Below are 144,179 nucleotides of genomic sequence, written 5' to 3'. Positions count from 1 at the left end.
TTAAGTGCTGGACCAATGAAAGTTGCTGCAATTGTCAGCTGACCGGCCTGGTCAGCTGATCCTCCTCTGACTGCCATAAAGGCCCTGCCTCTCTGTGCGCGTCCTCCTAAACCAGTGTGGACTTTCAGTCCCAGCCACACCAGTCATGTGTTGTAATGTTGTTGCTGTATGGGATGCAGAATCCGCCGCCACGCTGTCTGAGCGTGCGGCGTTTCCTCCGCATTCCACATTACTGAGAGAAGCAGGCCTATGCGTACAAACCGCAGCGTCAGACGCGGCGGTTTCTCCGCGTTCCGCTATGCCAGTCGCGGAAACAGCCACCTCATCCTGCGTCCATGCGGCGGCTTTTCCGCGTTTCTTCACACCGTATTAACGGTCCGGGAGATTCTGGAGAGGTGCAAGGCTGCTGGTTGGGGAAAGTACTTGCTGGCATTGGATCAGGCAAAAGCTTTTGATCGTGTCAATCATGAGTATCTGTGGATGCTCCTTAGTAAGTATGGTCTGCCGGGGAGGTTTATCAATTGGCTGAAAGTTTTGTATAAAGGTGCTGAAAGTTTCCCGCTTGTCAATGGTTGGGTTGGACAGACCTTTGAGGTTAGATCAGGGGTGCGCCAGGGGTGTCCCTTGAGTCCCCTGCTATATGCTTTTGCCATTGATCCTTTCATATGGAGGATTGAGGGCGGAGCTTTGTGTGGGGTGCCGTCAGGCATTGCTGGTGTGCCTCCTCTCAAGGTTGTGGCCTATGCTGATGATGTGACTGTGGTGGTCTCTGGGCAGGAGGAGGCAGAAGGCGTTTGTGCAGAGATTGCCCGTTACTCATTGGCATCAGGTTCCAAGATCAATCAGGACAAATGTGAGGCTTTCTGGATGGGTAAGGAAAATGAGAGCTTCTTGCTTCCGGTCTCTTTTCCAGCACCAAAGGAAAAGATTAAAATACTTGGCATAGAATTTGGCCTGGGTGATTATGGTCACCAAAATTGGGAAAGCAGACTAAAATGTGCCGAGGCTAAGGTGGTCCGCTGGAAAAGTTGGCGATTGACTTTCAGAGAAAGGATTGACATAGTCAAGACCTATCTGATTCCAATCATGTTGTATGTCAGTTTTGTCTGTATTTTGCCAGTGTCTCTTCATACAAGAATTTACAGCTTGTTTTTCCAGATGCTCTGGGGAAAAAAGATGAACCACGTTAGGAGGAATGTCACTTATCAATCAAGGCAGAAGGGTGGCTTAGGTATGGTCAACCCAGTGGTTTTCTTTTCTCTGTTATTTATTAAGCGCAATCTTGGTAAAATGTATGCGGAGGAACTGCCTGGATGGATGGGTATTTTCCAGTCCTGGTTTAAGCCTTTTCTCAAGCAATGGGAAAGTGGTGGTTTGGTGAAAAGACTGAGAGCTGGTCCTGATTATCTCCCGGCCTATGTTGCACCGTGTCTGAAAGTGATGAGGCAATGGGAACTGACGAGGGAGGAGATCACTTCAATCCCTAGGAAAGCCCTGGAGGAGAGAGTGATTGAGACCTTCTTTCAAGACCCATTGGCCCTGAGAGATTGCCCAAGCCCAATTATGGAGGAGGGTTTGTGCTTGCTATGTTATCCTAGGATTCCTAACAAATTCAGGGACCTGGCTTGGCTTTCCTTTCACGGCAGACTCTTTGTTAGAGGAAACTTGAAGTTCATTGGGGATAGGGATCGTGGTTGTCCTCATGAGGAGTGTGGAGGTGTGGAGGAGACCATGGACCATTTCCTGGTGGACTGTTCCTTTAAGAAAGAAGTATATAAACAGGTGGGTAGGGCTTTAGGTATTCCTTTCTTAGAGCGGCTTAGTTACGCGGAGTGGACATATGGGGCATTCAATAACTGGGGTGTGAGAAAACTCAGAAAAGCCGCCGCATGTGCTCAGAACAAGGCGGCTGATTCCGCATCTGACGCCGCGGTTTGCACGTGTAGGCCTACATCTGCTAGTATGGCTGAACGCGGAGAAACCGCCGCATGCCCTGATAGCGGTGCGGCTGGTTCCGCGTCCAGCGCGGCGGGTGCTATACAACACATGTCTGGTGTGGCTGGGACTGATAGTCCACACAGGTTCAGAAGGACGCGCGCGCGCTGAGAGGCAGAACTTTTATGACAGCCAGAAGGGAGTCAGCTGACCAAGCCGGTCATCTGAAGATTCAACCAGTTCCCATTGGTCCAGCACTTAGAGGAGGCGCTAGAGAGCGCTGTACTATATATACTGGGTGCTGGTCATTCACTGGTTGTCTGCCGTTGCGATCACTACGTGGAAGCACTCAGACCTTTTGTCAGAATCTGTGTTACCATTCTGTTATACTTCAGACTAGTTCCAGGGTGTTGATGATCAAGGACCTCACACCCAAGAATAGGAATCTGTGTTACCATTCTGTTATACTTCAGACTAGTTCCAGGGTGCTGATGATCAAGGACCTCACACCCAAGATTAGGAATCTGTGTTACCATTCTGTTATACTTCAGACTAGTTCCAGGGTGTTGATGATCAAGGACCTCACACCCAAGATTAGGAATCTGTATTACCATTCTGTTATATGTCAGACTAGTTCCAGGGTGTTGATGATCACAGAGCTCACACCCAAGACTAGGCATTGTTTATTATCTGTTATGACTTTCTGCTTTCCTGACTACTCTTCTGATCACTGATTCGGTACTTCGCTATATCTGATTCTCTGTTGCCAAACCCTGCGTTCCTTAGGATTACTGAATCAGCCTTCTGTCTTTGTACTTTATCCGTGTGTTGCCGACCTGGCTTGCCCGACCTCGAGAACTATCTCCTCAATTAGGAGATAGTTCACAGATCAGTTGGTGACATCTTCCTTGGTGTCACTCACACTCTGGTCCTTCCTACTTCCAGCCTGACTCCTCCCCTCGGGAGATTCTCAGGCTACTGGAAGGTACTTGTTCTCTTGTGCAGTATTCCTTACTGTCTTGTACCTGTACTCCAGGTATTGTCCTCAAAGTATTACTGTTGCACCAAACACTCATATCTCAGGTGTCCAGAGGTTAGTAATATATCTGATTATCGGTGATACTGCAGATCATCAATAATCGGGTATATATCTGTATTTTTGGTGATACTGCAGATCACCAATAGTCAGACCCTCTCTGTTACACCGATCGTTACAGAACGACAGACCAAAAGATGCAAATGGACGCACTCACCAGCCGTCTGGGCGCACTTACCACTTCGGTGGAAAACATCAATCAAGTGCTGGGCAGCCACCAGACGTTAATGGACGCTTTGTCTGGGTCTATACAAACCCTCCAGACGGCTGTGAAGGAAGTGCGATCTCCTCCTAGCACAGACATACGTATGCCTGTACCTGAAAAATGTTCTGGTCACAGATCTGACTTCCGAAATTTTAGAAGTAGAGTGTTATCATACTTTGAGTTAAGACCTAATTCTTCAGGAACTATGGCCCAAAGGGTTACCTTTATTAAAACTTTGTTATCTCAGACCTGGGCATATAGCCTTCCCCTCAGTCACCAGGCCCTAACCTCTGTAGAGGAATTTTTGAAAGCAATGGCTATAATTCACGACAATCCGGACATTGCCTCGACTTCTGAGCGGAAGCTCAAACTGTTACGTCAAGGCAAGAGTCCGGTTGAAGATTATGCTGCTGAATTTAGGAGATGGTCAGTATCAGCCAGGAGGGACACATTTGCCCTTTTAGATTGTTTTTTATCAGGGTTGTCAGACGAGGTCTCCGATCTTATGTTAAGCCAGCCTGAACCTAAGTCCATCGATGAGGCCATTTCATCGGCCATCAGGATAGATCGCCGGCTGCGCTATCAGAGACAGACCCGGGGTAAAAACCATGTGAGAGTAGTGTCCCACGCTGCACCCCCAGTGACTCCACCTCCACCCGCTTCACCTCCACCGGAGCCAATGCAGATTGGTCGGTCCAAGTTGTCTCAAGTGGAGCGGAAACGCAGAATATCAGAGCAGCTCTGTCTTTATTGTGCAGAGGGGGGTCACAGAGTGCAGAATTGTCCTAAGAGGTCGGGAAACGCTACTGCCTAGGTGTAGTCGGGGGTAATACCCTAGGCATGCAATTGTTACCCCTAGATGATAAACGTTTGCTTCTTCCCTGTACTGTTTTGTGGGAAGATAGGTCTGAAGTCACTGAAGCCTTCATTGACTCGGGCTCAGTGGCTAATTTTATGGATTGCGAATTTGCAAAAAAATTGGGTATTCCGGTCACCCCGGTGAGACCACAGATTCAGGTTACCGCAGTAGATGATTCCCCTCTGCAGGGTAACAGTCCTCTGTCACAGATTCCAGAAGTGAGAGTCACTATCGGGGTGTTGCATAGAGAAAATTTGCATTTTTTTGTGTTACGAATGACAACCTTCACGATCATTCTTGGCATGCTTTGGTTAAAACTTCACTCACCTCAGATTAATTGGGCCACTGGTCAGCTAACGAACTGGTCTTCCCATTGTTTAAAACCATTGTTTAGCGAAGGTAACCTTGGGTAAGACCAAGATTCACGTGGAAGGATTGCCAGATCAGTATTCTGAGTTTTCCGGACGTGTTTTGTCCTAAGTCAGCCGATAAGCTTCCTCCACACCGCCCTTTCGATTGTCCAATTGATCTCCGGTCTGGTTGTATGCCCCCTAGAGGTAATCTCTACAATTTATCTGGGCCCTGAAAAATTGGCCATGCAGGAATATATCCGTGAAAACTTAGCTAAAGGGTTCATTCGCCCTTCCCAGTCGCCAGCTGGAGCAGGTTTCTTTTTTGTAAAGAAAAAAGACGGAGGCCTTCGGCCATGCGTTGATTATCGGGGCCTGAATAAAATCACAGTAAAAAATCGCTATCCTTTGCCTTTGATAGACGATTTGTTTACTCAGGTCACCAATGCTAAGATTTTCTCAAAGTTGGATTTGCGGGGTGCATACAACCTGGTACGGATCAGAGAGGGCGATGAATGGAAGACGGCCTTTAACACATCCGATGGGCATTACGAGTATCTGGTGATGCCCTTCGGGATGTGTAATGCCGCGGCCGTCTTTCAGGAACTCATTAATGAGGTGTTCAGAGAAGTTTTAGGCAAATTTGTCCTGGTATATCTGGATGATATACTAATCTTCTCAGCCAACCTCTCAGAGCATAGGGATCATGTTAGGTTTGTGTTGCGCAAGCTAAGACAAAACATGTTATATGCCAAGTTGGAGAAATGCATTTTTGAGTTAACATCTGTCGCCTTTCTGGGGTACATAATTTCAACCTCGGGCCTTTCTATGGACCCTGCCAAAGTCTCTGCTGTTCTGGAGTGGCCTCAGCCGGTGGGACTGAAGGCTCTCCAGAGATTCTTAGGGTTCGCTAACTACTATAGAAGGTTCATAAAGGGGTACTCCACAGTCATCGCACCCCTCACCAGCCTCACAAAGAAAGGGGCAGATACTAACCACTGGTCCCCTGAAGCTCTTGCTGCTTTCTCCACCCTGAAGGAATTGTTTTGTACTGCACCCATTTTGAGACACGTTGACATCTCCTATCCCTTTATTGTGGAGGTAGATGCCTCAGAGGTTGGGGTATGGGCTGTGCTGTCTCAGCGTTCTGGGTTGCAGGGAAGGTTACACCTGTGTGCCTATTTCTCCCGTAGATTTTCACCCGCAGAGAAAAACTACGATATAGGCAACAGGGAACTCCTAGCCATTAAGTTAGCCTTTGAAGAATGGTGTCATTGGCTAGAAGGAGCGGAACATACGATTACAGTTTACACTGATCACAAAAATTTGGAATACATCGAGGGGGCTAAGAGATTGAGTCCCCGTCAGGCTCGGTGGTCACTGTTTTTCTCAAGATTCAGATTTATAATTACGTATACCCCAGGTAGTAAAAACATTAAAGCAGATGCTTTATCCAGATGTTTTGAGCCAGAGACAGCACAGCCCTCAGACCCAGAGACTATTCTCCCACAGAAAGTGGTGTTGGCAGCCACTGAGACCTGGAGGAACTGGACTGAAACGTTAAGTCCATTCCAACAGGATGTCCCTGAGGGAAAGCCTGAGGGGGTCATGTTTGTACCGTTGCCATTTCGCCTCCAGATATTGCAGATGTTCCACTCCCACAAAAATGCTGGACATCCTGGTGCCACCAGAACACAGGACCTTGTGGCTAGGTGTGCATGTTGGCCTTCATTGGCAACAGAATGCAAGGAGTATGTGAGAGAATGTGCAGTATGTGCAAGAAGTAAACCCTCCCGTCAGGCACCTGTGGGAACATTGCAGCCTTTACCCCCCCCGAGTGAACCATGGACCCATTTGTCCATGGATTTTGTGGGTGAACTCCCGAAGTCTGAGGGCATGTCGGTCATTTGGGTGGTAGTCGACAGATTCAGTAAAATGGCCCATTTTGTGCCCCTGAAAGGACTCCCCTCGGCCCAGGAGTTGGCCGATCTCTTCATCCTGCATATCTTCCGGCTACATGGCATTCCGGAAAATATAGTGTCAGATCGGGGAGTCCAATTTGTTTCTAAATTTTGGAGGGCATTCTGTCATCAGTTGGGCATGGAACTTTCGTTTTCATCGGGCTACCACCCACAGATCAATAATCAGACCGAGAGAATTAATCAATCTCTGGAACAGTTTCTAAGGTGCTATGTTGCGGATGCACAGACTGATTGGGTCAAGCAGTGTTGATCGTAATGGAAAAAGCTACGCTTACGGATCATTACGCGTAATTTTACGCTATTACGCATTACGAAATTACGCTTACGGCATAGACATTCAATTTCGGTACATGTCTGTAATTACGCATTGCCCTTACGCAATTACGCGTAAGAATACCGTAATTCAAGTTGTTACGTTATAGGCTTACGCGTAAATTCCTACTAGCAATTAATGCGTAAGGTCATGCTGCCAAGCGGAAAAGTTGACGCATGGATCAATGTTAGGTAGCCGCCGACTTTAAGGGTTAATAGCAAAGCCCCCTTAAGTGCTAAGAGCCTCAAATTTGGAGAATATATTAAGGAGATCAGAAGGAATAAGAGGGAAAATTTTTTTTTCAAAAAGACCTTATAGTTTTTGAGAAAATCGATGTTAAAGTTTCAAAGGAAAAATAGATACATTTAAAAACCCGCCGACTTTAACGGTTAATAGCAAAGCCTGCTTAAAATTTAGAAACACCAAATTTACAGGGTATATTAAGGGGATCAGTGGGAATAAGAGGAAAAATTTTTTTTTCAAAAAGACCTTATAGTTTTTGAGAAAATCGATTTTTAAGTTTCAAGGGCAAAAATGTCTTTTAAATGCGGAAAATGTCAGTTTTTTTTGCACAGGTAACAATAGTGTTTTATTTTCATAGATTCCCCCAAGTGGGAAGAGTTTTACTTACTTCGTTCTGAGTGTGGGAAATATTAAAAAAAAAACGACGTGGGGTCCCCCCTCCCAGACCTCTTTAACCCCTTGTCCCCCATGCAGACTGGGATAGCCAGAATGCGGAGCACCGGCCGCGTGGGGCTCCGCACCCTGACTATACCAGCCCGCATGGTCCATGGATTGGGGGGTCTCGGAAGGGGAGGGGCAGCCAAGCTTTCCCCTCCCCCTCCGAGCCCTTGTCCAATCCAAGGACAAGGGGCTCTTCTCCACCTCCGATGGGCGGTGGAGGTGGAGGCCGCGATTTCCTGGGGGGGAGGTTCATGGTGGCATCTGGGAGTCCCCTTTAAAAAGGGGTCCCCCAGATGCCCACCCCCCCTCCCAGGAGAAATGAGTATAGAGGTACTTGTACCCCTTACCCATTTCCTTTAAGAGTTAAAAGTAAATAAACACACAGACACTTTGAAAAAGTATTTTAATTGAACAAAAAACATAACCACGAAAAAAGTCCTTTAATATTCTTAATTAACCATTAATACTTACCTGTCCCTTTAAAAGCCAGTTCCCACGCAATATCCTCGGAAATATACTAATCAGTTACAATGTAACAAAGCTATTACAATGTAACAACTTTGTTACTTTGTAACACCACCGCACCCGACGTCACTCGCCGCCACCGCCGCGTCTGCGCTGACCCGACAGAGCTCTGAGCTATATAGCTCAGAGCTCCCTAAGCATCTTTGTATTTGGGCTCCAAGGAGCCCCATTGGTCCTTAGCAGACCAATGGGGTTCCTTTAAATCAGAAGGAACCCCATTGGTCTGCTAAGGACCAATGGGGCTCCTTGGAGCCCAAATACAAAGATGCTAAGAGAGCTCTGAGCTATATAGCTCAGAGCTCTGTCGGGTCCGTGCGGGACGCTAAGTCCCCGCCGCCTCCCGCTGTCCTCCCCGCCTCTTCCACATGTCACCCACATGTCACCCACATGTGGGTGACATGTGGGTGACAGATGTGGGCGGGGCTGACAGCGGGAGGCGGCGGGGACTTAGCGTCCCGCACTGACCCGACAGAGTTCTGAGCTATATAGCTCAGAGCTCTCTTAGCATCTTTGTATTTGGGCTCCAAGGAGCCCCATTGGTCCTTAGCAGACCAATGGGGTTCCTTCTGATTTAAAGGAACCCCATTGGTCTGCTAAGGACCAATGGGGCTCCTTGGAGCCCAAATACAAAGATGCTTAGGGAGCTCTGAGCTATATAGCTCAGAGCTCTGTCGGGTCAGCGCAGACGCGGCGGTGGCGGCGAGTGACGTCGGGTGCGGTGGTGTTACAAAGTAACAAAGTTGTTACATTGTAATAGCTTTGTTACATTGTAACTGATTAGTATATTTCCGAGGATATTGCGTGGGAACTGGCTTTTAAAGGGACAGGTAAGTATTAATGGTTAATTAAGAATATTAAAGGACTTTTTTCGTGGTTATGTTTTTTGTTCAATTAAAATACTTTTTCAAAGTGTCTGTGTGTTTATTTACTTTTAACTCTTAAAGGAAATGGGTAAGGGGTACAAGTACCTCTATACTCATTTCTCCTGGGAGGGGGGGTGGGCATCTGGGGGACCCCTTTTTAAAGGGGACTCCCAGATGCCACCATGAACCTCCCCCCCCAGGAAATCGCGGCCTCCACCTCCACCGCCCATCGGAGGTGGAGAAGAGCCCCTTGTCCTTGGATTGGACAAGGGCTCGGAGGGGGAGGGGAAAGCTTGGCTGCCCCTCCCCTTCCGAGACCCCCCAATCCATGGACCATGCGGGCTGGTATAGTCAGGGTGCAGAGCCCCACGCGGCCGGTGCTCCGCATTCTGGCTATCCCAGTCTGCATGGGGGACAAGGGGTTAAAGAGGTCTGGGAGGGGGGACCCCACGTCGTTTTTTTTTTAATATTTCCCACACTCAGAACGAAGTAAGTAAAACTCTTCCCACTTGGGGGAATCTATGAAAATAAAACACTATTGTTACCTGTGCAAAAAAAACTGACATTTTCCGCATTTAAAAGACATTTTTGCCCTTGAAACTTAAAAATCGATTTTCTCAAAAACTATAAGGTCTTTTTGAAAAAAAATTTTTTCCTCTTATTCCCACTGATCCCCTTAATATACCCTGTAAATTTGGTGTTTCTAAATTTTAAGCAGGCTTTGCTATTAACCGTTAAAGTCGGCGGGTTTTTAAATGTATCTATTTTTCCTTTGAAACTTTAACATCGATTTTCTCAAAAACTATAAAGTCTTTTTGAAAAAAAATTTTTTCCTCTCATTCCTTCTGATCTCCTTAATATATTCTCCAAATTTGAGGCTCTTAGCACTTAAGGGGGCTTTGCTATTAACCCTTAAAGTCGGCGGCTTTTTTATATTATACGGGAGCGTAATATTACGCGATTACGGCAGACTGTGTAATTTCAATGGGAGTTTACTGTCTTACGCGTAATTTGTTACGCGTAAAACGTAACCCACGGTCTACGCGTAATTAATTACGCGTAATACCGTAACCTTACACGTAACGCTTACGGTGCATTTGTAGTGAATTACGATGCGTAATTACGCTAATGCGTAATTTCGGCCCAGCACTGGGGTCAAGTTCTTGCAGTTTGCAGAATTTGCACACAATAATTTGAAAAGCTCTTCTTCTGGATTCTCTCCATTCCAGGTGGTAACAGGAAGGTTGCCCAGGTTCTCCCCATTGCCAGTAGCTTCTACTCCGTTTCCAGCTCTGGAGGCTTGGCAAAAGTCATTTAAAAACATTTGGGGAATTGTGAAAAAGAATCTAGAGAAGGCTTTTCAGAGTCAGAAAGGACAAGCTGACAAGAAACGTTCCATAGAGTGGAAGTTCCGGCCAGGAGACTTGGTCTGGGTGTCCACTCGTCATTTGGCTCTAAAACAGCCTTCACCCAAGCTAGGACCCAGATTTGTGGGTCCTTTCCCAGTAACCAGGAAAATCAACAATGTTACTTATTGAAATACGATAACAGAGGCGCCAAGCAGAATAAAATTAGTTAAAATTGTTAAAAAGGGGGAAGTGGGTGGACTCACCTCCCTTCTGAAAAAAAGGCCAGACAATGGACAGGTTACTTACAGTCTAAAGTAACATTTATTAGTAACTCCAAAAGTGCAACGCGTTTCACGGGTAACAGTCCCGCTTCTTCAGGCAAACGATTATTTGGAGGGTGCTGGGGAAGGGAAACAAAAGGAAAAAAAGGGGATTGCCAGAGGAACGCAAATACCAGGCACCCAAAGGTGCACCGCAAGTCTAAAGCAATAAAATGTGCAATTATGCATTTAAAAAGAATCTGTATTGTTAAAATCGCTCAAAAGTAAACATACCAGTGCGTTAGGGGACACCTCCTATTACCCTCTGTCACAATTTCGCCGCTCCTCGCCGCATTAAAAGTGGTTAAAAACAGTTTTAAAAAGTTTGTTTGTAAACAAACAAAATGGCCACCAAAACAGGAAGTAGGTTGATGTACAGTATGTCCACACATAGAAAATACATCCATACATAAGCAGGCTGTATAGAGCATTCCTTTTGAATCTCAAGAGATCATTTGTGTGTTTCTTTCCCCCATGCACTGAAGTTTCAGGCTGCTCTTTTCTTCTTGCAAACAGCTTTGCCCTTGTTTGTAATTCCTCAGTATGTGAAAGCCCAGCCAGCTCAGAGGACGATTTATCCAGCTGATTAGAGCAGCTTCTCTCTTCTCTCTTATCTAAATAACACACAGGCAGTGTGCATAGAGGGGCCAGAAAGGGTGAGTTCATAGCAGAACCACAACACTGAAGAACTTGGCAGCCTTCCAGACACAGGCCGACAAGTCTGACAGGGGAAAGATACATTGATTTATTACAGAGACTGTCATAGTAGAAAGTGCTGCAGTTAGCCAGAACACATTAGAATAGCTTTTGGAACATGTAGGATGATAAAAAACAGGATGCAATTTTTGTTACGGAGTCTCTTTAACAGCAAGATATGCATACAAAATGTTACTTATGCCATTGATCTTCCTGCCAGCATGCGTGGTGTGAGATCCTTCCATGTATCCCTGCTTAAGCCAGCAGTGCATGTAGATTCCACTCCTCCTCCCCCTGTGATGGTGGATGACCAACCTGAGTATGAAGTGGAAAAGATTTTAGACTCACGTATTGTACAGAACTCAGTACAGTATCTGGTTCACTGGAAGGGTTATGGCATTGAGGAAAGAACATGGGTACCTGATTGCCGCATGCATGCGGATGAATTAAAGAAGGAATTCCACGCCCTACATCCTGAGAAACCGGGTAGGAGCTGTCCGGAGTCCACTCCTCAGGAGGGGGGTACTGTGAGAAAACGCGGAAAAGCCGCCGCATGTGCTCAGAACAAGGCGGCTGATTCCGCGTCTGACGCGGCGGTTTGCACGCGTAGGCCTACATCTGCTAGTATGGCTGAACGGGGAGAAACCGCCGCATGCCCTGATAGCGGTGCGGCTGGTTCCGCGTCCAGCGCAGCGGGTGCTATACAACACGTCTGGTGTGGCTGGGACTGATAGTCCACACAGGTTCAGAAGGACGCGCGCGCGCGCTGAGAGGCAGAACTTTTATGACAGCCAGAAGGGAGTCAGCTGACCAAGCCGGTCAGCTGAAGATTCAACCAGTTCCCATTGGTCCAGCACTTAGAGGAGGCGCTAGAGAACGCTGTACTATATATACTGGGTGCTGGTCATTCACTGGTTGTCTGCCGTTGCGATCACTACGTGGAAGCACTCAGACCTTTTGTCAGAATCTGTGTTACCATTCTGTTATACTTCAGACTAGTTCCAGGGTGTTGATGATCAAGGACCTCACACCCAAGAATAGGAATCTGTGTTACCATTCTGTTATACTTCAGACTAGTTCCAGGGTGTTGATGATCAAGGACCTCACACCCAAGATTAGGAATCTGTGTTACCATTCTGTTATACTTCAGACTAGTTCCAGGGTGTTGATGATCAAGGACCTCACACCCAAGATTAGGAATCTGTGTTACCATTCTGTTATATGTCAGACTAGTTCCAGGGTGTTGATGATCACGGAGCTCACACCCAAGACTAAGCATTGTTTATTATCTGTTATGACTTTCTGCTTTCCTGACAACTCTTCTGATCACTGATTCGGTACTTCGCTATATCTGATTCTCTGTTGCCAAACCCTGCGTTCCTTAGTATTACTGAATCAGCCTTCTGTCTTTGTACTTTATCTGTCCATGTGTTGCCGACCTGGCTTGCCCGACCTCGAGAACTATCTCCTCAATTAGGAGATAGTTCACAGATCAGTTGGTGACATCCTCCTTGGTGTCACTCACACTCTGGTCCTTCCTACTTCCAGCCTGACTCCTCCCCTCGGGAGATTCTCAGGCTACTGGAAGGTACTTGTTCTCTTGTGCAGTATTCCTTACTGTCTTGTAACTGTACTCCAGGTATTGTCCTCAAAGTATTACTGTTGCACCAAACACTCATATCTCAGGTGTCCAGAGGTAAGTAATAAATCTGATTATCGGTGATACTGCAGATCATCAATAATCGGGTATATATCTGTATTTTTGGTGATACTGCAGATCACCAATAGTCAGACCCTCTCTGTTACACCGATCGTTACACAGGGGTCATTTAATTTGGACACTTTGTTTTTAGTTAGCTTAGTGATTCGGTATTACACTTGGAATGCACGGTGTCAAATTGCGATCCATCAGAAAGTCCTCCCTGTCCAGGTGGTGGTGCATGGCATTATTGGTGAGGTTGGGAAAATTCAGGGTCTTAAAGAGGGAAGGTTGAGTCGGAGGGAATGGTGTCTGCTTTGGCGGAACATTAAGCCTCCATGACTTGGCCAAACCTTCTCTTTGATGAGCTTTCTTTTTCTCTTCACTTAGCTAGATGATCTAAATTTGAGAAATGGTTTGCAAGCATAAGGTGGAGTAAGGTTGCTTAGTCTTTCTTGCTGTAATGTAAAGTGTATAATAGTGTTGTAATATAGTGTATAGTAAGCCCAGGTGGCAAGATTTAAGTTGAAGTCTTCAGTTCTTCAAATATAAATTTAAAATGGATTAAATTGTGTATATATTGAAGCCAAAGAGGCATGGTTTAAGTTGCCACACGTCACTCCTCCTCCTACTGCTGCTGTATTTATACTCCTGCTGTCTGTGGTTCCACCACCAGGGTCCACACAATACATTGCCTGCTGCCAGTGCCACACGTCACTCCTCCTACTGCTGCTGTATTTATCCTCCTGCTGTCAGTGGTCCCACCGCCAGGGTCCACACAATGCATTGCCTGCTGCCAGTGCCACACGTCACTCCTCCTCCTACTGCTGCTGTATTTATCCTCCTGCTGTCAGTGGTCCCACCGCCAGGGTCCACACAATACATTGCCTGCTGCCAGTGCCACACTTCACTCCCCCTACTGCTGCTGTATTTATCCTCCTGCTGTCAGTGGTCCCACCGCCAGGGTCCACACAATACATTGCCTGCTGCCAGTGCCGCACGTCACTCCTCCTACTGCTGCTGTATTTATCCTCCTGCTGTCAGTGGTCCCACCGCCAGGGTCCACACAATACATTGCCTGCTGCCAGTGCCACACATCACTCCTCCTACTGCTGCTGTATTTATCCTCCTGCTGTCAGTGGTCCCACCGCCAGGGTCCACACAATACATTGCCTGCTGCCAGTGCCACACATCACTCCTCCTACTGCTGCTGTATTTATCCTCCTGCTGTCAGTGGTCCCACCGCCAGGGTCCACACAATACATTGCCTGCTGCCAGTGCCACACGTCACTCCTCCTACTGCTGCTGTATTTATCCTCCTGCTGTCAGTGGTCTCACCGCCAGGGTCCACACAATGCATTGCCTGCTGCCAGTGCCACACGTCACTCCTCCTACTGCTGCTGTATTTATCCTCCTGCTGTCAGTGGTCCCACCGCCAGGGTCCACACAATACATTGCCTGCTGCCAGTGCCACACGTCACTCCTACTGCTGCTGTATTTATCCTCCTGCTGTCAGTGGTCCCACCGCCAGGGTCCACACAATACATTGCCTGCTGCCAGTGCCACACGTCACTCCTACTGCTGCTGTATTTATCCTCCTGCTGTCAGTGGTCTCACCGCCAGGGTCCACACAATGCATTGCCTGCTGCCAGTGCCACACGTCACTCCTCCTACTGCTGCTGTATTTATCCTCCTGCTGTCAGTGGTCCCACCGCCAGGGTCCACACAATACATTGCCTGCTGCCAGTGCCACACATCACTCCTCCTACTGCTGCTGTATTTATCCTCCTGCTGTCAGTGGTCCCACCGCCAGGGTCCACACAATACATTGCCTGCTGCCAGTGCCACACGTCACTCCTACTGCTGCTGTATTTATCCTCCTGCTGTCAGTGGTCTCACCGCCAGGGTCCACACAATGCATTGCCTGCTGCCAGTGCCACACGTCACTCCTCCTACTGCTGCTGTATTTATCCTCCTGCTGTCAGTGGTCCCACCGCCAGGGTCCACACAATACATTGCCTGCTGCCAGTGCCACACGTCACTCCTACTGCTGCTGTATTTATCCTCCTGCTGTCAGTGGTCCCACCGCCAGGGTCCACACAATACATTGCCTGCTGCCAGTGCCACACGTCACTCCTCCTACTGCTGCTGTCTTTATCCTCCTTCTGTCAGTGGTCCCACCGCCAGGGTCCACACAATACATTGCCTGCTGCCAGTGCCACACATCACTCCTCCTACTGCTGCTGTATTTATCCTCCTGCTGTCAGTGGTCCCTCCGCCAGGGTCCACACAATGCATTGCCTGCTGCCAGTGCCACACGTCACTCCTCCTCCTACTGCTGCTGTATTTATCCTCCTGCTGTCAGTGGTCCCACCGCCAGGCTCCACACAATACATTGCCTGCTGCCAGTGCCACACTTCACTCCCCCTACTGCTGCTGTATTTATCCTCCTGCTGTCAGTGGTCCCACCGCCAGGGTCCACACAATACATTGCCTGCTGCCAGTACCGCACGTCACTCCTCCTACTGCTGCTGTATTTATCCTCCTGCTGTCAGTGGTCCCACCGCCAGGGTCCACACAATACATTGCCTGCTGCCAGTGCCACACATCACTCCTCCTACTGCTGCTGTATTTATCCTCCTGCTGTCAGTGGTCCCACCGCCAGGGTCCACACAATACATTGCCTGCTGCCAGTGCCACACATCACTCCTCCTACTGCTGCTGTATTTATCCTCCTGCTGTCAGTGGTCCCACCGCCAGGGTCCACACAATACATTGCCTGCTGCCAGTGCCACACGTCACTCCTCCTACTGCTGCTGTATTTATCCTCCTGCTGTCAGTGGTCCCACCGCCAGGGTCCACACAATGCATTGCCTGCTGCCAGTGCCACACGTCACTCCTCCTCCTACTGCTGATGTATTTATCCTCCTGCTGTCAGTGGTCCCACCGCCAGGGTCCACACAATACATTGCCTGCTGCCAGTGCCACACGTCACTCCTCCTACAGCTGCTGTATTTATCCTCCTGCTGTCAGTGGTCCCACCGCCAGGGTCCACACAATACATTGCCTGCTGCCAGTGCCACACGTCACTCCTCCTACTGCTGCTTTATTTATTCTCCTGCTGTCAGTGGTCCCTCCGCCAGGGTCCACACAATACATTGCCTGCTGCCAGTGCCACACGTCACTTTTTTGTTTTGTTTTTTTAATTACACCTATTTCAATGTGATTTCCCTTAAAAAAAAACGCATCCGAATTCCCGAACACAAATTTTTTTACCGAATTTTGAGACCGACACCCGAACCGAATTTCGTGGTCGAAGGCGAATTTGAATGTCATGCGGACCCGAATTCGAATGTACCCGAACCGAATTTTGGTACATCTGAGCATGCCTGTCTTATAATACCCAGCACCAGGTGTCAAATGCCCTAGGTACGCCACTGCTAGCATGTACCCAAATTTGATTCGAGTACATTCGAATTCGGGTCAGGGGCAAATTCGGATTCGAATTCGATTCGTGATTGATAACTAAATTTGGGAAATATTCGTGTTCGCGGATTCGGATGTTTTTGTTTTTTTTAAGGGAAATCACATTTAAATAGGTGTATGTAAAGCTCTCTGGAGATGCAGCTGCTTCGGTTTCCTTGTCGGGCAGTTCACCCGTTCCTCCAGCGTGTAGCAGGCCGAGGACGGGGTTGTCAGTGGCTCATAGGGTTGCTGTATCGCGTGCGCATAGACAGGACCTTTATGCTGGGAGGAGGCGCGTCAGCTGACCTGCTGGTCGGCTGACATCAGGGGGAGACTCGCGGCGCCTCTGATTGGTTAATGGAGTGGGCGCAGCCGAGGGGTCTCCTCTGCTTCTTAAGTCCTCGGTAGCCACTTGCAAACTGTCTGCTGTTGCGAATACTTCGTGTTAGCGCTCAGACCTTAGACAGTATCCGGTGTGCTTTGATCCGGGAGGAAACCGGGGATTTAACACAAGACTAGGAATTGTTATATTGTTATATTGCTTGATACTCTGTGTATGACTCTGGCTCACTTCTGACTTTGCTTTAGCTTCTCGATTCTGTACTTTAGCCCATCTGATTCTGTTGCTGACTCTGCCTGATTAACCTCTATCCTCCTCTTGCCTGCCGATTTTGTACTGTATCTGCCAGTCTTTTGCTGAACCTATACTGTCTGACCTCTCCACTCACCAGTGAGCCCTTGTCACTGGTGAGGTGCTTACTGATAGTGCCCACCAGCTCCTCTGGTGAGGTCTTGTCAAAATGATCAGTTATCTAGTTGCACCAAGCACTATACACTTCTGTCACCTGTTAGCTATACTTGCATTATTGGTGATTCTGCAGATCACCACATAATCAGGTATAGTGTCTGGATTATTGGTGATACTGCAGATCACACAATAACCAGACGTCTGTGTTGCTACACCAATCGTTACAGAACAGCAGACCAAAAATGTCCATGGAGACACTGTGCAATCGGGTTGAACTTCTGACCATGACCGTTAATGATCTCATCAAAACGGATAACACACAACAGGCACAAACTGATCAACTGTCTGAGATAATTAACTGTCTTAAAGATCCTAATGCACAAGTGTCATCCCCTCTTGTTAGTGAGCCCAGGGTACCTCATCCTGAAAGATTCTCAGGGCACCGGTCTGATTTCCGGAATTTTAAGCATCGTTGCTTATCTTATTTTGAGTTACGCCCGATATCGTCAGGTACTGAGAATCAGAGAGTCATCTTTATAAAAACTTTATTATCTAAGGACTCTCAGTCTTGGGCCTACAGTCTCCCTGAGGGTCATGAGGCACTAGCCTGTTTAGGAATTTTTTAAAGCTATGGCAGTTATATATGATGATCCAGATTTAGCTATGACATCAGAGAGGAAACTCAAGATCCTCAGACAGGGGCATAACACTGTGGAAACCTACGCAGCTGAGTTTAGAAGGTGGGCAGTGTCAGCCAGATGGGGGCAGTATGCTCTATTAGACTGTTTTTTATTGGGATTATCCGATGCTGTTGCTGATTTGATGCTTAGTCACCTAAAACCTAAATCTATGGATGAGGCGATCTCTTTAGCTATTAAAATTGATCGTCGAGTCCGGTGTCAAAGGCAGACTCGGGGTAGAATCCCAGGAGGCTTCCTCCTATTACTTTTTCTACTCCTGCCCCTCCTTCTCCTCCTCAGGATGAGCTGATGCAAATCGGACAAGCCAAGCTCTCTGAGGTAGAGAAAAACAGGAGACGTTCTGAGAGACTCTGTCTATACTGTGCAGAGAAGGGGCATATGGTACACAATTGTCCTAAGAAGACGGAAAACTCTATCGCCTAGGTGTAGTTGGAGGTACTACCCTAGGCGATCCTGTCTTACCTCCAGGGAACAATCGCTTACTTCTCCCGTGTTCTATTACCTGGGAAGATCAAGTGCAGTCTACCCAGGCCTGTACAGACTCGGGTTCTGCAGCTAATTTGATGGATTATGATTTTGCGATTAAATTTGGTTTTCCTCTCTTTTCCTTGGGACATCGGATTGTTCTTACTGCAGTGGATGATTCGCCCCTCTCTCAGATTACTGTATTGTTATGTCTGGTGGTGGCACTGCATAAGGAACAAATACAGTTTTTGGTACTCAGGATGACTATCTCCACTGTGATCCTTGGTATGCCGTGGCTTAAAAAACACTCCCCTCAGATTGACTGGAGTTCCAGGCAATTGTTAAGCTGGTCCTCATATTGCCATCATCATTGTATGGAGAAAGTCAAGATATGTGCTACCAAGGTTCATGTGGAGGGACTACCTACGCAGTGTTCTAAGGTTACTGCTGTCCTGGAGTGGCCACGACCCTTAGGGGTGAAGGCACTCCAGCGATTCCTGGCCTTTGCCAACTGCTACAGAAAGTTGATCAAAGGTTTTTCCTCTATGGTGTCACCTCTCATTGAGCTCACCAAAAAGGGGGCAGAGACCTACAATTGGTCATCAGAAGCACAGTCTGCATTCTCTTCATTGAGACAATTGCTTTGTTCCGCCCCCATTTTGAGACAGGTGAATGTTTCTCTCCCTTTTGTTGTTGAGGTGGTGGCTTCAAAGATCGGGGTGGGGGCTGTACTGTCTCAGCACTCCGGTCTGCGGGGTAGATTGCATCCCTGTGTATATTTCTCTTGGGAGCTTTCCTCCACTGAGAGAAGTTATGATAGCAAGAATCGAGAACTGTTGGCCATCAGACTTGCATTTGAGGAATGGCGACAATGGCTTGAGGAGGCTGAACATACTATTACCTCCACATCAGGTAGTAAAAACACTAAGGCAGATGCTTTAGCTAGATGTTTTGAGTCCAGGACAGTGTAGACCTCAACCCCTATAAACACCTTCCCCGAGAAAGTAGTCCTTGCTGCTACGGAGACTTGGGAGGACTGGGCATCTATCTTGGGCCCGTATCAGCAGGAGGTTCCAGAGGGGAAACCAGATGGGGTTCTGTTTGTGCCACTTCAGTTTCGATTGAAGGTTCTCCATGTATTTTATTCTCATAAGAATGCAGGTCACCCAGGGGTTGCCAGAATGCAGGAGTTGCTGGATAGATGTGTTTGGTGGCCATCTATTGTATCTGACTGTAGGGACTTTGTCGGAGATCGTTCTGTCTGTGCCAGGAGCAAGTTGTCCAGGAGAGCTCCTGTGGGTTCTTTACAGTCCCTGCCAGTGCCTGATCAGCCATGGACTCACCTGTCTATGGACTTTGTAGGTGAACTGCCCAGGTCTGATGGGAAGACGGTCATATGGGTGATAGTTGATAGGTTCAGCAAGATGGCCCATTTCATTCCCTGGGACAGACTCCCCTCTGCAGAAGAACTGGCAGAACTCTTCATTCACCACATTTTCCGGTTGCATGGTATCCCGGAGAATGTGGTGTCAGATAGGGGAGTCCAGTTTGTATCCAAGTTTTGGAGGGCCTTCTGTCATCATCTGGGTATGAACCTGTCATTTTCCTCTGGCTACCACCCACAGACTAATGGGCAGACTGAAAGGGTTAACCAGTCCCTTGAGCAGTTCTTAAGATGTTATGTGTCAGACACTCAGTTGAATTGGGTGAAATTTCTACCATTCGCAGAGTTTGCACATAATAATTTGAAGTATACCTCCTTGGGCTTCTCCCCATTTCAGGTGGTAACAGGGAGATCACCCAAATTCTCTCCACTGCCCGTGGCGTCATCCCCTTTCCCTGCTCTGGAAGAATGGCAGGGAACATTGAAGGAAATCTGGATTATGGTGAAAAGGAACCTAGAAAAGGCCTTTCAGACTCAGAAAAAGCAGGCAGATAAAAGACGGTCTGTGGAGTGGGAATTTGCACCAGGTGACATGGTGTGGGTGTCTACTCTGCATTTGGCATTGAAACAGCCTTCTGCAAAATTGGTTCTTCTGGTTCTTCTTCTTCTGGTTCTTCTTCTTCTGGTTCTTCTTCTTCTTCTTCATCATCTGGTTCTTCTTCTTCTTCTTCTTCATCATCTGGTTCTTCTTCACCTGGTTCTTCTTCTTCTTCACCTGGTTCTTCTTCACCTGGTTCTTCTTCTTCTTCACCTGGTTCTTCTTCTTCTTCTTCACCACCACCATATTTTTCTTGTTTTGTGTTCATATTCTTCCTCTTGTACCCAACTTAATGTTTTTTCCCTTACAGAACTCTACTGTTGTAAAATGTTTTCTTCAACACCAGCATAGCTAAATTTGTGGCATAATAGCTAGTGGCGCATGGCAGCAGCGCATAATTCTGTGGACCCTGGCAGTGGGAACACAGACAGCAGGAGATTAAATACAGCAGCAGCGGGAGGAGGAGTGACGTGTGGCAGCAGGCAATGTAACGGACCATGGTACCGAGCATTGGTATCACGGCTGTAAATAAACACGAAGAGCAGGAGGTCCCGGACAGCAGTCACGAAGCCCACATTGTGCCCAATGCACAACTGGGACAGCACAGTTTTCAACCCAGACACCTCAGAATTTTTTTTACAACAGTATATAGCTATTGTAGTGGCATAATAGCTAGTGGCGCATGGCAGCAGCTCATAATTCTGTGGACCCTGGCCGTGGGAACACAGACAGCAGTAGGGTAAATACAGCAGCAGCAGCAGGAGGAGGAGTGACGTGTGGCAGCAGGCAATGTAACGGGCCATGGTACCTAGCGTTGGTAGCACGGCAGTAAATAAACACCAAGAGCAGGAGGTTCCGGACAGCAGTCGTGAGGCCCACATTGTGCCCAATGCACAACTAGGACAGCACAGTTTTCAACCCAGACACTTCAGAATTTTTTTTTTACAACAAAATGTAGCTATTGTAGTGGCGTAATAGCTATTGGCGCATGGCAGCAGTGCATAATTCTGTGGACCCTGGAGGCGGAAACAGACAGCAGGAGGTTAAATACAGCAGCCGCAGCAGGAGGAGGAGGAGGAGTGATGTGTGGCAGCAGGCAATGTATTCTGTGGACCCTGGCGGTGGGAACACAGACAGCAGGAGGTTAAATACAGCAGCAGCAGGAGGAGGAGTGATGTGTGGCAGCAGGCATGTAATGGGCCATTGTACCTAGCATTGGTAGCATGGCTGTAAATAAACACCAAGAGCAGGAGGTCCCGGACAGCAGTCATAAAGCCCACATTGTGCCCAATGCACAATTGGGACAGCACAGTTTTCAACCCAGACACCTCAGATTTTTTTTTTAAATGTAGCTATTGTAGTGGCGTAATAGCTAGTGGCGCATGGCAGCAGTGCATAATTCTGTAAACCCTGGCGGTGGGAACATAGACAGCAGGAGGATAAATACAGCAGGAGGAGGAGGAGTGACGTTTGCCAGCAGGCAATGTATTCTGTGGACCCTGGCAGTGAGAACACAGACAGCAGGAGGTTAAATGCAGCAGCAGCAGGAGGAGGAGGAGGAGTGATGTGTGGCAGCAGGCATGTAACGGGCCATGGTACCTAACGTTGGTAGCACGGTTTCAAATAAACACCAAGAGTAGGAGGTTCCGGACAGCAGTCGTGAAGCCCACATTGTGCCCAATGCACAACTGGGACAGTACAGTTTTCAACTCAGACACCTCAAAATTTTTTAAAAAACAAAAAAACAAAATGTAGCTATTGTAGTGAAGTAATAGCTAGTGGTGCATGGCAGCAGCGCTTAATTCTGTGGACCCTGGCGGTGGGAACACAGACAGCAGGAGAATAAATACAGCAGGAGGAGGAGGAGTGACGTGTGGCAGCAGTCATGTCGCTTTTTTATTAAAATACTGCAACATATATACAAAAATTATAATAACCAAGTAAATAAAATAACAAAACATGAGGCTCACCGCTTTAAGTCCATAATAAGACTAGAGTTGGGCCGAACGGTTCGCCTGCGAACGGTTCCATGCGAACTTCCGTGGTTCGCGTTCGCGTCCCGCAGGCGAACTTTTGCGGAGGTTCGGTTCGCCCCATAATGCACCATGAGGGTCAACTTTGACCCTCTACATCACAGTCAGCAGACCCAGTGTAGCCAATTAGGCTACACTAGCCCCTGGAGCCACTCCCCCCCTACTAAAAGGCAGGCAGCGGCGACCATTACGGTCACTCGTGTGCCTGCATTAGTGAGAGTAGGGCGAGCTGCTGCACACTCTCACTCATAGGGAAAGATTAGTTAGGCTTAGCTTGTCCCTGGCTGCATACCTGTTCTGTGAACCCACCACTGCATACCTGTACTGTGAACCCACCACTGCATACCTGTTCTGTGAACCCACCACTGCATACCTGTTCTGTGAACCCACCACTGCATACCTGTTCTGTGAACCCACCACTGCATACCTGTTCTGTGAACCCACCACAGCATACCTGTTTTGTGAACCCACCACTGCATACCTGTTCTGTGAACCCACCACTGCATACCTGTTCTGTGAACCCACCACTGCATACCTGTTCTGTGAACCCACCACTGCATACCTGTTCTGTGAACCCACCACTGCATACCTGTTCTGTTCAGTGAACCCGCCACTGTATACCTGTTCTGTTCAGTGAACCCGCCACTGCATACCTGTTCTGTTCAGTGAACCCACCACTGTATACCTGTTCTGTTCAGTGAACCCGCCACTGCATACCTGTTCTGTTCAGTGAACCCGCCACTGTATACCTGTTCTGTTCAGTGAACAGTTTGGTGTGTCAGTGTGAAGCAGTACCTTAATTACACTACCTGATTGATGTATACACATGCAAGATGTTTTAAAGCACTTTAGGCCTGTCATTTAGCATTCAATATGATTTCTGCCCTTAAAACGCTGCTTTGCGTCAAATCCAGATTTTTCCCGGGGACTTTTGGAGTGTATCCCACTCCGCCATGCCCCCCTCCAGGTGTTAGACCCCTTGAAACATCTTTTCCATCACTTTTGTGGCCAGCATAATTTTTTTTTTTCAAAGTTCGCATCCCCATTGAAGTCTATTGCGGTTCGCGAACTTTAACGCGAACCGAACCTTCCGCGAAAGTTCGCGAACCCGGTTCGCGAACCTAAAATCGGAGGTTCGGCCCAACTCTAAATAAGACCATACTTGAAAAAGAACTGAAACCCAAAAACAACTTAAATCATGCCATTTTGGCTTCAATATATATATACATTATTCTGTCCATATCAAGTCCATATCTGAAAATTTCAACATAAATCATTCCACTTTGGTCTACTATATACACTATACTACAACAACACTGCACACTATTTACATATTACAGCAAGAAAGACTAGGCAATATTACTCCTCCTTATGCTTGCAAACCATTTCTCAATTTTAGATCATCTAGCTAAGTGAAAAGAGAAAGAAAGCTCACCAAAGAGAAGGTCTGGCCAAGTCATGGAGGTTTGATGTTCCGCCAAAGCAGACGCCATTCCCCCTGACTCAGCCTTCCCCCCTAAAGACCCCGAATTTTCCCAACCTCACCAATAATGCCATGCACCACCACCTGGACAGGGAGGACTTTCTGATGTATCGCAATTTGACACCGTGCATTCCAAGTGTAATACCGAATCACTAAGCTAACTAAAAATAAAGTGTCCAAATTAAATGACCCTCGGTTATTGAATGCTCCATATGTCCACTCCGCATAACTAAGCCGCTCAAGGAAAGGAATACCTAAAGCCCTGCCCACCTGTTTGTATGCTTCTTTCTTAAAGGAACAATCCACCAGGAAATGGTCCATGGTCTCCTCCACACCACCAAACTCCTCATGAGGACAACCACGATCCCTATCCCCAATGAACTTGAAATTTCCTCTAACAAAGAGTCTGCCATGAAAGGAAAGCCAAGCCAAGTCCCTGAATTTGTTAGGAATTCTGGGAGAACATAGCAAGCGCAAAACCTCCTCCATAATTGGGCTTGGGCAATCTCTCAGGGCCAATGGATCCTGGAAAAAGGTTTCGACCACTCTCTCCTCCGGGGCTTTCCTAGGGATTGAAATGATCTCCTCCTTCGTCAGTTCCCATTGCCTCATTGCTTTCAGACACGACGCAACATAGGCCGGGAGATAATCAGGACCAGCTCTCAGTCTTTTCACCAAACCACCACTCTCCCATTGCCTGAGAAAAGGTTTAAACCAGGACTGGAAAATACCCATCCATCCAGGCAGTTCCTCCGCATACATTTTACCGAAGTTGTTTTTAATAAATAACAGAGAAAAGAAAACCACTGGGTTGACCATCCCTAAGCCACCCTTCTGCCTTGATCGATAGGTGATATTCCTCTTAACGTGGTTCATCTTATTTCCCCAGAGCATGTGGAAAAACAAGCTGTAGATCCTTGTGTGAAGAGACACTGGCAAAATACAGACAAAACTGACATATAACATAATTGGAATCAGATACGTTTTGATTATGTCAATCCTTTCTCTGAAAGTCAATCGCCAACCTTTCCAGCGGACCACCTTAGCCTCAGCACATTTTAGTCTGCTTTCCCAATTTTGGTGACCATAGTCACCCGAGCCAAATTCTATGCCAAGTATTTTAATCTTTTCCTTTGGTGCAGGAAAAGAGACCGGAAGGAAGAAGCTCTCTTTTTCCTTACCCATCCAGAAAGCCTCACATTTATCCTGATTGATCTTGGCACCTGATGCCAATGAGTAACGAGCAATCTCTGCACAAACACCCTCAGCCTCCTCCTGCCCAGAGATCACCACAGTAACATCATCAGCATAAGCCACAACCTTGAGAGGAGGTACACCAGCAATGCCCGATGGCACCCCACACAAGGCTCCACCCTCAATCCTTCTTATGAAAGGATCAATGGCAAAAGCATATAGCAGGGGACTCAACGGACACCCCTGATGCACCCCAGATCTAACCTCAAAGGTCTGTCCAACCCAACCATTGACAAGCGGGAAACTTTCAGCATCTTTATACAGAACTTTAAGCCAATTAATAAACCTCCCTAGCAGACAATACTTACTAAGGAGCATCCACAGATACTCATGATTGACACGATCAAAAGCCTTTGCCTGATCCAACGCCAGTAAGTACTTTCCCCAACCAGCAGCCCTGCATCTCTCCAAAATCTCCCGGACCGTTAATACGGCTGAAAAAGTACTTCTCCCTTGGACAGAGCAGTGCTGCTGGCGAGAAAGCACCTCATTTGCCACCTGGCCCAATCGCCAAAAAATTATCTTAGCCTGAATCTTTCGGTCAACATGTGAGGCATCGCGGGAAAGCAGCCGCCTCTACTCAGCGTGAGGCGGCTGCTTCCCTCAAGGGCATGGCGGAGTGCGGAGAAACCGCCGTGTCTGACGCGGCGGTTAGCACGCATGGCCCTGAGACACCGCAGAGCGGTGCTGGTGTGGCTGGGACCGATAGTCCCTCTAGATTCAGAGTGACGTGCGTGCGCGCGGAGAGGCAGAGCATATATGGCAGCCAGAAAGAGGTCAGCTGACCTGCTCGGTCAGCTGACGACTAGGCCTCTTCTCATTGGTCCAGCACTTAGGGAGGTGCTGGAGAGATGCCTGTGTATATATTCTGCCGGCTGTTCAGTTGCTGGTTGTCTGGCGTTGCGAACACAACGTGGTAGCACTCAGACCTTAGTCAGATCCTAAAGTGTGCCGGGACCAGCTGGAGCTGTAATCCTACACTTAGCTAGATTCTGTTGATAGCTTAAAGTACTAGTTTGATTGTGATTATCTGTTATGACCTTTTGGCTTGCCTGACTATCTCCTGAACTCTGATCCTGTACCTCGATATTTCTGATACTCTGTTGCCGAACCCCGGCTCGCCCTAAGACTCTGCACCTGCCTCCTGATTCTGTACCTCGATATTTCTGATACCCTGTTGCCGAACCCTGCCTGTTTATTAAGGCTCCGCATCTGCCTTCTGAATCTGTACTTTATCTGTCTGTGTGTTTACGACCTGGCTTGTCCGACCTCGAGAACCGACCTTACTGTTAGAGGCGGTTCCCAGTCCTGTTAGTGACATCTCCTCCTGAGTGTCACTATCAGAGAGTCCTTCCCATCTTAGCCTGACTCCTCCCTCCTAGGAGAGTTCAGGCCTTCGGAAGGAATCCGTGCAGTACTCCTTACTGCCTTGAGGCCTAGGCCTCTTAGTGTTACAGTTACACCAAACACTACACTCTACTCAGGTGTCCAGAGGTTAGCTAATATATCGGATTATCGGTGATACTGCAGATCATCCATAATCTGGTATATATCTGTATTCCAAGTGATACTGCAGATCACCGGTAATCAGATCCTCTCTGTGCTTCACCGATCGTTACAGAACGCCAGACCAAAAAAAACAAAACAAAATGGACGCACGCTCTGGTCCTCTGGGTGAACTTGCCACTTCGGTGGATAATGTAAATCGAGTGCTGGGTGAACACAAAGCATTGATTGAAGCTTTGTCAGGGTCTGTACAAACCCTCCAGACGTCAGTGGATGAGGTGCGATTCCCTCCTAGGTTGACATACATATGCCCGTACCCGAGAGGTTCTCAGGCCACAGATCTGACTTCCGCAATTTTAGGAGTAGAGTGTTATCTTATTTTGAATTGAGACCTCGATCCTCTGGTACTGAGGCTCAGAGAATCACATTTATTAAAACTTTATTGTCTGGCGACTCCCAGACCTGGGCGTATAGCTTACCTCCCGGAGACACAGCTCTTACCTCTGTAGAGGAATTCTTTAAAGCCATGGCAGTAATTTACGACGACCCGGACCTTGCCGCAACCTCTGAGCGGAAGCTCAAGCTTTTGCGTCAAGGCAAAGGTCCAGTCGAAGATTATGCGGCTGAATTCAGAAGGTGGACAGTTACGGCCAGGTGGGACACCTATGCCCTCTTGGACTGTTTTTTGTCTGGGTTGTCGGATGAGGTCTCCGACTTAATGTTGAGTCAGCCCGAGCCCAAAACGGTCGATGAGGCCATCTCGTCGGCCATTCGTATCGACCGCAGGCTACGTCATCATAGACAGACCAGGGGTAGTCATCGTGTCAGGTTGACATCTTACGCAGCACCTCCCGCTGCACCTCTGGTAACGCCATCTCCCTCTGTCTCATCTTCTCCGGTCTTGCCTCCTCCCGAGCCGATGCAGATCGGTCGGTCAAAATTGACCCAGGTGGAGCGAAGACGGAGGATGACTGAGCAACTATGTCTGTATTGCGCCGAAGGAGGGCATAGGGTACAAAACTGTCCTAATAAGCCTGGAAACGCTACCGCCTAGGAGTTGTAGGGGGTAACACCCTAGGCGCCCAACTTATAACCCTAAAAGAAAAACGTTTACTCCTTCCCTGTACGATTACGTGGGGGGACAAATCTGAAGCCACGGAGGCCTTTATTGATTCAGGCTCCGCGGCTAATTTTATGAGTTCCGAGTTTGCAGAGAAGTTGGGCATTCCACTCACCCCAGTAAAACCACCTATCCAGGTTACTGCCGTGGACGACTCCCCGCTACAAAGGGACCGTCCGCTGTCACAGACACCAGAGGTGGAAGTCACTATTGGGGTACTGCATAAGGAAAGTTTAAGTTTTTTTGTATTACATATGACTACCTCCACAATTGTCTTAGGTATGCCCTGGCTGCAGCTCCATTCGCCACAGATTAGTTGGGCTGCAGGACAATTAACCAGTTGGTAAGACGTCTGTTCCCAGCAGTGTCTAGGGAAAGTGACTTTAGGTCAGACCAAGATTCATGTGGAGGGGGTTCCCGAGCAATACTCTGAATTCTCGGATGTATTCTGTCCCAAGGCTGCTGATAAATTACCTCCTCATCACCCTTTCGATTGCCCCATCGATCTCCATGCCAGTTGTATGCCCCCTAGGGGTCACCTGTATAATTTGTCTGGACCAGAGAAAGTGGCTATGCAGGAGTACATCCGTGACAATCTAGCCAAAGGGTTCATTCGCCCCACCCGGTCCCCTGCGGGGGCCGGTTTCTTTTTTGTTAAGAAAAAAGATGGAGGTCTTCGACCTTGCATCGATTACCGTGGCCTGAATAAAATCACGGTGAAGAATCGTTATCCGTTACCATTGATAGACGATTTATTCACGCAGGTCACAAACGCTAAGATCTTCTCAAAGTTAGATCGGAGGGGTGCATACAACCTGATCCGCATTAGAAAGGGCGATGAATGGAAGACGGCCTTCAACACACCCGACGGGCATTACGAGTACTTAGTGATGCCCTTCGGGTTGTGCAATGCGCCAGCTGTCTTCCAAGAATTAATCAACGAGGTATTCAGGGAGGTGTTGGGTAGATTTGTGCTGGTATACCTTGATGATATACTAATCTATTCCAACAACCTCTCCGAGCACAGGATCCACGCTAAATTTGTGTTAGACAAATTACGGCAAAATATGCTTTATGCCAAGGTGGAGAAATGTATTTTTGAGGTGACCACTGTCACGTTTTTAGGGTATGTGATTTCCACCTCAGGCCTGTCAATGGATCCTGCCAAGGTCGCAGCTGTCTTGGAATGGCCACAGCCAGTGGGGTTGAAGCCCCTACAGAGATTTTTAGGTTTTGCGAACTACTATAGGAGGTTCATAAAGGGGTACTCCACGATAATTGCCCCCCTTACCAGTCTCACAAAAAAGGGGGCAGATACCAACCACTGGTCCCCTGAGGCTGTGGCAGCCTTTTCTCACCTGAAAAAATTGTTTTGCTCAGCACCTATTTTGAGACATGTAGACACGTCCTTTCCCTTTATTGTGGAGGTTGATGCCTCGGAGGTTGGGGTGGGGGCGGTGCTGTCTCAACGGTCAGGGTTGCAGGGCAGATTACATCCATGCACTTATTTTTCCCGTAGGTTTTCACCGGCAGAAAAAAACTACGATATAGGCAACCGGGAACTTCTGGCCATTAAATTGGCGTTTGAAGAATGGCGCCATTGGTTAGAAGGGGCAGAACATACGATCACGGTTTACACTGATCACAAGAATTTGGAATACATCGAGGGGGCTAAGAGACTAAGTCCCCGTCAGGCCCGTTGGTCTTTATTTTTTACGAGGTTCAGATTTATAATCACGTACACTCCAGGCAGCAAAAACATCAAGGCAGATGCCCTGTCCAGATATTTCGAACCAGAGACAGCACAGCCCCCCGCTCCTGAGTCCATCATCCTGCAGAGGTTAGTGTTAGCAGCCACAAAGACCTGTGAAGATTGGGCAGAGGTTCTGGGTCCCTTTCAGCAGGATGTCCCTGAGGGAAAACCTGAGGGGGTTTTGTTTATCCCGCTACCGTTTCGTCTACAGGTTCTACAAATGTTTCACGCCCATAAGAATGCTGGTCACCCTGGAGCTGCCAGAACGCAGGATCTGATTGCCAGGTGTGCTTGGTGGCTTTCTATGGCAACTGACTGCAAGGAATATGTCAGGGAATGTGCGGTATGTGCTAAAAGTAAACCCTCCCGGCTGGCACCTGTGGGAAGGTTATAGCCTTTGCCCACCCCGAGTGAGCCATGGACCCACCTGTCCATGGATTTTGTGGGGGAATTGCCCAGGTCTGAAGGCATGTCGGTCATTTGGGTGGTAGTCGACCGCTTTAGCAAAATGGCCCATTTTGTGCCCCTGAAAGGACTCTCCTCGGCTCAGGAACTGGCCGAATTGTTCATCATTCACGTTTTCCGGCTGCATGGCATTCCGGAAAACATCGTGTCAGATAGGGGAGTCTAATATGTGTCTGGATTTTGGAGGGCATTTTGTCATCAAATGGGCATGGAGCGGTCATTCTCGTCAGGCTACCACCCACAGACCAATGGGCAAACGGAGAGGGTCAATCAATCAATGGAACAATTTTTGAGATGTTATGTGGCTGAAGCGCATAACGATTGGGTCAAGTTTTTACCATTCGCTGAATTTGCGCACAATAATTTGAGAAGCTCCTCCTCGGGATTCTCTCCGTTTCAGGTAGTGACCAGGAGATTGCCTAAATTTTCCCCATTGCCAGTGGCCTCCACTCCGTTCCCAGCACTGGAGGCCTGGCAGAAGTCACTCAGAGACAATTGGGGGATTGTTAAGAGTAATTTGGAGAAGGCGTTTCTAAGTCAAAAGGGTCAAGCTGACAAGAAACGTTCTCTGGAATGGAAGTTTCAACCAGGGGACTTAGTCTGGGTTTACACACGTCATTTGGCCCTGAAACAGCCATCAGCCAAATTGGGTCCCAGGTTTGTGGGTCCGTTTTCTTTAACCAAGAAAATCAACAATGTCACTTATGCTGTAGATCTTCCGGCCAGTATGCGGGGCGTAAGATCTTTTCACGTGTCCCTCCTTAAACCTGCGGTCCATGTGGGTCCCACTCCTCCTGTGATGGTAGATGACCAATCTGAATATGAGGTGGAGAAAATATTAGACTCACGCATTGTACAGAACTCGGTACAATATTTAGTGCATTGGAGAGGGTATGGCATTGACGAGAGACAATGGATACCGAGGAGTCGTATGCATGCGGACGAATTAAGGAAGAGTTTCATGCCTTACATCCCGAGAAACCTGGTAGGAGCTGTCCGGAGTCCACTCCTCGGGGGGGGGGGGGGGGGGGGGGTACTGTGAGGCATAGCGGGAAAGCAATATGTAGAAGCTTTCCAGAGGCGCCAATAGAATAAAAGTCACTTAAACGAGCTTAAAACCGATGGGGCAGTGGTGGGCCTATCCCATCCATGCAGACAAAGCAAACAAAGGAAGGACTGTGGCATCAACAGTCAAACAACAATTTTATTTATACTCCACGGTAAAAATAGGCAACGCGTTTCACGGGCTCAATCCCGCTTCATCAGGCCAATCAAAAAGGAGCATACAGCTGAAAACAAAGTGTCAGAGGACATAGTGTAAGGCAGGTTTTGTGAGTATCACTCATCTTCACAAACAATTCAATGTCAAAACATAACTATATGAACATCAAAACATATTCAGAGGTACTTATTATGCAACACTCTTAAATCATGCAATTCTATGCAAAGTGATTTTATGCAGAACATTTTCATGTAGAAAACTCCGGATTTAGCCTATTAGCTCTACTGGCCACTGTATTCCTTTTGCTTTTCTTGCAACAGTTCATATGCATGAAAAGCAAAAGGAATACAGTGGCCAATAGAGCTAATAGGCTAAATCCGGAGTTTTCTACATGAAAATGTTCTGCATAAAATCACTTTACATAGAATTGCATGATTTAAGAGTGTTGCATAATAAGTACCTCTGAATATGTTTTTAAGTTCATATAGTTATGTTTTGACATTGAATTGTTTGTGAACATGAGTGATACTCAGGGGTGCAGCTAAGTTTTTTGTGGCCCCAAGCGGACTGTAGTAAGTGGCCCTACCCTGCGCCGCGGCGAAAAATGGGTGTGGTTATCCCGCATAAGTGGGCGTGGCCATGACACGTGGGTGGAGCAGGAGGGCGGATTGGGGCGGGGCTGTTTGCGGGGAAAATGGATGTGGGGGCGATTGAGGCGCGCGTAGCGCGCCGCGCCGAGAGATGGGCGTGGCCATGACATTGTATGGGCGGAGCTTAATCGTAGCACAGCAAATATAGCCAACTATGACCATTAAATAATAAATGCAGCAACAGTTACCCCAGACACCAGAAAATAAAAACGCAATTTGGGCCACATTTCAGCAGAAATCAAACGCAATTAGGGCACAGTTCAGCAGAAATCAAACGCAATTAGGGCACATTTTCAGAAGAAATCAAACGCAATTAGGGCACATTTTCAGCAGAAATCAAATGCAATTAGGGCACATTTTCAGCAGAAATCAAACGCAATTAGGGCACATTTTCAGCATAAATCAAACGCAATTAGGGCACAGTTCAGCAGAAATCAAACACAATTAGGGCCACATTTTCAGCAGAAATCAATCGCAATAAGAGCACAAATCAGCAGAAATCAATCGCAATTAGAGCACAGATCAGCAGAAATCAATCGCAATTAGAGCACAGTTCAGCAGAAATCAATCGCAATTACAGCACAGATCAGCAGAAATCAATCGCAATTAGAGCACAGATCAGCAGAAATCAATCGCAATAAGAGCACAGATCAGCAGAAATCAATCGCAATTAGAGCACAGATCAGCAGAAATCAATCGCAATAAGAGCACAGATCAGCAGAAATCAATCGCAATTAGAGCACAGTTCAGCAGAAATGAATCGCAATTAGAGCACAGATCAGCAGAAATCAATCGCAATTAGAGCACAGATCAGCAGAAATCAATCGCAATTAGAGCACAGTTCAGCAGAAATCAATTGCAATTAGGGCTGCAAAAAGAAAATAATTTACTCACCTGGCACTGAAGTCTTCTCTCCCCGTCTCCTCTCCTGGCCGGCTCCTCAGGCGCGCAGTTCCCACGGAGCTCCCTCCCTCCTCCAATCTCCCGCGCTGATTCATGCAGGGCTACGGGAAGATGGTCTCCAGAGCAGGGCTTCGGCGGCGGCCATCTTCCCGTAGCCCTGCTCTGCTCTGACAGCCCCGCGAGCTGTGGGAAAACGAAACAGTGACGTCACGCTGACGTCACGGAGCCGCCGAGGCCCCTAAGGTCTTGAGGCCCCAAGCGACCGCTTGGTTCGCTTTATGCCTCGCGGTGCCCCTGGTGATACTCACAAAACCTGCCTTACACTATGTCCTCTGACACTTTGTTTTCAGCTGTATGCTCCTTTTTGATTGGCCTGATGAAGCGGGATTGAGCCCGTGAAACGCGTTGCCTATTTTTACCGTGGAGTATAAATAAAATTGTTGTTTGACTGTTGATGCCACAGTCCTTCCTTTGTTTGCTTTGTCTGCATGGATGGGATAGGCCCACCACTGCCCCATCGGTTTTAAGCTCGTTTAAGTGACTTTTATTCTATTGGCGCCTCTGGAAAGCTTCTACATATTGCTAAGTCCACCCTTGGTGGAGGGTTGTACCCATCTTCTTCCCATCTACAGAGAGCGACTTTTAATCCTGAGTGGGGTCAGGTTAATCTCCCCACCTGCCTTCACAGTGGTTGCCTAATGGTAACCCTGGTTTGTGAGTATTAAATTGTTATATTACTCATTATTAATTATCATCTATACAATATCACACTATTGGGCTCTTGGTGTCCCCCCTCCCTTTATCGCGGGAAAGCAGCCGCCTCTACTCAGCGTGAGGCGGCTGCTTCCCTCAAGGGCATGGTGGAGTGCGGAGAAGCGGCGGTTAGCACGCATGGCCCTGAGACACCGCAGAGCGGTGCTGGTTTGGCTGGGACTCATAGTCCCTCTAGATTCAGAGTGACGCGCGTGCGCGCGGAGAGGCAGAGCATATATGGCAGCCAGAAAAAGGTCAGCTGACCTACTCGGTCAGCTGACGACTACGCCTCTTCTCATTGGTCCAGCACTTAGGGAGGTGCTGGAGAGATGCCTGTGTATATATTCTGCCGGCTGTTCAGTTGCTGGTTGTCTGGCGTTGCGAACACAACGTGGTAGCACTCAGACCTTAGTCAGATCCTAAAGTGTGCCGGGACCAGCTGGAGCTGTAATCCTACACTTAGCTATATTCTGTTGATAGCTTAAAGTACTAGTTTGATTGTGATTATCTGTTATGACCTTTTGGCTTGCCTGACTATCTCCTGAACTCTGATCCTGTACCTCGATATTTCTGATACTCTGTTGCCGAACCCCGGCTCGCCCTAAGACTCTGCACCTGCCTCCTGATTCTGTACTTCGATATTTCTGATACCTTGTTGCCGAACCCTGCCTGTTTATTAAGACTCCGCATCTGCCTTCTGAATCTGTACTTTATCTGTCTGTGTGTTTACGACCTGGCTTGTCCGACCTCGAGAACCGACCTTACTGTTAGAGGCAGTTCCCAGTCCTGTTAGTGACACCTCCTCCTGAGTGTCACTTTCAGAGAGTCCTTCCCATCTTAGCCTGACTCCTCCCTCCTAGGAGAGTTCAGGCCTTCGGAAGGAATCCGTGCAGTACTCCTTACTTCCTTGAGGCCTAGGCCTCTTAGTGTTACAGTTACACCAAACACTACACTCTACTCAGGTGTCCAGAGGTTAGCTAATATATCGGATTATCAGTGATACTGCAGATCATCTATAATCTGGTATATATCTGTATTCCCAGTGATACTGCAGATCACCGGTAATCAGATCCTCTCTGTGCTTCACCGATCGTTACACAACATTGAGAAGGCTGATAGGTCGCTAATTCTCAATCATTGAAGAAATCCTTACCCTTTGACAGAAGAATAACTGCTGATTCTCTCATAGAGGGAGGAAGCTCATCCTCTGCAAGACTGCGATTGTAAACCTCTGCCAATTCAGGAGCCAGAATGTCCTTGAAAACCTTATAAAATTCGGCTGTCAGGCAATCTGGCCCTGGAGTCTTTTTAATGGCAAGCTGGTCTATGGCTTTCACCACTTCCTCAGCAGAAATTCTTTCTATTAAAAACGCAAGAGAAACATCCAAATTCACCAGCCCTGGAATATCACACAGGAAAGATTCCATCTCTGTCTCATCAAGAGGTCTGCTATCCAACAGTTCAGCATAAAAGGATCTCACGATTTCCAGAATCCCTGCTCTGGACTGCACCAGAGATCCTGTACTATCTTTGAGACCATACATGACCTTAACTGCTACACTTTGTTTGCAATTCTGATAAGGATCTGGCGAGTGACTTTTACCATAATCCCTTTCCAGAAGCAAAGAATCATGCCGGTCATACTGACTTTTGTGCAATAAATCCTTGATCCTTTTGTTCTCACTAGGATCACCATCCCCTGAGACAGCGATTTCGCGGTTCCGCCTCAGACGCTGGTAGGTAACATATTTACCAAAAGCTCTCTTTTTTGCTATGTTCTTAAAAAAGATCTACTGCTCGCCTTTTAAAGGGACTCCGAGCTCAGAAAAAAAGGAAAGTTGCACTCACCAGGGGCTTTCTCCAGCCCAGTGCTGGTCGGGAGGTCCCACGCCGGCGTCCTGGCTCCTCTCCTTCTCCCCGCTCCGGAATGGCTGACAGGCCGCAGCCCGGGCGACACTCGGTAGAGTGTCGGGCTGCAGCTTCCGCGTATGACGCGGATTACATCACACGCCGGCTGCCTCGCGTCATCACGGCGGCCGGCGTGAAAGTACTGCGCATGCGCGCTTTAATCGCGCATGCGCAGTACTTTCACGCCGGCCACCGTGATGACGCGAGGCGGCCGGCGTGTGACGTAATCCGCGTCATACGCGGAAGCTGCAGCCCGACACTCTACCGAGTGTCGCCCGGGCTGCGGCCTGTCAGCCATTCCGGAGCGGGGAGAAGGAGAGGAGCCAGGACGCCGGCGTGGGACCTCCCGACCAGCACTGGGCTGGAGAAATCCCCTGGTGAGTACAACTTTCCTTTTTTTTCTGAGCTCGGAGTCCCTTTAACCATCTCCCACCACTCAGACCTACTGCTGCAGCTAGTCCAGCAAAGTAACCTGTGCCTGAAAAAAATCCCTGAAAGATTGTCTTACACTTTCTTCTTCCAACAGCAACGAATTTAATCTCCAGATACCCTTTCCTTTTGGGGGGACATCTGCAACATTCAACACCACAGACAGAATACAGTGATCAGAGAACTCCACCACCTGCACGTTTGGAGATGAGGAAGCAGAGCTCTCCTTAACAAAAACCTATCTATCCTACTCCTACTCTCTCCATTGAAATAAGTGAACCCTGTGTAATCTGGAGTGTGCTTTATATGCACATCTACCAGACCAGCATCCCTAACCATATTATTCAAAAAATTACTATCGCAGCCCAGGCGGGTCTTGGTACCTCTCCTGTCCCTTAAAGAGACACTGAAGCGAGAATAAATCTCGCTTCCAAGCTTATATTCAGCAGGGGCATGTGTAAAACGCCGCTATCCCATGGCTGAACGGGGGTTCCTTACCTCCCAAATCCCCCCCTGCAAAATCCACTACCAACTTGGTCGTAGATTTTGCTGCTGTTGAGGCAGGGCTAACGGACGCAGCCCTGCCTCTCAGCGCCATCTATCAGCGGCGCATCGCCGCCTCTCCCCGCCCCTCTCAGAGAAGGAGGACTGAGAGGGGCGGGGGAGAGGCGGAGATACGCGCTGATAGACACATGGAGGCAGGGATGCGGCCATTAGCCCTGCCTCACCAGGAAGAGATCCCCGGGACTCCACGAGGGGATTTGGGAGGTAAGGGACCCCCGTTTAGCCACGTGATTATGGCATTTTAGCAGGGGCACACATGCCCCTGCTGAATATAAGCTCTGAAGCGAGTTTTATTCTCGCTTCAGAGTCTCTTTAACCTAACTACGGTATTGAAATCACCACCAAAGACCACCTCCTGGGCTGTAAACAGGAATGGCCTGATCTCTGTGAAGAGGCGCTTCCTCTCCCTCTCAGACTGAGGACCATAGATGTTAATCAGCCTCAAATCCTGCCCCCTCACAGAGACGTCCATGACCAAGCATCGCCCCATCTCTACTTCACTTACCCGCCGGAAAGTTACCATGTTGGTCTTAAAAAGGACCGCCACCCCAGTGTAAGTCTCAGCCGCAAGAGACCAATAAGAGGGACCATGGTGCCAATCCCTCTTGTGTATGTCACCCAGCGTTTGCAACCTGGTCTCCTGCAAAAATAAAATGTCGGCATCAAACTGACCGAGAAAAAATATGGCTTCCCTACAAGCACTTACAGATCTCATACTGGCAACATTAATGGTTGCCAGTTTTAAAGGGGGGGGGGGGGGGGAGGGGACCTCCATCAGAGCAAATGAAGAAATTGCCTACCCTTCCTTAAACTGCTCCTCCCACCACCCCACCAGAAGATACCTCCATATCTTCAGTTTCCCCAACACCGTCAATTTCATCACCATTATTTACAATATCATCATTGGACATGTCAGATTGGTCAGACAACGCATCAAATCTGTTTCTCACAGACTCAGATTTTTTCTTTTTAATCTCCTCCAATTTCTCATTAGCTTTCCTTTCTATCACCATTTTCCTTCTCTCCTTCCTTCTTTCCTTTGCTGATTTTACTTCTATAAATTCATCCAATTCTTCTGTCTCTTTCTCTTTTACCTCTTCACTCTGATTGTTCTTTCCTTTTCCTTTAGTAACACTACTTGTTTTTGCTTCCCTTGAGGTTTTGGTATTACCCTTTTTCCCTTCCTCACTTTCTACCCCCTTTTTTTCTCCGGAAACTTTCTCAAATGAGGTTTCTTCTCCCTCCTGAACAACATTTTTGTGAGAAAATGCGGAAAAGCCGCCGCGTGTACTCAGAACGGGGTGGCTGATTCCGTGTCCAACGCGGCAGTTTGCACGCATAGGCCTACATCCAGTAATATGGCCGAACGTGGAGGAACCGCCGCATGCCTTGATAGCGGTGTGGCTGGGGCTGGTAGTCCGTGCAGGTTCAGAAGGACACGTGCACGCGCCGAGAGGCGGAACTTTTATGACAGCCAGAAGGGAGTCAGCTGACCAAGCCGGTCAGCTGACGATTCAACCAGTTCCCATTGGTCCAGCACTTAGAAGCACTCAGACCTTTTGTCAGATTCTCTGTTATATTTCAGACTAGTTCCAGGGTGTTGATGATCAAGGACCTCACACCCAGATCAGGGACTTGTGTTATCATTCTGTTATACTTCAGACTAGTTCCAGGGTGTTGATGATCACGGACCTCACACCCAGACTAGGGAATTGTATTATCATTCTGTTATACTTCAGACTAGTTCCGGGGTGTTGATGATCACGGAGCTCACACCAAGACTAGGCATTGTTTATTATCTGTTATGACCTTCTGCTTTCCTGACCTCTCTTCTGTTTACTGATTTTGTACTTCGCTATATCTGATACTCCGTTGCCAAACCTTGCTTGTCTTAGGATTCCGTATCAGTCTTTCCCTCTGTATCTGATCTGTCTGTCTGTTGCCGACCTGGCTTGTCCGACCTCGAGAACTATCTCCTCTGTTTAGAGATAGTTCACAGATCTGTCAGTGACACTTCACCATTGGTGTCACTCACACTCTGGTCCTTCCCACACTCAGCCTGACTCCTCCCCTTTGGGAGCTTCAGGCCTTGTAAGGAGCCTGTTCTTTGGGCAGTATCCCATACTGCCTTGTACCCCCTTTACGGGGGCCCTCTTCAAAGTATTACTGTTGCACCAAACACTCATATTACTCAGGTGTCCAGAGGTTAGAGATATATCTGATTATCGGTGATACTGCAGATCATCAATAATCGGGTATATATCTGTATTCTCGGTGATACTGCAGATCACCGGTAATCAGATCCTCTCTGTGCTACACCGATCGTTACAGAACGGCAGACCCAAACCCAAATGGACGCACTGTATAGTCATGTTGAAGTCCTGACCGCCGCAGCAAACAATCTTTCCGGGGCAGATTTGAACCAACAGACCCAAATCAACCAGTTATTTGGGTCTATTCAGGAACTTCAATCAGCTATAAACTCAGTACGATCTCCTCCTAGCACAGACATACGTATGCCTGTACCTGAAAAATTTTCCGGTCACAGATCTGACTTCTGAAATTTTAGGAGTAGAGTGTTATCATACTTTGAGTTGAGACCTAATTCTTCAGGAACTATGGCCCAAAGGGTTTTATTTATTAAAACTTTGTTATCAGGTGATTCTCAGACCTGGGCGTACAGTCTGCCTGACGGAGACTTGGCCCTAACCTCTGTAGAGGAATTTTTTAAAGCCATGGCTATAATTTACGATGATCCAGACATTGCCTCGACTTCTGAGCGGAAGCTCAAACGGTTAAGTCAAGGCAAGAGTCCGGTGGAAGATTATGCTGCTGAATTTAGGAGGTGGTCAGTATCAGCCAGGTGGGACACCTTTGCCCTTTTAGATTGTTTCTTATCAGGGTTGTCAGATGAGGTTTCCGATCTTATGTTAAGTCAGCCTGAACCTAAGTCCATCGATGAGGCCATTTCATCGTCCATCAGCATAGATCGCCGGCTGCGCTATCAGAGGCAGACCCGGGGTAGAAGCCTTGTGAGAATGGTATCCCACGCTGCGCCCCCTGTGACTCCACCTCCACCCGTCTCGCCTCCACCTGAGCCAATGCAGATTGGTCGGTCAAAATTGTCTCAAGTGGAGTGGAAACGCAGGATATCAGAGCAGCTTTGTCTTTATTGTGCAGAGGGGTCATGGAGTGCAGAATTGCCCTAAGAAATCGGGAAACTCCGCTGCGTTAGGTGTAGTTGGGGGTAATACCCTAGGCATGCAATTTTTACCCCTAGATGACAAACGTTTGCTTCTTCCTTGTACTATTTCGTGGGAGGATAAGTCTGAGGTCACTGAAGCCTTCATTGACTCAGGCTCAGCGGCTAATTTTATGGATTACGAATTTGCAAAAAAATTGGGTATTCCGCTCACCCCGGTAAAACCACTGGTTCAAGTTACGGCAGTGGATGATTCCCCTCTGCAGGGTAACAGTCCTCTGTCGCAGACTCCAGAGGTGGAAGTCACTATCGGGGTGCTGCATAGGGAGAGTTTGCATTTTTTTGTATTACACATGACAACCTCCACGATTATTCTTGGCATGCCTTGGTTACAACTTCACTCCCCTCGGATTGATTGGGCCACTGGTCAGCTAACGAGCTGGTCTTCCCATTGCTTTCATCATTGTTTAGAGAGGGTAACCTTGGGTCAGACCAAGATTCACATGGAGGGAGTACCCGATCAGTATTCTGAATTTTCAGACGTGTTTTGTCCTAAATGAGCCAATAAACTTCCTCCACACCGCCCTTTCGATTGTCCCATCGATCTCCGGTCTGGTTGTATGCCCCCTAGAGGGCGCCTCTACAATTTATCTGGGCCCGAAAAGTTGGCTATGCAGGAATACATCCGTGAAAACTTAGCTAAAGGGTTCATTCGCCCTTCTCGGTCGCCTGCTGGAGCAGGTTTCTTTTTTGTAAAGAAAAAGGACGGAGGCCTTCGACCATGCATTGATTATCGGGGTCTGAATAAAATTACAGTAAAAAATCGCTATCCATTACCTTTGATAGACAATTTATTTACTCAGGTCACTAATGCTAAGATTTTCTCAAAATTGGATTTGCGGGGTGCATACAACCTGGTACGGATCAGAGAGGGCGATGAGTGGAAGACGGCCTTTAACACACCCGATGGGCATTACGAGTACCTGGTGATGCCCTTTGGGTTGTGTAACGCCCCGGCCGTCTTTCAGGAACTCATCAATGAGGTGTTCAGGGAGGTTTTGGGTAAATTTGTCCTGGCATATCTAGATGATATACTAATCTTTTCAGCTAACCTCACAGAGCACAGGGCCCATGTCAGATTTGTGTTGCACAAGCTAAGACAAAACATGCTTTATGCTAAGTTGGAGAAATGCATTTTTGAGGTAACATCTGTCGCCTTTCTGGGGTATATAATTTCCACCTCGGGCCTTTCTATGGACCCTGCCAAAGTCTCTGCTGTCCTGGAGTGGCCTCAGCCAGTAGGACTGAAGGCCCTCCAGAGGTTCTTAGGGTTCGCAAATTACTATAGAAGGTTCATAAAGGGGTACTCCACCGTCATTGCACCCCTCACCAGTCTCACAAAGAAAGGGGCAGATACCAACCACTGGTCCCCCGAAGCTTTGGCTGCTCTCTCCACTCTGAAAGAGCTGTTTTGTTCTGCACTCATCTTGAGACACGTCGACACATACTATCCCTTTATCATAGAGATGGATGCCTCAGAGGTCGGGGTGCGGGCTGTGCTGTCTCAACGTTCTGGGTTGCAGGGAAGATTACACCCGTGTGCCTATTTTTCTTGTAGGTTTTCACCAGCAGAGAAAAACTACGATATAGGCAACAGGGAGTTCCTAGCCATTAAATTGGCCTTTGAAGAATGGCGTCATTGGCTAGAAGGAGCAGAACATACGATAACAGTTTACACTGATCACAAAAATTTGGAATACATTGAGGGGGCTAAGAGATTGAGTCCCCGTCAGGCTCGATGGTCACTGTTTTTCTCGAGATTCAGATTTGTAATTACGTATACTCCGGGTAGTAAAAACATTAAAGCAGATGCTTTATCCAGATGCTTTGAGCCAGAGACAGCACAGCCCTCAGACCCAGAGACTATTATCCCACAGAAAGTGGTATTGGCAGCCACAGAGACCTGGAAGAACTGGATAGAGACTTAAAGTCCCTTCCAGCAGGATGTTCCTGAGGGAAAGCCTGAAGGGGTCATGTTTGTACCATTGCCGTTTCGTCTCTAGATATTGCAGATGTTCCACTCCCACAAAAATGCTGGACATCCTGGGGCCTCCAGAACACAGGACCTTGTTGCTAGGTGTGCTTGGTGGCCTTCATTGGCAACTGACTGCAAGGAGTATGTGAGAGAATGTGCAGTGTGTGCGAAAAGCAAACCCTCCCGTCTGGCACCTGTGGGAACATTGCAGCCTTTGCCCACCCCGAGTGAACCATGGACCCACTTATCCATGGATTTTGTGGGTGAGCTCCGGAGGTCTGAAGGCATGTCGGTCATTTGGGTGGTAGTCGACCCCTGAAAGGACTCCCCTCGGCCCAGGAGTTGGCTGATCTTTTCATCATGCACATTTTCCGGCTACACGGCATCCCAGAAAATATAGTGTCTGCCAATTTGTTTCTGAATTTTGGAGGGCATTTTGTCATCAATTGGGCATGGAACTGTAATTTTCATTGGGCTACCACCCACAGACAAGTGGTCAGACCAAGAGAATTAATCAGTCACTGGAACAATTTCTAAGGTGTTATGTTGCGGATGCGCAAAATGATTGGGTCAAGTTCTTGCCGTTTACAGAATTTGCACACAATAATTTAAAAAGCTCTTCCTCTGGATTCTCTCCATTTCAGGTGGTAACTGGAAAGTTGCCTAAGTTCTCCCCACTGCCAGTAGCTTCCACTCCGTTTCCAGCTTTGGAGGCTTGGCAAAAGTAATTTAAGAACATTTGGGGGAATGTGAAAAAGAATGTAGAGAAGGCCTTTCAGAGTCAGAAAGGTCAAGCTGACAAGAAACGTTCCATAGAGTGGAAGTTCCAGCCAGGAGACTTGGTCTGGGTGTCCACCCGTCATTTGACTTTAAAACAGCCTTCGCCCAAGTTAGGACCCAGATTTGTGGGCCCTTTCCCAGTAACCAGGAAAATCAACAATGTTACTTATGCCATTGATCTTCCTGCCGGCATGCGTGGTGTAAGATCGTTCCATGTATCCCTGCTTAAGTCAGCAGTGCATGTAGGTTCCACTCCCCCTCCTCCTGTGATGGTGGATGACCAACCTGAGTATGAAGTGGAAAAGATTTTAGACTCACGTATTGTACAGAACTCAGTACAGTATTTAGTTCACTGGAAGGGTTATGGTATTGAGGAAAGAACATGGGTACCTGATTGCCGCATGCATGCGGATGAATTAAAGAAGGAATTCCACACCCTACATCCTGAGAAACCGGGTAGGAGCTGTCCGGAGTCCACTCCCCAGAGGGAAGGGGCTGGGGGGGGGGTACTGTGAGAAAATGCGGAAAAACCGCCGCGTGTACTCAAAAAGGGGCGGCTGATTCCGCGTCCAACGCGGCGGTTTGCATCCAGTAATATGGCTGAACGCGGAGGAACCGCCGCATGCCTTGATAGCGGTGTGGCTGGGGCTGGTAGTCTGTGCAGGTTCAGAAGGACGCGCGCGCCGAGAGGCGGAACTTTTATGACAGCCAGAAGGGAGTCAGCTGACCAAGCCAGTCAGCTGATGATTCAACCAGTTCCCATTGGTCCAGCACTTAGGGGAGGTGCTGGAGAGCGCTTTGCTATATATACTGGGTGCTGGTCATTCTCTGGTTGTCTGCCGTTGCGATCACTACTTGGAAGCACTCAGACCTTTTGTCAGATTCCCTGTTATATTTCAGACTAGTTCCAGGGTGTTGATGATCAAGGACCTCACACCCAGATTAGGGACTTGTATTACCATTCTGTTATACTTCAGACTGGTTCCGGGGTGTTGATGATCAAGGACCTCACACCCAGATTAGGGACTTGTGTTATCATTCTGTTATACTTCAGACTAGTTCCAGGGTGTTGATGATCACGGACCTCACACCCAGACTAGGGAATTTGGTATATCATTCTGTTATACTTCAGACTAGTTCCGGGGTGTTGATGATCACGGAGCTCACACCAAGACTAGGCATTGTTTATTATCTGTTATGACCTTCTGCTTTCCTGACCTCTCTTCTGTTTACTGATTTTGTACTTCGCTATATCTGATACTCCGTTGCCAAAGCTTGCTTGTCTTAGGATTCCGTATCAGTCTTTCCCTCTGTATCTGATCTGTCTGTCTGTTGCCGACCTGGCTTGTCCGACCTCGAGAACTATCTCCTCTGTTTAGAGATAGTTCACAGATCTGTCAGTGACACTCCACCATTGGTGTCACTCACACTCTGGTCCTTCCCACATTCAGCCTGACTCCTCCCCTTTGGGAGCTTCAGGCCTTGGAAGGAGCCTGTTCTTTGGGCAGTATCCCAAACTGCCTTGTACCCCCTTTACGGGGGCCCTCCTCAAAGTATTACTGTTGCACCAAACACTCATATTACTCAGGTGTCCAGAGGTTAGAGATATATCTGATTATCGGTGATACTGCAGATTATCAATAATCGGGTATATATCTGTATTCTCGGTGATACTGCAGATCACCGGTAATCAGATCCTCTCTGTGTTACACCGATCGTTACAATTTTCTTTCTTTTCTGCAATACGACTTGGATCGTCTATTTGCTTATGTGTCCATGCAAAAAGTACTATGTAGGGGTGACTACTCAGGCCTTTAAGGCGCGCTTGCTGGAACATGTGTGTGACATTGTTAGCGGGGAGCGCAGATCCTCAGTTGCGGAGCATTTCCAGGAGGAACATAGGGGATCAACGGTGGGGTTACGTGGATTGGTGATTGATCGTCTCTTTCCATCATTTCGTAATACACGTACGGAGAAAATGCTCTTACAGAAAGAGGCTATGTGGATGCACCATTTGGGATCTGTGTTCCCCGCTGGTTTAAATATAGACTTTTCCTTGAAATGCTATCTGTAGAGTCGTTGGTGACCAAATGGGTAAATCAAAGAACTCCTGATATTACTAGCATTTATTCCTTTCTCCTATCCACCCTTCCCTTCTTTCTCTCTCTCCCCCCCCCCTCCCCCGCTTTTCCCCCCTCCCCCTTTTCTTCCCCCCCCCCCCCCATCCTCTTCCCCTCTCTCCTCCCTCCCCCCTTTTTCTTATTTCCCTCCCCCCATTTTTCCTCCCCCCCTCCCTTCCTCCCTCTTCCCCTTCCTATCTGGTTTCCTATCTCTGGTATAATAATGTCGTTCTTCCATGCCTCTTCTCTCTCTTTTTTAACAGTATGTTTGGTTGGAGATCTTGTCTCGTTCTGCAAGGAATAGATACATATAATACTTGATACAGCATAGTCGTGTGTCGATATATCCGCATTAGGTGAAGGATGGGTTCACATGTTTTTGTGTGTGAATGTGTGTTGCAATCATTCTGCCTAATTTGTGATTCAATCTGTGGTACTAAAAGTATGATTCGAGTCGAGTGTCCAGATAAGAGCAGATGAGATTGACCTATCACCTTTTTTTCCTGGTTGGATGGCTGTGACTCCCATATTTGTAAATACAGCATTGCTGCGTTAGGAGAGGAGGAGCTGAGGATTCCCTGTAAGAGGACGGCTCACGTCTCTAAGCCCCGCCCTGATGAAGCTTGGTGACGCCAAGCGAAACTAGTCGGCGATTGGTCGCCTTCATCCAGCCCACTGACCGCGGACTCACCTGGCGGTGTCGTGCTGGGGAATCTGTTTCTGCGCGTGGAGCGCGGCGTCCTACCAAGCAAGCCAGCCGCCTTGAATTGAGATCAGTGCAGGGTTTTATGCCTGGACTTTTACAGGTGAGCTGGTCATTTGGAGGAAAAGGGGGTGAGCGGATCCGGCTGCCCCCCACCGCGTACTTGCCGACGCGCTCTGCTGATCTCCCAGTTACTGAAGTCCGAGACCTATCAGCGTTCTTGGACTACACGCTGGACCGGATCGTACCCAGAGGGGCCACCCTTTGTGGATTACAATTGGTGCAGCCCGCCTGTGCAGCTGATCGAGTAGCCAGGTGAAGCATCTCAGTTAAACTTGCGATTGACATCTGGAGGTCGTGAGTATGAGAAATTACACACAGTGAATACATGATTGAAAATGTGCCAGTTCATTTGAATGAGACATTTACGTCTATTTGGAGGACATTGGACACTTTGTCACAGAATCCTGTGTGCCTTTGAATCTAGGCTGTTCCTCTTCCCACAGGCGGACCAATCCTAGTGCCACTCATGGGGTACCCCGTAAACATCTGGATGCGTATGGTGTGAAGTGTGTCAGTGTGGTCTGGATGTTGGCTTGGTTTTAATAGACAACAGTGCTGTTGCTTTTATAGCTCCGTGTGCATTTTTCAGTCGGTCTTGCAAATATGTATAATTTATAGTCAATAAAGTTTTCTATTTTGCATACACCGTTGAGTCCTAAAGAGCCCTATGTTAATTATATTTGCATCTACAAATAAGGTTCAGGACCACTGCCCAATCTGGCAAAGGTGATGTTCAATTAACTTACTTATGTCCCCAACCTTTCCCCATACCCTATCCCCTGTGTACAAACATTTTCTTTATAAGCAGAAAAAACGCTTTTCCCTTCTCCCTGTGTAGTGATTTTAAAAATTGCATCTGCCCCTAAGGCTGTCTCAGGCAACTTGGTCACCACCGGGATCAGGGAAGGAGGAGGGGAGGGTGGAGGCAGTGACTTCAACACAGATGAGGAAATAGGCGCAACACCTTGGGGCTTCAAGGCGGTGGGCTCTGACTGTAACGGTCTACCATCAGCGGCATCCTCCTCACAATTTTCTTCCAAAATTTTTTCCATCTCTTTTACAATTTCCTTATCCACATTTCCCCATGCTTCAGGGCACTGCACATACGGATGTCCCAGCTTGAGACAGATACTGCACAGTATATCTTTGCAATCTTTTGCTAAGTGCCCCAAAGCATGGCAACGTGAACACTTCACCTCCTTGCAAGAAATGCTGTAATGGCTACGTGAACCACACTTATAACATGCCCGAGGTTGCCCCTGATAATAGACCGTCACTCTGTCCTTCCCGAGGAAAACAGACGTAGGGATGTGCTTGACCACATTTCCCTCTCTATCCAACCTCACCATTAGCTCCCATCCTCCCCCCAGATCCCGAACTCATCCATTACCTTTTTGGGCTCATTTAGTGGTCTTCCATAGTTCTTTATCCAGACCAAGATGTCATGCACAGGAATGGATTCGTTCGGGACCACGATAGTCACCTTTTTGTCCAGCGACCATCCAGACACAGACTGGGGAACAAAACCCGACCACTCCTCGTCTTCCAAGTTTTTTCATACTTCTCCCAGAATGCATCTAGACCGGTCAGGGACAAAAAGCTGACATAGAAGAAGGAAGGGAGGCTCTCAGGGGCCAAAATGGCATAAAAGTCCACCGCCTTGAAGCCCATTTTCAGCAGCAACTGAATAAACGTTTTTCATGTGTACGCCACATAGTCACCTCTCTTGTAGCTCACACGCACAACATTCCTTCTGTTCCTGGCCGTCTGACCAGCCACATCATGCGCACTGCTCACTGTTTTCTTTAACATGTTTGAATATGATACATTCTTTTTCTCAACAACAGGTAACACATTTTAATTACATGCAGGCTTCTCCATAGATGTATTAGGCACTCTCTCATTCTCCCGCACACTCCCACCCTCTCTTTCTGGGCCTTTCTCCCTCCTCCTCTTTGCTGCCAAACCTTTTGCAGTGCTGCCTCTTATCATGTTCTTGTCAAATTTTGGGGCCTCACTGACTGGTGCTGCTTCCTCCTCTATGCCTCCAGCCTCCCCTCCATCTTTGCCATCAGGGAATTCAGTTGCTGCTCCAACTGTGCTGACCCCCTGTGGCCTTGCAGAAGCTCCAGGATGCTTTCCTGCTGAACAGGAAGTGATGCTGACATCACTTCTGGTTTTGCTGCCACCTTCCGCCGCCGATTGCGCCACTCTGGGGGCACTGGGGGGGAAGCAGTAGATTTGGGCGCATGAGACAAGTGGACAAAAAGGGCGCCCCATTCACTTTCATTATAAATATCGTTTAATGGGCGCTGAACGGGGAAAATAAGGCGCCGGAGATTTTTAAGGATTTATAACGGCGCCCGGAGATTTTTAAGGATTTATAACTATGTTTGTGATGATTTAAGTTTACAAAATGAGCCCGTGACGAATAACGTTTATGAAGATAATAAATCACTATTTCTAAAACATTTCTAACACATTATTATCCACCCAAAAAAATAATTTACATTTTTTTTCTTTACATTCTTTATTTATTCATGTCTGTAAAACATTATTATCCATAGGGGGTTTTAGGTTTAGGCACCAACAGGGGGGTCTTAGGTTTAGGCACCTACAGGGGGGTCTTAGGTTTAGGCACTAACAGGGGGGTCTTAGGTTTAGGCACCAACAGGGGGGTCTTAGGGTTAGGCACCTACAGGGGGGTCTTAGGGTTAGGCACCTACAGGGGGGTCTTAGGTTTAGGCACTAACAGGGGGGTCTTAGGTTTAGGCACTAACAGGGGGGTCTTAGGGTTAGGCACCAACAGGGGGGTCTTAGGGTTAGGCACCAACAGGGGGGTCTTAGGGTTAGGCACCAACAGGGGGGTCTTAGGTTTAGGCACCAACAGGGGGTCTAGGGGTTAGGGATAGGTACAGGGAGGGTTTTTAATAAACGAAAATATACGTTTCACTTTACAAACAGGGAAGATTAACGTTTTAAGAATTGCCGATCTCATACACATTATTTAGTGATTTATACATTTTTAAATCACTATTTATAAACGAAATTCTACACAATAATTTCTATAAACGATATTTCCATTTATCGTTTATACCACGCGCCCTTTTTTCCCGACGCCCTTTTCGTACGTACGCCACTGGGGGAGCTCCTACCAACTTTCCCCAGCTCCCCAGATGCTCCCCCAGCCCTCCCTAAGCTCGAAACGCAAAAATTCACCGCTTCCCCGCCACCCCCTTTAGGCTCCGCTCCCTCTCTGCATCCTATGCAAAAATTCACCTGACAAGGGGCACTGGGGGAGCTCTGGACACTTGGGCCTATCACACCAGCTGCTCCCCCAGCCCCCCAAACGCCCTGCAACTGTCTACCCTCACCTTCCTTGCCACCCCCACTAAGCCCCGCCCCCTCACTGGATCCAGGCCCAGCAGGGTTGCTTGAATGTACCAAAATTCAATTCCGGTACATTCGAATTCGGGCCCGCGGAAAATTCGGATTCGGATTCGAATTCGGTTCGGGTTGCGTAAAAAAATTCGGATTTTTTTTTTTTAAAGGGAAAATCACATGTAAATAGGTCTAATATTAAAAAAAAAAAGAAAGATGTGATGGAAAACTTTTTTTTCAGCATTTCTTTATTCATCGTCACCGTCTTCTTTTTTTTCACCATCTTCTTTTTCTGTTTTACCCTCTTTTTGTTTCTCGTCAATCATTCATTACTGTCATCTTCATCATCTTCTTCTTCACTGGCATCTGGTTCTTTAAGTTCTTCTTCTTCTTCACCTGGTTCATCTTCAATTGTTTTTTCATCTTCTTCACCTGGTTCTTTTTCGTCTTCTTATTCTCCTTCATCATCATCTGGTTCTTCTTCATCTGGTTCTGCTCTTCTTCTTCTTCACCTGGTTCTTCTCTTCTTCTTCTTCACCTGGTTCTTCTCTTCTTCATCTTCACCTGGTTCTTCTTCTTTTTCACCTGGTTCTTCTTCTTCTTCTTCTTCACCTGGTTCTTCTTTTTCTTCTTCTTCACCTGGTTCTACTTCTTCTTCATCATCTGGTTCTTCTTCTTCTTCAGCTGGTTCTTCTTCCTCTTCTACTACTTCTTCACCGGATTCTTCTTCTTCTTCTTCACATGGTTATTCTTCTTCTTCTTCTTCACCGTCCACCACCAACGTTCTTTGTTTTTTCCCTTACAGAACTCTACTGTTGTAAAATGTTATCTTCAACACCAGCATAGCTATTGTAGTGGCGTAATAGCTAGTGGCACATGGCAGCAGCGCATAATTCTGTGGACCCTGGCGGTGGGAACACAGACAGGCAGGAGGATAAACTCAGCAGGAGGAGGAGTGGCGAATGGCAGCAGGCAATGTGTGGACCCTGGCGGTGGGAACACAGACAGGCAGGAGAATAACTATAGCAGCAGGAGGAGGAGGAGTAGTGATGTATGGCAGCAGGCAATGTCACAGGCCAATGGTACCTAGCGTTGGTACCATGGCTGAAAATAAACACCAAAGAGCAGGAGGAGGTTCCGGACAGCAGTCGTGCAGCCCACATTGTGCCCAATGCACAACTGGGACAGAACAGTTTTCAACCCAGACACCTCAGAATTTTTTTTACAACAGTATAGCTATTGTAGTGGCATAATAGCTAGTGGCGCATGGCAGCAGCGCATAATTCTGTGGACCCTGGCGGTGGGAACACAGACAGGCAGGAGGATAAACTCAGCAGGAGGAGGAGTGGCGAATGGCAGCAGGCAATGTGTGGACCCTGGCGGTGGGAACACAGACAGGCAGGAGGATAACTATAGCAGCAGGAGGAGGAGGAGGAGGAGGAGTAGTGATGTATGGCAGCAGGCAATGTCACAGGCCAATGGTACCTAGCGTTGGTACCATGGCTGAAAATAAACTCCAAAGAGCAGGAGGAGGTTCCGGACAGCAGTCGTAAAGCCCACTTTGTGCACAATGCACAACTGGGACAGCACAATTTTCAACCCAGACACCTCAGATTTTTTTTTTTTTACAACAGTATAGCTATTGTAGTGGCATAATAGCTAGTGGCACATGGCAGCAGCGCATAATTATGTGGACCCTGGCGGTGGGAACACAGACAGGCAGAAGGATAAACTCAGCAGGAGGAGGAGTGGCGAATGGCAGCAGGCAATGTATTCTGTGGACCCTGGCGGTGGGAGCACAGACAGCAGGATAACTACAGCAGCAGGAGGAGGAGTGACGTGTGGCAGCAGCAGGCATGCATTGTGTGGTGAACAGCAGGAGGATGAAAATCAGCACTTCGTAATATGTTGGCGCTGCATAAATAAATAAATAAATACACAAATAAATAAATTCATAAATAAAAATCAGTACATTCATAAATATATAAATACATCAGCAACAGCAGCAGGAAGAGGAGTGACGTGTGGCAGCAGCAGGCATGTCACAGGCCATGGTAGCTAGCGTTACTACCACAGCAAGTGAAGAAACACCAGGCCAAATTATCAGGACCCCGGGAATGAAGGTTTATGTTGTCAAAGAATGATTCCCAGGCACCTCATGTCCTCCTCTCGCCGACAGTAGGTGCCTGGTCTGGTTGATCTTCAAAAATGTCAGTCTGTCCACTCCCTCTGTGGACAGACGAGAGCGCTTCTCGGTGACCACGCCACCGGCCGCACTGAAGCACCTCTCGGACAGCACGCTAGAAGGGGGGCAAGACAGGACTTCCAGGGCATATTGCGCCAGCTCACTCCAGATGTGCAACCGCTCCACCCAGTACTCTATGGGGTCCAGGCTGCCGGTGTCAAGCCCACTAAAGGACCCCATGTACTCAGCCACCATCTAGGTCATGCGCTGGCTGTGGCTTTCAGAGGAGGTGGCTGCTGCATGCACCTCCTCTTTCGGCTGCTCTACCGTCATGTAGAGCGCCTGCATCAATGACAGCAGGTCTCCTGGGCGCCTGACGCTGCTGCTGGCTGCAGGCACCGGCTGCTGTGCTGGCTGGACAGGGACAGAGGGGGTGGAAGCCTGGGGGAAGGCTTCCTCCAGTCGCCGAACAAGGAGCTGCTGCAACTCGCTTGTGCGCTGCTCACGTCCTCTAGCAGGCAGAAACTGAGCCCACTTCTCAAAGGACTAGAGGACATGATCTGCGCATGGAGGAAAAACGTTTTAGCCATTTATTTAGGAAAGGGTTCTTTACAGTAAGAGTGATTAAGATGTGGAATGCATTGCCACAGGAAGTCGTTATGGCAAACTCTATACCTGCATTTAAAGGGGGCTTAGATGCTTTCCTTGCGTTGAATGACATCCATGGCTACAATTACTAGGTAATGCCAATGATGTTGATCCAGGGATTTTATCTGATTGCCATCTGGAGTCGGGAAGGAATTTTTACCTTGTAAGGGTTTTTTCGCCTTCCTCTGGATCAACAGGGATATGTGAGGGAGCAGGCTGGTGTTGTACTTTGTACTGGTTGAACTCGATGGACGTATGTCTTTTTTTCAACCAAAGTAACTATGTAACTATGTAACTATGTAACTATGTAACTATGTAACTTCCCCCTCAGCTGTGGATCCAGGATCATGCTGATGCAGGCGTCCTCCCTCGCTTGCATCTGCTCACCCTGGGGTCTGTGCGCAGGCAACGCAGCATGTGCGCTGCCGTGGGGAACAGGGTGGTCTGTGACACAGAGATATCAGGGTCAGCGTCCTCCTCTGGCTCTTGAGCCTCTTCCTCCTCTCTCCACCCTTGCACCACTGCTGCTGCGCTCCGCTGTTCCCCCTCAGCAGCGACGTGCAGCACCTCCAACTCCTCCTCATGGGATTCAAATTCCTGCACAGCAGTGGACTGCGCAGGTGGCTGCTGTTCCAGCTGGTTCAGGGCCTCCTCCCCCAAATCCACCAAATCGTCAAGTGCCCTGTCCAGCAGACAAACAAAGGGCTCCCACTGGCAGAGGGATGCCCGCTCCTGGCTCACCAGGTTGGTTCCCTGCAGGAAGAGAGCCAACACCAAGCAGACCTGCTGCATCTGCCCCCACTGTGCGTTGGTGAGGAGCTGGAGTTTGGTGGTGCCTTCGAGAGTGCCATCCACGATGTACCGGTTGACAGCCCTCCTCTGCTCAACCAGCCGCTCCAACATCACCAGGGTGGAGTTCCAGCGAGTCGGCACATCGATGACAAGGCGGTGTGGTGGCAGGCCCTCGCGCTGCTGGATCTCTGCCAGCTTTGATGCAGCAGCAGGAACTTCTGCACCACCAGGTTCAGGACGTGGGCCTAGCAGGGGATGTGGGATAAGTGTCCCCTGCTGATGGCAGGCAGCAGGTTGGCGGCATTGTCGGACACCACCAATCCGACTCGGAGGCCTCTGGGGGTCAGCCACGTCTTCTCCTGCTCCCTCAGGTAGCGGAGCATGTTGGCTGCTGTCAGACTGTTCTTCCCCAGGCTCACCATCTCCAGCAGCGCTTGGCAGTGGCGGGCCTTCACCCTGCTGTTGCATTGTTGCTTGGCGGCGGGAGCTGCTGCTTCTCCCATTACCCCGCGTGGTGGCACCACATAGTGGGCGACTGGTGCCGCTGCTGCTGCTGATGCCCCCGAGGGTGGACCTGCTGCTTCCTCGCTCGGGCTTTCCACCAGGCTGAACCAGTGTGCCGTAAAGGACAGATAGTGTTCTGTCCCAAAACGGCTGCTCCATGAATCCATGGTTATGTGGATCCGCGCACTCACAGCGTGATCGAGTGCGCGGCCCACATTCACCATGGCAAACCGGTGCAGTGCTGGGATCGCTGTGCGGGAGAAGTAGTGGCGGCTGGGGACTTGCCACTCCGGGATCCCAAAATGCAGCAGCGCTCTCATGTCACTCCCCTCCTGCACAAAGGAATATGGCAGGAGCTGGGAGCACATGGCCCGGGCAAGCAACCCGTTCAGCACCCGGATGCGCCTGTGAGCAGGAGGCAACACCTTGGTCACACCGGGAAAGGACTCGCTGAGTAGGGTTTGGCGGCGTTTGCCTGCACGGGAGGATGAGGAGGCCACTGTGGAGGAAGCTGATGAGGCCACTGTGGAGGGAGCTGATGAGGCAACTGAGGACTGGCTGCCTGGGGGGGGGGGGGGCGGGAGGAGTGAGTTGCTGCTGCTGTGCTCCTGCTGCTGGGTGGGATGCTGCTGCTGTTGCTGAAATCTGTGCAGTGGCTCTCTGGCTCTGACCACTGCCTGCGCCACTTTGCATCAGCTTCTCATACTCACAAAAATCCTCAAAATGCCTGGTCTCTAAGTGGGTCGACAGGCACGAGGTACTCAGCTTGAGGAGATCGCGACCTCTGCTGAGACTGACCTTGCAACTGTTGCAAATTGCACGGGTCGGGTCCTCTGTGCACTTAGTGAAGAACCGCCAGACTGGGGACTTGCCCTTTTAACTTGAGGGCTGGGGTTTTTTGGTGCCCTTGGAGGCTTGTGCCTTTTTTTGGTTTGGTTGGAGGTTTGCTGCGGGTGGTGGTAGCGGCTGAAGCAGCAGGCTGTGGCTCCTGCCTTCCACACCCTGTGCTTGCCGCCTTGCTGCTGCTATGCCTCTGTGCCAGAGACACCTCCTCCTCCGATGACGAGCTGCCTTCAAGCAAGTGTGCTGGTGGTACTGGTGGTGGCACATAGGGAGGATCCAGCATGCCATCATCATCCCCAAACATGTCCTCTGAGCCCGCCTCAACGACATCCAGTAGCCAAAAATCCCCTGCATCACACCCCTCCTCATCAGCGCCAACAACAAACTGCTCCACCTCCAACTCCTCCTCCTCCTCCTCGCATGATGATGTCCCCATTATCTCCTGCTCAAACTTCTCCACAACATCCCTGTACATGGCTGCAGTCACTGGGGTGAAGAACGAGCTCAGTGAGGGCAGGCTGGTCAATGGGGTCTCCGTGACCTCAAGCGGTGGTGGAGGCCTGCTGCGGACCGGGTTGCTGGTGGTGATGGCACTGGTCTCACTGGTGCTGGAGGCCTGCCTGGAAACGGTGGCTTGCTGTTCCGCCATCATTTCCACCACAGCCTGCACCTGGCTCTCCAGTATGGGCCGGGGGCGACAACCCGTCTCAAAGATGGGCGCAACGCGCTGCTGTTGCGCCTCTGCCCCCTCCTCCACAACTCTGCGGTCAGTGGCTGGCGGCGGACCAGTCACAGACCTGCTGCTGCTGCTGGCTGCCTCTCCTGGTGGTGCCTCGTCCTCTACCTCTGCCAGTCATTTTGCACTTATATACGAATACAGTAAAAAAAAAAACAAATGTGTAGAAAACGCAAGTCTGGGTTGGTGGTGGTGGTGACTGACTGGTGGTAAGTGTCAACAAAAAAATGTTTTTTTTTTTTTTAAGTAGTAGTAGTAGTAGTAGTAGTAGTAGTAGTAGTAGTAGTAGTAGTAGTAGTAGTAGTAGTAGTAGTAGTAGTAGTACTAACAGTGAGTCTCTACAGTACTAACTCGTGTGACAGTGGGTGACAATTACGGTCGGTCACACACGGTCAGACGCAATCAATAGGGTGCGCCGGCAGATGACAGTCACAGCAGGTGACAACAAGGGATGCTGGCCTGCGAATGTAACAATTTACTACAGAAAGGTAATAAATCACAGAGTAACAAATGAAAAAAATTAAATGAAGGGGTGGGTGGCAGTAGTAGTGGAAGACTACAACCTACCTAGTAGTAGTACGGTGTACGCGCAGGTAGTAACTATTAAACGCCTGCTGTACTAAACAGTAAGCAATATAACTAACTGCCATACAGTGGGTGACAAATTACAGTCGGTCGGTCACACACGGTCAGACCCAATCAACAGGGTGCGCCGGCAAATGACAGTCACACAGCAGGTGACAACAAGGGATGCTGGCCTGTACACAGTCAATCAGTAACTAACTAGTATTAACTAACAGTACTGAAGCTATAACTAACAGACTACAGCAAAAAGCAGCAGTACAATTTAACTAAACTACTATAGTACATAACTAACTAGAATCCCTAACCTACCTAAGCTAGTAGTAGGCTAAGGCTGCCCTAGGCTAGCAGGCCTAGCCTGCACACAGACTAACACTAGCCTAGCGCAGTATACAGTACACACTAGCTGACTACAAACAATCAAATTACTATCTATCTATATAACAGTACAATGAATGTGTTTAGGAGGTGTTTAGGAAGCAAAACGCTAGGTTTAGCACAGAATACACTTGATCAGACACGCAGCACAGCACTTGAGATGCTCTCAGTACCAGCTCAGTCACACAAGTGCGTAGCTCCGCAAAATGGCCGCCGCCTTATATAGAGGAGGGGAGGGCCAGGCTCCCCTCCTCTGGTTGCTAGTGTTGCCAGGGACTCAGCTGGAGGAATTCTGATTGGCCCGCGTCACTCCTGAAACCCGAAGCCGAACCCAACGCGTCATCCGGCCGAATTCAAATGCGTGCATTCGGCCGCCTTCGGCTTCGACTTCGGGAACGCTGAAATTTACCCGAATAATTCAGGTAAATTCGCATTCGGGAGTCCTGGAGAGCAAGCCTGAGGCCCAGAAGCCATCTTGGGTGAGGGCAAGCCTTGTCCAAACATGCCTGCTGACAGTACAGGGTTGCTACACACTGGGGAAGGACTGACAAGGTAGGGATTGGACACATTTGGGAAGTTAACACTGGGAAAAAGGTTTTGAGATACACTAGGATAAGGGGAAGGAGTTTGGGAAAAGGTCATGCTTTGCTGTGGAAAAAACGGGTTATGCACAACATTTGCAAGACTCTGGTAATGTAAGTTGGAATACATTCCGTATTGCTGTATCTGGCCAGGAAACTGCTGCATACTCTGTCCATACTGTGGAGGAAAAAAAAAATGTTATAGCCCCGTTGCATCATATTAGCACCAGCAGTCTCCTGCATACTCTGTGGCTGCATGCCACTATTACAGGTAATTCTGTCTCTTCCACAGCTTCTTGACTCTGCACTGTACTTGACTCTCCACCTTTGCTTGTACTTGTTGTACTCTCCTCCACACACTCAGCCTCCATCTCCATAAATCTCCTCTGGTTATTTATTCCCTCTGCAAGTACTCCTCCACTCAGAATCAGCTTCTCTAATTGCCTTTTTTTCACCAGAATCTGCTCCTGCAGCTTTGCAAGCTTCAAGTTGGTTTTTAAAAAGCTAGACTTCCAGGATTGACCATACTTGCTAATCCTTTTCTTAAGTTCAAATTGTAGGGAGTCCAGATTCTCCTGTACTGCTTTCACATTTTGTGCCAGTTCACAATGCTACTCACAGTACCTTCCGCCATATGAGCATTGTCCTCAGATGCATGAGCCTCCATCTTGGAGGACAGGGATGACCACTTTAGGGCCCAGGCCCCCCAGAGCCGGCTAGCCCGGGGGAGCCCAAACCTCCACTCGCGATGTCCTACTCCCTCCTCATACACTCGACCTTGGCAATACTCTGGGTCCCAGGCAGGAAACAGGTGAAAAATTTACTCCAGCAGCCGGTCCTTCTGGAGCTCTGCTGGAGAGGTCCTCTCTCCTCGGTCGCTACACTCTGACTGAACTCCAAGGGGTCAGCAGGCATGTCACGGGCCATGGTACCTAGCATTAGTACCACAGCAACTAAAGAAAAACCAGGCCAAATTAACAGGACCCAGGGACTGAAGGTTGATGTCAAACAATAATTCCCAGGCACCTCCTCTCGCCGACAACAGGTGCCAGGAACGTGCCTTCAATCCTGGCCTGGTTTATGTTAAAAAATGTGAGTCTGTCCACGCCCTCTGGGGACAGATGAGAGCGCTTCTCGGTGACCACGCTACCAGCCGCACTGAAGCACCTCTCGGACAGCATGCTGGAAGGGGGGCAAGACAAAACTTCCAGGGCGTACGGCGCCAGCTCACTCCAGATGTGCAAGCGCTCCACCCAGTACTCCATGGGGTCTACAGGCTCCTTGCTGTCGATGTCAAGCCCACTGAAGGACCCCATGTAGTCGGCCACCATCCGGGTCATGCGCTGGCTGTGACTTTGAGAGGAGGTGGCTGCTGCACGCACCTCCTCTCTCGGCTACTCTACCGTCATGTAGAGCGCCTTCGTCAATGACAGCAGGTCTCCTGGGCGCCTGATGCTGCTGCTGGCCGCAGGCACCAGCTGCTGTGCTGGCTGCACAGGGAAAGAAGGGGTGGAAGGCTGGGGAAGGCTTCCTCCAATTGCCGAACAAGGATCTCCTGCAACTCCCTTGCTCGCTTCTCATGGTCTCCAGCAGGCAGAAACTGAGCCACCCTCCCCCTCAGCCATGGGTCCAGGATCATGCTGATGCAGGCGTCCTCCCTCGCTTGCATCTGCTTAACCCTGGGGTCTGTGCGCAGGCACCGCAGCATGTGCCTTGCCATGTTGAACAGGGCGGTCCGTCCAACAGAGACATCAGGGTCAGTTGCCTCAAGACCGCTGTCCTCCTCCTCTGGCCCTTGAGCCTCTTCCTCTTCTCTCCACCCTCTCACCACTGCTGCTGCGCTCCACTGTTCCCCCTCAACAGCAACGTCCAGCACCTCCAACTCCTCCTCATCCTCCTCCAACAACTCAAATTCCTGCGCAGAAGTGGACCGCGCAGGCGGCTGCTGTTCCAGCTGGTTCAGGGCCTCCTCCTCCCCCACATCCATCAAATCACACAGTGCCCTGTCCAGCAGACAAACATAGGGCACCCACTGGCAGAGGGATGCCCGTTCCTCACTGACCAGGTTGGTTCCCTGCAGGAAGGGAGCCAACACCAAGCAGACCTGCTGCATCTGCCCCCACGGCGCGTTGGAGATGAGGTGGAGTTTGGTGGTGCCGGCGACAGTGGCATCAATGATGTAGCGGTGGACAGCCCTCCTCTGCTCAACCAGCCGCTCCAACATCGCCAGGGTGGAGTTCCAGCGAGTTAGCAAATCAATGACAAGGCGGTGTTGTGGCAGGCCCTCGCGCTGCTGGATGTCTGCCAGGTTTGCTGCGGCAGCAGCTGAGCGGCGGAAAGTGCGCACAATTTACCGAGCCACTTCCAACAGCTCATCCATCCCCTGGTAGGTGCGCATGAACTTCTGCACCACCAGGTTGAGGACGTGGGACAAGCAGGGGATGTGGGTCAAGTGTCCCCTGCTGATGGCAGCCAGCAGGTTGGCCGCATTGTCGAACACCACCAATCTGACTCGGAGGCCTCTGGGGGTCAGCCATGTCTTCCCCTGCTCCCTCAGGTAGCGGAGCAAGTTGGCTGCTGTCAAGCTGTTCTTCCCCAGGCTTCTCATCTCCAGCAGCGCTTGGCAGTGGCGGGCCTTAACGCGACTGTTGATGTGGGGTCGCTTGGCAGTGGGAGCTGCTGCTTCTCCCCTGACCCCACGTGGTGGCACCACATAGTGGGCGACTGGTGCTGCTGCTGCCGCCGCTTATGCGCCCGAGGATGGACCTGCTGCTTCCTCGCTGGCGCATTCCACTAGGCTGACCCAGTGGGCCGTGAAGGACAGGTAGCGGTCTGTCCCAAAGCGGCTGCTCCACAAATCCATGGTTATGTGGATCCACGCTCACACACGGCGTGAATGAGCGAGAGGCCCACATTCGCCATAGTGAATTGATGGAGTTCTGGGAACGCCGTGTGGGAGAAGTAGTGGCGGCTGGGGACTTGCCACTTCGGGATCCCAAACTGCAGCAGCACTCTCATGTCACTCCCCTCCTGCACAAAGGAGTATGGAAGGAGGTGGGAGCACATGGCCCGGGCAAGCAACCCGTTCAGCACCCGGATGTGCCTGTTGGTGGGAGGCAGCACCTTGGTCACACCGGGAAATGACTCGCTGAGCAGGATCTGGGGGCGTTTGCCTGCACGGGAGGAAGAGGAGGCCACTGTGCTGTGGAGGGAGCTGTTGAGGCCACTGAGGACTGAATGCTTTGGGGGGGGGGGGGGAGCGGGGAGACAGTGAGTTGCTGTGCTCCTGCTGCTGCTGGATGAGAAAGAGGGTGGGATGCTGCTGCTGCTGCTGTTGAAGTCTGTGCTGTGGCTGTCTGGCTCTGACCACTGCCTGCGCCACTGTCCTTCAGCTTCAGAAACTCCCTGTACTCATCAAAATGTTTGCTCTCTAAGTGGGTCTGCAGGCACGAGGTACTCAACTTGTTGAGATCGCGACCTCTTCTTCGACTGACACTGCAACTGTGGCAAATTGCACGGGTCTTGTCGACTTCGCACTTAGTGAAGAACCGCCAGACTGGGGATTTCAACTTGCCCTTCAAGCTTGAGGGCTGGGGATTTTGTTTTCCTTTGGAGGGTTGGGGTTTTTTCAGTGTGCTTGGAGGAGGTTTGGCGCGGGGGGGGGGGGGGGGGGTGGTAGTGGCTGAAGCAGCAGGCTGTGGCTCCTGCCTTCCACGCCCTGTGCTGGCCGCCTTGCTGCTGCCGCGCCTCTGCGCCAGAGATGCCTCCGACGACGACGAGCTTCCTTCAACCAACTGTGCTGGTGGTAGTGGTGGCACATAGGGAGGATCCAGCACGTCATCATCATCATACACAAACATCTCCTCTGAGCCCGCCTCAACCAACTCCTCTACCCCAACATCCCCTGCATCACGCCCCTCCTCCTCAGCGCCAACAACAAATTGCTCCACCTCTAACTCCTCCTCATCCTTGCATGTCCCCATCATCTCCGCCTCAAACTGCTCCACAACATCCCTGTAAACGCTCGCAGTCCCTGGGGTGAAGAAAGAGCTCAATGAGGGCAGGCTGGTCGCTGGGGTCGACATGACCTCAAGCGGTGGTGGAGGCCTGCTGCGGACTGGAGTGCTGGGGGTGGTGGCACTAGTCTCACTGGTGCTGGAGGTCTGGCTGGAAATGGTGGCTTGCTGCTCTGCCATCATTTCCACCTAAGGGCTCTTTTCCACTATGAAATGCGATCGCGCTTGCGATCATGACTCCGATCGCGATTGTAATCGCGTTTCAATTTCCACCATGCGATTGCGATTGAGCTACTATACTCATTATAGTCCAGCTCAATCGCATACAAAATGCAGCAGGATGACGATTGCGCTTTGACCAAAATCGCATCGCAATCGGATCGCACTAATGGAAATTGCTGCTGCAGTTTCCATTAGTTTAATGTACCTTGCGATTTGCGATCAGAAGCAAATCGCAAATCGCAGGCTAGTGGAAAAAGGCCCTAAGCCGGCACCTGACTCTCCGCAATGGGCCGGGGGCGACGACCCGTCTCAAAGATGGGCGCAACACACTGCTGTTGCACCTCTGCTCCCTCCTCCACAACTCTGCGGTCAGTGGCTGGCGACGGACCAGTCACAGACCTGCTGGTGCTGGCAGTGGCTGCTGCAATGGCGCTGCCTCTCCTGCTGGTGCCTCGCCCTCTACCTCTGCCAGTCATTGTACAATTATACTAATACAATAAAAGAAAAATGTGTAGAAAATGGCAGGAAAGGGTGTAAACTTTAATAAAGAGTCTGGGTTGGTGGTGACTGGTGGTGACTAGTGACAACAAAAAGTTTTTTGTTTTTTTTTGTTTTTATTTAAATAGTAGTAGTTCTACTAACCGTAGTGCAGTCTACAGTACTCGCTAACTCGTGTGACAGACAGTGACAATCAAAGTCGATCACACACGGACGCAATCAAAAGGGTCGGGCAGATGACAGTCACAGATCACAACAGATGCTGCTGGCCTGTGAAGTAACTATTATTGCACAGTACAGAAGCTAATAAACTCACAGATAACAGTAGAAATTAAGCAGTAGTAGAAATGGTAGTAGTAGTACGGAACTAACTATAATCCCTAGTGTAGTACACGATAACTAAGTCGTGTGGCAGACAGTGAGTGACAATTAAAGTCGGTCACACACAGACACAATCAATAGGGTCGGGCAGATGACAGTCACAGACCACAACAGATGCTTGCTGGCCTGTACACAGTCAGTAACTAGTACTGAAGCGAAAAAAATAAAAGACTACAGCAGTACAAATTCTTCTTGGATACCAGTTTGAAACTATTGGTAGAGGGATTACCTTCGTACGCACGAGATATGGGACAAGTATTATATCTATTAAAAGATCTGAGAGTAAATATGGCCGATCTGTTGGTCAGCATTGATGCTGAAGGATTGTACTGTATACTTCAATTCCACATCATGTGTAAAGATGGCCCGAACCTCAGATTTTAGGTTTGCGAACTTCTGCAACGGTTCACGAACCGGCGAACTTGGCGAACCGCAATAGACTTCAATGGGCAGGCGAACTTGAAAAACTACAAATACGGTTTCTGTGCAACAAAAGTGATGGAGAAGATGTTTAAAGGGGTTCAGGGTTCAATTCTGGTCCTGAGTGGGAGCCTGAGAAATGGCTACCACCACACATCCAAGGAAGGCAGCAGGGAGGTAGTGACAAAAAATAACAATACAGGAGGACTCTTTAAGTGAAAGGTATGCACTGACTGGTATAACGCAATGTGCAGTCACAGATGTTGTTTATGCCTTGAAATGCCCTTGTGGGATGTTCTATGTGGGTAAAACCACCAGAATAGTAAAATCTAGGATTCAGGAGCATAAGGGTGACATTCGTGGTTATAAGCCAGGAGAAAAAAGCTGTGACACCCCAGTAGCCCGACATTTTTTTGAATGCGGACATAGGGTGTCACAGTTAAGATGGCTAGTTTTGGACCACGTACCACCGCTGCAGAGAGGTGGGAACAGAGACCGGATTCTCCTACAGAAGGAGGCCCGGTGGATGAGAAAGTTGGAGTCCATCAACCCCAAGGGGATGAATGAAATGTTCAGCTTGAAATGTTTTTTATGATGCTGTATTATGTGTTACTGACTTAATTTCTCTCTCTCTCTCCAATCCCCAGGTATTAATGGGACACACACCATCGTGATTGGTTGGGGGTGTCGGTTGGAGGGTGGTAAGATGGATCTGTGGTCCAAATATTTGCAACAGAAGTTTTTCGCAGTATTGTCTGTATTAGGTTTACCTAAGATGCAGTAATTTGATTTGTTAATCAGGTTTACCGAGGTAGACGGATATAGTAATGCCTCTGATCAGTGCCCTAAGGGGTTAACAAGACTTTGGACTGTGTGATGTCAGTGATCAGCTGACTTGTCAGCTGACAAGATGGAGGTGGTCCAATTTAGGGTGTGGTGGTTAGAAGTATGTATTTATTCACTGTGTGCCATTCAATGTATGTACACCTGATGAAGGGGATATGCCCCGAAACATGTCGTGTATTACTGGGATTTGATAAAACGCAAGTTTGAAGCCAATTGAGTGCCTCCTTCATATTTACTACTGGTATAATACAATGTGCAGTCACAGATGCAGTGAAAGGTATGCACTGACTGGACTAATGCAGTGTGAAGTCACAGAGATGCAGTGAAAGGTATGTACTGACTGGTATATAAAACAGTGTGCAGTCACACAGATGCAGTGAAAGGTATGCAGTGACTGGTATAATACAGAAGAAGAAACAACGGAGCGCTCCTTGGTGCATTAACTTTTTAATCTTGAAAAACACGCAACATAAATACACTTACAGTGTGTTGATGAAAAGTGCGGTTGTCAGGCCTGCGGGCGGTCCTCTCTCTGCTCCTGTGCCTGGCCGGGACAGCAAGAGCGGTGGTATCGGCGGGAGTGACACGCGGTGAGCGGAGCCTGGTGCGCTGGAGCCGTATGACGTCACGACGCGTTTCGGCGTAACCACGCCTTCGTCAGGTGACGCTACGGTCCATACGGCTCTTATTTATACTACCCAAAGTGGGAGTGTTTGGGAGTATTGAATTGAAGGACCCCGCCTATATGGCGTGTCCTATTATTAAGCAGGTGTGCTTTTTTGAAACAGGGAAACTTTATTAGTTTAAGGACAATTATAAGGGGCAATAAAACGCCTTTATTAAAATAAAACGAAAATTAAAATTACGGGCGGTGACATTGCACTCTGCCCACTGTGCTGTAAATATAAGTGATAAATATAAGTAATACGTGTGTGTTGCTCGGGCAACATTTATGTCCCAAGTAGTGGTGTCTCAAACCATTGGATGCGGGGTCTGGGTGTGATGCCGCCTCAATGGGCTATACAATGGCTCCCCGGTGTCCTCAATCAAATTAATTGATGCGACGGGAGAAGTGCATATCTGCTAGATGTACAGCAAAGGTGCGGCTGCAGATGCGACAATAAAGTCGCATCGGTTTCCAGCGCTGGAGGGGTATGTGGCTAACAGATGCATAAATGCAAAGCTAGCGTAATCATTATGCGACTGGGTTGCCGTGGTTAAGGGCTTAGGCGTGAAGATATATGTTACTAAAACATCAGGTGTTCCAGTGATGCTGTTGCAGGGTGGGGTAACTGTCAGACAGTACTCGTTAAGTATAAATTGGGCTAAGAGGTGCCCCCTAAGGGTGTGTGTTTATGGACTTGCTTGCAACAACTGCCCTAAAAATGCACAAAAATGCTCTAAAAATGCCTAAAAATGCCTAAAAATGCCTAAAAAATGCCTAAAAAATGTTTGAAAAATGCCTAAACATTGCATAAAAGTTATAAAAATTATAAAAATCACAAACCATAATAGGAAAAACACATGTTAAATTAGTATAAGAACAACTGGCTTACTTAATAATCCAATAATTCCCGGGATGCGTAGACAGTCCTTTTAGAGGGGAGGGGTAGGGGGGGGTAAAGGGGAAAGGGGGGCGGGGAGAAAGGGAGAAGAGGAAAAGGGGGGGGGAAATGGGTGGGGAGGGAGGGGCGAAAGGAGGGGGGGAAGGGGAGGGTTGTTTTGGAAGGGGGGAAAGGGAGGGGGACCGAGGCAGGGGGGGGAGGAAGAATAAGGCCTATTGGGCCCCAGAAAGGTGGAAATGCCAAGAGGTTATAATCGTTACAAAAAGCTGCGGACTTCCAGGTCCTCATTTAGGCCTTTTGGTGATAGACAATCTAACTTGAAGATCCAGTACACCTCTTGTTCACAGAGTTTCTTATATCTTAGGCCTCTAGGGATGGTGGCAGGGATTTGCTCTAGGCCAATTATCCTCAGGTTATTCGGATCTGATTGATGACATTTAGCGAAGTGTCTGGGGACACTATGTTTCTCAGACTTGGATATAATGTTACATTTGTGTTCCCCAAGTCTTTTTCTTAATGGCCTAGTGGTCCTTCCGACATACAATTTTCTGCAACTACATTCTAAAACGTAGATCACAAAGTCTGAAGCACAGTTTATGAATTGCTTCATTGGGATAAGCCAACCCTCTGGGTGCTCAAAGGTTTTTTGGCCATGCTTCATGAAGGCACAGCACCCACAGCGAGCATTTCCACATCTGAAGTTCCCCACTATACTACTTTTCAACCACGTTTGTGGAAGTTCGTTTCTTTTGTTACTTGGGGCAATCTGGTTTCTGAGGGAACGGGCTTTTTTGAAGATGACCTTAGGTTTTTCTGGCAGAGTTTTTTGTAGGAGGGGGTCCTGTAGGATGATTGGACAGTGCCTCCTAATTATGCTCTGAATTTGTCGGGAACTTTCTGTATAGCCAGTGATGAAAGTTGGACCATACTCCTTTTCCTCCCCTGTCTTCCTCTCTTCTTCATGTTTTCTTTTTTGTTGGTACTCTTCTATTGCTGCTCTGATGTTGTCTTCTGCGTATCCCTTTTCTCTGAATTTTTTACCCAGTTGTTCTGCTTGTTTTAGATAGTCTTGGTCCCTGGTGCAGTTCCTCCTGAGTCTGCAGAACTGGCTACGTGGTATGTTGCTTATCCATTTTGGGTGATGACAGCTGGCAGCATGTAGATATGAATTCCCCGCTGTCTCTTTAAAGTGGGTTTGTGTGCAGATTTGTAGATTATCATCTGTTGATAATTCAAGATCAAGAAAAACCAGTTTATCCTTATTAATAACTGACGTGAATTTTAAGCTGGTGGTGCTGTTGTTGCAATATTCCACGAATTCCTCGAATCTTCCTATCGATCCCAAATGAGCAAATGGTCCGTGCGGGACGCTAAGTCCCCGCCGCCTCCCGCTGTCCTCCCCGCCTCTTCCACATGTCACCCACATGTCACCCACATGTGGGTGACATGTGGGTGACAGATGTAGGCGGGGCTGACAGCGGGAGGCGGCGGGGACTTAGCGTCCCGCACTGACCCAACAGAGTTCTGAGCTATATAGCTCAGAGCTCTCTTAGCATCTTTGTATTTGGGCTCCAAGGAGCCCCATTGGTCCTTAGCAGACCAATGGGGTTCCTTCTGATTTAAAGGAACCCCATTGGTCTGCTAAGGACCAATGGGGCTCCTTGGAGCCCAAATACAAAGATGCTTAGGGAGCTCTGAGCTATATAGCTCAGAGCTCTGTCGGGTCAGCGCAGACGCGGCGGTGGCGGCGAGTGACGTCGGGTGCGGTGGTGTTACAAAGTAACAAAGTTGTTACATTGTAATAGCTTTGTTACATTGTAACTGATTAGTATATTTCCGAGGATATTGCGTGGGAACTGGCTTTTAAAGGGACAGGTAAGTATTAATGGTTAATTAAGAATATTAAAGGACTTTTTTCGTGGTTATGTTTTTTGTTCAATTAAAATACTTTTTCAAAGTGTCTGTGTGTTTATTTACTTTTAACTCTTAAAGGAAATGGGTAAGGGGTACAAGTACCTCTATACTCATTTCTCCTGGGAGGGGGGGTGGGCATCTGGGGGACCCCTTTTTAAAGGGGACTCCCAGATGCCACCATGAACCTCCCCCCCCAGGAAATCGCGGCCTCCACCTCCACCGCCCATCGGAGGTGGAGAAGAGCCCCTTGTCCTTGGATTGGACAAGGGCTCGGAGGGGGAGGGGAAAGCTTGGCTGCCCCTCCCCTTCCGAGACCCCCCAATCCATGGACCATGCGGGCTGGTATAGTCAGGGTGCGGAGCCCCACGCGGCCGGTGCTCCGCATTCTGGCTATCCCAGTCTGCATGGGGGACAAGGGGTTAAAGAGGTCTGGGAGGGGGGACCCCACGTCGTTTTTTTTTTAATATTTCCCACACTCAGAACGAAGTAAGTAAAACTCTTCCCACTTGGGGGAATCTATGAAAATAAAACACTATTGTTACCTGTGCAAAAAAAACTGACATTTTCCGCATTTAAAAGACATTTTTGCCCTTGAAATTAAAAATCGATTTTCTCAAAAACTATAAGGTCTTTTTGAAAAAAATTTTTTTCCTCTTATTCCCACTGATCCCCTTAATATACCCTGTAAATTTGGTGTTTCTAAATTTTAAGCAGGCTTTGCTATTAACCGTTAAAGTCGGCGGGTTTTTAAATGTATCTATTTTTCCTTTGAAACTTTAACATCGATTTTCTCAAAAACTATAAAGTCTTTTTGAAAAAAAAATTTTTCCTCTTATTCCTTCTGATCTCCTTAATATATTCTCCAAATTTGAGGCTCTTAGCACTTAAGGGGGCTTTGCTATTAACCCTTAAAGTCGGCGGCTTTTTTATATTATACGGGAGCGTAATATTACGCGATTACGGCAGACTGTGTAATTTCAATGGGAGTTTACTGTCTTACGCGTAATTTGTTACGCGTAAAACGTAACCCACGGTCTACGCGTAATTAATTACGCGTAATACCGTAACCTTACACGTAACGCTTACGGTGCATTTGTAGTGAATTACGATGCGTAATTACGCTAATGCGTAATTTCGGCCCAGCACTGATTCATCCATCACAATTTGGTAGAAGGTATTGATATATTGACCTTTCGACTATGTGGGGTAGAAGATGGATCTCGGTTTTAGTCCGGATGATCTAATAGGTTCCAAATGTTGATCATAGTGTTCCCACATATAGTCTTCAGAGTTTGATGCTCCCAATTCAATCAAATCTGATAGGGGCTCAAAGTCTTCTTCAGTCAGCCTTATCCATGGTGCTTCCAAATTTTGTGTTACTAGAGGTTCCTTTTCCTTTTTCTTTTTCTTTTCCTTCAGAGCAAAAAATCTTTTCAGAGTAAGCGTTCTGATGAATCTATGAAGATCCTTAAATAATTGGAAGGAGTTAGGTCTTATTGTAGGTGCAAAATTCAGACCCCTTCTTAATAATGATAGATCCCCATCTGACAGCTGATAGCTGGATATGTTGTAAATTTTTATTGTTGAGGTCCCTGCGTTTCCTTCTCCGAGTCGCTCTCTTTTCTTCCTTTTTTGCAGTTGGACTTTCTTGCCTCCCCTGGATCCTCTTCTTCTCCTTCCAGTTGTCTCTTTATCGCCCCTGGAGTGGGGGGAAGGCATAAAAAATTATTGGGGGAGGAGGGAATGAGGCGTCTGTCCTGACCTGGATCTCGTATTGCCTCCTCGTTGGTGCTGAGTGTGTCCACTATAGAATCACAAGGGGCATTCCTGGTAGGAAGCATCCTCCCTCTATTTTCTCGATTCTTTACTGTCATTTCCCAGGCTTGGTCTAAAAATCTGCCTATCGAGCTATGTGGACTTAATTGACCTAAGGGGGACGCCTGTGAATCTCTATTAGGAGACTTACATGCGTGGAATCGTCCCGGCTTTGTTCTCGGTCCTTTTCTGTGGATATTTTTAACTTCCTCCGGTCTAACTTTAGAAACGAACAAAAGAAACGAACTTCCACAAACGTGGTTGAAAAGTAGTATAGTGGGGAACTTCAGATGTGGAAATGCTCGCTGTGGGTGCTGTGCCTTCATGAAGCATGGCCAAAAAACCTTTGAGCACCCAGAGGGTTGGCTTATCCCAATGAAGCAATTCATAAACTGTGCTTCAGACTTTGTGATCTACGTTTTAGAATGTAGTTGCAGAAAATTGTATGTCGGAAGGACCACTAGGCCATTAAGAAAAAGACTTGGGGAACACAAATGTAACATTATATCCAAGTCTGAGAAACATAGTGTCCCCAGACACTTCGCTAAATGTCATCAATCAGATCCGAATAACCTGAGGATACTTGGCCTAGAGCAAATCCCTGCCACCATCCCTAGAGGCCTAAGATATAAGAAACTCTGTGAACAAGAGGTGTACTGGATCTTCAAGTTAGATTGTCTATCACCAAAAGGCCTAAATGAGGACCTGGAAGTCCGCAGCTTTTTGTAACGATTATAACCTCTTGGCATTTCCACCTTTCTGGGGCCCAATAGGCCTTATTCTTCCTTCCCCCCCCTGCCTCGGTCCCCCTCCCTTTCCCACCTTCCAAAACAACCCTCCCCTTCCCCCCCTCCTTTCGCCCCTCCCTCCCCACCCATTCCCCCCCCTTTTCCTCTTCCCCCTTTCTCCCCGCCCCCCTTTCCCCTTTACCCCCCCTACCCCTCCCCTCTAAAAGGACTGTCTACGCATCCCGGGAATTATTGGATTATTAAGTAAGCCAGTTGTTCTTATACTAATTTAACATGTGTTTTTCCCATTATGGTTTGTGATTTTTATAATTTTTATAACTTTTATGCAATGTTTAGGCATTTTTCAAACATTTTTTAGGCATTTTTTAGGCATTTTTTAGGCATTTTTAGAGCATTTTTGTGCATTTTTAGGGCAGTTGTTGCAAGCAAGTCCATAAAACACACACCCTTAGGGGGCACCTCTTAGCCCAATTTATACTTAACGAGTACTGTCTGACAGTTACCCCACCCTGCAACAGCATCACTGGAACACCTGATGTTTTAGTAACATATCTTCACGCCTAAGCCCTTAACCACGGCAACCCAGTCGCATAATGATTACGCTAGCTTTGCATGTATGCATCTGTTAGCCACATACCCCTCCAGCGCTGGAAACCGATGCGACTTTATTGTCGCATCTGCAGCCGCACCTTTGCTGTACATCTAGCAGATATGCACTTCTCCCGTCGCATCAATTAATTTGATTGAGGACACCGGGGAGCCATTGTATAGCCCATTGAGGCGGCATCACACCCAGACCCCGCATCCAATGGTTTGAGACACCACTACTTGGGACATAAATGTTGCCCGAGCAACACACACGTATTACTTATATTTATCACTTATATTTACAGCACAGTGGGCAAAGTGCAATGTCACCGCCCGTAATTTTAATTTTCGTTTTATTTTAATAAAGGCGTTTTATTGCCCCTTATAATTGTCCTTAAACTAATAAAGTTTCCCTGTTTCAAAAAAGCACACCTGCTTAATAATAGGACACGCCATATAGGCGGGGTCCTTCAATTCAATACTCCCAAACACTCCCACTTTGGGTAGTATAAATAAGAGCCTTATGGACCATAGCATCACCTGACGAAGGCGTGGTTACGCCGAAACGCATCGTGACGTCATACGGCTCCAGCGCACCAGGCTCCGCTCACCGCGTGTCACTCCCGCCGATACCACCGCTCTTGCTGTCCCGGCCAGGCATAGGAGCAGAGAGAGGACCGCCCGCAGGCCTGACAAGCGCACTTTTCATCAACACACTGTAAGTGTATTTATGTTGCGTGTTTTTCAAGATTAAAAAGTTAATGCACCAAGGAGCGCTCCGTTGTTTCTTCTTCTGTTACCTAGGATTACTGGCGCCACCCAGCTAAAAGGAGCAGCACCCTTACACCTTCTTAGTACCAGCACAGCGCAGGTTACTTTCTACCTTTGAAACTGGTATAATACAGTGTGCAGTCACACAGATGTAGTGAAAGGTATACAGTGACTGGTATAATACAGTGTGCAGTCACACAGATGCAGTGAAAGGTATGCACTGACTGGTATATAAAACAGCATGCAGTCACGCAGATGCAGTGAAAGGTATGCAGTGACTGGTATAATACAGTGTGCAGTCACACAGGTCACACAGATGCAGTGAAAGGTATGCACTGACTGGTATAATACAGTGTGCAGTCACACAGATGAAGTGAAATATATGCACTGACTGGACTAATACAGTGTGCAGTCACAGAGATGCAGTGAAAGGTATGCACTGACTGGTATAATACAATGCGCAGTCACAGATGCAGTGAAAGGTATGCACTGACTGGACTAATACAGTGTGCAGTCACAGAGATGCAGTAAAAGGTATGCACTGACTGGTATATAAAACAGTGTCAGTCACACAGATGCAGTGAAAGGTATGCAGTGACTGGTATAATACAGTGTGCAGTCACACAGATGCAGTGAAAGGTATACAGTGACTGGTATAATACAGTGTGCAGTCACACAGATGCAGTAAAAGGTATGCACTGACTGGTATATAAAAAAGCATGCAGTCACGCAGATGCAGTGAAAGGTATGCAGTGACTGGTATAATACAGTGTGCAGTCACACAGATGCAGTGAAAGGTATGCAATGACTGGTATAATACAGTGTGCAGTCACACAGATGCAGTGAAAGGTATGCACTGACTGGTATAATACAGTGTGCAGTCACAGAGATGCAGTGAAAGGTATCCACTGACTGGTATAATACAATGTACAGTCACAGATGCAGTAGAAGGTATGCACTGACTGGACTTATACAGTGTGCAGTCACACAGATGTAGCGAAAGGTATGCACTGACTGGTATAATACAGTGTGCAGTCACACAGATGAAGTGAAATATATGCACTGACTGGACTAATACAGTGTGCAGTCACAGAGATGCAGTGAAAGGTATGCACTGACTGGTATAATACAATGCGCAGTCACAGATGCAGTGAAAGGTATGCACTGACTGGACTAATACAGTGTGCAGTCACAGAGATGCAGTGCAAGGTATGCACTGACTGGTATATAAAACAGTGTCAGTCACACAGATGCAGTGAAAGGTATGCAGTGACTGGTATAATACAGTGTGCAGTCACACAGATGCAGTGAAAGGTATACAGTGACTGGTATAATACAGTGTGCAGTCACACAGATGCAGTAAAAGGTATGCACTGACTGGTATATAAAAAAGCATGCAGTCACGCAGATGCAGTGAAAGGTATGCAGTGACTGGTATAATACAGTGTGCAGTCACACAGATGCAGTGAAAGGTATGCAATGACTGGTATAATACAGTGTGCAGTCACACAGATGCAGTGAAAGGTATGCACTGACTGGTATAATACAGTGTGCAGTCACAGAGATGCAGTGAAAGGTATGCAGTGACTGGTATAATACAGTGTGCAGTCACACAGATGCAGTGAAAGGTATACAGTGACTGGTATAATACAGTGTGCAGTCACACAGATGCAGTAAAAGGTATGCACTGACTGGTATATAAAAAAGCATGCAGTCACGCAGATGCAGTGAAAGGTATGCAGTGACTGGTATAATACAGTGTGCAGTCACACAGATGCAGTGAAAGGTATGCAATGACTGGTATAATACAGTGTGCAGTCACACAGATGCAGTGAAAGGTATGCACTGACTGGTATAATACAGTGTGCAGTCACAGAGATGCAGTGAAAGGTATCCACTGACTGGTATAATACAATGTACAGTCACAGATGCAGTAGAAGGTATGCACTGACTGGACTTATACAGTGTGCAGTCACACAGATGTAGCGAAAGGTATGCACTGACTGGTATAATACAGTGTGCAGTCACACAGATGAAGTGAAATATATGCACTGACTGGACTAATACAGTGTGCAGTCACAGAGATGCAGTGAAAGGTATGCACTGACTGGTATAATACAATGCGCAGTCACAGATGCAGTGAAAGGTATGCACTGACTGGACTAATACAGTGTGCAGTCACAGAGATGCAGTGCAAGATATGCACTGACTGGTATATAAAACAGTGTCAGTCACACAGATGCAGTGAAAGGTATGCAGTGACTGGTATAATACAGTGTGCAGTCACACAGATGCAGTGAAAGGTATACAGTGACTGGTATAATACAGTGTGCAGTCACACAGATGCAGTAAAAGGTATGCACTGACTGGTATATAAAAAAGCATGCAGTCACGCAGATGCAGTGAAAGGTATGCAGTGACTGGTATAATACAGTGTGCAGTCACACAGATGCAGTGAAAGGTATGCAATGACTGGTATAATACAGTGTGCAGTCACACAGATGCAGTGAAAGGTATGCACTGACTGGTATAATACAGTGTGCAGTCACAGAGATGCAGTGAAAGGTATCCACTGACTGGTATAATACAATGTACAGTCACAGATGCAGTGGAAGGTATGCACTGACTGGACTTATACAGTGTGCAGTCACACAGATGTAGCGAAAGGTATGCACTGACTGGACTAATACAGTGTACAGTCACAGAGATGCAGTGAAAGGTATGCACTGACAGGTATATAAAACAGTGTGCAGTCACACAGATGCAGTGAAAGGTATTCACTGACTGGACTAATACAGTGTGCAGGCACAGCGATGCAGTGAAAGGCATGCACTGACTGTTATAATACAATGTGCAGTCACAGATACAGTGAAAGGTATGCACTGAGTGGACTAATACAGTGTTCAGTCACAGAGATGCAGTGAAAGGTATGCACTGACTGGTATAATACAGTGTGCAGACACACAGATGACATGAAAGGTATGCACTGACTGGATTAATACAGTGTGCAGTCAAAGAGATGCAGTGAAAGGTATGCACTGACTGGTATATAAAACAGTGTACAGTCACACAGATGCAGTGAAAGGTATGCAGTGACTGGTATAATACAGTGTGCAGTCACACAGATGCAGTGAAAGGTATGCAAAAACTGGTATAATACAGTGTGCAGTCACAGAGATGCAGTGAAAGGTATGCACTGACTGGTATAATACAATGCGCAGTCACAGATGCAGTGAAAGGTATGCACTGACTGGACTAATACAGTGTGCAGTCACAGAGATGCAGTGCAAGGTATGCACTGACTGGTATATAAAACAGTGTCAGTCACACAGATGCAGTGAAAGGTATGCAGTGACTGGTATAATACAGTGTGCAGTCACACAGATGCAGTGAAAGGTATACAGTGACTGGTATAATACAGTGTGCAGTCACACAGATGCAGTAAAAGGTATGCACTGACTGGTATATAAAAAAGCATGCAGTCACGCAGATGCAGTGAAAGGTATGCAGTGACTGGTATAATACAGTGTGCAGTCACACAGATGCAGTGAAAGGTATGCAATGACTGGTATAATACAGTGTGCAGTCACACAGATGCAGTGAAAGGTATGCACTGACTGGTATAATACAGTGTGCAGTCACAGAGATGCAGTGAAAGGTATGCAGTGACTGGTATAATACAGTGTGCAGTCACACAGATGCAGTGAAAGGTATACAGTGACTGGTATAATACAGTGTGCAGTCACACAGATGCAGTAAAAGGTATGCACTGACTGGTATATAAAAAAGCATGCAGTCACGCAGATGCAGTGAAAGGTATGCAGTGACTGGTATAATACAGTGTGCAGTCACACAGATGCAGTGAAAGGTATGCAATGACTGGTATAATACAGTGTGCAGTCACACAGATGCAGTGAAAGGTATGCACTGACTGGTATAATACAGTGTGCAGTCACAGAGATGCAGTGAAAGGTATCCACTGACTGGTATAATACAATGTACAGTCACAGATGCAGTAGAAGGTATGCACTGACTGGACTTATACAGTGTGCAGTCACACAGATGTAGCGAAAGGTATGCACTGACTGGTATAATACAGTGTGCAGTCACACAGATGAAGTGAAATATATGCACTGACTGGACTAATACAGTGTGCAGTCACAGAGATGCAGTGAAAGGTATGCACTGACTGGTATAATACAATGCGCAGTCACAGATGCAGTGAAAGGTATGCACTGACTGGACTAATACAGTGTGCAGTCACAGAGATGCAGTGCAAGATATGCACTGACTGGTATATAAAACAGTGTCAGTCACACAGATGCAGTGAAAGGTATGCAGTGACTGGTATAATACAGTGTGCAGTCACACAGATGCAGTGAAAGGTATACAGTGACTGGTATAATACAGTGTGCAGTCACACAGATGCAGTAAAAGGTATGCACTGACTGGTATATAAAAAAGCATGCAGTCACGCAGATGCAGTGAAAGGTATGCAGTGACTGGTATAATACAGTGTGCAGTCACACAGATGCAGTGAAAGGTATGCAATGACTGGTATAATACAGTGTGCAGTCACACAGATGCAGTGAAAGGTATGCACTGACTGGTATAATACAGTGTGCAGTCACAGAGATGCAGTGAAAGGTATCCACTGACTGGTATAATACAATGTACAGTCACAGATGCAGTGGAAGGTATGCACTGACTGGACTTATACAGTGTGCAGTCACACAGATGTAGCGAAAGGTATGCACTGACTGGACTAATACAGTGTACAGTCACAGAGATGCAGTGAAAGGTATGCACTGACAGGTATATAAAACAGTGTGCAGTCACACAGATGCAGTGAAAGGTATTCACTGACTGGACTAATACAGTGTGCAGGCACAGCGATGCAGTGAAAGGCATGCACTGACTGGTATAATACAATGTGCAGTCACAGATACAGTGAAAGGTATGCACTGAGTGGACTAATACAGTGTTCAGTCACAGAGATGCAGTGAAAGGTATGCACTGACTGGTATAATACAGTGTGCAGACACACAGATGACATGAAAGGTATGCACTGACTGGATTAATACAGTGTGCAGTCAAAGAGATGCAGTGAAAGGTATGCACTGACTGGTATATAAAACAGTGTACAGTCACACAGATGCAGTGAAAGGTATGCAGTGACTGGTATAATACAGTGTGCAGTCACACAGATGCAGTGAAAGGTATGCAAAAACTGGTATAATACAGTGTGCAGTCACACAGATGCAGTGAAAGGTATGCACTGACTGGTATATAAAACAGCATGCAGTCACGCAGATGCAGTGAAAGGTATGCAGTGACTGGTATAATACAGTGTGCAGTCACACAGATGCAGTGAAAGGTATGAACTGAAGGGCATAAAACAGTGTGCAGTCACACAGATGCAGTGAAAGGCATGCAATGACTGGTATAATACAGTGTGCAGTCACACAGATGCAGTGAAAGGTATGCACTGACTGGTATAATACAGTGTGCAGTCACAGAGATGCAGTGAAAGGTATGCACTGACTGGTATAATACAATGTGCAGTCACAGATGCAGTGAAAGGTATGCACTGACTGGTATAATACAATGTGCAGTCACAGATGAAGTGAAAGGTATGCACTGACTGGACTTATGCAGTGTGCAGTCACAGAGATGCAGTGAAAGGTATGCACTGACTGGTATAAAACAGTGTGTAGTCACACAGATGAAGTGAAAGGTATGCACTGACTGGACTAATACAGTGTGCAGTCAAAGAGATGCAGTGAAAGGTATGCACTGACTGGTATATAAAACAGTGTACAGTCACACAGATGCAGTGAAAGGTATGCAGTGACTGGTATAATACAGTGTGCAGTCACAGAGATGCAGTGAAAGGTATGCACTGACTGGTATATAAAACAGTGTGCAGTCACACAGATGCAGTGAAAGGTATGCAGTGACTGGTATAATACAGTGTGCAGTCACACAGATGCAGTGAAAGGTATGAACTGACTGGTATAATACAGTGTGCAGTCACACATATGCAGTGAAAGGTATGCACTGACTGGTATATAAAACAGCATGCAGTCACGCAGATGCAGTGAAAGGTATGCAGTGACTGGTATAATACAGTGTGCAGTCACACAGATGCAGTGAAAGGTATGCAAAAACTGGTATAATACAGTGTGCAGTCACACAGATGCAATGAAAGGTATGCACTGACTGGTATATAAAACAGCATGCAGTCACACAGATGCAGTGAAAGGTATGCAGCGACTGGTATAATACAGTGTGCAGTCACACAGATGCAGTGAAAGGCATGCAATGACTGGTATAATACAGTGTGCAGTCAGACAGATGCAGTGAAAGGTATGCACTGACTGGTATAATACAGTGTGCAGTCACAGAGATGCAGTGAAAGGTATGCACTGACTGGTATAATACAATGTGCAGTCACAGATGCAGTGAAAGGTATGCACTGACTGGTATAATACAATGTGCAGTCACAGATGCAGTGAAAGGTATGCACTGACTGGACTTATGCAGTGTGCAGTCACAGAGATGCAGTGAAAGGTATGCACTGACTGGTATAAAACAGTGTGTAGTCACACAGATGAAGTGAAAGGTATGCACTGACTGGACTAATATAGTGTGCAGTCACAGAGATGCAGTGAAAGGTATGCACTGACTGGTATATAAAACAGTGTACAGTCACACAGATGCAGTGAAAGGTATGCAGTGACTGGTATAATACAGTGTGCAGTCACACATATGCAGTGAAAGGTATGCACTGACTGGTATATAAAACAGCATGCAGTCACGCAGATGAAGTGAAAGGTATGCAGTGACTGGTATAATACAGTGTGCAGTCACACAGATGCAGTGAAAGGTATGCAAAAACTGGTATAATACAGTGTGCAGTCACACAGATGCAGTGAAAGGTATGCACTGACTGGTATATAAAACAGCATGCAGTCACGCAGATGCAGTGAAAGGTATGCAGTGACTGGTATAATACAGTGTGCAGTCACACAGATGCAGTGAAAGGTATGAACTGAAGGGCATAAAACAGTGTGCAGTCACACAGATGCAGTGAAAGGCATGCAATGACTGGTATAATACAGTGTGCAGTCACACAGATGCAGTGAAAGGTATGCACTGACTGGTATAATACAGTGTGCAGTCACAGAGATGCAGTGAAAGGTATGCACTGACTGGTATAATACAATGTGCAGTCACAGATGCAGTGAAAGGTATGCACTGACTGGACTTATACAGTGTGCAGTCACACAGATGCAGTGAAAGGTATGCACTGACTGGTATATAAAACAGCATGCAGTCACGCAGATGAAGTGAAAGGTATGCAGTGACTGGTATAATACAGTGTGCAGTCACACAGATGCAGTGAAAGGTATGCAAAAACTGGTATAATACAGTGTGCAGTCACACAGATGCAGTGAAAGGTATGCACTGACTGGTATATAAAACAGCATGCAGTCACGCAGATGCAGTGAAAGGTATGCAGTGACTGGTATAATACAGTGTGCAGTCACACTGATGCAGTGAAAGGTATGAACTGAAGGGCATAAAACAGTGTGCAGTCACACAGATGCAGTGAAAGGCATGCAATGACTGGTATAATACAGTGTGCAGTCACACAGATGCAGTGAAAGGTATGCACTGACTGGTATAATACAGTGTGCAGTCACAGAGATGCAGTGAAAGGTATGCACTGACTGGTATAATACAATGTGCAGTCACAGATGCAGTGAAAGGTATGCACTGACTGGACTTATACAGTGTGCAGTCACACAGATGCAGTGAAAGGTATGCACTGACTGGTATAAAACAGTGTGTAGTCAAACAGATGAAGTGAAAGGTATGCACTGACTGGACTAATACAGTGTGCAGTCACAGAGATGCAGTGAAAGGTATGCACTGACTGGTATATAAAACAGTGTGCAGTCACACAGATGCAGTGAAAGGTATTCACTGACTGTTATAGTACAGTGTGCACTCACACAGATGAAGTGAAAGGTATGCACTGACTGGACTAATACAGTGTGCAGGCACAGAGATGCAGTGAAAGGCATGCACTGACTGGTATAATACAATGTGCAGTCACAGATGTAGTGAAAGGTATGCACTGACTGGTATAATACAGTGTGCAGTCACACAGATGAAGTGAAATATATGCACTGACTGGACTAATACAGTGTGCAGTCACAGAGATGCAGTGAAAGGTATGCACTGACTGGTATAATACAATGCGCAGTCACAGATGCAGTGAAAGGTATGCACTGACTGGACTGATACAGTGTGCAGTCACAGAGATGCAGTGAAAGGTATGCACTGACTGGTATATAAAACAGTGGGCAGTCACGCAGATGCAGTGAAAGGTATGCAGTGACTGGTATAATACAGTGTGCAGTCACACAGATGCAATGAAAGGTATACAGTGACTGGTATAATACAGTGTGCAGTCACACAGATGCAGTAAAAGGTATGCACTGACTGGTATATAAAAAAGCATGCAGTCACGCAGATGCAGTGAAAGGTATGCAGTGACTGGTATAATACAGTGTGCAGTCACACAGATACAGTGAAAGGTATGCAATGACTGGTATAATACAGAGTGCAGTCACACAGATGCAGTGAAAGGTATGCACTGACTGGTATAATACAGTGTGCAGTCACAGAGATGCAGTGAAAGGTATGCACTGACTGGTATAATACAATGTGCAGTCACAGATGCAGTGAAAGGTATGCACTGACTGGACTTATACAGTGTGCAGTCACACAGATGCAGTGAAAGGTATGCACTGACTGGTATAAAACAGTGTGTAGTCAAACAGATGAAGTGAAAGGTATGCACTGACTGGACTAATACAGTGTGCAGTCACAGAGATGCAGTGAAAGGTATGCAGTGACTGGTATATAAAACAGTGTGCAGTCACACAGATGCAGTGAAAGGTATTCACTGACTGTTATAGTACAGTGTGCACTCACACAGATGAAGTGAAAGGTATGCACTGACTGGACTAATACAGTGTGCAGGCACAGAGATGCAGTGAAAGGCATGCACTGACTGGTATAATACAATGTGCAGTCACAGATGCAGTGAAAGGTATGCACTGACTGGTATAATACAGTGTGCAGTCACACAGATGAAGTGAAATATATGCACTGACTGGACTAATACAGTGTGCAGTCACAGAGATGCAGTGAAAGGTATGCACTGACTGGTATAATACAATGCGCAGTCACAGATGCAGTGAAAGGTATGCACTGACTGGACTGATACAGTGTGCAGTCACAGAGATGCAGTGAAAGGTATGCACTGACTGGTATATAAAACAGTGGGCAGTCACGCAGATGCAGTGAAAGGTATGCAGTGACTGGTATAATACAGTGTGCAGTCACACAGATGCAATGAAAGGTATACAGTGACTGGTATAATACAGTGTGCAGTCACACAGATGCAGTAAAAGGTATGCACTGACTGGTATATAAAAAAGCATGCAGTCACGCAGATGCAGTGAAAGGTATGCAGTGACTGGTATAATACAGTGTGCAGTCACACAGATACAGTGAAAGGTATGCAATGACTGGTATAATACAGAGTGCAGTCACACAGATGCAGTGAAAGGTATGCACTGACTGGTATAATACAGTGTGCAGTAACAGAGATGCAGTGAAAGGTATCCACTGACTGGTATAATACAATGTACAGTCACAGATGCAGTGGAAGGTATGCACTGACTGGACTAATACAGTGTGTAGTCACAGAGATGCAGTGAAAGGTATGCACTGACTGGTATATAAAACAGTGTGCAGTCACACAGATACAGTGAAAGGTATGCACTGAGTGGACTAATACAGTGTGCAGTCACAGAGATGCAGTGAAAGGTATGCACTGACTGGTATAATACAGTGTGCAGACACACAGATGAAATGAAAGGTATGCACTGACTGGACTAATACAGTGTGCAGTCAAAGAGATGCAGTGAAAGGTATGCACTGACTGGTATATAAAACAGTGTACAGTCACACAGATGCAGTGAAAGGTATGCAGTGACTGGTATAATACAGTGTGCAGTCACACAGATGCAGTGAAAGGTATGCAAAAACTGGTATAATACAGTGTGCAGTCACACAGATGCAGTGAAAGGTATGCACTGACTGGTATATAAAACAGCATGCAGTCACGCAGATGCAGTGAAAGGTATGCAGTGACTGGTATAATACAGTGTGCAGTCACACAGATGCAGTGAAAGGTATGAACTGAAGGGCATAAAACAGTGTGCAGTCACACAGATGCAGTGAAAGGCATGCAATGACTGGTATAATACAGTGTGCAGTCACACAGATGCAGTGAAAGGTATGCACTGACTGGTATAATACAGTGTGCAGTCACAGAGATGCAGTGAAAGGTATGCACTGACTGGACTAATACAGTGTGCAGTCACAGAGATGCAGTGCAAGGTATGCACTGACTGGTATATAAAACAGTGTCAGTCACACAGATGCAGTGAAAGGTATGCAGTGACTGGTATAATACAGTGTGCAGTCACACAGATGCAGTGAAAGGTATACAGTGACTGGTATAATACAGTGTGCAGTCACACAGATGCAGTAAAAGGTATGCACTGACTGGTATATAAAAAAGCATGCAGTCACGCAGATGCAGTGAAAGGTATGCAGTGACTGGTATAATACAGTGTGCAGTCACACAGATGCAGTGAAAGGTATGCAATGACTGGTATAATACAGTGTGCAGTCACACAGATGCAGTGAAAGGTATGCACTGACTGGTATAATACAGTGTGCAGTCACAGAGATGCAGTGAAAGGTATCCACTGACTGGTATAATACAATGTACAGTCACAGATGCAGTGGAAGGTATGCACTGACTGGACTTATACAGTGTGCAGTCACACAGATGTAGCGAAAGGTATGCACTGACTGGACTAATACAGTGTACAGTCACAGAGATGCAGTGAAAGGTATGCACTGACAGGTATATAAAACAGTGTGCAGTCACACAGATGCAGTGAAAGGTATTCACTGACTGGACTAATACAGTGTGCAGGCACAGCGATGCAGTGAAAGGCATGCACTGACTGGTATAATACAATGTGCAGTCACAGATACAGTGAAAGGTATGCACTGAGTGGACTAATACAGTGTTCAGTCACAGAGATGCAGTGAAAGGTATGCACTGACTGGTATAATACAGTGTGCAGACACACAGATGACATGAAAGGTATGCACTGACTGGATTAATACAGTGTGCAGTCAAAGAGATGCAGTGAAAGGTATGCACTGACTGGTATATAAAACAGTGTACAGTCACACAGATGCAGTGAAAGGTATGCAGTGACTGGTATAATACAGTGTGCAGTCACACAGATGCAGTGAAAGGTATGCAAAAACTGGTATAATACAGTGTGCAGTCACACAGATGCAGTGAAAGGTATGCACTGACTGGTATATAAAACAGCATGCAGTCACGCAGATGCAGTGAAAGGTATGCAGTGACTGGTATAATACAGTGTGCAGTCACACAGATGCAGTGAAAGGTATGAACTGAAGGGCATAAAACAGTGTGCAGTCACACAGATGCAGTGAAAGGCATGCAATGACTGGTATAATACAGTGTGCAGTCACAGAGATGCAGTGAAAGGTATGCACTGACTGGTATAATACAATGTGCAGTCACAGATGCAGTGAAAGGTATGCACTGACTGGTATAATACAATGTGCAGTCACAGATGAAGTGAAAGGTATGCACTGACTGGACTTATGCAGTGTGCAGTCACAGAGATGCAGTGAAAGGTATGCACTGACTGGTATAAAACAGTGTGTAGTCACACAGATGAAGTGAAAGGTATGCACTGACTGGACTAATACAGTGTGCAGTCAAAGAGATGCAGTGAAAGGTATGCACTGACTGGTATATAAAACAGTGTACAGTCACACAGATGCAGTGAAAGGTATGCAGTGACTGGTATAATACAGTGTGCAGTCACAGAGATGCAGTGAAAGGTATGCACTGACTGGTATATAAAACAGTGTGCAGTCACACAGATGCAGTGAAAGGTATGCAGTGACTGGTATAATACAGTGTGCAGTCACACAGATGCAGTGAAAGGTATGAACTGACTGGTATAATACAGTGTGCAGTCACACATATGCAGTGAAAGGTATGCACTGACTGGTATATAAAACAGCATGCAGTCACGCAGATGCAGTGAAAGGTATGCAGTGACTGGTATAATACAGTGTGCAGTCACACAGATGCAGTGAAAGGTATGCAAAAACTGGTATAATACAGTGTGCAGTCACACAGATGCAATGAAAGGTATGCACTGACTGGTATATAAAACAGCATGCAGTCACACAGATGCAGTGAAAGGTATGCAGCGACTGGTATAATACAGTGTGCAGTCACACAGATGCAGTGAAAGGCATGCAATGACTGGTATAATACAGTGTGCAGTCAGACAGATGCAGTGAAAGGTATGCACTGACTGGTATAATACAGTGTGCAGTCACAGAGATGCAGTGAAAGGTATGCACTGACTGGTATAATACAATGTGCAGTCACAGATGCAGTGAAAGGTATGCACTGACTGGTATAATACAATGTGCAGTCACAGATGCAGTGAAAGGTATGCACTGACTGGACTTATGCAGTGTGCAGTCACAGAGATGCAGTGAAAGGTATGCACTGACTGGTATAAAACAGTGTGTAGTCACACAGATGAAGTGAAAGGTATGCACTGACTGGACTAATATAGTGTGCAGTCACAGAGATGCAGTGAAAGGTATGCACTGACTGGTATATAAAACAGTGTACAGTCACACAGATGCAGTGAAAGGTATGCAGTGACTGGTATAATACAGTGTGCAGTCACACATATGCAGTGAAAGGTATGCACTGACTGGTATATAAAACAGCATGCAGTCACGCAGATGAAGTGAAAGGTATGCAGTGACTGGTATAATACAGTGTGCAGTCACACAGATGCAGTGAAAGGTATGCTAAAACTGGTATAATACAGTGTGCAGTCACACAGATGCAGTGAAAGGTATGCACTGACTGGTATATAAAACAGCATGCAGTCACGCAGATGCAGTGAAAGGTATGCAGTGACTGGTATAATACAGTGTGCAGTCACACAGATGCAGTGAAAGGTATGAACTGAAGGGCATAAAACAGTGTGCAGTCACACAGATGCAGTGAAAGGCATGCAATGACTGGTATAATACAGTGTGCAGTCACACAGATGCAGTGAAAGGTATGCACTGACTGGTATAATACAGTGTGCAGTCACAGAGATGCAGTGAAAGGTATGCACTGACTGGTATAATACAATGTGCAGTCACAGATGCAGTGAAAGGTATGCACTGACTGGACTTATACAGTGTGCAGTCACACAGATGCAGTGAAAGGTATGCACTGACTGGTATATAAAACAGCATGCAGTCACGCAGATGAAGTGAAAGGTATGCAGTGACTGGTATAATACAGTGTGCAGTCACACAGATGCAGTGAAAGGTATGCAAAAACTGGTATAATACAGTGTGCAGTCACACAGATGCAGTGAAAGGTATGCACTGACTGGTATATAAAACAGCATGCAGTCACGCAGATGCAGTGAAAGGTATGCAGTGACTGGTATAATACAGTGTGCAGTCACACTGATGCAGTGAAAGGTATGAACTGAAGGGCATAAAACAGTGTGCAGTCACACAGATGCAGTGAAAGGCATGCAATGACTGGTATAATACAGTGTGCAGTCACACAGATGCAGTGAAAGGTATGCACTGACTGGTATAATACAGTGTGCAGTCACAGAGATGCAGTGAAAGGTATGCACTGACTGGTATAATACAATGTGCAGTCACAGATGCAGTGAAAGGTATGCACTGACTGGACTTATACAGTGTGCAGTCACACAGATGCAGTGAAAGGTATGCACTGACTGGTATAAAACAGTGTGTAGTCAAACAGATGAAGTGAAAGGTATGCACTGACTGGACTAATACAGTGTGCAGTCACAGAGATGCAGTGAAAGGTATGCACTGACTGGTATATAAAACAGTGTGCAGTCACACAGATGCAGTGAAAGGTATTCACTGACTGTTATAGTACAGTGTGCACTCACACAGATGAAGTGAAAGGTATGCACTGACTGGACTAATACAGTGTGCAGGCACAGAGATGCAGTGAAAGGCATGCACTGACTGGTATAATACAATGTGCAGTCACAGATGTAGTGAAAGGTATGCACTGACTGGTATAATACAGTGTGCAGTCACACAGATGAAGTGAAATATATGCACTGACTGGACTAATACAGTGTGCAGTCACAGAGATGCAGTGAAAGGTATGCACTGACTGGTATAATACAATGCGCAGTCACAGATGCAGTGAAAGGTATGCACTGACTGGACTGATACAGTGTGCAGTCACAGAGATGCAGTGAAAGGTATGCACTGACTGGTATATAAAACAGTGGGCAGTCACGCAGATGCAGTGAAAGGTATGCAGTGACTGGTATAATACAGTGTGCAGTCACACAGATGCAATGAAAGGTATACAGTGACTGGTATAATACAGTGTGCAGTCACACAGATGCAGTAAAAGGTATGCACTGACTGGTATATAAAAAAGCATGCAGTCACGCAGATGCAGTGAAAGGTATGCAGTGACTGGTATAATACAGTGTGCAGTCACACAGATACAGTGAAAGGTATGCAATGACTGGTATAATACAGAGTGCAGTCACACAGATGCAGTGAAAGGTATGCACTGACTGGTATAATACAGTGTGCAGTCACAGAGATGCAGTGAAAGGTATGCACTGACTGGTATAATACAATGTGCAGTCACAGATGCAGTGAAAGGTATGCACTGACTGGACTTATACAGTGTGCAGTCACACAGATGCAGTGAAAGGTATGCACTGACTGGTATAAAACAGTGTGTAGTCAAACAGATGAAGTGAAAGGTATGCACTGACTGGACTAATACAGTGTGCAGTCACAGAGATGCAGTGAAAGGTATGCAGTGACTGGTATATAAAACAGTGTGCAGTCACACAGATGCAGTGAAAGGTATTCACTGACTGTTATAGTACAGTGTGCACTCACACAGATGAAGTGAAAGGTATGCACTGACTGGACTAATACAGTGTGCAGGCACAGAGATGCAGTGAAAGGCATGCACTGACTGGTATAATACAATGTGCAGTCACAGATGCAGTGAAAGGTATGCACTGACTGGTATAATACAGTGTGCAGTCACACAGATGAAGTGAAATATATGCACTGACTGGACTAATACAGTGTGCAGTCACAGAGATGCAGTGAAAGGTATGCACTGACTGGTATAATACAATGCGCAGTCACAGATGCAGTGAAAGGTATGCACTGACTGGACTGATACAGTGTGCAGTCACAGAGATGCAGTGAAAGGTATGCACTGACTGGTATATAAAACAGTGGGCAGTCACGCAGATGCAGTGAAAGGTATGCAGTGACTGGTATAATACAGTGTGCAGTCACACAGATGCAATGAAAGGTATACAGTGACTGGTATAATACAGTGTGCAGTCACACAGATGCAGTAAAAGGTATGCACTGACTGGTATATAAAAAAGCATGCAGTCACGCAGATGCAGTGAAAGGTATGCAGTGACTGGTATAATACAGTGTGCAGTCACACAGATACAGTGAAAGGTATGCAATGACTGGTATAATACAGAGTGCAGTCACACAGATGCAGTGAAAGGTATGCACTGACTGGTATAATACAGTGTGCAGTCACAGAGATGCAGTGAAAGGTATCCACTGACTGGTATAATACAATGTACAGTCACAGATGCAGTGGAAGGTATGCACTGACTGGACTAATACAGTGTGTAGTCACAGAGATGCAGTGAAAGGTATGCACTGACTGGTATATAAAACAGTGTGCAGTCACACAGATACAGTGAAAGGTATGCACTGAGTGGACTAATACAGTGTGCAGTCACAGAGATGCAGTGAAAGGTATGCACTGACTGGTATAATACAGTGTGCAGACACACAGATGAAATGAAAGGTATGCACTGACTGGACTAATACAGTGTGCAGTCAAAGAGATGCAGTGAAAGGTATGCACTGACTGGTATATAAAACAGTGTACAGTCACACAGATGCAGTGAAAGGTATGCAGTGACTGGTATAATACAGTGTGCAGTCACACAGATGCAGTGAAAGGTATGCAAAAACTGGTATAATACAGTGTGCAGTCACACAGATGCAGTGAAAGGTATGCACTGACTGGTATATAAAACAGCATGCAGTCACGCAGATGCAGTGAAAGGTATGCAGTGACTGGTATAATACAGTGTGCAGTCACACAGATGCAGTGAAAGGTATGAACTGAAGGGCATAAAACAGTGTGCAGTCACACAGATGCAGTGAAAGGCATGCAATGACTGGTATAATACAGTGTGCAGTCACACAGATGCAGTGAAAGGTATGCACTGACTGGTATAATACAGTGTGCAGTCACAGAGATGCAGTGAAAGGTATGCACTGACTGGTATAATACAATGTGCAGTCACAGATGCAGTGAAAGGTATGCACTGACTGGACTTATACAGTGTGCAGTCACACAGATGCAGTGAAAGGTATGCACTGACTGGTATAAAACAGTGTGTAGTCAAACAGATGAAGTGAAAGGTATGCACTGACTGGACTAATACAGTGTGCAGTCACAGAGATGCAGTGAAAGGTATGCACTGACTGGTATATAAAACAGCATGCAGTCACGCAGATGAAGTGAAAGGTATGCAGTGACTGGTATAATACAGTGTGCAGTCACACAGATGCAGTGAAAGGTATGCAAAAACTGGTATAATACAGTGTGCAGTCACACAGATGCAGTGAAAGGTATGCACTGACTGGTATATAAAACAGCATGCAGTCACGCAGATGCAGTGAAAGGTATGCAGTGACTGGTATAATACAGTGTGCAGTCACACTGATGCAGTGAAAGGTATGAACTGAAGGGCATAAAACAGTGTGCAGTCACACAGATGCAGTGAAAGGCATGCAATGACTGGTATAATACAGTGTGCAGTCACACAGATGCAGTGAAAGGTATGCACTGACTGGTATAATACAGTGTGCAGTCACAGAGATGCAGTGAAAGGTATGCACTGACTGGTATAATACAATGTGCAGTCACAGATGCAGTGAAAGGTATGCACTGACTGGACTTATACAGTGTGCAGTCACACAGATGCAGTGAAAGGTATGCACTGACTGGTATAAAACAGTGTGTAGTCAAACAGATGAAGTGAAAGGTATGCACTGACTGGACTAATACAGTGTGCAGTCACAGAGATGCAGTGAAAGGTATGCACTGACTGGTATATAAAACAGTGTGCAGTCACACAGATGCAGTGAAAGGTATTCACTGACTGTTATAGTACAGTGTGCACTCACACAGATGAAGTGAAAGGTATGCACTGACTGGACTAATACAGTGTGCAGGCACAGAGATGCAGTGAAAGGCATGCACTGACTGGTATAATACAATGTGCAGTCACAGATGTAGTGAAAGGTATGCACTGACTGGTATAATACAGTGTGCAGTCACACAGATGAAGTGAAATATATGCACTGACTGGACTAATACAGTGTGCAGTCACAGAGATGCAGTGAAAGGTATGCACTGACTGGTATAATACAATGCGCAGTCACAGATGAAGTGAAAGGTATGCACTGACTGGACTGATACAGTGTGCAGTCACAGAGATGCAGTGAAAGGTATGCACTGACTGGTATATAAAACAGTGGGCAGTCACGCAGATGCAGTGAAAGGTATGCAGTGACTGGTATAATACAGTGTGCAGTCACACAGATGCAATGAAAGGTATACAGTGACTGGTATAATACAGTGTGCAGTCACACAGATGCAGTAAAAGGTATGCACTGACTGGTATATAAAAAAGCATGCAGTCACGCAGATGCAGTGAAAGGTATGCAGTGACTGGTATAATACAGTGTGCAGTCACACAGATACAGTGAAAGGTATGCAATGACTGGTATAATACAGAGTGCAGTCACACAGATGCAGTGAAAGGTATGCACTGACTGGTATAATACAGTGTGCAGTCACAGAGATGCAGTGAAAGGTATCCACTGACTGGTATAATACAATGTACAGTCACAGATGCAGTGGAAGGTATGCACTGACTGGACTTATACAGTGTGCAGTCACACAGATGCAGTGAAAGGTATGCACTGACTGGACTAATACAGTGTGTAGTCACAGAGATGCAGTGAAATGTATGCACTGACTGGTATATAAAACAGTGTGCAGTCACACAGATACAGTGAAAGGTATGCACTGAGTGGACTAATACAGTGTGCACTCACAGAGATGCAGTGAAAGGTATGCACTGACTGGTATAATACAGTGTGCAGTCAAAGAGATGCAGTGAAAGGTATGCACTGACTAGTATATAAAACAGTGTACAGTCACACAGATGCAGTGAAAGGTATGCAGTGACTGGTATAATACAGTGTGCAGTCACACAGATGCAGTGAAAGGTATGCAAAAACTGGTATAATACAGTGTGCAGTCACACAGATGCAGTGAAAGGTATGCACTGACTGGTATATAAAACAGCATGCAGTCACGCAGATGCAGTGACTGGTATAATACAGTGTGCAGTCACACAGATGCAGTGAAAGGTATGAACTGAAGGGCATAAAACAGTGTGCAGTCACACAGATGCAGTGAAAGGCATGCAATGACTGGTATAATACAGTGTGCAGTCACACAGATGCAGTGAAAGGTATGCACTGACTGGTATAATACAGTGTGCAGTCACAGAGATGCAGTGAAAGGTATGCACTGACTGGTATAATACAATGTGCAGTCACAGATGCAGTGAAAGGTATGCACTGACTGGACTTATACAGTGTGCAGTCACACAGATGCAGTGAAAGGTATGCACTGACTGGTATAAAACAGTGTGTAGTCAAACAGATGAAGTGAAAGGTATGCACTGACTGGACTAATACAGTGTGCAGTCACAGAGATGCAGTGAAAGGTATGCACTGACTGGTATATAAAACAGTGTGCAGTCACACAGATGCAGTGAAAGGTATTCACTGACTGTTATAGTACAGTGTGCACTCACACAGATGAAGTGAAAGGTATGCACTGACTGGACTAATACAGTGTGCAGGCACAGAGATGCAGTGAAAGGCATGCACTGACTGGTATAATACAATGTGCAGTCACAGATGCAGTGAAAGGTATGCACTGACTGGTATAATACAGTGTGCAGTCACACAGATGAAGTGAAATATATGCACTGACTGGACTAATACAGTGTGCAGTCACAGAGATGCAGTGAAAGGTATGCACTGACTGGTATAATACAATGCGCAGTCACAGATGCAGTGAAAGGTATGCACTGACTGGACTGATACAGTGTGCAGTCACAGAGATGCAGTGAAAGGTATGCACTGACTGGTATATAAAACAGTGGGCAGTCACGCAGATGCAGTGAAAGGTATGCAGTGACTGGTATAATACAGTGTGCAGTCACACAGATACAGTGAAAGGTATGCAATGACTGGTATAATACAGAGTGCAGTCACACAGATGCAGTGAAAGGTATGCACTGACTGGTATAATACAGTGTGCAGTCACAGAGATGCAGTGAAAGGTATCCACTGACTGGTATAATACAATGTACAGTCACAGATGCAGTGGAAGGTATGCACTGACTGGACTTATACAGTGTGCAGTCACACAGATGCAGTGAAAGGTATGCACTGACTGGACTAATACAGTGTGTAGTCACAGAGATGCAGTGAAAGGTATGCACTGACTGGTATATAAAACAGTGTGCAGTCACACAGATACAGTGAAAGGTATGCACTGAGTGGACTAATACAGTGTGCACTCACAGAGATGCAGTGAAAGGTATGCACTGACTGGTATAATACAGTGTGCAGTCAAAGAGATGCAGTGAAAGGTATGCACTGACTAGTATATAAAACAGTGTACAGTCACACAGATGCAGTGAAAGGTATGCAGTGACTGGTATAATACAGTGTGCAGTCACACAGATGCAGTGAAAGGTATGCAAAAACTGGTATAATACAGTGTGCAGTCACACAGATGCAGTGAAAGGTATGCACTGACTGGTATATAAAACAGCATGCAGTCACGCAGATGCAGTGACTGGTATAATACAGTGTGCAGTCACACAGATGCAGTGAAAGGTATGAACTGAAGGGCATAAAACAGTGTGCAGTCACACAGATGCAGTGAAAGGCATGCAATGACTGGTATAATACAGTGTGCAGTCACACAGATGCAGTGAAAGGTATGCACTGACTGGTATAATACAGTGTGCAGTCACAGAGATGCAGTGAAAGGTATGCACTGACTGGTATAATACAATGTGCAGTCACAGATGCAGTGAAAGGTATGCACTGACTGGACTTATACAGTGTGCAGTCACACAGATGCAGTGAAAGGTATGCACTGACTGGTATAAAACAGTGTGTAGTCAAACAGATGAAGTGAAAGGTATGCACTGACTGGACTAATACAGTGTGCAGTCACAGAGATGCAGTGAAAGGTATGCACTGACTGGTATATAAAACAGTGTGCAGTCACACAGATGCAGTGAAAGGTATTCACTGACTGTTATAGTACAGTGTGCACTCACACAGATGAAGTGAAAGGTATGCACTGACTGGACTAATACAGTGTGCAGGCACAGAGATGCAGTGAAAGGCATGCACTGACTGGTATAATACAATGTGCAGTCACAGATGCAGTGAAAGGTATGCACTGACTGGTATAATACAATGCGCAGTCACAGATGCAGTGAAAGGTATGCACTGACTGGACTGATACAGTGTGCAGTCACAGAGATGCAGTGAAAGGTATGCACTGACTGGTATATAAAACAGTGGGCAGTCACGCAGATGCAGTGAAAGGTATGCAGTGACTGGTATAATACAGTGTGCAGTCACACAGATGCAATGAAAGGTATACAGTGACTGGTATAATACAGTGTGCAGTCACACAGATGCAGTAAAAGGTATGCACTGACTGGTATATAAAAAAGCATGCAGTCACGCAGATGCAGTGAGAGGTATGCAGTGACTGGTATAATACAGTGTGCAGTCACACAGATACAGTGAAAGGTATGCAATGACTGGTATAATACAGAGTGCAGTCACACAGATGCAGTGAAAGGTATGCACTGACTGGTATAATACAGTGTGCAGTCACAGAGATGCAGTGAAAGGTATCCACTGACTGGTATAATACAATGTACAGTCACAGATGCAGTGGAAGGTATGCACTGACTGGACTTATACAGTGTGCAGTCACACAGATGCAGTGAAAGGTATGCACTGACTGGACTAATACAGTGTGTAGTCACAGAGATGCAGTGAAAGGTATGCACTGACTGGTATATAAAACAGTGTGCAGTCACACAGATACAGTGAAAGGTATGCACTGAGTGGACTAATACAGTGTGCAGTCACAGAGATGCAGTGAAAGGTATGCACTGACTGGTATAATACAGTGTGCAGACACACAGATGAAATGAAAGGTATGCACTGACTGGATTAATACAGTGTGCAGTCAAAGAGATGCAGTGAAAGGAATGCACTGACTGGTATATAAAACAGTGTACAGTCACACAGATGCAGTGAAAGGTATGCAGTGACTGGTATAATACAGTGTGCAGTCACAGAGATGCAGTGAAAGGTATGCACTGACTGGTATATAAAACAGCGTGCAGTCACACAGATGCAGTGAAAGGTATGCAATAACTGGTATAATACAGTGTGCAGTCACACAGATGCAGTGAAAGGTATGCACTGACTGGTATAATACAGTGTGCAGTCACACATATGCAGTGAAAGGTAGGCACTGACTGGTATATAAAACAGCATGCAGTCACACAGATGCAGTGAAAGGTACGCAGTGACTGGTATAATACAGTGTGCAGTCACACAGATGCAGTGAAAGGTATGCAAAAACTGGTATAATACAGTGTGCAGTCACACAGATGCAGTGAAAGGTATGCACTGACTGGTATATAAAACAGCATGCAGTCACGCAGATGCAGTGAAAGGTATGCAGTGACTGGTATAATACAGTGTGCAGTCACACAGATGCAGTGAAAGGTATGAACTGAAGGGTATAAAACAGTGTGCAGTCACACAGATGCAGTGAAAGGCATGCAATGACTGGTATAATACAGTGTGCAGTCACACAGATGCAGTGAAAGGTATGCACTAACTGGTATAATACAGTGTGCAGTCACAGAGATGCAGTGAAAGGTATGCACTGACTGGTATAATACAATGTGCAGTCACAGATGCAGTGAAAGGTATGCACTAACTGGTATAATACAATGTGCAGTCACAGATGCAGTGAAAGGTATGCACTGACTGGACTTATGCAGTGTGCAGTCACACAGATGCAGTGAAAGGTATGCAGTGACTGGTATAATACAGTGTGCAGTCACAGAGATGCAGTGAAAGGTATACACTGACTGGTATATAAAACAGCGTGCAGTCACACAGATGCAGTGAAAGGTATGCAGTGACTGGTATAATACAGTGTGCAGTCACACAGATGCAGTGAAAGGTATGCACTGACTAGTATAATACAGTGTGCAGTCACACATATGCAGTGAAAGGTATGCACTGACTGGTATATAAAACAGCATGCAGTCACGCAGATGCACTGAAAGGTATGGAGTGACTGGTATAATACAGTGTGCAGTCACACAGATGCAGTGAAAGGTATGCAAAAACTGGTATAATACAGTGTGCAGTCACACAGATGCAGTGAAAGGTAAGTACTGACTGGTATATAAAACCGCATGCAGTCACGCAGATGCAGTGAAAGGTATGCAGTGACTGGTATAATACAGTGTGCAGTCACACAGATGCAGTGAAAGGTATGAACTGAAGGGCATAAAACAGTGTGCAGTCACACAGATGCAGTGAAACGCATGCAATGACTGGTATAATACAGTGTGCAGTCACACAGATGCAGTGAAAGGTATGCACTGACTGGTATAATACAGTGTGCAGTCACAGAGATGCAGTGAAAGGTATGCACTGACTGGTATAATACAATGTGCAGTCACAGATGCAGTGAAAGGTATGCACTGACTGGTATAATACAATGTGCAGTCACAGATGCAGTGGAAGGTATGCACTGACTGGACTTATGCAGTGTGCAGTCACAGAGATGCAGTGAAAGGTATGCACTGACTGGTATAAAACTGTGTGTAGTCACACAGATGAAGTGAAAGGTATGCACTGACTGGAATAATACAGTGTGCAGTCACAGAGATGCAGTGAAAGGTATGCACTGACTGGTATATAAAACAGTGTACAGTCACACAGATGCAGTGAAAGGTATGCAGTGACTGGTATAATACAGTGTGCAGTCACAGAGATGCAGTGAAAAGTATACACTGACTGGTATATAAAACAGCGTGCAGTCACACAGATGCAGTGAAAGGTATGCAGTGACTCGTATAATACAGTGTGCAGTCACACAGATGCAGTGAAAGGTATGCACTGACTGGTATAATACAGTGTGCAGTCACACATATGCCGTGAAAGGTATGCACTGACTGCTATATAAAACAGCATGCAGTCACGCAGATGCAGTGAAAGGTATGCAGTGACTGGTATAATACAGTGTGCAGTCACACAGATGCAGTGAAAGGTATGCAAAAAAAGGTATAATACAGTGTGCAGTCACACAGATGCAGTGAAAGGTATGCACTGACTGGTATATAAAACAGCATGCAGTCACGCAGATGCAGTGAAAGGTATGCAGTGACTGGTATAATACAGTGTGCAGTCACACAGATGCAGTGAAAGGTATGAACTGAAGGGCATAAAACAGTGTGCAGTCACACAGATGCAGTGAATGGCATGCAATGACTGGTATAATACAGTGTGCAGTCACACAGATGCAGTGAAAGGTATGCACTGACTGGTATAATACAGTGTGCAGTCACAGAGATGCAGTGAAAGGTATGCACTGGCTGGTATAATACAATGTGCAGTCACAGATGCAGTGAAAGGTATGCACTGACTGGACTTATACAGTGTGCAGTCACACAGATGCAGTGAAAGGTATGCACTGACTGGTATAAAACAGTGTGTAGTCACACAGATGAAGTGAAAGGTATGCACTGACTGGACTAATACAGTGTGCAGTCACAGAGATGCAGTGAAAGGTATGCACTGACTGGTATATAAAACAGTGTGCAGTCACACAGATGCAGTGAAAGGTATTCACTGACTGTTATAGTACAGTGTGCACTCACACAGATGAAGTGAAAGGTATGCACTGACTGGACTAATACAGTGTGCAGGCACAGAGATGCAGTGAAAGGCATGCACTGACTGGTATAATACAATGCGCAGTCACAGATGCAGTGAAAGGTATGCACTGACTGGACTGATACAGTGTGCAGTCACAGAGATGCAGTGAAAGGTATGCACTGACGGGTATATAAAACAGTGGGCAGTCACGCAGATGCAGTGAAAGGTATGCAGTGACTGGTATAATACAGTGTGCAGTCACACAGATGCAATGAAAGGTATACAGTGACTGGTATAATACAGTGTGCAGTCACACAGATGCAGTAAAAGGTATGCACTGACTGGTATATAAAAAAGCATGCAGTCACGCAGATGCAGTGAAAGGTATGCAGTGACTGGTATAATACAGTGTGCAGTCACACAGATACAGTGAAAGGTATGCAATGACTGGTATAATACAGAGTGCAGTCACACAGATGCAGTGAAAGGTATGCACTGACTGGTATAATACAGTGTGCAGTCACAGAGATGCAGTGAAAGGTATCCACTGACTGGTATAATACAATGTACAGTCACAGATGCAGTGGAAGGTATGCACTGACTGGACTTATACAGTGTGCAGTCACACAGATGCAGTGAAAGGTATGCACTGACTGGACTAATACAGTGTGTAGTCACAGAGATGCAGTGAAAGGTATGCACTGACTGGTATATAAAACAGTGTGCAGTCACACAGATACAGTGAAAGGTATGCACTGAGTGGACTAATACAGTGTGCACTCACAGAGATGCAGTGAAAGGTATGCACTGACTGGTATAATACAGTGTGCAGTCAAAGAGATGCAGTGAAAGGTATGCACTGACTAGTATATAAAACAGTCTACAGTCACACAGATGCAGTGAAAGGTATGCAGTGACTGGTATAATACAGTGTGCAGTCACACAGATGCAGTGAAAGGTATGCAAAAACTGGTATAATACAGTGTGCAGTCACACAGATGCAGTGAAAGGTATGCACTGACTGGTATATAAAACAGCATGCAGTCACGCAGATGCAGTGACTGGTATAATACAGTGTGCAGTCACACAGATGCAGTGAAAGGTATGAACTGAAGGGCATAAAACAGTGTGCAGTCACACAGATGCAGTGAAAGGTATGCAATGACTGGTATAATACAGTGTGCAGTCACACAGATGCAGTGAAAGGTATGCACTGACTGGTATAATACAGTGTGCAGTCACAGAGATGCAGTGAAAGGTATGCACTGACTGGTATAATACAATGTGCAGTCACAGATGCAGTGAAAGGTATGCACTGACTGGACTTATACAGTGTGCAGTCACACAGATGCAGTGAAAGGTATGCACTGACTGGTATAAAACAGTGTGTAGTCAAACAGATGAAGTGAAAGGTATGCACTGACTGGACTAATACAGTGTGCAGTCACAGAGATGCAGTGAAAGGTATGCACTGACTGGTATATAAAACAGTGTGCAGTCACACAGATGCAGTGAAAGGTATTCACTGACTGTTATAGTACAGTGTGCACTCACACAGATGAAGTGAAAGGTATGCACTGACTGGACTAATACAGTGTGCAGGCACAGAGATGCAGTGAAAGGCATGCACTGACTGGTATAATACAATGTGCAGTCACAGATGCAGTGAAAGGTATGCACTGACTGGTATAATACAGTGTGCAGTCACACAGATGAAGTGAAATATATGCACTGACTGGACTAATACAGTGTGCAGTCACAGAGATGCAGTGAAAGGTATGCACTGACTGGTATAATACAATGCGCAGTCACAGATGCAGTGAAAGGTATGCACTGACTGGACTGATACAGTGTGCAGTCACAGAGATGCAGTGAAAGGTATGCACTGACTGGTATATAAAACAGTGTACAGTCACACAGATGCAGTGAAAGGTATGCAGTGACTGGTATAATACAGTGTGCAGTCACAGAGATGCAGTGAAAGGTATGCACTGACTGGTATATAAAACAGCGTGCAGTCACACAGATGCAGTGAAAGGTATGCAATAACTGGTATAATACAGTGTGCAGTCACACAGATGCAGTGAAAGGTATGCACTGACTGGTATAATACAGTGTGCAGTCACACATATGCAGTGAAAGGTAGGCACTGACTGGTATATAAAACAGCATGCAGTCACACAGATGCAGTGAAAGGTACGCAGTGACTGGTATAATACAGTGTGCAGTCACACAGATGCAGTGAAAGGTATGCAAAAACTGGTATAATACAGTGTGCAGTCACACAGATGCAGTGAAAGGTATGCACTGACTGGTATATAAAACAGCATGCAGTCACGCAGATGCAGTGAAAGGTATGCAGTGACTGGTATAATACAGTGTGCAGTCACACAGATGCAGTGAAAGGTATGAACTGAAGGGTATAAAACAGTGTGCAGTCACACAGATGCAGTGAAAGGCATGCAATGACTGGTATAATACAGTGTGCAGTCACACAGATGCAGTGAAAGGTATGCACTAACTGGTATAATACAGTGTGCAGTCACAGAGATGCAGTGAAAGGTATGCACTGACTGGTATAATACAATGTGCAGTCACAGATGCAGTGAAAGGTATGCACTAACTGGTATAATACAATGTGCAGTCACAGATGCAGTGAAAGGTATGCACTGACTGGACTTATGCAGTGTGCAGTCACACAGATGCAGTGAAAGGTATGCAGTGACTGGTATAATACAGTGTGCAGTCACAGAGATGCAGTGAAAGGTATACACTGACTGGTATATAAAACAGCGTGCAGTCACACAGATGCAGTGAAAGGTATGCAGTGACTGGTATAATACAGTGTGCAGTCACACAGATGCAGTGAAAGGTATGCACTGACTGGTATAATACAGTGTGCAGTCACACATATGCAGTGAAAGGTATGCACTGACTGGTATATAAAACAGCATGCAGTCACGCAGATGCACTGAAAGGTATGGAGTGACTGGTATAATACAGTGTGCAGTCACACAGATGCAGTGAAAGGTATGCAAAAACTGGTATAATACAGTGTGCAGTCACACAGATGCAGTGAAAGGTAAGTACTGACTGGTATATAAAACCGCATGCAGTCACGCAGATGCAGTGAAAGGTATGCAGTGACTGGTATAATACAGTGTGCAGTCACACAGATGCAGTGAAAGGTATGAACAGAAGGGCATAAAACAGTGTGCAGTCACACAGATGCAGTGAAACGCATGCAATGACTGGTATAATACAGTGTGCAGTCACACAGATGCAGTGAAAGGTATGCACTGACTGGTATAATACAGTGTGCAGTCACAGAGATGCAGTGAAAGGTATGCACTGACTGGTATAATACAATGTGCAGTCACAGATGCAGTGAAAGGTATGCACTGACTGGTATAATACAATGTGCAGTCACAGATGCAGTGGAAGGTATGCACTGACTGGACTTATGCAGTGTGCAGTCACAGAGATGCAGTGAAAGGTATGCACTGACTGGTATAAAACTGTGTGTAGTCACACAGATGAAGTGAAAGGTATGCACTGACTGGAATAATACAGTGTGCAGTCACAGAGATGCAGTGAAAGGTATGCACTGACTGGTATATAAAACAGTGTACAGTCACACAGATGCAGTGAAAGGTATGCAGTGACTGGTATAATACAGTGTGCAGTCACAGAGATGCAGTGAAAAGTATACACTGACTGGTATATAAAACAGCGTGCAGTCACACAGATGCAGTGAAAGGTATGCAGTGACTCGTATAATACAGTGTGCAGTCACACAGATGCAGTGAAAGGTATGCACTGACTGGTATAATACAGTGTGCAGTCACACATATGCCGTGAAAGGTATGCACTGACTGGTATATAAAACAGCATGCAGTCACGCAGATGCAGTGAAAGGTATGCAGTGACTGGTATAATACAGTGTGCAGTCACACAGATGCAGTGAAAGGTATGCAAAAAAAGGTATAATACAGTGTGCAGTCACACAGATGCAGTGAAAGGTATGCACTGACTGGTATATAAAACAGCATGCAGTCACGCAGATGCAGTGAAAGGTATGCAGTGACTGGTATAATACAGTGTGCAGTCACACAGATGCAGTGAAAGGTATGAACTGAAGGGCATAAAACAGTGTGCAGTCACACAGATGCAGTGAAAGGCATGCAATGACTGGTATAATACAGTGTGCAGTCACACAGATGCAGTGAAAGGTATGCACTGACTGGTATAATACAGTGTGCAGTCACAGAGATGCAGTGAAAGGTATGCACTGGCTGGTATAATACAATGTGCAGTCACAGATGCAGTGAAAGGTATGCACTGACTGGACTTATACAGTGTGCAGTCACACAGATGCAGTGAAAGGTATGCACTGACTGGTATAAAACAGTGTGTAGTCACACAGATGAAGTGAAAGGTATGCACTGACTGGACTAATACAGTGTGCAGTCACAGAGATGCAGTGAAAGGTATGCACTGACTGGTATATAAAACAGTGTGCAGTCACACAGATGCAGTGAAAGGTATTCACTGACTGTTATAGTACAGTGTGCACTCACACAGATGAAGTGAAAGGTATGCACTGACTGGACTAATACAGTGTGCAGGCACAGAGATGCAGTGAAAGGTATGCAGTGACTGGTATAATACAGTGTGCAGTCACAGAGATGCAGTGAAAGGTATACACTGACTGGTATATAAAACAGCGTGCAGTCACACAGATGCAGTGAAAGGTATGCAGTGACTGGTATAATACAGTGTGCAGTCACACAGATGCAGTGAAAGGTATGCACTGACTGGTATAATACAGTGTGCAGTCACACATATGCAGTGAAAGGTATGCACTGACTGGTATATAAAACAGCATGCAGTCACGCAGATGCACTGAAAGGTATGGAGTGACTGGTATAATACAGTGTGCAGTCACACAGATGCAGTGAAAGGTATGCAAAAACTGGTATAATACAGTGTGCAGTCACACAGATGCAGTGAAAGGTAAGTACTGACTGGTATATAAAACCGCATGCAGTCACGCAGATGCAGTGAAAGGTATGCAGTGACTGGTATAATACAGTGTGCAGTCACACAGATGCAGTGAAAGGTATGAACAGAAGGGCATAAAACAGTGTGCAGTCACACAGATGCAGTGAAACGCATGCAATGACTGGTATAATACAGTGTGCAGTCACACAGATGCAGTGAAAGGTATGCACTGACTGGTATAATACAGTGTGCAGTCACAGAGATGCAGTGAAAGGTATGCACTGACTGGTATAATACAATGTGCAGTCACAGATGCAGTGAAAGGTATGCACTGACTGGTATAATACAATGTGCAGTCACAGATGCAGTGGAAGGTATGCACTGACTGGACTTATGCAGTGTGCAGTCACAGAGATGCAGTGAAAGGTATGCACTGACTGGTATAAAACTGTGTGTAGTCACACAGATGAAGTGAAAGGTATGCACTGACTGGAATAATACAGTGTGCAGTCACAGAGATGCAGTGAAAGGTATGCACTGACTGGTATATAAATCAGTGTACAGTCACACAGATGCAGTGAAAGGTATGCAGTGACTGGTATAATACAGTGTGCAGTCACAGAGATGCAGTGAAAAGTATACACTGACTGGTATATAAAACAGCGTGCAGTCACACAGATGCAATGAAAGGTATGCAGTGACTCGTATAATACAGTGTGCAGTCACACAGATGCAGTGAAAGGTATGCACTGACTGGTATAATACAGTGTGCAGTCACACATATGCCGTGAAAGGTATGCACTGACTGGTATATAAAACAGCATGCAGTCACGCAGATGCAGTGAAAGGTATGCAGTGACTGGTATAATACAGTGTGCAGTCACACAGATGCAGTGAAAGGTATGCAAAAAAAGGTATAATACAGTGTGCAGTCACACAGATGCAGTGAAAGGTATGCACTGACTGGTATATAAAACAGCATGCAGTCACGCAGATGCAGTGAAAGGTATGCAGTGACTGGTATAATACAGTGTGCAGTCACACAGATGCAGTGAAAGGTATGAACTGAAGGGCATAAAACAGTGTGCAGTCACACAGATGCAGTGAAAGGCATGCAATGACTGGTATAATACAGTGTGCAGTCACACAGATGCAGTGAAAGGTATGCACTGACTGGTATAATACAGTGTGCAGTCACAGAGATGCAGTGAAAGGTATGCACTGGCTGGTATAATACAATGTGCAGTCACAGATGCAGTGAAAGGTATGCACTGACTGGACTTATACAGTGTGCAGTCACACAGATGCAGTGAAAGGTATGCACTGACTGGTATAAAACAGTGTGTAGTCACACAGATGAAGTGAAAGGTATGCACTGACTGGACTAATACAGTGTGCAGTCACAGAGATGCAGTGAAAGGTATGCACTGACTGGTATATAAAACAGTGTGCAGTCACACAGATGCAGTGAAAGGTATTCACTGACTGTTATAGTACAGTGTGCACTCACACAGATGAAGTGAAAGGTATGCACTGACTGGACTAATACAGTGTGCAGGCACAGAGATGCAGTGAAAGGCATGCACTGACTGGTATAATACAATGCGCAGTCACAGATGCAGTGAAAGGTATGCACTGACTGGACTGATACAGTGTGCAGTCACAGAGATGCAGTGAAAGGTATGCACTGACTGGTATATAAAACAGTGGGCAGTCACGCAGATGCAGTGAAAGGTATGCAGTGACTGGTATAATACAGTGTGCAGTCACACAGATGCAATGAAAGGTATACAGTGACTGGTATAATACAGTGTGCAGTCACACAGATGCAGTAAAAGGTATGCACTGACTGGTATATAAAAAAGCATGCAGTCACGCAGATGCAGTGAAAGGTATGCAGTGACTGGTATAATACAGTGTGCAGTCACACAGATACAGTGAAAGGTATGCAATGACTGGTATAATACAGAGTGCAGTCACACAGATGCAGTGAAAGGTATGCACTGACTGGTATAATACAGTGTGCAGTCACAGAGATGCAGTGAAAGGTATCCACTGACTGGTATAATACAATGTACAGTCACAGATGCAGTGGAAGGTATGCACTGACTGGACTTATACAGTGTGCAGTCACACAGATGCAGTGAAAGGTATGCACTGACTGGACTAATACAGTGTGTAGTCACAGAGATGCAGTGAAAGGTATGCACTGACTGGTATATAAAACAGTGTGCAGTCACACAGATACAGTGAAAGGTATGCACTGAGTGGACTAATACAGTGTGCACTCACAGAGATGCAGTGAAAGGTATGCACTGACTGGTATAATACAGTGTGCAGTCAAAGAGATGCAGTGAAAGGTATGCACTGACTAGTATATAAAACAGTCTACAGTCACACAGATGCAGTGAAAGGTATGCAGTGACTGGTATAATACAGTGTGCAGTCACACAGATGCAGTGAAAGGTATGCAAAAACTGGTATAATACAGTGTGCAGTCACACAGATGCAGTGAAAGGTATGCACTGACTGGTATATAAAACAGCATGCAGTCACGCAGATGCAGTGACTGGTATAATACAGTGTGCAGTCACACAGATGCAGTGAAAGGTATGAACTGAAGGGCATAAAACAGTGTGCAGTCACACAGATGCAGTGAAAGGTATGCAATGACTGGTATAATACAGTGTGCAGTCACACAGATGCAGTGAAAGGTATGCACTGACTGGTATAATACAGTGTGCAGTCACAGAGATGCAGTGAAAGGTATGCACTGACTGGTATAATACAATGTGCAGTCACAGATGCAGTGAAAGGTATGCACTGACTGGACTTATACAGTGTGCAGTCACACAGATGCAGTGAAAGGTATGCACTGACTGGTATAAAACAGTGTGTAGTCAAACAGATGAAGTGAAAGGTATGCACTGACTGGACTAATACAGTGTGCAGTCACAGAGATGCAGTGAAAGGTATGCACTGACTGGTATATAAAACAGTGTGCAGTCACACAGATGCAGTGAAAGGTATTCACTGACTGTTATAGTACAGTGTGCACTCACACAGATGAAGTGAAAGGTATGCACTGACTGGACTAATACAGTGTGCAGGCACAGAGATGCAGTGAAAGGCATGCACTGACTGGTATAATACAATGTGCAGTCACAGATGCAGTGAAAGGTATGCACTGACTGGTATAATACAGTGTGCAGTCACACAGATGAAGTGAAATATATGCACTGACTGGACTAATACAGTGTGCAGTCACAGAGATGCAGTGAAAGGTATGCACTGACTGGTATAATACAATGCGCAGTCACAGATGCAGTGAAAGGTATGCACTGACTGGACTGATACAGTGTGCAGTCACAGAGATGCAGTGAAAGGTATGCACTGACTGGTATATAAAACAGTGGGCAGTCACGCAGATGCAGTGAAAGGTATGCAGTGACTGGTATAATACAGTGTGCAGTCACACAGATACAGTGAAAGGTATGCAATGACTGGTATAATACAGAGTGCAGTCACACAGATGCAGTGAAAGGTATGCACTGACTGGTATAATACAGTGTGCAGTCACAGAGATGCAGTGAAAGGTATCCACTGACTGGTATAATACAATGTACAGTCACAGATGCAGTGGAAGGTATGCACTGACTGGACTTATACAGTGTGCAGTCACACAGATGCAGTGAAAGGTATGCACTGACTGGACTAATACAGTGTGTAGTCACAGAGATGCAGTGAAAGGTATGCACTGACTGGTATATAAAACAGTGTGCAGTCACACAGATACAGTGAAAGGTATGCACTGAGTGGACTAATACAGTGTGCACTCACAGAGATGCAGTGAAAGGTATGCACTGACTGGTATAATACAGTGTGCAGTCAAAGAGATGCAGTGAAAGGTATGCACTGACTAGTATATAAAACAGTGTACAGTCACACAGATGCAGTGAAAGGTATGCAGTGACTGGTATAATACAGTGTGCAGTCACACAGATGCAGTGAAATGTATGCAAAAACTGGTATAATACAGTGTGCAGTCACACAGATGCAGTGAAAGGTATGCACTGACTGGTATATAAAACAGCATGCAGTCACGCAGATGCAGTGACTGGTATAATACAGTGTGCAGTCACACAGATGCAGTGAAAGGTATGAACTGAAGGGCATAAAACAGTGTGCAGTCACACAGATGCAGTGAAAGGCATGCAATGACTGGTATAATACAGTGTGCAGTCACACAGATGCAGTGAAAGGTATGCACTGACTGGTATAATACAGTGTGCAGTCACAGAGATGCAGTGAAAGGTATGCACTGACTGGTATAATACAATGTGCAGTCACAGATGCAGTGAAAGGTATGCACTGACTGGACTTATACAGTGTGCAGTCACACAGATGCAGTGAAAGGTATGCACTGACTGGTATAAAACAGTGTGTAGTCAAACAGATGAAGTGAAAGGTATGCACTGACTGGACTAATACAGTGTGCAGTCACAGAGATGCAGTGAAAGGTATGCACTGACTGGTATATAAAACAGTGTGCAGTCACACAGATGCAGTGAAAGGTATTCACTGACTGTTATAGTACAGTGTGCACTCACACAGATGAAGTGAAAGGTATGCACTGACTGGACTAATACAGTGTGCAGGCACAGAGATGCAGTGAAAGGCATGCACTGACTGGTATAATACAATGTGCAGTCACAGATGCAGTGAAAGGTATGCACTGACTGGTATAATACAGTGTGCAGTCACACAGATGAAGTGAAATATATGCACTGACTGGACTAATACAGTGTGCAGTCACAGAGATGCAGTGAAAGGTATGCACTGACTGGTATAATACAATGCGCAGTCACAGATGCAGTGAAAGGTATGCACTGACTGGACTGATACAGTGTGCAGTCACAGAGATGCAGTGAAAGGTATGCACTGACTGGTATATAAAACAGTGGGCAGTCACGCAGATGCAGTGAAAGGTATGCAGTGACTGGTATAATACAGTGTGCAGTCACACAGATGCAATGAAAGGTATACAGTGACTGGTATAATACAGTGTGCAGTCACACAGATGCAGTAAAAGGTATGCACTGACTGGTATATAAAAAAGCATGCAGTCACGCAGATGCAGTGAGAGGTATGCAGTGACTGGTATAATACAGTGTGCAGTCACACAGATACAGTGAAAGGTATGCAATGACTGGTATAATACAGAGTGCAGTCACACAGATGCAGTGAAAGGTATGCACTGACTGGTATAATACAGTGTGCAGTCACAGAGATGCAGTGAAAGGTATCCACTGACTGGTATAATACAATGTACAGTCACAGATGCAGTGGAAGGTATGCACTGACTGGACTTATACAGTGTGCAGTCACACAGATGCAGTGAAAGGTATGCACTGACTGGACTAATACAGTGTGTAGTCACAGAGATGCAGTGAAAGGTATGCACTGACTGGTATATAAAACAGTGTGCAGTCACACAGATACAGTGAAAGGTATGCACTGAGTGGACTAATACAGTGTGCAGTCACAGAGATGCAGTGAAAGGTATGCACTGACTGGTATAATACAGTGTGCAGACACACAGATGAAATGAAAGGTATGCACTGACTGGATTAATACAGTGTGCAGTCAAAGAGATGCAGTGAAAGGTATGCACTGACTGGTATATAAAACAGTGTACAGTCACACAGATGCAGTGAAAGGTATGCAGTGACTGGTATAATACAGTGTGCAGTCACAGAGATGCAGTGAAAGGTATGCACTGACTGGTATATAAAACAGCGTGCAGTCACACAGATGCAGTGAAAGGTATGCAATAACTGGTATAATACAGTGTGCAGTCACACAGATGCAGTGAAAGGTATGCACTGACTGGTATAATACAGTGTGCAGTCACACATATGCAGTGAAAGGTAGGCACTGACTGGTATATAAAACAGCATGCAGTCACACAGATGCAGTGAAAGGTACGCAGTGACTGGTATAATACAGTGTGCAGTCACACAGATGCAGTGAAAGGTATGCAAAAACTGGTATAATACAGTGTGCAGTCACACAGATGCAGTGAAAGGTATGCACTGACTGGTATATAAAACAGCATGCAGTCACGCAGATGCAGTGAAAGGTATGCAGTGACTGGTATAATACAGTGTGCAGTCACACAGATGCAGTGAAAGGTATGAACTGAAGGGTATAAAACAGTGTGCAGTCACACAGATGCAATGAAAGGCATGCAATGACTGGTATAATACAGTGTGCAGTCACACAGATGCAGTGAAAGGTATGCACTAACTGGTATAATACAGTGTGCAGTCACAGAGATGCAGTGAAAGGTATGCACTGACTGGTATAATACAATGTGCAGTCACAGATGCAGTGAAAGGTATGCACTAACTGGTATAATACAATGTGCAGTCACAGATGCAGTGAAAGGTATGCACTGACTGGACTTATGCAGTGTGCAGTCACACAGATGCAGTGAAAGGTATGCAGTGACTGGTATAATACAGTGTGCAGTCACAGAGATGCAGTGAAAGGTATACACTGACTGGTATATAAAACAGCGTGCAGTCACACAGATGCAGTGAAAGGTATGCAGTGACTGGTATAATACAGTGTGCAGTCACACAGATGCAGTGAAAGGTATGCACTGACTGGTATAATACAGTGTGCAGTCACACATATGCAGTGAAAGGTATGCACTGACTGGTATATAAAACAGCATGCAGTCACGCAGATGCACTGAAAGGTATGGAGTGACTGGTATAATACAGTGTGCAGTCACACAGATGCAGTGAAAGGTATGCAAAAACTGGTATAATACAGTGTGCAGTCACACAGATGCAGTGAAAGGTAAGTACTGACTGGTATATAAAACCGCATGCAGTCACGCAGATGCAGTGAAAGGTATGCAGTGACTGGTATAATACAGTGTGCAGTCACACAGATGCAGTGAAAGGTATGAACTGAAGGGCATAAAACAGTGTGCAGTCACACAGATGCAGTGAAACGCATGCAATGACTGGTATAATACAGTGTGCAGTCACACAGATGCAGTGAAAGGTATGCACTGACTGGTATAATACAGTGTGCAGTCACAGAGATGCAGTGAAAGGTATGCACTGACTGGTATAATACAATGTGCAGTCACAGATGCAGTGAAAGGTATGCACTGACTGGTATAATACAATGTGCAGTCACAGATGCAGTGGAAGGTATGCACTGACTGGACTTATGCAGTGTGCAGTCACAGAGATGCAGTGAAAGGTATGCACTGACTGGTATAAAACTGTGTGTAGTCACACAGATGAAGTGAAAGGTATGCACTGACTGGAATAATACAGTGTGCAGTCACAGAGATGCAGTGAAAGGTATGCACTGACTGGTATATAAAACAGTGTACAGTCACACAGATGCAGTGAAAGGTATGCAGTGACTGGTATAATACAGTGTGCAGTCACAGAGATGCAGTGAAAAGTATACACTGACTGGTATATAAAACAGCGTGCAGTCACACAGATGCAGTGAAAGGTATGCAGTGACTCGTATAATACAGTGTGCAGTCACACAGATGCAGTGAAAGGTATGCACTGACTGGTATAATACAGTGTGCAGTCACACATATGCCGTGAAAGGTATGCACTGACTGGTATATAAAACAGCATGCAGTCACGCAGATGCAGTGAAAGGTATGCAGTGACTGGTATAATACAGTGTGCAGTCACACAGATGCAGTGAAAGGTATGCAAAAAAAGGTATAATACAGTGTGCAGTCACCCAGATGCAGTGAAAGGTATGCACTGACTGGTATATAAAACAGCATGCAGTCACGCAGATGCAGTGAAAGGTATGCAGTGACTGGTATAATACAGTGTGCAGTCACACAGATGCAGTGAAAGGTATGAACTGAAGGGCATAAAACAGTGTGCAGTCACACAGATGCAGTGAAAGGCATGCAATGACTGGTATAATACAGTGTGCAGTCACACAGATGCAGTGAAAGGTATGCACTGACTGGTATAATACAGTGTGCAGTCACAGAGATGCAGTGAAAGGTATGCACTGGCTGGTATAATACAATGTGCAGTCACAGATGCAGTGAAAGGTATGCACTGACTGGACTTATACAGTGTGCAGTCACACAGATGCAGTGAAAGGTATGCACTGACTGGTATAAAACAGTGTGTAGTCACACAGATGAAGTGAAAGGTATGCACTGACTGGACTAATACAGTGTGCAGTCACAGAGATGCAGTGAAAGGTATGCACTGACTGGTATATAAAACAGTGTGCAGTCACACAGATGCAGTGAAAGGTATTCACTGACTGTTATAGTACAGTGTGCACTCACACAGATGAAGTGAAAGGTATGCACTGACTGGACTAATACAGTGTGCAGGCACAGAGATGCAGTGAAAGGCATGCACTGACTGGTATAATACAATGCGCAGTCACAGATGCAGTGAAAGGTATGCACTGACTGGACTGATACAGTGTGCAGTCACAGAGATGCAGTGAAAGGTATGCACTGACTGGTATATAAAACAGTGGGCAGTCACGCAGATGCAGTGAAAGGTATGCAGTGACTGGTATAATACAGTGTGCAGTCACACAGATGCAATGAAAGGTATACAGTGACTGGTATAATACAGTGTGCAGTCACACAGATGCAGTAAAAGGTATGCACTGACTGGTATATAAAAAAGCATGCAGTCACGCAGATGCAGTGAAAGGTATGCAGTGACTGGTATAATACAGTGTGCAGTCACACAGATACAGTGAAAGGTATGCAATGACTGGTATAATACAGAGTGCAGTCACACAGATGCAGTGAAAGGTATGCACTGACTGGTATAATACAGTGTGCAGTCACAGAGATGCAGTGAAAGGTATCCACTGACTGGTATAATACAATGTACAGTCACAGATGCAGTGGAAGGTATGCACTGACTGGACTTATACAGTGTGCAGTCACACAGATGCAGTGAAAGGTATGCACTGACTGGACTAATACAGTGTGTAGTCACAGAGATGCAGTGAAAGGTATGCACTGACTGGTATATAAAACAGTGTGCAGTCACACAGATACAGTGAAAGGTATGCACTGAGTGGACTAATACAGTGTGCACTCACAGAGATGCAGTGAAAGGCATGCACTGACTGGTATAATACAGTGTGCAGACACACAGATGAAATGAAAGGTATGCACTGACTGGACTAATACAGTGTGCAGTCAAAGAGATGCAGTGAAAGGTATGCACTGACTGGTATATAAAACAGTGTACAGTCACACAGATGCAGTGAAAGGTATGCAGTGACTGGTATAATACAGTGTGCAGTCACACAGATGCAGTGAAAGGTATGCAAAAACTGGTATAATACAGTGTGCAGTCACACAGATGCAGTGAAAGGTATGCACTGACTGGTATATAAAACAGCATGCAGTCACGCAGATGCAGTGAAAGGCATGCAGTGACTGGTATAATACAGTGTGCAGTCACACAGATGCAGTGAAAGGTATGAACTGAAGGGCATAAAACAGTGTGCAGTCACACAGATGCAGTGAAAGGCATGCAATGACGGGTATAATACAGTGTGCAGTCACACAGATGCAGTGAAAGGTATGCACTGACTGGTATAATACAGTGTGCAGTCACAGAGATGCAGTGAAAGGTATGCACTGACTGGTATAATACAATGTGCAGTCACAGATGCAGTGAAAGGTATGCACTGACTGGACTTATACAGTGTGCAGTCACACAGATGCAGTGAAAGGTATGCACTGACTGGTATAAAACAGTGTGTAGTCAAACAGATGAAGTGAAAGGTATGCACTGACTGGACTAATACAGTGTGCAGTCACAGAGATGCAGTGAAAGGTATGCACTGACTGGTATATAAAACAGTGTGCAGTCACACAGATGCAGTGAAAGGTATTCACTGACTGTTATAGTACGGTGTGCACTCACACAGATGAAGTGAAAGGTATGCACTGACTGGACTAATACAGTGTGCAGGCACAGAGATGCAGTGAAAGGCATGCACTGACTGGTATAATACAATGTGCAGTCACAGATGCAGTGAAAGGAATGCACTGACTGGTATAATACAGTGTGCAGTCACACAGATGAAGTGAAATATATGCACTGACAGGACTAATACAGTGTGCAGTCACAGAGATGCAGTGAAAGGTATGCACTGACTGGTATAATACAATGCGCAGTCACAGATGCAGTGAAAGGTATGCACTGACTGGACTGATACAGTGTGCAGTCACAGAGATGCAGTGAAAGGTATGCACTGACTGGTATATAAAACAGTGGGCAGTCACGCAGATGCAGTGAAAGGTATGCAGTGACTGGTATAATACAGTGTGCAGTCACACAGATGCAATGAAAGGTATACAGTGACTGGTATAATACAGTGTGCAGTCACACAGATGCAGTAAAAGGTATGCACTGACTGGTATATAAAAAAGCATGCAGTCACGCAGATGCAGTGAAAGGTATGCAGTGACTGGTATAATACAGTGTGCAGTCACACAGATACAGTGAAAGGTATGCAATGACTGGTATAATACAGAGTGCAGTCACACAGATGCAGTGAAAGGTATGCACTGACTGGTATAATACAGTGTGCAGTCACAGAGATGCAGTGAAAGGTATCCACTGACTGGTATAATACAATGTACAGTCACAGATGCAGTGGAAGGTATGCACTGACTGGACTTGTACAGTGTGCAGTCACACAGATGCAGTGAAAGGTATGCACTGACTGGACTAATACAGTGTGTAGTCACAGAGATGCAGTGAAAGGTATGCACTGACTGGTATATAAAACAGTGTGCAGTCACACAGATACAGTGAAAGGTATGCACTGAGTGGACTAATACAGTGTGCAGTCACAGAGATGCAGTGAAAGGTATGCACTGACTGGTATAATACAGTGTGCAGACACACAGATGAAATGAAAGGTATGCACTGACTGGACTAATACAGTGTGCAGTCAAAGAGATGCAGTGAAAGGTATGCACTGACTGGTATATAAAACAGTGTACAGTCACACAGATGCAGTGAAATGTATGCAGTGACTGGTATAATACAGTGTGCAGTCACACAGATGCAATGAAAGGTATACAGTGACTGGTATAATACAGTGTGCAGTCACACAGATGCAGTAAAAGGTATGCACTGACTGGTATATAAAAAAGCATGCAGTCACGCAGATGCAGTGAAAGGTATGCAGTGACTGGTATAATACAGTGTGCAGTCACACAGATACAGTGAAAGGTATGCAATGACTGGTATAATACAGAGTGCAGTCACACAGATGCAGTGAAAGGTATGCACTGACTGGTATAATACAGTGTGCAGTCACAGAGATGCAGTGAAAGGTATCCACTGACTGGTATAATACAATGTACAGTCACAGATGCAGTGGAAGGTATGCACTGACTGGACTTATACAGTGTGCAGTCACACAGATGCAGTGAAAGGTATGCACTGACTGGACTAATACAGTGTGTAGTCAAAGAGATGCAGTGAAAGGTATGCACTGACTGGTATATAAAACAGTGTGCAGTCACACAGATACAGTGAAAGGTATGCACTGAGTGGACTAATACAGTGTGCACTCACAGAGATGCAGTAAAAGGTATGCACTGACTGGTATAATACAGTGTGCAGTCACACAGATGAAATGAAAGGTATGCACTGACTGGACTAATACAGTGTGCAGTCAAAGAGATGCAGTGAAAGGTATGCACTGACTGGTATATAAAACAGTGTACAGTCACACAGATGCAGTGAAAGGTATGCAGTGACTGGTATAATACAGTGTGCAGTCACACAGATGCAGTGAAAGGTATGCAAAAACTGGTATAATACAGTGTGCAGTCACACAGATGCAGTGAAAGGTATGCACTGACTGGTATATAAAACAGCATGCAGTCACGCAGATGCAGTGAAAGGTATGCAGTGACTGGTATAATACAGTGTGCAGTCACACAGATGCAGTGAAAGGTATGAACTGAAGGGCATAAAACAGTGTGCAGTCACACAGATGCAGTGAAAGGCATGCAATGACTGGTATAATACAGTGTGCAGTCACACAGATGCAGTGAAAGGTATGCACTGACTGGTATAATACAGTGTGCAGTCACAGAGATGCAGTGAAAGGTATGCACTGACTGGTATAATACAATGTGCAGTCACAGATGCAGTGAAAGGTATGCACTGACTGGACTTATACAGTGTGCAGTCACACAGATGCAGTGAAAGGTATGCACTGACTGGTATAAAACAGTGTGTAGTCAAACAGATGAAGTGAAAGGTATGCACTGACTGGACTAATACAGTGTGCAGTCACAGAGATGCAGTGAAAGGTATGCACTGACTGGTATATAAAACAGTGTGCAGTCACACAGATGCAGTGAAAGGTATTCACTGACTGTTATAGTACAGTGTGCACTCACACAGATGAAGTGAAAGGTATGCACTGACTGGACTAATACAGTGTGCAGGCACAGAGATGCAGTGAAAGGCATGCACTGACTGGTATAATACAATGTGCAGTCACAGATGCAGTGAAAGGTATGCACTGACTGGTATAATACAGTGTGCAGTCACACAGATGAAGTGAAATATATGCACTGACTGGACTAATACAGTGTGCAGTCACAGAGATGCAGTGAAAGGTATGCACTGACTGGTATAATACAATGCGCAGTCACAGATGCAGTGAAAGGTATGCACTGACTGGACTGATACAGTGTGCAGTCACAGAGATGCAGTGAAAGGTATGCACTGACTGGTATATAAAACAGTGGGCAGTCACGCAGATGCAGTGAAAGGTATGCAGTGACTGGTATAATACAGTGTGCAGTCACACAGATACAGTGAAAGGTATGCAATGACTGGTATAATACAGAGTGCAGTCACACAGATGCAGTGAAAGGTATGCACTGACTGGTATAATACAGTGTGCAGTCACAGAGATGCAGTGAAAGGTATCCACTGACTGGTATAATACAATGACCAGTCACAGATGCAGTGGAAGGTATGCACTGACTGGACTTGTACAGTGTGCAGTCACACAGATGCAGTGAAAGGTATGCACTGACTGGACTAATACAGTGTGTAGTCACAGAGATGCAGTGAAAGGTATGCACTGACTGGTATATAAAACAGTGTGCAGTCACACAGATACAGTGAAAGGTATGCACTGAGTGGACTAATACAGTGTGCAGTCACAGAGATGCAGTGAAAGGTATGCACTGACTGGTATAATACAGTGTGCAGACACACAGATGAAATGAAAGGTATGCACTGACTGGACTAATACAGTGTGCAGTCAAAGAGATGCAGTGAAAGGTATGCACTGACTGGTATATAAAACAGTGTACAGTCACACAGATGCAGTGAAAGGTATGCAGTGACTGGTATAATACAGTGTGCAGTCACAGAGATGCAGTGAAAGGTATGCACTGACTGGTATATAAAACAGCGTGCAGTCACACAGATGCAGTGAAAGGTATGCAATAACTGGTATAATACAGTGTGCAGTCACACAGATGCAGTGAAAGGTATGCACTGACTGGTATAATACAGTGTGCAGTCACACATATGCAGTGAAAGGTATGCACTGACTGGTATATAAAACAGCATGCAGTCACACAGATGCAGTGAAAGGTATGCAGTGACTGGTATAATACAGTGTGCAGTCACACAGATGCAGTGAAAGGTATGCAAAAACTGGTATAATACAGTGTGCAGTCACACAGATGCAGTGAAAGGTATGCACTGACTGGTATATAAAACAGCATGCAGTCACGCAGATGCAGTGAAAGGTATGCAGTGACTGGTATAATACAGTGTGCAGTCACACAGATGCAGTGAAAGGTATGAACTGAAGGGTATAAAACAGTGTGCAGTCACACAGATGCAGTGAAAGGCATGCAATGACTGGTATAATACAGTGTGCAGTCACACAGATGCAGTGAAAGGTATGTACTAACTGGTATAATACAGTGTGCAGTCACAGAGATGCAGTGAAAGGTATGCACTGACTGGTATAATACAATGTGCAGTCACAGATGCAGTGAAAGGTATGCACTAACTGGTATAATACAATGTGCAGTCACAGATGCAGTGAAAGGTATGCACTGACTGGACTTATGCAGTGTGCAGTCACACAGATGCAGTGAAAGGTATGCAGTGACTGGTATAATACAGTGTGCAGTCACAGAGATGCAGTGAAAGGTATACACTGACTGGTTTATAAAACAGCGTGCAGTCACACAGATGCAGTGAAAGGTATGCAGTGACTGGTATAATACAGTGTGCAGTCACACAGATGCAGTGAAAGGTATGCACTGACTGGTATAATACAGTGTGCAGTCACACATATGCAGTGAAAGGTATGCACTGACTGGTATATAAAACAGCATGCAGTCACGCAGATGCACTGAAAGGTATGGAGTGACTGGTATAATACAGTGTGCAGTCACACAGATGCAGTGAAAGGTATGCAAAAACTGGTATAATACAGTGTGCAGTCACACAGATGCAGTGAAAGGTATGCACTGACTGGTATATAAAACAGCATGCAGTCACGCAGATGCAGTGAAAGGTATGCAGTGACTGGTATAATACAGTGTGCAGTCACACAGATGCAGTGAAAGGTATGAACTGAAGGGCATAAAACAGTGTGCAGTCACACAGATGCAGTGAAAGGCATGCAATGACTGGTATAATACAGTGTGCAGTCACACAGATGCAGTGAAAGGTATGCACTGACTGGTATAATACAGTGTGCAGTCACAGAGATGCAGTGAAAGGTATGCACTGACTGGTATAATACAATGTGCAGTCACAGATGCAGTGAAAGGTATGCACTGACTGGTATAATACAATGTGCAGTCACAGATGCAGTGGAAGGTATGCACTGACTGGACTTATGCAGTGTGCAGTCACAGAGATGCAGTGAAAGGTATGCACTGACTGGTATAAAACTGTGTGTAGTCACACAGATGAAGTGAAAGGTATGCACTGACTGGAATAATACAGTGTGCAGTCACAGAGATGCAGTGAAAGGTATGCACTGACTGGTATATAAAACAGTGTACAGTCACACAGATGCAGTGAAAGGTATGCAGTGACTGGTATAATACAGTGTGCAGTCACAGAGATGCAGTGAAAAGTATACACTGACTGGTATATAAAACAGCGTGCAGTCACACAGATGCAGTGAAAGGTATGCAGTGACTCGTATAATACAGTGTGCAGTCACACAGATGCAGTAAAAGGTATGCACTGACTGGTATAATACAGTGTGCAGTCACACATATGCCGTGAAAGGTATGCACTGACTGGTATATAAAACAGCATGCAGTCACGCAGATGCAGTGAAAGGTATGCAGTGACTGGTATAATACAGTGTGCAGTCACACAGATGCAGTGAAAGGTATGCAAAAACTGGTATAATACAGTGTGCAGTCACACAGATGCAGTGAAAGGTATGCACTGACTGGTATATAAAACAGCATGCAGTCACGCAGATGCAGTGAAAGGTATGCAGTGACTGGTATAATACAGTGTGCAGTCACACAGATGCAGTGAAAGGTATGAACTGAAGGGCATAAAACAGTGTGCAGTCACACAGATGCAGTGAAAGGCATGCAATGACTGGTATAATACAGTGTGCAGTCACACAGATGCAGTGAAAGGTATGCACTGACTGGTATAATACAGTGTGCAGTCACAGAGATGCAGTGAAAGGTATGCACTGACTGGTATAATACAATGTGCAGTCACAGATGCAGTGAAAGGTATGCACTGACTGGACTTATACAGTGTGCAGTCACACAGATGCAGTGAAAGGCATGCACTGACTGGTATAAAACAGTGTGTAGTCACACAGATGAAGTGAAAGGTATGCACTGACTGGACTAATACAGTGTGCAGTCACAGAGATGCAGTGAAAGGTATGCACTGACTGGTATATAAAACAGTGTGCAGTCACACAGATGCAGTGAAAGGTATTCACTGACTGTTATAGTACAGTGTGCACTCACACAGATGAAGTGAAAGGTATGCACTGACTGGACTAATACAGTGTGCAGGCACAGAGATGCAGTGAAAGGCATGCACTGACTGGTATAATACAATGTGCAGTCACAGATGCAGTGAAGGGTATGCACTGAGTGGACTAATACAGTGTGCAGTCACAGAGATGCAGTAAAATGTATGCACTGACTGGTATATAAAACAGTGTGCAGTCACGCAGATGCAGTGAAAGGTATGCAGTGACTGGTATAATACAGTGTGCAGTCACAGAGATGCAGTGAAAGGTATGCAATGATTGATATAATACAGTGTGCAGTCACACAGATGCAGTGAAAGGTATGCACTGACTGGTATAATACCGTGTGCAGTCACAGAGATGTAGTGAAAGGTATCCAATGACTGGTATAATACAATGTGCAGTCACAGATGCAGTGGAAGGTATGCACTGACTGGACTTATACAGTGTGCAGTCACACAGATGCAGTGAAAGGTATGCACTGACTGGACTAATACAGTGTGCAGTCACAGAGATGCAGTGAAAGATATGCACTGACTGGTATATAAAACAGTGTGCAGTCTCACAGATGCAGTAAAAGGTATTCACTGACTGTTATGATACAGTGTGCACTCACACAGATGAAGTGAAAGGTATGCACTGACTGGACTAATACAGTGTGCAGGCACAGAGATGCAGTGAAAGGCATGCACTGACTGGTATAATACAATGTGCAGTCACAGATGCAGTGAAAGGTATGCACTGAGTGGACTAATACAGTGTGCAGTCACAGAGATGCAGTGAAATGTATGCACTGACTGGTATATAAAACAGTGTACAGTCACACAGATGCAGTGAAAGGTATGCAGTGACTGGTATAATACAGTGTGCAGTCACAGAGATGCAGTGAAAGGTATGCACTGACTGGTATAATACAGTGTGCAGTCACACAGATGCAGTGAAAGGTATGCACTGACTGGTATAATACAGTGTGCTGGGCCTGGCACAGTATAGCAAGGGCCAGCTGCAACAGACAGGGGTATATATGAAGTCAGTGTCAGTGGCACACACACACACACACACACACACACACACACAAAACACAACACAAGAACATTAGCTCTCATAAGAGTTTTTTTTGGGGTGCTTTTCATCAGCAATAAATATCAGCAAGGAGCAAGCTAACAAGACCTAACTAATGCTTTCCCTATCTCTGCAGCAATGTCTCTCCCTTCACTCACTAAGCAGGCAGCAGACAGAGGGAGAAGATGGCCGACGCAGCAGCATTTTTATAGGGGGGGGGGGGGGGGCGGGGGTCCAGGAGGGAGTGCAGCCTGATTGGCTGCCATGTGTCTGCTGACTGTGATGTAGAGGGTCAAAGTTTAGCCCAATGATGTGGTATAGGGGGCGGGTTGAACTCGCTATGTTCGCCGGCGAACTATTCGGGCCATCTCTAATCATGTGAGACTACAAGCAGTGGATTTTTTTCGGAGAAATGTGGGAGCATACAACGCACTAGATGCCAACTCATCATGGACCTCCTTGAAATCGTGTTGACATGTAATTGTTTCAGATTTGATAGGACCTATTACTGCCAAATCAGGGGGACGTCGATGGGCACATTGTGCACCCCGTCTATGCTTGCCTCCATTTGGGCTTATGGGAGCAACAGGAGGTGTATATAAATGTGGCTTTTGGGGCGCAGGTCGCATCCTGGATTAGATTTATCAATGACGTCTTTATGGTCTGGCGGGGTACAAGAGAAGAATTAGCTGTATTCCTTGACCATTTAAACATGAATGACAGAAACATAGGGCTTGATTCACAAAGCGGTGCAAACTGTTTAGCACGGGTGTGCTAAACAGTTAGCACGTGAAGTGCTTTTCGCGAACTTTTGCGCACGCAAAGTGCCGCGTTTCGCGCGGTCGCGGACTTTTGCAAAAGTCCGCGATCGCGCGAATCGCGGCACTTTGCGTGCGCAAAAGTCCACGAGAAGCACTTCACGTGCTAACTGTTTAGCACACCCGTGCTAAACAGTTTGCACCGCTTTGTGAATCAAGCCCATAGTGTTGACTCATACGGTAGATAAAGTGGAAATTAGTTTTCTGGACTTGTTAATCAGGAAAGAGGATGAAAAGCTTAAAACATCGACCTTTAGAAAGCCTACAACTGGCAACCAATTGCTATATGCCTCTAGTTTCCATCCTCCGCCACTCCTTCAGGGAATACCAGTGGGGCAGCTACTGCGAGTACGCAGGAATTGTAAGGAGGAGGAGGACTATAACCGAGAGGCAGAGGCAATGGGTGGGATTTTTTTAAGACGTGAGTATGACCAAGAGACATTGGATAAAGCAAGGATGAGAACAGATAATACCCCTAGGGAATCGTTATTGACTGAGGGAAGAAAACACAGGAAACAGAGAGACAATCACATTAGATTGGTCACACAATACAGGTCACATTGGAATCAATTGAGAAATATATTGGTCAAACATTGGCATTTACTTAGACTAGACCCGAGGATTATTGAAGCCGTCGGGGACTATCCCAAAATGGCTGCTAAAAGGGCACCCAACTTGCGCAATATGTTGGTCAAATCTGAGTTTCAATCGATAATGGGACAATCAACGCGAATGTGGACCCACAACGAAGCCAAATGGTATGTTCCCGTGCGGGAAATGCAATGTATATCATTTAGTGGGTCATGCCAGCGTATTCCTGGATTCGAGCAATCGGAAATCTTATGATATAAGGGGCTTTATAAACTGTGAAACATTGTATATGGTCTACATGACTGAATTCCTCTGCGGACTTAAATATGTTGGTTAAACGACAAGGATGTTGAAAAAACGGATCCAGGAGCACATTGGCAACAAAGAAGATGATGAAACTAGCCCCCTGGGACTGCATTTTAAAATGTTCCATGAGAAGGACCCTGAGGGGTTGAGAATCAAAGGAATAGTAAAGATTTCGATCCCATATAGGGGTGGTGACCTCGACAGGAGGTTATACCCTTTAGATTGTAAGGTTGCAAGGGCAGGGTCATCCTCCTAATGTTTAGAAGAATCAGAATCAGAATCATTTATTTCGCCAAGTACAACGGGGGTTGTACCCGGAATTATTTTTGGCACATACAGGGTTGGTGATGGTACAGCAAACGCAAGCAGTATTGTACATTACATTTAGTAGTGAGTACACAGTGCATGGAACATAATTCTTAGTTACATAGTTACATAGTGGAAGGTCCCGAGGGGACATCCAAGTGCTATGTAAGTGGAGCGCTACCTTCTCTGCAGTGCTCAACAGCTCTGCAGCTATTTGGATGCCCCCCGGAATGCCGAGGAAAAGAAGCGTAGAGAGATAGTAGAGAATAAAAACAGAGAGTCCCTGCGGGTTGCGGCGGTGCCGTAGCTGGCTGGTGGCCTAGTTACATGTCCAAGTGGCTGTACGCCAGCCCTGACTGTGGCCCAGTCAGCGCGGTCAGTTAAACTGGTGGTACAAGGTCCAGCAGAGGGGCTGCGAGAGACCCAGCCTGATGGTGGAGCATATGGCCTCTGGAACCCCCCATGTGCCCATGGTGTAGAGGCTCCAGTGGCTGCAGTCTGGTACATGGCCCCAGGCTGGAGGCCTAGGGAGCAACAAAGGGCTGTGGGCAAAGGAGACTTGGCATGATGGTGGAACACCGGAGTTCAGTGTCTGTGGTGCTGTGGCTCTGGCAGTGGTGGTGCACCCGGGGACCATGCTGGGCTATTGATACTGGGTCCAGGCCATGTGGGAAACAGTGGCTCACCATGCCAGTGGATGGATAGACGCTGGCACAGGTCCTGGCAGCGATGATGGAGAGCTGCCCGTGTGCGGCCAGGTCTCTCCCGCACTCGTTGGGGCAGCTGCAGAGGGCAGCACCCTGTGGACCGGCTGTGCAAGTGCTACGCAGGAGAGGCAGGGGGGCGGGGCATCGGCTAGGTCCCGTAGTTGGTGCAGGGGCTGGCGTCCCTTCCCCACGTGGCGATGCCTTCAGGCAGTAGTGCTGGCCGTCGAGGAGACGCAGCTGGCTGTGGCCGGTGTCGAGCTCATCCCTGTTCCTGGGACACGGCGAAGGTTGGAACCACTCGGGAGGGTTCGGAGCTCCCCCAGTGGCTGGCGGGACCACGTGGGAGGGCCTGAGCAGCCCAAAAGATGGACAGTGGTTGACCGCCGATCCAGGGATGGGGCAGGACACAAAGCCGACAGTCGTTCTCTCCAGGGCAGCATCAGAAGATGAGTGAAACTAGAGCGGAGGCAGCGCAGGCAGCGAACACAGCATGGCTGCATGGTGCCCCCCGGCCGCGACAATCCACTCCAGAGCCCAAGGCGTCCGACATCCCTGATCGGCTGGGCAGCCCGCAATGCTCGCCTGTTCTCCAGGTAGACAGAGGAGATCGGGTGAGTGCAGCAGGAGTGGATTAGGGTGAAAAAGGTAAAAAAGTCCGGAGCCCTGTGGCCGTGGTGTCCAAGTCCGGTGCCATCTTGGATACTGTTTTTGTTGCAATATTTGTGCTGCTTGAGACTTTGCTGTACATTTTTTGGTTGTACCTATGTTCCCCGTGTCGTCTTACTGTGCTTTGTAAAGTGCTTCGGAATATGTTGGCACTATATAAATAAATAATAATAATGCCAAATAGAGTCAAGCTGGATATTTAGATTGGGGACAGTAATCCCTGATGGTTTGAATTCGGATCTCCCACTTTCACCCTTCCTCCCAGTATAAAAATGCAGCTGATAGATAATTCTCTTATAATTGGCTTGCAAGATAGAGATCTAGTGTGCAGATTTATATTACTTTGGTGAGTAAAAAGGAAAAAGAGGTGTGATTGCAGAGATATTGGTTGCATGTGAATGGATGTGGAGTGTGATTGAGTAACCTGTTTATGTGATAAGATGGATTTCTTTAAGAAATATACAGATTATCTATGAGAGAAAGGGTAGTCTGTATGAATATGTCTCATCCATTTGGAAATTTTATGTGATATTATTGTGGATACAAATAGTATGGAAAATTTTCTAGAAATATGTGCCCATAAGTAAAATGGAAACAATATGTAAGACTATCTCCACCCCTGGCATTGAGCATAGAGGAAAGTGTATGGCAATTAAGAGCCTATTGAAAGCACTGGAGGGGTGGCACTATGCCTAAGGATAATGCCCAGTGATCTTTTAAATGGAGAAGAGAGCTGCCGCTCTCGCATCATCTGAGGAAGCCGGTGGGCGGGCGATACTAGTGAGGACGTAGGTCACGTGGTACCGACATCACCAACAGAATCCGGAACTGCCTGCGAGAGACAGGGGAGCCAGCATCAGCAGTGTGGAGTGGATGGATTGCATGGACAGTATGCGCAGCTTAGCCGTTTTGTAACACTGGCTAGTCCCAAGAGGTGGTGAGAGCCCTCTAGGGCAAGCTAAATAGACGCAAGACTGTTTTCTAATCAAATCACTCCGCTGCTGAGAGGCACGTTTGTGATTTAATTATCGCTGCAGTGATTGCTATAGCGCGAATAAGGAATCTGGTTATCCACACACGCCTTGGATAGTTGCCATGTATATAAGGAGACACTAATAGCCTTCAGGCAATAAGAACTCCCGGGAGTATCATGGACTTCAATGTGTGTGTGGGTGCATATGGTTGAGTGTATGACACGGCCGGCTGTGATTAGTCAGGCCTGATATTAGCTTGTTGTGTACCTACTTTTAGAGGGGGTAGGGGTGATTGTGTTCCGGAGGCAATAAAGTTTATAGATTTGTTAGAAGACACTTACTGGATGTGTGTTATTGCTGGTTGAAACTTGTGATCAAAGGTGGCTCCCCACTTGAGGGTTAACAAAATAATGCTACACAGAAGAAAAAAAAAAAAGATGTGTGCTCAGACCTTACCTGTGGTGCCATTTGCATGGTTTGGGAGCAAACACACCAATGGTGAGGTGAGGGGGGGGGCGCACACAAGCCCCCCAAGCGCTGCCACCGCTGGGCAAGCCCATCCGCACCCCCCCACAACACCCTGTGAAGGAAGAAACACAATTGTATGCTACACAGAAGAAAAAAAGAAATGTGTGCTCAGACCAGTCAACTCCTTACTAAATACTGGCTGCCTCAAGTCATCTGACTATTTAAATGGCAGAGCGTATGCAAATTGCATTTGCCCACCAGAATATGCAGGATCTAACCTGTCCACCTAATCTTCCTGCAGGAGATGGCCCACGCAAAATTTTGCATCTCAACAGGGGTGCCGCGTGTAGGCCTCCTTGTACCCCCAAGAAATGAAGGGCAGCGCAGACACCCCCACAAGACATCCACTGCCTGGGAGCACCGCAACTGCCCCCCATGGGAGGGGGGAGCGAGAGAGCATGGCCAGCACACCCCCCAGACATGGCCTGTGCCCAGGGGGGACCACCCATGCTGCCCCCCCAAAGGATAGCTTCCCTACCTTTGCGAATGTAACCTTCCCTACCTTTGTGTAGTTAACAAAATAATGTATTAACCATAGCACTCAACATAGGTAGTTGTTGCGGATTGATCAAACCGCCTGTTATCAGTTGCTCATCAAGTTGTTTGCACGCGTACACTTGTGGGTCGTGGAGGTGAGGCGGTAGGTAAAGGAAGATTTTAGGGCCCCCCAATTGTCATGTCCCCCCATATGGAGAGTGGTGTGCAGCGCAACTCACCAGCCAGTGTCAGAAGTTCAGAAAGACTTCTCCACAGACCAGCTATGCTGGAGGAGGGAGGGTACCTAATCTTGGGGGGGGGGGGCATCCTGCTATCTAAACTAGGGGGAGGCTGCCTAATCCTGGGAGAAACATCTAGCTATTCATTCTATGGACAGGGGGCGTGGGAATTTCCATTAGTGGGTGGGGGTCAAGGGGACCCCCCCCAAGTTACTTTTGCCTTGGGGCCCCATTGGGGCTAAAACTGGCCCTGGCTCCAGCATCACTACAGTACACAGCACTTGGGAAGGGGGTGGAGAGGCTGGGGCAGTCCGCTGTACATAAGACCCTGCTGCAAAATGAATATGGACCGTCTACAAAACTCTGTATGGCTCCTTTTCAGTGGCTGAGCAGATGCAGTCATTAGAACAATTGTGCAGAGAGCAGAAAGCTTTTTCTCTCCGCACCCTTAAAGGAAACCAGAGTTGAATATATTAAAAAATTCATACATACCTGGGGATTCCTCTAGCCCCCTCCAGCCTGATTTCTCCCTCTGCGATGTCCTCCGCCTCCTCGATTTTCCATAAGGGGTCCCGGTATCTTGGCCAGTCGGCTTACTACACATACGCGTCCTGGCCCACCCCTGTCGCTGGGAACTCTCTGAGCCTGCGCAGTACTACTGTGTAGGCGCAGATCTCTCCTGGCCACGGGAGACAGGATAGCACGTGCAGCCACATGCGCAAATGGCCAAGATAGTAGGACCCCTTATGGAAGACCGAGGAGGCGGAGAATGGCGCCCCAAGGGAGTGATCAGGCCGGAAGGGGTCTGGAGGAAGGACCAGGTATGTATGTTGTTTTTTTTTTCATATTCATCTCTGGTACTCTTTAACATCTCTGATACTCAGGCAACTTGGCGACCAATCAACCATCTAATTTGATTATTATAATTAGAAGAGAATCTGTGCCAAGTGCATGCCGATCGACGATGCGACCAATTTTGCGCAGAAATCGGTCACATTAATTTGTCAGACGTGCTGCAAGATGTCGACCCAACTTGCTCGAACGGCGCAAGATATCAGGATGAGCAACGAATGCGATGAAACCCCCGGCGCTGTTCCCACAATGTGTATGTATGTAATATGTAAATGTGCGTTTACACATTACCTGTCCCTTGTCGCCGTCCATCTTGCCGGCGTGCTATGCAGCAAGCAGAAGAGTGTCGGAAAATGCATGGGCACTGTGACACAGGACAGGAAATGTATAAATGCACACTTACACATTGCACATATACATACGTACGCAGCGGCGTAGAGGCGGCGGACAAGGTGGGCTCGGCCGATTCCCAAGAGATTTCATGCTGAAATTGATCGGGAATCGGCCTGTGGTGTATGGGCAGCCAGCAGATCTCTCTCTAATCAGATTCGATAAGAGAGAGGTTTGTCTCTTGGTCGAATCTGCCCATCATTGCTAGATGCATGGCTACCTTAATGCTGGGTACACTGGCGTACCAATAGGCCCTGCAGCCCCTGCGCCTGCGGGGGAGCCCGCCCCCCCCCGGCCGCTCAGGGCCGTTTTGTGGGAGCTGGAGGGGTGGCAGCATGAGGGGAAAGCCTTGGCCACAGTCGGCGGGGAGAGGGGACGTTCCCCCCCTCTCCCTCACCTCGGGGCTCTCCCCTCTGCGCTCCCCTCCAGCTAAAGTTATAGTGTGGGCAGCGGGCAGATACATACCTTCCTTGCGTTCCACCGCATAATCTTTGCTCTGGCGTCTGACGTCACTTCCGGAAGTGGCGGCAGACGCTAGAGCGAGGAGTATGCGGTGGAACGCACGGAAGGTATGTATCTGCCCGCCGCTGCCCACACTGTATCTAGCTGGAGGGGAGCGCAGAGGGGAGAGCCCCGAGGTGAGGGAGAGGGGGGGGGGACTTCCCCTCTCCCCGCCGACTGTGGGCATGGCTTTCCCCTCATGCTGCCACCCCTGCAGCTTCCACAAAACGGCCCCGAGCGGGCCCCAGGGAGAGGGGGGGGCCCGCTCTGAAAATCTGCAAGGGGGCCCGGTGGGGCCTAGTTACGCCCCTGGCTGGGTACACACGGTGCAATTTTCAAACAGATTTATTGTCAGATCAATTATTTCCAACATGTCCGATCTGATTTCCCCCACAACAAAAGTAAAGAAAAAAAATGTTGAGGGGGTTACACACAAAATGCGCTGTGGCAAACTTATAAGGACATCGACACTCTGACATTGGGCACGGATAAGCTGAAGTCGGGTGTAGCCAGTAGCAATAAGCCTTATATATATTGAATAAGGTATGGCAAAAATGTTATTACAGCCCTGCACAGTTTGTATGTTCACCCCATGTCTATGTGGGTTTCCTCCAGGCACTCCGGATTCCTCCCACATCCCAAAAACAAGCAGTTACGTTTGTTGGCTTCCCTCTAAAATGGCCCTAGATATATGGAAACAGTAGATTGTGGGCTCCTTTGAGGAAATGTTAGTGACAAGACTATATACTCTGTAAAGTGCTGCAGAAGATGTCCGTGCTATATAAATACATCATCCTATATAATAATAGGCAACTGTCCCTGCGTAAAGCAGGGACAGTTGTCTCTGTGTAGCTGGGTCCATGCTTTTCGCTACTGCGCAGGTGCACAGCACGGATCCAGCCTCACACAGAGAGGATGGGCATGGGAGTGCGTGTGAGAGGGCGGCCGAGTGTGCCCGTCTGCGCGTGTGTGGCGAATGAGTGCGCAACGGGAGGGCGCGGCGGGTGCGCACTAACAGGTGGCGGGGAATTACAGACCTAGAGCACATTTTTAAACTGACATACTGTAGGTCTGCTAGCAATAATAATAATAATAATAATAATATGGTAGGACATTAGATTATGACTATGGTAGGATTAGATTGTGACCTCCTCTGAGGACAGTCAGTGACATGACTATGTACTCTGTAAAGTGCTGCAGAAGATGTCAGTGCTATATAAATATATAATAATAATATGGTAGGACATTAGACTATGACTATGGTAGGGTTAGATTGTGAGCTCCTCTGAGGACAGTCAGTGACATGACTATGTACTCTGTAATGTGCTGAAGAAGATGTCAGTGCTATAAAAATACATAATAATAATATGGTAGGACATTGGACTATGACTATGGTAGGATTAGATTGTGATATTTTATTAAAAATTATCAAAAATACATAAGCATACACATAAATAAATAATAAAAGTATGCACATCAGTATGACACAACACAAGGAAATGCCTCAGCATAAGAAATAAACAAATTATACCATAAGGAACACGGATAACCTGCCAAGGAGGTACTCATGCACTCACACTCATACTAACAAGACTTTAACATATAACACAAACCACCACAAAAACTACACTGACAACACCTACATTACAACAGTCATACAACTAAAACCCCCAACATAAACTACATTCAGACCACTCATATGGCAATTATGGAGCTTTTATGTCCAGAATTTGAGAAATGAACACTGAAGACTAAAGACAAACAAAGAAACGAGACACAAAAATAAATAAATAAATTACAGGACAGTGCAAAAAAGAAAGAAAAGGAAAATAATAAAAACCTCAACCAAAACACATATATACAGGAACACAAAGGGACAACTCCCTTGTCTTTGCGGCCTATCTTCAAAAAATGAGTATAAAAAAAAGATCAAAATCTACAGTGGAAGAGTAAGAGACAGAAAAGACCCATCACCAAGAGAGACTCCACCAGGTCAAGGAGGCTTGATGTTCTGCCACGCCAGAGCCCAAGCTCCTCTTCCCAGTTTACGCCTCTCTAAGTACCGAATTTGCCCAACCTCACCGAGTATGTTGCTCACCACCACCTGGACAGGCAAGTTTTTCTGTCTAATAGCTAAATCACACCGTGCTAACCAAGTGCATCGCCTAACCACTAAACTGACTATATATAAAGTGCACAAATCATAACCCTGGCGTTGGTTGAAGGCTCCATATGCCCACTCAGCATACCTGAGATGCTCCAGAAATGGGATATTGAGGGCCCTACCTACCTGTTTGTACACCTCTACATTGAAGGGACATGACACCAGGAAGTGGTCCATGCTCTCCTCAACACCGCATCCTTGTCGAGGACAAACACGTTCCACCACACTCCTGCACTTCACGTTCCCCCCAACATAAAGCTTGCCCTGAAAAGTAAGCCAGGCAATGTCCCACAATTTATTCGGAATTCGCGGCGAGTTAAGCACTCGTAACCCCTCCTCCAAAATTGTGCCTGGGCAATCCCTCAAGGCCAGTGTGTCATGATAGTAAGAATCTATCACCCGAGCCAAGAGGACTTTCCTCTCGACCAATCTGATATCTTCCACCATCAATCCCCACTGCAATAATTTCTTCATACAAGGTATAACGTAGGCCGGAAGATAGCCATGGCGTGCTCTCAAATTTTTCACTGGGCCACCGCTCTTCCAACTCCCAAGGAAAGGCTCACACCAAGCTTGAAAAATACTAACCCAACTAGGCGGGCTCTCTGCAAGCATGTTACCAACATTGTACTTAATGAAAATCAGAGAGAAAAAGGCAATCGGGTTGACCATCCCTAGGCCACCCTCCCGCCTAGTTCTGAAAGTAATGTTCCTGCGTACATGGTTCAGCTTGTTCCCCCAGAGCATCTGGAAGGACAAGTCATTGATCCTGGTATACAGGGATGCTGGCAAAATTGCAACGTAGCTAACGTATAACATGATGGGAACCAGATAGGTTTTGATCAAGTCAACCCTTTCTCTAAGAGACTCCAACTCTTCCAACGTTCTACTTTTGCGCTGACATCCTTTAGTTTGCTTTCCCAATTTCGCAGGCCATAATCGCCTGGGCCGAATCTGATGCCAAGGATTTTTATTTCGGGTTGAGGCACAGGGAAGGAACCAGGAAGTTCAAAGGATTCTCCATCCTTTCCCATCCAGAAAGTTTCACATTTATCTGGACTGATCATTGAACCTGATGCCAACGAGTACCGAGTGATCTCTTCGGCAACCACCAACGCCTCCTCTGCCTCTGAGACCACTACAGTAACATCGTCAGCATACGCCAACACCTTTAGAGGCAAAACACCAGGGACGCCCACTGGAACCCCACTAAGCGTGCCGCCATCTAGCCTCCTTACGAAGGGGTCAATGGCAAACACATATAGTAGAGAACTCAAAGGGCAACCCTGGTGGACCCCAGAACTCACCTCAAAAGGCTGGCCGACCCATCCATTGATGAGCATGAAACTTTCAGCCCCTTTGTACAATGTCTGCAGCCAATTAACAAACCCACCCGGCAAACCATAAACGCAAAGCAAACGCCATAGATACTTGTGATTGACTCGATCAAAAGCCTTTGACTGGTCCAAAGTCAGCAGGTACTTTCCCCAACCTTCAGCCCTGCACCGTTCCAGGACTTCCCGGACAGCTAATAGTGCTGAGAGTGTGCTCCTACCCGAAACAGAACAGTGCTGATGGCAGGAAAGTACATCCGTTACCTGGGACAGACGCCAGAATAAAACTTTTGCCAGGATCTTCCTGTTGATGTTGAGAAGGCTGATGGGACGCCAATTCTCAATCATCTCAGGATCATGACCTTTTGACAAGAGGATAACCGCAGATTGCCTCATGGAGGGCGGTAACTGGCCCTCAGCAAGGCAGTTGTTAAAAACACCAGCCAATTGAGGGGCCAAGATGGATATGAAAGCCTTGTAAAATTCGGCCGTCAACCCATCCGGACCCGGGGTTTTTTTTTGGTGCGAGACCACCAATGGCCTTCTGCAGTAATCTCTCCTGTCAAATCTGTAGCAGAAACATTTACATCTCCCAGACCAGGTGCGGAAGCCAAGAAGTTCTCCATTCTCGTTTGGTCAAGTGGCTTCTCTCCAAGCAGGTCAGCGTAAAACTCTCTAGCGATAGATAGGATCTCTGACCTGGACTTTGCCAAAGACCCCGATCTATCCCTGAGACCATTGACCGTCTTAAGCGCTGAACTTTGTTTGTAGCTCTGGTAAGGGTCAGGTGAGTGGTATTTCCCATGATCCCTCTCCAGAACCAAAGAAGCCAGCCGGTCATACTGCTGTTGCTTGAGGCGAAGTTTGACCTCAGAGATCTCCCCCGGATCTCCACCCTCAGAAACGAGAACATTTAACCTCTCCCTTAATTGCTGGTAAGCAATGTTCTTATCAATACTTCTACTTAACGCTAGACCCTTGAAATATGTAATCACACGCTTCTTGACTAGCTCCCACCACTCAGACCTACTGTGGAAGCAGTCTAGGAAGGAAACCTGTGCATGAAAAAATTCCTTGAAGGATTGTCTTACCCTTCCTTCCAGCAGCAAGGACGAATTTATCCTCCAAATACCCCTACCTCTGGGAGGAGCATCTGAAGTAGTCAAACACACCGACAGAATAAGGTGATCAGAGAATTCCACCGCCAGCAACCCAGGGGTCGAGGTAGTGACATTCTCGGAAACAAAAAACCTATCTATCCTACTCTTATGACTACCTCTAGTAAAGGTGAACCCCGTGAGATTTGGTGAATGACGAATGTGCACATCCACCAAATCAGCCTCACTAACCAATCTAACTAAGTACCTACCATCAGTGCCTACCTGATCCCAGGTACTTGACCTGTCCCTAGCCCTAGTGATGGTGTTAAAATCACCACCTAGGATCACAGGGTAGGCACAAAAAAGGAAAGGCCCGATCTGTGTGAAGAGGCGTTTCCTCGCCCCACAGGACCTCGGGTCGGCATAGATGTTAATAAGCCGGAGGTCTTGCCTCCCCACACAGACGTCGAAGACCAAACACCTCCCCATCTCTACCTCAATTACTCGCCGGCATGTTACCATATCAGTTCTAAAGAGACCAGGCTCTCCCGCAAGGGACCAGTAACTCAGACCAGACCTCCAGTCCCTCTCAGCCAACCAAAGGTCAGCCACAGAGGTGAAAGTGGAAAAATGAAGAGGAAAGAAAACATCCGGGCACCTTCCGTCTTTAAAATTTATTGTGCAATGTCCACATCCATCAGGGTTACATACCACGAGTGTGTTCCACGAGTGGTCAATACGGTGGCTGTGAGGTGGAGGTGGGGATGCCGGGCATCAGTGAGGGCTTGCGACGGCCGTTTCGCGTCTTGCTAGACGCTTGGTCACGCTGTGCTCCCGTTACTGTGGCAATACGCAGGCATCCGGTATATGCGGCGGTAAACCCCGCCCCTTCCGGGTGTCGCGTATGCCAAAATTATGGAGACCAATGGGAGAGGGTGCCGAGCACGGGATGTGCGTCATCAAACGGTGGAAGACTACATTGCCCAAAAGCCTGTGCGTGGTGGAATACGGGAGGAGGGCGATACGGCTCCGCCCCATCTCTTTCCACCAATGGATGGCAAAGCACTCCGCTTGTCCACTCCAATGCGCATTGGTTTAGGAAGCCTGCCTATATTTTAGCAGGGCATATAAAAAGAAAAAGAAACGTAGTCTAATGTGGATGGTACGTATTTAACAACCATCCCCCATTGATGTTCAAAATGCATCCCGGATCGGCACACCTCACAGTGATGTGTGTTAGGTGGCAACAAGTGACAATTACTGTGGCTTCATAAGTGAGTAAGCACAAACGTTTAAAAACACACAAGACCTGGGGAGATTCAGACTTAACTGCAGTTACAAAGCTAGTTAGGCGATAATACACCACTACTGAATTTACATCAAAACATTTCTTAAATGGATATGGCCGTAATATTTATATAGGGGACACGGAGATTGGTTAAGGGAATACTATCATGAGCCACATTAAGGGATCCCCAATTCCATCAAATCAGCCACATTTTTCAGCACCACAAATTACCATATAAAAGGTCACCCACGAGAGACAGTGTTCTAAATATACATTATAAATACGAATAGAAATAAGTCCAAGACATCAATTGATCTCAATCATGGATCTAACATGCATGCTAATTCTATTTTCTCGTTTAGGCCTGCTGGTCCCATGGCTTCTGTACGTAATATTATACACGTTTCCCTTCTGAGGAGTAATTTCTCCCTGTCCCCCCCTCTCCTGGGGGCTTCAACCTTTTCCAGGATCGCAAATCTCAACCCATGACTTACACCTCCATGCGCCTCCTTCATATGTAAAACTAATCTGGTACAACTCTTCCCAGCTTTAATGACACTAATGTGTTCTCCAATACGTTTCTTTAAAGGTCTAGTTGTTTGACCTATATAATATCTTTTGCATGGGCAGAACAACACATAAACCACATGGTCGGTCTGGCAGGTGTATAACCCCTTACTTCGAAATTCGACCCCTCCGACATCAACAACCTTCTGTGTGAGCATCTTAGGACAATACTTGCAAAATCCACATCTAAAGTTCCCTCTAGTGGAGTAACGATCCAACCAGGTTGTTCGTTTAGGTGACACAAATTCACTTCTAGTCAGGTAATTACCCAAGGTAGGTGCTCTTCTGAACGTCACTCTAGGGGGTTCCTTCACCTTCCCCATTAATTCTGGATCCTGATTGATCATCCCCCAGTGTTTGAAAATACTTTGTCTGATTTTGCCAGCCATGGGGTTGTAGTCAAAAGAGAAAACCATTCTATTGTCTTTCTCTCCTCCCACTGCTCTGCCCTTTAGCAAAGTTGCTCTATCCTGTTCTGCGGCTTGCCCTCTTGCTCTAATCAACAAGTGTGGATCATAACCCCTCTTAATAAATCTGGCAGTCAACTCTGTCGCCTGTTCATCGAAAGCAATACGCGACCGATTGTTCCTCCGTAAACGTAAATATTGACCATATGGAATTGCATCCACCACATGCTTAGGGTGGAAACTCTTTGCATGGAGGACAGAATTGGTCGCGGTTGGCTTTCGATATCCCTCACTGACCAATCCCTCATCCGTTACCTTGAGTCTTAAATCGAGAAAGACCACCTCGTCACCAAACATTTCCGATGTGAATTGCATGTTAATTTGATTGACATTTATGTGGTTCACAAAATCCTCAAATTCAGTTTGAGTTCCGGACCACACCACCAGGACGTCGTCCACGTACCTGGACCACCGTCTGACGTGCCTCCGGAATGGATTGGAATCCGAATGCACGGCAGACTCTTCCCACGCCCCTAAGAATAGGTTTGCAAAGGAGCACGCCACCGGGGTCCCCATAGCTGTCCCCGCGACCTGCTGGTACCAACGGCCGTCAAACATAAAAGCATTGTGTGCCAACACAAAGTGTAAGCACTCACAAATAAACTCGATAAATTTCTCGTCCTTATTGGTACGTTGTAAGAATTTTTTGACAGCCTGTACCCCCAGGTCTTGGGGAATCCTGCTGTACAGACTGACCACATCTATGGTGGCCAGTCTGTCACCCGGGACCCAGGTGGCGCGCTCCACCTCTTGCAACACCTCCAGGGTGTCCCTCAAATAAGAGGGCACCCCTGCAAGCAAGGGGCGGAGAAGGTGGTCCAGGTACCTGGACAATCTCTCTGTGAGAGACCCACAGCCTGAGACTATGGGACGTCCCGGCGGTGCAGTCATAGATTTATGCAATTTTGGAATGTGGTACCACACCGGTCGTCTGGGGAAGGCTGGGACAAGATCCTCCGCCAATTTTCTTGGCAAGAGGCCTCTCGCAGCTCCCCCATTCAACAGTGCTCTGAGGCCTGACTGGTATTGATTGGTCGGATCACAAGGAAGCGGACAATAGGTGTCTCTGTCTCCAAGCTGCCTTTCGGCTTCTGTCTTGTATTGTTGGACAGTCATTATGACCAAATTGCCACCCTTGTCCGCATTCCTAATGATCAACCCGTCATTCTTTCTCAACCAGTCCAGCGCCTGTTTCTCCCGTTTGCTCAAGTTGGGGATGGTCTGTTCATGAATTTGGGCTTTCATATCGTTTAGAACAGCATTGAAAAAATAGTCTAGACTGGACCCTGGGTTAACTGGGAAGGGTTGTACCGATCTACATGCTCTAAAGGATGAATTATCCCCCAACGTGAGCCCATCCCCAATTGAACTATTAGACCAGTCCATCCTCCCACCTTCTTCCCAGAGTTCATGCAGCATAATCTCTATTTCCTCATCTGTGGGATCCCACCGCGTCACTGGATTCGGGTCCAGATCGCAAGTGGCTGAACCCTGCATCATCTGAGGAGAATGGAGTGTATCACCCTCAATTGCCTGGCGGGTAGCTCTTGGGGTAAACCCCTGCTCCCCTATCCTATTGGCTATTGTCATGGGGTGTATACTTGGACTTGAGGGAGTTGTATTCTCTTGATTCTGGACTCCATTGTTCAACCTGCCAAATTTCTGGCAGATCGCCAACTTGCGTACTGACTTATAGAGGTCGATAGTGAAAGCCACAATATCAAATTCCTGTGTAGGACTAAAGTTAAGGCCTCGTTTGAGGAGGGAGATGCAATCTTGCGAAATGGGTTCCCCTGAAATGTTCACTACTTGTAGCATGTCCTGTTGCTTATTGTCCACTATGCAGTGGCTTTCCGTTTTTTCTTCGGTTGTTTGACATCTTTGATCCCTTCCCAATGTACTGTCTTTGAGGAGCCTCCCCCGTGTACCTCCTCTTCCTCGTCGGATTCTGGATCTAAAGGGCCCACTGCTCCTACACATGATGGATCTGATGGGCTTTCTTCCTTTTTCGGGGTTTTTGGATTCTTTTTAGGTTTTCTCCTGGGGGGCCGCCTTGGTTGTTTCCCCTGATCTGGGTCACTGTCAGAACCTGAGTCGGTGGTCCAGTATCCCCGGCCTTTTGGATGTCTGGGAACCGGGGCCGGACCCCAATTAAAGATCTTTCCTTTTTCAAAATCTTCTTTATCACGAAAGAATTTTTTCAATTTTCTGGTTTTAATTTCGTCTTGAATTTTTATAACTTTATCTTCAATTTTGGAAGTTACTGCCTTGAATTTTTCTTTGGTGACCGAAATCTCGTATTTCTGTCTTGTGTCACTGAGGTCGGCTGATACTTTGTTGTATTCTTGGATGGTACGTGCCAAAACTATATTTTGCAATCTTTTGGCGAGGTCTAGATGTGCCTCTGTCCAATCCTCTACAAACCGTGTATCGTCCCGATATTCGGATGGCTCCCAATATCGTCTAAATCCTCTGGCTACATATCCGTCATCTTTGTATCTTTTCAAAGTGGTGACTGTCCAAAAAAGCTTTGTTTCCTGCTCACTGAGTCTCCCCAATTTGGTCTCCAAAACCCGGGCCCCCACCTCCTTGTTCGCTTCTGTCGATGTTGCTGTGTTAGAGAAAAAATTCCTGAGATCTTCCCTTCCTACAGCTACCTTGTCACTGACACATAATAGAGAATCAATGTCCAATGAATCTATCTCATTATCGGAATCACTGAAAACATCTACATTTGCTGTAGCCTCATTAGATTGTGAGGTCATGATAGGGGTGCTCAACTCTCAGTAGAACCAGAAGAGAAAGAAGCACACTTGATATAACATGTAGATACAGCGTTTTGTGAGTGGCACTCCCTACCATATACTTGGCAGTAGTCAGTGACAAAAAATTGACAGGCAAACAGTAAATCTTCTCACCTTCCTTCCAGTAACCCCTTATGCGTGACTTGCTCAGGCGTGTGCACTTCGGAACAAAATAGAAATGACAGATATTGGAACTGGAAAAATGAAGAGGAAAGAAAACATCCGGGCACCTTCCGTCTTTAAAATTTATTGTGCAATGTCCACATCCATCAGGGTTACATACCACGAGTGTGTTCCACGAGTGGTCAATACGGTGGCTGTGAGGTGGAGGTGGGGATGCCGGGCATCAGTGAGGGCTTGCGACGGCCGTTTCGCGTCTTGCTAGACGCTTGGTCACGCTGTGCTCCCGTTACTGTGGCAATACGCAGGCATCCGGTATATGCGGCGGTAAACCCCGCCCCTTCCGGGTGTCGCGTATGCCAAAATTATGGAGACCAATGGGAGAGGGTGCCGAGCACGGGATGTGCGTCATCAAACGGTGGAAGACTACATTGCCCAAAAGCCTGTGCGTGGTGGAATACGGGAGGAGGGCGATACGGCTCCGCCCCATCTCTTTCCACCAATGGATGGCAAAGCACTCCGCTTGTCCACTCCAATGCTTGTCCACTCTTCTGGGAAGAAGGTGGGAGGATGGACTGGTCTAATAGTTCAATTGGGGATGGGCTCACGTTGGGGGATAATTCATCCTTTAGAGCATGTAGATCGGTACAACCCTTCCCAGTTAACCCAGGGTCCAGTCTAGACTATTTTTTCAATGCTGTTCTAAACGATATGAAAGCCCAAATTCATGAACAGACCATCCCCAACTTGAGCAAACGGGAGAAACAGGCGCTGGACTGGTTGAGAAAGAATGACGGGTTGATCATTAGGAATGCGGACAAGGGTGGCAATTTGGTCATAATGACTGTCCAACAATACAAGACAGAAGCCGAAAGGCAGCTTGGAGACAGAGACACCTATTGTCCGCTTCCTTGTGATCCGACCAATCAATACCAGTCAGGCCTCAGAGCACTGTTGAATGGGGGAGCTGCGAGAGGCCTCTTGCCAAGAAAATTGGCGGAGGATCTTGTCCCAGCCTTCCCCAGACGACCGGTGTGGTACCACATTCCAAAATTGCATAAATCTATGACTGCACCGCCGGGACGTCCCATAGTCTCAGGCTGTGGGTCTCTCACAGAGAGATTGTCCAGGTACCTGGACCACCTTCTCCGCCCCTTGCTTGCAGGGGTGCCCTCTTATTTGAGGGACACCCTGGAGGTGTTGCAAGAGGTGGAGCGCGCCACCTGGGTCCCGGGTGACAGACTGGCCACCATAGATGTGGTCAGTCTGTACAGCAGGATTCCCCAAGACCTGGGGGTACAGGCTGTCAAAAAATTCTTACAACGTACCAATAAGGACGAGAAATTTATCGAGTTTATTTGTGAGTGCTTACACTTTGTGTTGGCACACAATGCTTTTATGTTTGACGGCCGTTGGTACCAGCAGGTCGCGGGGACAGCTATGGGGACCCCGGTGGCGTGCTCCTTTGCAAACCTATTCTTAGGGGCGTGGGAAGAGTCTGCCGTGCATTCGGATTCCAATCCATTCCGGAGGCACGTCAGACGGTGGTCCAGGTACGTGGACGACGTCCTGGTGGTGTGGTCCGGAACTCAAACTGAATTTGAGGATTTTGTGAACCACATAAATGTCAATCAAATTAACATGCAATTCACATCGGAAATGTTTGGTGACGAGGTGGTCTTTCTCGATTTAAGACTCAAGGTAACGGATGAGGGATTGGTCAGTGAGGGATATCGAAAGCCAACCGCGACCAATTCTGTCCTCCATGCAAAGAGTTTCCACCCTAAGCATGTGGTGGATGCAATTCCATATGGTCAATATTTACGTTTACGGAGGAACAATCGGTCGCGTATTGCTTTCGATGAACAGGCGACAGAGTTGACTGCCAGATTTATTAAGAGGGGTTATGATCCACACTTGTTGATTAGAGCAAGAGGGCAAGCCGCAGAACAGGATAGAGCAACTTTGCTAAAGGGCAGAGCAGTGGGAGGAGAGAAAGACAATAGAATGGTTTTCTCTTTTGACTACAACCCCATGGCTGGCAAAATCAGACAAAGTATTTTCAAACACTGGGGGATGATCAATCAGGATCCAGAATTAATGGGGAAGGTGAAGGAACCCCCTAGAGTGACGTTCAGAAGAGCACCTACCTTGGGTAATTACCTGACTAGAAGTGAATTTGTGTCACCTAAACGAACAACCTGGTTGGATCGTTACTCCACTAGAGGGAACTTTAGATGTGGATTTTGCAAGTATTGTCCTAAGATGCTCACACAGAAGGTTGTTGATGTCGGAGGGGTCGAATTTCGAAGTAAGGGGTTATACACCTGCCAGACCGACCATGTGGTTTATGTGTTGTTCTGCCCATGCAAAAGATATTATATAGGTCAAACAACTAGACCTTTAAAGAAACGTATTGGAGAACACATTAGTGTCATTAAAGCTGGGAAGAGTTGTACCAGATTAGTTTTACATATGAAGGAGGCGCATGGAGGTGTAAGTCATGGGTTGAGATTTGCGATCCTGGAAAAGGTTGAAGCCCCCAGGAGAGGGGGGGACAGGGAGAAATTACTCCTCAGAAGGGAAACGTGTATAATATTACGTACAGAAGCCATGGGACCAGCAGGCCTAAACGAGAAAATAGAATTAGCATGCATGTTAGATCCATGATTGAGATCAATTGATGTCTTGGACTTATTTCTATTCGTATTTATAATGTATATTTAGAACACTGTCTCTCGTGGGTGACCTTTTATATGGTAATTTGTGGTGCTGAAAAATGTGGCTGATTTGATGGAATTGGGGATCCCTTAATGTGGCTCATGATAGTATTCCCTTAACCAATCTCCGTGTCCCCTATATAAATATTACGGCCATATCCATTTAAGAAATGTTTTGATGTAAATTCAGTAGTGGTGTATTATCGCCTAACTAGCTTTGTAACTGCAGTTAAGTCTGAATCTCCCCAGGTCTTGTGTGTTTTTAAACGTTTGTGCTTACTCACTTATGAAGCCACAGTAATTGTCACTTGTTGCCACCTAACACACATCACTGTGAGGTGTGCCGATCCGGGATGCATTTTGAACATCAATGGGGGATGGTTGTTAAATACGTACCATCCACATTAGACTACGTTTCTTTTTCTTTTTATATGCCCTGCTAAAATATAGGCAGGCTTCCTAAACCAATGCGCATTGGAGTGGACAAGCGGAGTGCTTTGCCATCCATTGGTGGAAAGAGATGGGGCGGAGCCGTATCGCCCTCCTCCCGTATTCCACCACGCACAGGCTTTTGGGCAATGTAGTCTTCCACCGTTTGATGACGCACATCCCGTGCTCGGCACCCTCTCCCATTGGTCTCCATAATTTTGGCATACGCGACACCCGGAAGGGGCGGGGTTTACCGCCGCATATACCGGATGCCTGCGTATTGCCACAGTAACGGGAGCACAGCGTGACCAAGCGTCTAGCAAGACGCGAAACGGCCGTCGCAAGCCCTCACTGATGCCCGGCATCCCCACCTCCACCTCACAGCCACCGTATTGACCACTCGTGGAACACACTCGTGGTATGTAACCCTGATGGATGTGGACATTGCACAATAAATTTTAAAGACGGAAGGTGCCCGGATGTTTTCTTTCCTCTTCATTTTTCCAGTTCCAATATCTGTCATTTCTATTTTGTTCCGAAGTGCACACGCCTGAGCAAGTCACGCATAAGGGGTTACTGGAAGGAAGGTGAGAAGATTTACTGTTTGCCTGTCAATTTTTTGTCACTGACTACTGCCAAGTATATGGTAGGGAGTGCCACTCACAAAACGCTGTATCTACATGTTATATCAGCCACAGAGGTGAGCCTAGTCTCTTGCAGGCAAAAAATATCAGCATCAAAGCTAGCCAGAATTGAGAAAGCCAAACTTCGAGCTCTGGGGGTTTTGATGCTGGCAACGTTGATCGTTGCCAGCATAAGTGGTGGGGGAGCAGCCATCAGAGTAATTAAGGCTTCCCTTTGTTTTCCCTAGACAAATACAGAAAAAAAATAAAAGCACAACATTAACAGTAAATAAAAGAACATTAACACTACTGGACAGTACCCCCTTGGTCAGGCACTGATCCACTAACTTCCATGTCTTCCTCCTCAGAGGAGAAAGTCGCCCCTTCCAGGGCTTCAAACCTGTTTGACAATTTAATGTCAGATCTCTTGCGAGAAGCCTCAGCTCTCGCCAGAGATCTCATGTCATCCACTGACTTAGTTCTCTTCTTTTTTACATTCTTCAGCCTTTCCTCCCTATCATCCCGGGACCGAGAATTCTCGGCCCGAGAATCAAGGGACACCCTGGAGGGAGGCTGAAAATCATCTTTGGTAGGAAGGGAAGAGGAGGGGATAGGCTGAGGATTGGGCAGGGGGACAGGGGGAAGGGTGGGCTGGGAAGAGGGAAGGGATCTGGGAAGGGAGTGTGAATGGGTGTTAGGATGGGAAGAAGGGGAAAAAATTGGTTTAGAGGAGGTAGAAGGTATGGGCTGTCTAGCACCCCTACCCCTAGACCCCCTCTGAGGTTTAGGCTGTTGCCCAGTGGAAGGAGGGTCCGTAGCCCCTCCCGCCGCATCCCTGACGTGATACTGCCGCCCAGGTCCAGTCTTCGCTGAGGCCGCACCAGTCTGAATGTCGGAAGAAGGAGACACAGAAGAAGGGGACACATTTTCTGGCTCAGGAGGGGACACATGGGAAACAGACTGGACAGGGACATTGGGAGAAATAGACGACCGGGCTTCTTCCTCCATAGAGACCAGCACGGCCTTCCTTAACTCCAAGGGCATATGCCACCAGGAGTTCGGGCACTTCGTGTAGGGATGACCTATCTCAAAGCAAAAGTTGCATTTGATTGTTTTACATTCTTTTGCAGAATGCCCGAACTCCTGGCATAGGCTGCACCTTGGGTCAGGGCAGCTGCTGGCAAGATGCCCCCTCCTACCACAGCGGTTGCAGGTCCTTGGCTGACCCGGGTAGTAAACGGTGATTCTTACCGATTAAAGAGGATCGGGGAATATGGGTGACCGCCCCTTCTTTAATTCGGAGCTTGATGGCCACCTCATATTCCCCCAACCAAATACCCAGATCATCAAGGACCCGCTGTGGAGGGGACATAATGTCTGAGAAATACTGGACCCACGCGACAACATCCCGTACAGGGATGCTTTCATTCGTCACCACAACATGGGCTTTTTTATACAGAGACTGTCTGGATAAAGGTATTACTGTGAACCCGTGCCACTTGTTATTTATGGTGTGCTTCAGTCTCTCTTCTAAAAAGAAATCAAGGCCATGGTGTGAGACGAAACTGACATCATAATACGCAGGAGGGTCCCCCGGAGCCAGGATTGCAAATAAATCAACCGCTTTGATCCCCATGTCAAGGAGGAGGCCCACAAATGCCCTCTTGTTTGGGACTGCCTCTCCACTCTCCCATTTGAGGCGCACCACGTTTCTCCTCCCTGGCATGGCGACCTCTGATCCTGACTCCAGGGGAGCCAAGACCCTTCTTCCACTGGGCACACTGCGTGCAGCCCTGGCATATGATAAAGGCTGTGCCCTCTGACCCTGGCCACCGGAGGAGGCAAGAGCCGCAGGGTTGGAGGGCGATCCCAGGGGAGGGAAGTCACCACACCTGAGAACACTCTCCACCTCGGGTACCTCCGATGTCCCAGGCTCCACAGCCTCTTGCACAACCTCTACAGTCTGTAATGCTTCCAAAGTTCGTGCCACCTGTACCATCTGAAGAGGATCAACAGAAGCATGTGTCTTGCATAAGGTCCTAATCGAATCAGGGGCATGTTTGCCCAGGCCGATTATTGGATCAAGAAAGCTCTGTTTCCCTGAAAAATCATGCCAGAAGATTGTTTCATCTCTTACAATGAACCTCCTACCTCCTGCCCTAAAATCCACCTGTAGGCCACAGTCTACATCGCCCGCACCTATCAGGTGAACCCGCTCAAAATTCCCACCAGCCTCCAAAGTGTAAATGAGCACTTCATCTGAATGGCCATCAAGAATAACAAACCTATCTTTCTCTATTCTGTAAATCCTATCAAAGGAACAAAATTCAGTAACTACATTCTCTGGTATTACATTTGGAGGTTCACAAAGCTCCTCACATGACTCCTGCTCATCCTCTTCACATGCATATTCTCTACGTGCAGCCTTTTTTTTTCCCCTACGCTCCTGAAAGGGATCTTTTTCAAACATCTTTTGCAACACTTCAACTCTATTCAAGAGGCCCTGCTCAATTGCATTGTAAACCACTGCCTCCTGGTCAGAGGGAGTGTCAACAACATCTTTGTTGATTTTATTAGTGTCACTGGTATTGCCATCATTTTTACCTTCACCCTCCCCTCCCTCCTCCCCACCTTTGGCAGCACCAGTAACACTATCCTCCCCTTCCATACTCTCAGTATTAGAGAAAATCTCATTTTGTTTTATTGATTTATTGTGGCCCTTATGTTTCTTTTTCTCACTTCCCTCTACCACGAGAGACAAATTATTTTTTAATTTCATGTTTGCCTTTTTCCCAACAGGGGGAAGAACTGTAGGTAGAGTTGAGCGTAGCGAAATTGCCATTAAAATCGTAATTGAAAATACCGTAAGCGTAATTTTCAACGTGAAATTTCGCGTTTCGTTCATGCCGTAATTTCGCATTAAACGCTACCGTAATTTCGCGTTAAACCGTAACGCTCCGTATAATATAAAAAAGCCGCCGACTTTAAGGGTTAATAGCAAAGCCCCCTTAAATGCTAAGAGCCTCAAATTTGGAGAATATATTAAGGAGATCAGGAGGAATAAGAGGAAAAAAATTTTTTTCAAAAAGACCTTATAGTTTTTGAGAAAATCGATGTTAAAGTTTCAAAGTAAAAATGTATACATTTAAAAACCCGCCGACTTTAACGGTTAATAGCAAAGCCTGCTTAAAGTTTAGGAACACCAAATTCCTAGGGTATATTAAGGGGATCAGTGGGAATAAGAGGAAAACATTTTTTTTCAAAAAGACCTTATAGTTTTTGAGAAAATCGATTTTTAAGTTTCAAGGGCAAAAATGTCTTTTAAATGCGGAAAATGTCAGTTTTTTTTGCACAGGTAACAATAGTGTATTATTTTCATAGATTCCCCCAAGTGGGAAGAGTTTTACTTACTTCGTTCTGAGTGTGGGAAATATAAAAAAAAAACGACGTGGGGTCCCCCCTCCCAGACCTCTTTAACCCCTTGTCCCTCATGCAGGCTGGGATAGCCAGAATGCGGAGCACCGGCCGCGTGGGGCTCCGCACCCTGACTATACCAGCCCGCATGGTCCATGGATTGGAAGGGCCTCGGAAGGGGAGGGGCAGCCAAGCTTTCCCCTCCCCCTCCGAGCCCTTGTCCAATCCAAGGACAAGGGGCTCTTCTACACCTCCGATGGGCGGTGGAGGTGGAGGCCGCGATTTCCTGGGTGGGGGGTTCATGGTGGAATCTGGGAGTCCCCTTTAAAAAGGGGTCCCCCAGATGCCCACCCCCCCTCCCAGGAGAAATGAGTATAGAGGTACTTGTACCCCTTACCCATTTCCTTTAAGAGTTAAAAGTAAATAAACACACAAACACATAGAAAAAGTATTTTAATTGAACAAAAAACATAACCACGAAAAAAGTCCTTTAATATTCTTAATTAACCATTAATACTTACCTGTCCCTTTAAATAAATGATCCCACGCAATATCCTCGGAAATGTTCTATCAGTTACAATGTAACAAAGTTATTGCAATGTAACAACTTTGTTACATTGTAACTACGCCGCACCCAACGTCACTCACCGCCGCCGCCGCCACCGCGTCTGCGCTGCAGGACCCGACAGAGCTCTGAGCTATAGCTCAGAGCTCTCGAAAGCATCTTTGTATTTGGGCTCCAAGGAGCCCCATTGGTCCTTAGCAGACCAATGGGGTTCCTTCTGATTTGAAGGAACCCCATTGGTCTGCTAAGGACCAATGGGGCTCCTTGGAGCCCAAATACAAAGATGCTTCTCAGAGCTCTGAGCTATATAGCTCAGAGCTCTGTCGGGTCCGTGCAGGACGCTAAGTCCCCGCCGGCTCCGCTGCCCTCCCCGCCTCTCCCACATGTCACCCACATGTCACCCACATGTCACCCACATGTGGGTGACAGATGTGGGCGGGGTGGACAGCGGGAGCTGCGGGGACTTAGCGTCCTGCACGGACGCGTATGCGGCGGCTGAGCGGCGAGTGGCGTCGGGTGCGGCGTAGTTACAATGTAACAAAGTTGTTACATTGTAATAACTTTGTTACATTGTAACTGATAGAACATTTCCGAGGATATTGCGAGGGATTATTTATTTAAAGGGACAGGTAAGTATTAATGGTTAATTAAGAATATTAAAGGACTTTTTTCGTGGTTATGTTTTTTGTTCAATTAAAATACTTTTTCTAAGTCTCTGTGTGTTTATTTACTTTAACTCTTAAAGGAAATGGGTATGGGGTACAAGTACCTCTATACTCATTTCTCCTGGGAGGGGGGGTGGGCATCTGGGGGACCCCTTTTTAAAGGGGACTCCCAGATTCCACCATGAACCTCCCCCCCAGGAAATCGCGGCCTCCACCTCCACCGCCCATCGGAGGTGGAGAAGAGCCCCTTGTCCTTGGATTGGACAAGGGCTCGGAGGGGGAGGGGAAAGCTTGGCTGCCCCTCTCCTTCCGAGACCCCCCAATCCATGGACCATGCGGGCTGGTATAGTCAGGGTGCGGAGCCCCACGCGGCCGGTGCTCCGCATTCTGGCTATCCCAGCCTGCATGGGGGACAAGGGGTTAAAGAGGTCTGGGAGGGGGGACCCCACGTCTTTTTTTTTTTATATTTCCCACACTCAGAACGAAGTAAGTAAAACTCTTCCCACTTGGGGGAATCTATGAAAATAATACACTATTGTTACCTGTGCAAAAAAAACTGACATTTTCCGCATTTAAAAGACATTTTCGCCCTTGAAACTTAAAAATCGATTTTCTCAAAAACTATAAGGTCTTTTTGAAAAAAAAAATGTTCCTCTTATTCCCACTGATCCCCTTAATATACCCTGGGAATTTGGTGTTCCTAAACTTTAAGCAGGCTTTGCTATTAACCGTTAAAGTCGGCGGGTTTTTAAATGTTTACATTTTTCCTTTGAAACTTTAACATCGATTTTCTCAAAAACTATAAGGTCTTTTTGAAAAAAAAAATTTCCTCTTATTCCTCCTGGTCTCCTTAATATATTCTCCAAATTTGAGGCTCTTAGCATTTAAGGGGGCTTTGCTATTAACCCTTAAAGTCGGCGGCTTTTTTATATTATACGGAGCGTTACGGTTTAAGTTTAACGCGAAATTACGGTAGCGTTTAATGCGAAATTACGGCATGATACGACTGTAATGCGAAAATTATGCGAAAATTACGCTTACGCGAAATTTCACGAAATCCTTCTTCATTACGATTATGTACTTACGGCCATAATCGTAATTACACTAATTACGCGAAATTTCGCAAAATCGTAATTAGGTCATTACGCTCATCTCTAACTGTAGGCAATTTAGTTTTCTTGTCCTCTCCCACTGCTTCTTGGAGAACAGACTCATCTGCACCTAGATCGGCTGCCTCAGATGCATTTATATCCATATTTTCCTCTTTTCCACTAGAAAGCGATAAAGTCTCTGCTGACTTAGTTTTCCTTCCCTTACTCACTGTGTCTTGGGAAAAAGAAAAGTCATCATCACAAGTATTCAAATTAGTTGCATTCTCGTTTTTACCAACCAAGGGCTGTACTTCCATTTCCTCATCAATCAGAGTCTCATTCTTAACCTCCATGAATACGCTCTCTCTTTTAACATTAGAGCCACTACCTTCTATCTGAAAGGAGGAGGGCTCCTGCATACTTAATATAACAGCCTCTGATCCACCACTGACTGCGTTTACCTGCAGAGAGTCCACCACCTCCTTCATGTTGTATGCCAATACTGCTTATAGAAACTTCCCCGCTCTCTCTTTGCTTTTCATCCACTATGCAGACCTCTTCTGGACGCTTCTCCTCTTGCGTCCCAACACCGCTAAACGGAAATTCAAGCTGCGATTCAGCGGTTGTTACTTCTGGTTTAGAAAAAGTAACTTCCTGTTCAGAAAAGGTCACTTCCGGTTTCGGGAAAGCCACTTCCGGTTTCGGAAAAGCCACTTCCGGTTGTGCAGAAAGACCCTCTCGCTGGCATCCCATTCCATCTTGAGACTTCACACTGCCTGAAAACACACCATCCATCTGTACGGCGTCAGGCACTTCAGGAATTCTGACTAGCGACATGCTTCTCTCCACTCCAGGCTGCGCCCCAGCATCCATATTGGCAGTATCATTCATCTCGTAGCATCCTGAAATCACATCCCCCCGGCGTTCTCCACAACCAGTAATGGAAGGATTCCCCATGTCCACATCCGGTAGGTTTAGCTTCACCACCTTATCATCATCATCTTTTTTTTTCCACACTCTCTGCACCATCTATACTAGAACCAAAGCTTCCAGAGGCACAGCATGACACCGTACCCCCAGCTACTCCAGCACCAGCAACAGGAGCTTGGGAGGGGATCCCACGCTGTGCGGCCATCTTCCCTTCTTTCTCAGCCAACCTTTGAGATGTTCTCCTAACCATACTGCTAGCACCATCTACACCAGAGCCAGAGCTCCCAGAAGCACCCAAACCATTAGTGCCCTTAGTTACTCTGACTTCAGTGACAGGTACCTGAGCAGGGGTTGTTTTCGTCATCGT

Source organism: Hyperolius riggenbachi, chromosome 12, assembly GCF_040937935.1.
Source record: "Hyperolius riggenbachi isolate aHypRig1 chromosome 12, aHypRig1.pri, whole genome shotgun sequence".
NCBI lineage: Eukaryota > Metazoa > Chordata > Amphibia > Anura > Hyperoliidae > Hyperolius > Hyperolius riggenbachi.
The sequence above is the reverse complement of the archived record's forward strand: the minus strand, read 5'-3'. Positions refer to the sequence as shown.